General features: G+C 42.6%; 2 protein-coding genes and 2 long non-coding RNA genes across 9 annotated transcripts; all 4 read right to left on the bottom strand.

Annotated features, from left to right (window-relative positions):
- Positions 1-34,268: 34,268 nt before the first annotated feature.
- Positions 34,269-42,816, bottom strand: LOC111836472 (fibroblast growth factor 8-like). Its single transcript, XM_023797774.2, has 5 exons — positions 41,738-42,816; positions 41,613-41,649; positions 40,747-40,927; positions 38,345-38,451; positions 34,269-36,673 (listed from the first exon to the last, which is right to left on the bottom strand). Exons 1-5 carry the CDS (start codon positions 41,767-41,769, stop codon positions 36,398-36,400), a joined length of 633 nt encoding a protein of 210 aa, XP_023653542.1. The 5' UTR covers positions 41,770-42,816; the 3' UTR covers positions 34,269-36,397.
- Positions 42,817-49,295: 6,479 nt separating this feature from the next.
- Positions 49,296-51,009, bottom strand: LOC111837061 (uncharacterized). The gene is made up of 3 exons (XR_002836564.2): positions 50,360-51,009; positions 49,890-50,004; positions 49,296-49,734 (listed from the first exon to the last, which is right to left on the bottom strand). It is a non-coding gene; the product is annotated as an uncharacterized lncRNA (long non-coding RNA).
- A 4,922-nt stretch (positions 51,010-55,931) lies between these two features.
- On the bottom strand, positions 55,932-68,159 carry LOC140581317 (uncharacterized). The gene is made up of 3 exons (XR_011984385.1): positions 67,949-68,159; positions 56,945-57,082; positions 55,932-56,744 (listed from the first exon to the last, which is right to left on the bottom strand). It is a non-coding gene; the product is annotated as an uncharacterized lncRNA (long non-coding RNA).
- A 1,055-nt stretch (positions 68,160-69,214) lies between these two features.
- On the bottom strand, positions 69,215-92,671 carry LOC111837069 (solute carrier family 2, facilitated glucose transporter member 5-like). Of its 6 annotated transcripts, none has more exons than XM_023798864.2 (12): positions 92,412-92,669; positions 85,162-85,260; positions 82,235-82,395; positions 81,111-81,235; positions 78,650-78,795; positions 78,427-78,559; positions 77,686-77,873; positions 77,399-77,509; positions 76,216-76,317; positions 75,494-75,569; positions 71,985-72,112; positions 69,215-70,485 (listed from the first exon to the last, which is right to left on the bottom strand). In XM_023798864.2, the coding sequence occupies exons 1-12, from the start codon at positions 92,454-92,456 to the stop codon at positions 70,246-70,248; spliced, it is 1,554 nt and encodes a 517-aa protein (XP_023654632.1). In that variant the 5' UTR covers positions 92,457-92,669; the 3' UTR covers positions 69,215-70,245. The 6 variants fall into 6 exon arrangements, with proteins under 6 accessions (XP_023654632.1, XP_072559763.1, XP_072559764.1 ...); XM_072703662.1 differs by having other exon boundaries at positions 77,740-77,873; XM_072703663.1 differs by lacking the exon at positions 92,412-92,669 and adding an exon at positions 83,214-83,329.
- Between the last annotated feature and the right edge of the window lie 51,508 nt (positions 92,672-144,179).

Genomic DNA, 144,179 nt, shown 5'->3' with positions numbered 1-144,179 from the left:
GGTGCACTGATCGGACACGCGAGGCGACAAAGGCCACAATCTGGTCGGCCCGGAGGCGGCGGGAGCCTGAACTGCTCACGCCGCTCGCAGCTTGAAAAACACACGCTGGCCAGGACGGCCGTGCATCTCAATCGATCATTTGGGAATTGTCAAAACACATCCACGACCAAATTTTTTCTATCACAATCCAGGGTCACGTGACCTTTAATTCCAGTTTTTTCCTTCCTAAATAATGTTCTCAGATTTTCAGAGCGAAAATAACGGCCGGCTATGTTGCCCCCTGGTTAGCACCAGTGTAAATTATTGACATTCAAAGAGGAAACATTTATCCTCTGGCCACCCCTGGCACTCTTTCAATCATGTCCTATTTGTGCGGCCTGACTGACCTTACGCAATTTGTGTGTGCTTGGTGTAAGTCCCCATGAAAGCCACACAGCAGACTGGTCTACATCACAACGGGCTCACTGATCCCCCAAGTCTGCCCCGTTGCCCTGGAGATGTGTTGGATCACATCAATATGGACGCTGACCAGTGTGGGTGGGGAATCCCTTGGTGCATTCTGTCTCAAACAGAATAACAATTGTGCTGAAAGACGAAAAGAATTCTATATTTTTTTGTCTAAATCAAGCTATACACCCAGGGATTATTAGAATAACAGCTTCTTTCTTCTCTGTTTATTTAAATGTGGGATATCTAGTCTGCAAGTATGTTATCAAGCGACAAGGATTTCATTACAGCCTGGGTTCGACATGATGATTTTTCCAGACAATGTCTGAACTTTTGTGTAAGTTTTGAAAGTTGAGTCAGCTTCAAATCTGATCAGGATGAGAGCATATTCATAAAAACAAATATATTTAACAAATATATTAGCAGAATCAGAAATGCTTCAAAACCTGTAATATGTGGACATTTTTGTTTGAGGGTAAACTGAACACCATTCACCATACAAAAATGCTACAACTGTAGGGACTGTTTAGTGCCACCATATATGTAGTATACCTTCAATAGTAAATAGTAAAACATTTAAATACTTAATTCTCCAGAATAGGCTTAATCCTCTGATCAGAAGCTTAGGGTCCTCCGAGGCTCAGAATCTCTGCCGCAGGAATCTCTCAATCAGCTGCCCATAATCCGTGGCTGGAAGCCACCGCGCACCACGTTCCAGGCGCACCACGTTCCAGACCAGGGTGTGCGGCACGAAAGCCTCCGTTACATCTTCCAAGCATGAGGAACACGAGCGAAGAATGTCTGACGGTGTCCTACTGCTTCCGCGGTCCCGGGTTGCCAGCTTTTCGCTGCTGTGGGGGGAGGAGGCCCTGCGACGGCGTGCTATCAGCGGCAGCCTTTACTGGAAAGAGAGCATTATTACCAATAAACAATGCCGTGTGCCTGAGGAACTGCCCTATCTGTCTGGGAAGGGTTAGGGTTATGTAGCAGCCAGGTGAACGCATTATTGTTACGCGTGTGTCTTTTGCTCTTATACAATTCCGTTGTGGTTCACAATTTGGATTATGGTTATTCTAGTGATTTCACCTGTTTTGGGGTAGACTCCTCTCCCCCCACACACTTTGCACTGTGCCCCAAACTGCCACTATGCCCCCCAACTTCTGTCAGCAGCAGTGTGGAAGGCAGATTCAAACAACGTTAAGTTAAACTGCATTCAAATATCTTCATTAACTTGTGACACTTCCAAACTAAACATAGGCACGACGTATATATTGAATATGAATCAGTTGGTGTACTTTCAGCAGTTCTGACGCTGAGATATTTATGCCTCAGTGTGCATTACTATTAATTCGCCAGGTTAATCCCTAATTGCCCTACAACCTCCCAAACGCCATTGCCGCCCTATCCACCCCGCTCCTGTCTGAAGGACTACGGGCCGCACACAAAAGATAAATCAAGAGCCAGGAGAGATTATAAGTAAATACCTTTTCATCTCAAAATTGTTGAGAAAGCAGATTAGCGGCTAACAAAATAGTGAGAGCGAAGACTGGTCCCCGACGAGAAGGGCTGCTTTCTCAGAGGCTATCCCTGTCAGGAACATGCCTCTGTGATCACAGCCAGGCCAGCCCCCTGGGCCTGGGTCACTCCTCAGGCTGCGCGCCAAGGAGCAGATTATGTCAAATAGCCATTTCTTTGTCACTGTTTAATTCCCTCCATGACCGTGGCTGTGTGCGACCACTGGGCCTTTGGTACCTGGTCCCTAGCAACTACTTAGAGCTCTCTGCATTGTAGACGGCCGGGGAAATCCCCAGGCCAGGCTACAGGAGGGACGCTTGCTGCATGTAGGCTTTCTCAGCAACGCCGCAATGAAAGGAAGGCCCGGGCAAATCCCCTGGGGAGTTCCCTGGGAAAAAGATCAGGTGTATGAGGAAGGTAAGGACTCCACTGCTTTTCACAAGCCGGGATACACACAGAATGTATATGTTCCCAGGAGCGTCACTCGAGAGTCATGGAACGGGGAGCTAAGCCTTTACTGGGGGGTCCGATTTTAATAAAAACGAATGAGGACGCACTATTTAAACTAATTAGTGTACATTTATTTGGGGGGGGGGGGGGGTGCAACCTAAAACAGCTCCAGTGAAGCCCCCAGGGCCAAATTGAGGTGTAGGAAAAGTAGGCAGCGGCCTGGGGCCCGATTGGCACAAGATGGCCCAGACAAAGTCATGAAAAGATATATATTAATATATGTATAAAAAAGGATAATTACACAAAATAAAAGGTAAAGCTATATATGTTTAAAAAGTTTATGTATATATGTTTAGAAAGTTTTGCCCCTGAAAAGGTTGATCCTGTCCTGGGTGTTCCTGTATGTTCCATGTACGGTCAGCCCTGCGACATAGCTGGGGGTAGATGTGCAGGCCCCCTGCAAAGTGGGGGGAAAAAAAACCGCACAAAATATTTTGATCCCCTTGGCTAGTGGAGCGGACCCCAAAATATACTGAAACCTATGGGTAATGTCACGATGCAGAAGGGTCAGCTGCATATAGTCAATATATGCTAGAGTTAGAAAGTTCAGGTTCAGAGAGTAAAAATCCAGACAAAAGTTTATTTTAACCGACCAGTTAGGTACTCTGTGAATGTGACTCTTTATACGCAACTGGTTGAAACAAAATCTTGGTCTGGATTTGCATTTTCTGGACCTGAACTATCTACCTCTGATATTGTGGTAAATTTAGCACTAAGCTGGTCCAGCACGTAGCATCGATGCCACACTCCCGGGCTGGGGTATCGAGTCCCCCCCCCCCTGCATTACAGCAATTACAAGTGGCATTTTCTCACATAACATTAATTATTTTATTCATCCATAACGGCATATTGTCCTTATTGAACCTCTACATTACATTTCACATATTTAGGAAACGTATTTGTCCAAAGTGACGTTTAAGAGAGGCAAGTATCGCATTACAACCATACATGCTGTCAAGACGTCGAATATGCAGAAACGCAGGCTGGGCCCAGGTACAAGTGTAAGCAGCTCTGCAGCAGGAGCTATACTAACTTCTACCAAAGCAAGAACCTTATAAAACTATTCAAGGACCAGAAGTGAGACGTAAGAACATTTAGGGAACGTAAAGAGGCAACTAGCAGAGGAATCCCATGTACCCCGAATATCAGCAGTGAATCAAATGAAATAAAGAGAATTATGTGTAAAAAATAAGAAGCATTCTGAAATCATACGGCCACGGCGGTCATATGTTCTGTGGTTTTTCCGAGAGCCATGATGATTGTAGATAAACATGCAATCTTTCAAATTGCTACATCTGAAACTGCGGTTACCTGCTTGTCTCGACGTGTGATCTTAACCTGGAAGTACTGCGACTCTTTCAGCCTGAGTGCGAAGCGTGTGCTTTTGCTCCTGTAAAACTTCACTATTTGAAACGTCATACGGGAGTTACACGATGCACCAATTTGAGATTATAATGCTTCACAATGAATGATCGCTAAATCAGACTAACTTGAGCTGAATGTAAATTTGCGATATTAATTCCTAATAGGAGATCCGTGCTGTGAATCTATGCAGCGAGTAGCCAAAAAACTCAGGTGCCTCTCCCAAATAAATGCAAGAAATAAGGGAGCATGTCCTGCCATTTGCCTGCTCTTGCTGTATTGTTTTCCGGCTGATCTTGAGATATGCCGTCTGGAAGATAGATACGTGGGTGTGCCTTAACTTTCCTGGCTGAAAAAAAACAACAAGGGAGCTGGACGCTGGACACGGACCATGGAAAAAGACCACGGCGCCCCGGCTAACCAGCCGACGCAGGACTGACTTCAAGCCTGCCTGCAAATCCCAAGGCGTCGGGATCAGCCGCCCTTTTTTCTGATCCGCGGTAAACGGCGATCGGGGATGGAAATGAATGACCGGTGCGCCTGGTGCCGTTTCCACATGGCCGACGCATCTCGGAAACCGCGACCAAAATTATGCGTAACGATGCATTAACTTCTAATACCTTAGTGATGAAACTCAACCACAAGGATTCGGGCGTCTAAAACCATTATGAAAACTTCCAAAGATCCGCGTGTCTTAAAACCCCAAAAGTTTCCTCTATAATAAAATTAATTCGAACGACGCGCAAAACTGATATACATAATACGTAAAAGTCTTTGTTTATAATGCGTGAGATAGAAAATAATTTTGTCAAACAAAGCCTGACGTCTGGAGACGTATCATTAAAATATGAAAGTCCTTAATTTTGGGATTACATGCGTCTCCATGCGTTTTCCCTGGAATTTCAAGCCAAACCAAGTGTGCGAGCTCTAAAAACAAACGCCCAACCACCAATCCCACTAACCTTTGTGTGTTCACAAAAAATGAAAACCTCTGTTCTATCAGGCAACCAGCACTTAAAGGGATGATGAGTGATTTTATGATGCATGCATTAATCACGTATAAGCTTTCTGTAATGCCAGATTATGCTGTAATACAGACAGTATTTTAACTACAAGGTCCAACAGGAGCCCTGTATGACACATAACAATTGTCAAACTGTGTGTACGTTTTAGTAACAGTCCTCTAAAAATCTTATGTACGGCCATGTAAGTGTACTGTTGGCTAGAAGTGGAGATTTCAAGACCAACCAGTTGAGTTCTCTGTGACTGTGACTCTTTATACTCAACTGGTTGAATGAAAGAAAATCTTGGACTGGATTTGTACTCTCTGGAGCTGAAATATCCACCTCTGCTATTATCTGTTTGAAAAACAATCAAGCCAATAAGCAGCCAAATATGGTGCAGTCTGTTGTTTTTTAGTCATGAGAACTATGGAACCTTCTACAAACAGCACACGTTATCTGAATGGGTATATGAATGAGTCAGTGACTATGGCAGAGATGCTGAACTTGTACCATAGTATCCTCACATCTCCAGGATTTAGGATTTGACTCCTGCCTCCCCTCTGTGTCTGGGTGCAGTCCTCATCGTCTCCTTGCCTTTGTGTAAGTCTTTCTACTTTGGTTTCCTCTTGCAGTCTAGAAGCGTGTGGTTTGGCAAAGGCGTGTCTCTACATTGTCCATAGTATGTGTGTGAGTGCGTCTGCCGGCGACATACTGGCAAGCCGTCCGAGGTGATCCCTGCCTCTTGACCCGTGTTTTCTGGGATATTCTCCAGACTAGCGTAGTGACCCCTGTACTGTATAAGCTGGTTATTGAAAATGGATGGATGAATCTGTAAATTTTTAAACAGGCACATTTTCAATAGATCACATTCTGTCACAGGTCTTTTTGAGGCTAGAGTTAAGCATATAAACTGGCTGAGGGAATCATTTTCCTCTTTTTAAGAACCGTAAGGTGCACAAGAAACCTCAGTCTGGTTTTCATGCTGCAAAAGAAACAGACACCATCTTCATGTCTTTGCCATTTGGCAGGAAATGGGATCTGTACAACTACTACAAACAAGAACATGAGAATAGATATGAACAACAGCACATATACATATAATCACCATTTTATGAAGTCTGTGTCATTCTGAAAAGTCACATTATCGAGTTTAGAAGGTAACACTTTACTTGAGTGGACATAAATAATGTAGCACCAAGTTATTACTTATGTAATAACACAAACTAAGTCTTAGTTACATACTGCATAGTCTCATGTAAATTCATCATTAATGAATCATGACGTTTTATCTGAAGCAGTTACTATGTCTGTTACTACATCTGTTACTTATGTAAATCTTTGTGAACTAGTGAAAGAACAAGTGATGAATAACACAAGTGAAATACTGATCTCATGTTTACTTACCAATAATGAATCATGATTCATTGTTCATGATTTGTACTTCAGTAGTAACTTAGTTACTGCCAAGCATTTGTGCTCCCTCGAGTAAAGGGTTACCACATTTATTTAAGAAATAATTAAAAAATTGTGTTCAGAAAACATTTTTTAAAAGGAGCAAATATCTGAATAGATTCACAGAAATACAGTTACTTCTCAATAAATAAACAAATGAATAATAGGAATTCTAATAAGATTTTTTTTTTTTTGATGGCCGGAGTAATTCTGGTGTCGTCCTAAAATAAAAATATATTTGGCGTCAAAGTTAGTTCACAGTGTAATACGGTGTTAGTGTGATGTTGCTGATCATAAGAAATGCCTTTTATTACGAGGCTTATTTAAGGCTGTTAACTCCCTTGAAGTTCAAATTGCCTGCCATTCGCGTATGTTCAGTAATGAGTATCATGTCTGCTGCAGCTAACCAGTTACATAACAGCCTATGCACAGCTCAGCCGAACGTCCGAATACAAACAACAGGAAGTGACACGTGCACTGCTGTATCTTGCATAGGCGTCCCGTAAGACCTGCAGCATCCGGGTGCAGGGCATGCAGTCGACACAGGAGCACGAGGCTCATGCCCCCTCTGCCTTTTTCTGATCACAGAGGGATGTCTGACAGTCCTCAGAGTGCTTTATGAAGCCAAGGGCTGGATCGTGCAACTGGTTGCCGTTCAGTGTTGTCATTTTGAGGGGCCCGGGGTTGGCCAACGCAAGATTGGGATAAGTGAAGGTTGAATTTTGTTGTACTTGCCGTCAATGACAGTAAAGTCATTCTGCTTCATTATCAGGAAAGATGACTTAGTCTTTCTGTGAGCTGCAATCCAATACACTCTACCTACACTATTTAATTCCGTTCATCTATTATAAATGTTTTATAACTAAGGGACTGTGTCCTGTGTAATATGGATGTATTTTAGTGTTGCTATTTGTCTTTATTAGTATGTACTACTTTACTTATTTTGAAGGAGCTATTCCCCCTTGGGGATAAGTTTCTTTCTTTCTTTCTTTCTTTCTTTCTTTCTTTCTATTTAATATCTGACTACCAGCATATAACTTCTCGGGGGAACGGTTGGTTTTTGTTAACTGCGAAACGCAAAACATTTTTAGGAGTTTCTACTGCAAAAGAATAGATAACACAGACTTGCCCATGGATACAGAGAAGTAACACAGTAGTAAGTCTCCCTTAGAAAAGGCTTCCTGATAGTCGTCTGAGGCGTCACTTGGACTGCCTGACACTGGATTATGGGAATCGTGTTCCCAGGTGGGACGGGGGGGGGGGGTCGAGCCACCATGAAGGTGCATGCACACGTACGCGCAGCCAGTAGGGGCCTGCATGGTGCTTTCACTAACCTTGGATAACAGGCTTTATTGAGAAAATATTCGGTGTTTTTCTTTTTGTGACACCTCCAATCTAAAAACAGACGCATCTTTAAAAAAAAAAAAAGCACACTTGTCCCTAAATGTATGACATGCCTAAAACAAATGGAAAGGAGCACAGATGCGCTGACATATAATTTTGAGCCCGGCTGAAACTCGGCGCACATGTGGCCCAGGAGCTGACCCGGTCATTAACGGGCCTGACGAGCCAAGGGCGGCCAAACGAGCGTGACAGAGGCTCGCTGCCTCCTGTTTTCATCTCCAACAACTGAGAGCCCATTATCTCTCACACTGCCTCACATTTGCACCCGCTGCCGTATCGGGGCCGGGACGCGTCCACGGAAGCCGTGGACATTTCTCAGGGACATTGAAGCATTTGGTTTGAGAAAGAAAAACGAAAAATTCAAGTGCTGGAACACTTGAAGACAAAGTCTTAGGCAGTCAAAGTAAATGATGTTTAAATGATCTTCATGTTGGTGTAAAGCTATGATGTTATTACTGTCAGAGTGTCAGTTTAGCCATTTCCAAACCTCTACTAAAGTCACCACATCATTTACAGCCACTAGTATTTTTTTGACTCAAGTACTAGCACGGTATATCTTGTTCGGTTATTTAGCTAATAAAATTAATTAACTAATGAGCTGGTGGTGAGATTTAACGAATACATGGAATGGCTGAGGGGCCGTTGAGGAGAGGTTTGGGAGCTGAAGCGGTGTTCATCTAACCACCCAACAAGGTCTCAATAACTTTTTGGAGAACAGAAGAAATTCCCGTCAGTTTTTATTTGTGTTACTCTAAATTGGCACATGTTAAAATATTAAAATATGTTTTTTTGTTCTGAGCAAATGTATGCTTACTACCCAGATAAATAGCATTAAACATTTCCTTTGAGTGCTTAACACTATTGCACAGTGCTGTATACAGTATATGCAGACATATTTACATATTATTGGCAGTCTGTCAGTGACTGGGAGGAAGTAAACATGGTGGAATTAATGAAATCTGGCGTGTTTATAGCACATTCATCCTTTTTTATTCTTGTATGGCTTCCATGGATGAAATAAATGATGTATATACACATGATATGGATTGTATTCTTTTAATGTATTTCTTATAGAAAATATGGTCATTTTCATGGCTTGAGTAACTTGACACCATTATGACAGAAAAAGAAGTCGTTAATATCTAAATTTAATCAGAACAGAGAAATATTTTGACAGAAAGAGAGACTGCAGGGGGGGGGCAGCGAGGACTGAGGCTGAGAGGCTAAGATTTGTGTCCCACTTGCATGTTTCTGTCTTTCCTGTTTCTGCCTGGGAAAGCAGACAAATATTTTATATGTACGTGTAGTTTGATTCATACAAGTAAAGTGAGTCAAAATAATAACACAGATACACTGTAACCATCAAGTTGGGCATTTGTGTTCACCTACAGTTTAGCAAAGAATGTGAACCTGGTCGTCTGTTTCTTCTAGAAAGTTCCCGACAGCTTCTCCACTGACTGTCTCGGAGGGCTCAGTAAAAGACATACCTGCCATGCCTTGGAAGACTGAGGGACACTATTAGCCGTTAAGCGCTGGTAGTCGGGGGGGGTGCGTTTTTGTTTTTTTTTGTTTTTTTGAAATTCTAGACGGACGGCTGGAAGGGGTGACGCATCTCGCATGCATGCAGACGCATTTCATCCAGCGCTGCCTCCGTAACACAACACGGACCTCTGTGCGTCTTCCCGTGCAGACCTGTGCGCCAGGCAGGTCCGCGCCCATCACAAGGTGCACTTGATTACTAGACAGGAGTTTTTGAGGGTTACGCCTCCCTCCAGCTCCCTTTAATGTAGCTAAGTGTGTTTGGGGGGGGGGGGGGGTGGATCTATTTGTCTGGCACTGAAGCCATATGAAATGTCCAGTAACCAGCAAAAGAGTATATGACCTTCAGGTCTGGGCTGTCATATATAACGAAATTGATGCGTTTACTTAAAGGAGCCACGTCGGTGTGAAAGGTTAATCAGAACCAATCACAGGCGTAGCTTCCTGTCAATTCTAAGACCTGAAAAGCCACTTTGCTGTAGAGGCTGCCCAGCTTGCAGGCTATAATAACAGCTCCCAACACCAGCAGCATCTCCATTCAGACTCGCCTGAGAACCACATGCGACGTCCCAGTAATGATCCAGATGGTTTAAGGCTCCGCAGGTCAACACAAAGCATCTGCAAGACATTTGTTAACCGGTGGCAAAAGGCTTTTATTTACCTGCACGTGGGCGAAAGGCTCTCGATCGCAAAAGCACACGATAGGCATCGGTAGGGCCGGGTCTAGCTAAAGGCAGTTACTGAGGGCCCCTGAATTACCTGCGTTGTGGATGAAGTGGCATGACCATCGATTTTCTTGGTAGGGGGCCGCTGCCCAAGTAAAGGTTCGTCTAGGGCCCTGGGAAAGGTAGAGCCGCCCTTGGCTCTCTCTGAGCCGCCGAGATCAGAGCACTTGAGGTCAGCCACGTATTTTCATTTGCACCCTAGCAAGGAGAGATGATTTTCCAGTCAACATGAAGCGGCGGTAAATCACAATTAGAGCAGAAGCGTGAGGACGCCCACCTAACTGTAAACGTATCCGGCGGGAGAGCCGCGTTTGAAGCGTGTCCCCCTCAGCCCAGCCGCTGTCGCCGTATGCTTGAAAGATCACACCAAATCCCATCTGCTCGTTGGCCTAATCCTGTTTAAAACTTCATTTTATTTTCTTGCGCATGGTGCAGGAACAAGGTGATTCCCGGTGAAAGGTGTTTAAAGTCCATCTCCCCCCCAACCTCCCCCCCCCCCCCAACCCCTCGCAACCTTTATCTTCTCCAGTTTCCCTGTCATTGGGCTCCGGAAACCTCTGTATTTATTCTTTTTCCGTGCGGCGGGTTAAAGGTTTCATTTTGTAAGTTAATCTTGGGAATTACAGCAACTAGTCATGCTGTGTCAGGTTTAACTCGGCGGCTTACGGGGAAGGCATTTTCATACCTGCTTTGAACTGTCCAGGTAAATGGCACCTCTGTGATGTGTAAAACAAACGGCGTGACTGCTGCCCTTTCAGCGAATGAATGAAATTGTTTATTTTCCTTCTGATAAAGCCATCCAGAGAAAAGCCAATGGACACTCAGAGAAAAGAGCATTTTAACCACTGTGGGTAAAGTACTTAAATTGACCGATACATTATGGCATAAGATCACATTGTGTATCAGTTAATTGTGTATCATTTATTACTTGCATGTTAGAGAAAGACAATCTATTTCTAATTGTCTTGAAACTATACTGGCAGCAAGATTCTAAATGTTAAAATGTCTGCCAACACCGAATGCTTAATTTATTATAATTCTGTCTTTTAAAAAAAATATCACTTTTTTGGAACTTCAGCTACCTCAGTTTATAAACTGCTAATATTTCACTACATTTTCTTGTCATGTAGACATTTTTGAAAATCTGCTGTTCTACTATAAATTTACATTTTATACTTTGCATCGACTTAACTATTGAATCTAACTATGACCAATTGTGATCTATAATGATCTATAAAAGTTTTGTAAAATGAGTTTGGGTTTCATTTGATGAAAGTAAAGTGAATGCAAGAAAAATGGGAAAAGAAGTATTTGGCTCCATTTTGAATTGGATGTCGAGTTGACTTTAGCAGCCAAGCTGAGGACAAGTGTGTTTGGGTCTCTGACTCTCTGATGTGGTCGTGACCCGCCCACATAGTGGTTTGACGCCCCCAGCTCCATGTGTGACACAGAAACTGGCCCCAGTGCCCCCACACAGTGGCGCCGTCCTTCACGCACCTGAAAAAAAGTCATTCTTTATAGCAGCAACACAGGAAGTGGTTCAGGGAGAAAAGGGGATGAGGGGGCCATCGGACTATGCCTATTAGGAGGACATGATTCGATTAGTTAAAATGTAACATTTTTTAGGTAGAAACCATCTGATTGGTGTAAATGAAGCCGTGAGTCCGATGCAATAGAACCTGGTGAAAAAGACCAAGGATGTGGTTCCATGTGGTCCAGCCCAATTCGGCGCTGAACGTCATCATAAGGACCTCCCGGGTGTTCCCCGCGGCGTGCCGGACGGCCCTCCCCACGCCGCGGATGGACCAATGACAGCTGCCAGACACCCACCAGCTGACTGCGGTACGGCACATACAGGGAGGCCTCCCTGTCTAAAGAATGGGGGGGAGGGGTAGTCGATAAACTGTTAGGACAGCCACCCTCGGAATGTCCCACTCGGTTTGAATTCGGGAGGGGGGGGGGGAGTACGGCATCGAGATTACAAACATAATGGATCGAACCTGAAATAATGACAGGCAGTCAAAGAGGAAAAGGCAGGGGATGTGTGGGTGGCTGGGGGGGGCCCGCAAAACCAGGGAGGGAACAATCTGTCAGCTTAGCCCCGTAGCTACGGTTGGCCATCCATTGAGGGCCCATGCATTGGCAGCGACTGGCCCAGCAGCTGTCAGCTTGGTTAGCGGTGGTCCGTCAAACACATTCAACTCGGTGAGCCTGTACTGGTATTTTAATCACTGTTGGGTAAACTAATTTGCCCCGATGAAGGCGACGTGCCCTAATAGAATATGTGGGCTCCCTGACCTCTGACTCGCCGTGACACAACATTCAATAGGGGCAAGGGGAGGCCCCTTATTCCCGGCCATTATTGCTCTCTATTACTTCGATTACCCATCCTTCAATAAGTCTAATTGTGAGAATGGGGGGGGGGGGGGGGACAGAAAACAGTGCACTATAATTAAATATGTTTTTTACAGGCAGGTCCTTGGCCGCCTAAAAAATGACCCAACTGCCTGTGAAGCAGTGATATTATAGCTGTAAAGGTCAGAGCTTCTATCGCCTCCTGCAGGTCACCACTTCCGTAGCGACTGGCCCTAGCTGTGACCCACCAGACCCTTTAACCCCCCTCCACCCCAAAAATGCACTTTGCTTCTCGATAATTACGATGTTGGGCCTCTGTGCCAACGCTACCGTTTTGGTAACCTAATCAGCTGACGTCATTATTTGAGGCGCCGTGTAGCTTCTTACGCAAACTTTTAATTCCGCCGGTGCTGTGAGAGGAACTGCAAGAGCAACAACATTTTTGGGCCCGACTGAACACGAGCTGCTGCCCCTCGCCTGGTTCTGCTTCTTCCCAATGCTGGACGGCGACGCGGCGGCAGAAAGGAGGCTGGGTCGTTAAAGCAGATGGTCCGAAACTGCCCCGGCACTCCAGACGTGAGCCTCCGAGAAGTAGAGGTGTGCGGCACTTGTGTGAATAATAAAATCCCAACCGTCGGGGTTGTGACCTTTAACCGGGGACAACGGTACACGGGGCAGCTTCAGCTGTCTAAGTGAATGAAAAGCCAGCTGATGCCAGAGTCGAACGACATGAATTACGTTGCTTTCCGTGTGATCTGTCTTGAAGGCTTGCCTTTAATTATTTTCACTATCGTAATAATTTTACTCAAAAATACAAAAGCAAAAATTCAATTGACTTGAAAAGATTCAATAAACAAATAACTCACTGATATCTGAGGGGAGGAAATAATCTCTACAAACAAAATTAGAATTGACAAAGATGTTTTAGGTGTTGTCATATAAATTAAGAATGTATTCCCTGAGTCAATTACACCTCCACAGTATTTGACACTTAACTGAAGCCACACATTAAAAGCTGTCATTCAATTTTCTTGTAAATGCCAGAGTAGAATAAATCAAACCACAAACGTCACCTCTGCACAAATCCAAATCCGGAGGACAGCATTACCAAAAGCACTCGTCAAACAAAATGAAATGTATGAGTATGTCGGACAATTCTGTTTTTAAAACAAATGTGATTGAAGAGAAAATTTCCAAAACTCAATCAGTCCACGGGATATATTATTGAGAAAACGGATTTTTGGAAATTTAAGAAAAGTCCTTTGTTGGATTACATGAGTGTAGAAACCAGGGGGGACAAATAGCCCCTCCAATATTTAATTTGGCTTCATTCATCCCTACAAAAAAAGAAAAATATGTTTTAATTATAATGTTGTGTTCTCCTGGTATCAAACTGTCTCCGATACCGTTGCACATAAGGGCTGAGTGATATTATACTATGCGGTGTGGAAGCCTGAATTTAGGACTTGGCAGCCTCATATCAAACACAGCAAAAAGTGGACTGAGTTTTGGTAGTTGGTAGCTATCTATCAACAATACGCATCTATTGTTTGTATGCTAACAAAACATGAGAATGGGGCTGGTGTAAAGGTTATCACAATGAAGTTTACCTCAATTGTGCGTTGTGAGGTCTGCCTCCCCGGACACGGTGTGTGGGTGACACCCTGGCGGTCGCTTGTAACCCCCCCCCCCCCCATCCTTACCTCCTCCCAGCAGGACCCGTCCCACCTCATGCTGAGAAACCCAGAAAGCAGCTGAACCAAGAGAATGGAGGGTGGGGGGGGGGTTTTAGTCATCAGGTGTGGCAGTCTCGAAAGTACAATTGCAAATTTGGGAATGAGACAGAGGGATTTTCTTGTTAAGGAAATTAAGTCCATTCCGCAGAACCCTTTTCAAGTGAACCTAAGGACAACCTGCTTATTAAAAAGGGATCCTTTTTAAGATGCTTCAAACAGGGACCAATCTTCACTGAATGGAAACAATTATTCCCTTATTGTGTGGCTGGCGGGGAGAGAAAGACCAGGTTCTCAGACAGGCCTGGAAGGGAAGCTGAGCTGCACAAATACCTGTGCAAAGGCAGCTTAATTCTGACGAGGGTCTGAATCAGCTTAACGAACAGGATTCCGTCCTCCTCAGTTAGAATGCAGCAGCTCTCAGTCTCCACAAACCAGCTTTAAATCTGACATGCATGTTTAAAGGTTTGTGCATGTGTTTGGATAAAGGAAGACGAAAGTTAAATCTGGGCAAATACGCCTTTTACTTCTTAATATTCAAAAATAATTCAAAGATTAATACATAAAAACTTTCATTATTAATTCTGTTTAACTAATATTTTCCATCTATTTCCTGAAACCGCTTGCAGGGTCGCAGGGGGTCTGGAGCCCATCCCATAGGCTACAGCCACAAGGCAGGGAACAACCCACGATGGGGTGTCAACCTATCACATGCACACCTATGGGCAATTTGGTAACTTCAATTCACCTCATCCTGATTTTTGGACTATGGGGGGAATCCAGAGTACCTGGAGGAAACCCCACAGTGACACAGGCAGAACATGCAAACTCCTCACACAGAGCCATGGCAGAGACTCGAACCCGGGTCTGAGGATGGTAGCATTACAGAGCTGCTGTTCAAAGCTCATGTCGCCTGTGTGTTGGGCTGCAGCAGGTGCATGGACTCCTTTGGCCAGCACTTTACAGGAGCTCTTGCATACGTAAACATTTTCAAAAAATTTGGTGCTGGGGCCAAAGGTGACATTTTGTCAGGGGCCCAGAATTTCTAGCTATGCTACTGTCTGTGGGTCACGTTGAAGTTTTCTGTGGTACTTTAGTAATGGCTTCTCCTAGTTCACATCACAGTCTGTATCCCATATGGTGCATTGACTTCTGAAGTTAGCCTGTCTGACACTGTATTACCATAAATTTAGCCTGTCTAACACTGTATTTCTCTTAAAGTTAGCCTGTCTGACACTGTATTTCCCTTAAAGTTATCCTGTTTCATACTGTGTTCTCCTTAAAGTTAGCCTGTCTGACACTGTGTTCCCCTTAAGGTTAGTCTGTCTGACACGGTATTCCCATAATGTTAGCCTGTCTGACACTGTATTCCCCCTAAAGTTAGCCTGTCTGACACTGTATTCCCCCTAAAGTTATCCTGTCTGACGCTGTGTTTTCCTTAAAGTTAGCCTGTCTGACACTGTGTTCCCCTTAAGGTTAGTCTGTCTGACATGGTATTCCCATAACGTTAGCCTGTCTGACACTGTATTCCCCCTAAAGTTAGCCTGTCTGACACTGTATTCCCCCTAAAGTTAGCCTGTCTGACACTGTATTCCCCCTAAAGTTAGCCTGTCTGACACTGTGTTCTCCTTAAAGTTAGCCTGTCTGACACTGTGTTCCCCTTAAGGTTAGTCTGTCTGACATGGTATTCCCATAACGTTAGCCTGTCTGACACTGTATTCCCCCTAAAGTTATCCTGTCTGACACTGTATTCCCCCTAAAGTTATCCTGTCTGACACTGTATTCCCCCTAAAGTTAGCCTGTCTGACACTGTATTCCCCCTAAAGTTATCCTGTCTGACACTGTATTCCCCCTAAAGTTATCCTGTCTGACACTGTGTTCTCCTTAAAGTTATCCTGTCTGACACTGTATTCCCCCTAAAGTTAGCCTGTCTGACACTGTATTCCCCCTAAAGTTATCCTGTCTGACACTGTATTCTCCTTAAAGTTAGCCTGTCTGACACTGTGTTCCCCTTAAAGTTAGCCTGTCTGACACTGTATGCTCCTTGAAGTTGGCCTGTCGTGTCTCTGTTGGGGAGGAATTAGTCACAGTCTTTCCATTATTCACGTATTCCAGACGTTGCCCAGACAAAGGAGGCCTGCCGGCTAATGTCCCCTGTCACATAGGCCGTCCCTTTCCATTCCCCTGGATTCAGACCCATTCCACACCCTCAGGCCGTCACAGGCCAGTTCTAAGATCGCCAGTTGGCTCTTTACTTCACAGAAAACAACTGCGTGTGCATCGGGTAGTGAAATTATACATACATTTTTTCACAATCTGACACCATTGAATTAACATTTTAGGTAAAAAATTTTCTTGTATCTTTTTTAGTAATGTCATAATCTATAGAAAACAGTATGACTGAAATATAGGTGACAGTAATTTAATATAATACAATTCTGTGGGGTTTGTAGCCTTTATATAGAGATTTATATAGTTTGACTGTTTACGTCAAGCAGGGCTGCAAAAAGCCACTGGCTCTGCATTGTGCTGGACACCGTATACGTCCGATGAACCTTGTCATTTGCCTCTTTGTCTAATTTATGTAATCCTCATCAGCCACACCACAAAAGTATACAGGGCTCCTCTGACCGTGCTGCACAATGCGTAGTCTGTTTTCAGTTTAGTGTTTGTTTACATTGTAATGGATTTGTCGCTTGCTCCTCCTCACTGGCGTTTGATGCCCGAAAAGCTTCGAAGTCCAAAGGTTGACTTGTGATGCTCGCACCCAGTGATCATTGAGGACTTTGATGAATTTGCCTTACAGAGTGTGGGGAAATTCATTAATTAACCAAAACAGTGTTTGGCTGGGGGCAGCATGGTGGTGCAGTGGTTTGCACTGTCACCTCACTCCTATTCGGACCTGGATTCAAGTCTCAGTCAAGGTTCCATGTCTGTGGAATTTGCATGTTCTCCTCCTCATGTCATTTTGGGGTTTCCTGTAGGTACCCTGGTTCCCCCCCCCCCCCCCCCAGCCCAAAAATATGCTGCGGCTAATTGGAATTGGCATGTACGCTCTGCTTTGGGTTGGCACCCCATCCTGGACTGTTCCCTGCTTTGCATCCATAGGCTCCAGCCCCCCCCCCCCCCCCCCATGACCCTAAATGGGATAAACAGTATCAGAGAATGGATGGAGGGATGGAATATTTGCCAGAATTTTTCCGCTTACATAATGCAGGTGAATTTATTAATTAACCAAACCAGTTTGTTTCTATATGAGTACCTTTACTTACTTATATTCTCCTGTACAATTTTCATGTTAGAAATTGCTGCATCAGAAAATAACATTACTTGCCCCTTTTTCCAAATTTCAAGGTGATATAGGGTGAGTCATCGCGACATTAGGGCCGTCTCTGTGAGAAGTGCTTTCCAAGAGCCGTTCCTGATTCAAAAACTGGATGTTTGCATGTGGTCCCTGGCAAATTCCCCCTGCCCCTGTCCCTTCCCCGGGACGGTGCTCTCTCGTGCGGGGATGCTGATTTGCGTCGCTTGATCCTCTCCTTTGTCGCTGGGGTATATCGACTTTGTTAACCTGCTTTCATCTCTGCTCCTCGACATGCCTGCCCTGAATGGACCGCAGTGTAGTTATATCTGCCAGCGATGGACAATGGCCGGGCCGCTATTCGCGGGCCACATTTAGTGTCCTGCGTGCTCGGTCGCGGTTCGCAGACCTCCGGGCCTCCCGTTTGTGGTCACCGCGATTCGGGGGGTGGAGTGCCGCAGTTCACAGACCTCCGGGCCTCCCGTTTGTGGTCACCGCGATTCGGGGGGTGGAGTGCCGCAGTTCACAGACCTCCGGGCCTCCCGTTTGTGGTCACCGCGATTCGGGGGGTGGAGTGCCGCAGTTCACAGACCTCCGGGACTCACGTTTGTGGTCACCGCGATTCGGGGGGTGTGCCGCCTTTTGCCCATCGATGTGGAACCGCCTGGGGGACAGGATGAGGGGGGGGGGTCCACAGGAGCCCCTCATATCATCTGGCCTCGGGGTGAGGCAGCGTCCATCCCTGTGCCACACGACAGCCTCACAATGACATGTGACAAATGACCAATTTGGGACAATTACATGTGCAAACGTGCAATGTGACCCCATGATCCATTCTTATATTCCCTCGTCAGCCCCTGAGCTGGTGATATTTACTCATCTCATCTCAGTCAATAACTTTGCTAATTCAATTGATATTGATGCAGATTCTGTGAATTGCATGGGGTGTTGGGGGGGGGGGGGGGGGGGGTTGACACAGCTCTGCCTCTCAATGGCCTTTCTTCTCTCTGCATACTCCCCAGCTAAAACCGTCGTCTTCAGCAGGTCTGTAATCCGTCTCCTTGGTGCTGCTGACTGCTATGTCGTGACAATGTGAGATATGCTGCACCTTCATAGATGTACGAAACATTTGCTAACTTTGTAGCCGTTGCTTTGTATCTGTCATCATATCCTCCTGAGACCCAAGGAAAAAATTCGATTCTAGGTTATTTGTCTTTGGAGGAAATAAGACATCTTACAATTTAGATTTTTTCAAATTTATTTTTGTTTTTAATTTCACAGCATGTCATCTTTAGTGTACAACAGGAATAAATACGTTTCCTTACATCAGTGAAAAGACATGCAAAAACAAAATGTCCACTTAAATGAATGGGTGGGGTCTCAGGAGGATATAGAAATGTCAGATGTCACCACTGAGAAGTAGATACATTTCATTTAATGAAAAATTAAAGAAATCAAAATAAAGGCTATATGGTCCATGCAAACACACATTATAGTCGTTAACGCTTCACATTAACTGCTCCTTCATAATGCATTCATGGAATATTGATAAGCAGTTATAAGTACACCTTAACATCCTAACAAACTTTAACAGCTTTATTATACATTAATTCAAATTCAAATTTTATTTGTTCGTGCTAATCATACACAGCATGACTTGCAGTGAAATGTTACTTTACAACACTCTGTGGTGTAAAACGACAGTGCGATACAGATGTAGCGGGGTTAGACAGGGTTGGATAAGAAATTACACACAGGAATCTAACGGTTGGGGGGGGGGATACTGATGTCATGAAGTACAGACGTGCCATTATAGAAGTATGTGAAAATAATAAAGCAGTGCAGTGCAGTGCAGCAGATGCAGTGCTTATGGTCTTCTGCTAATGAAGCCTTTGCACATGAAATGTTATTGAATGAGTAGCTATTCGACATTCTTTAAACTTTAAACAATTTCTTCTTAGTTCCTCACATGCATTCTTTAGAGTTTATGTATCCCAACCTGAAAGTATGTCCACGTACTGACCATTACGGATGGTTTAAAGTTGATCTTCACCCAAAAAACGTACTGCGCAAATCCCCTGCACTTTTCTGGTCACTATCTGATCATTATGGATCGTCAGCTGTTTGTTCAAAAAGAAAATTCAAATATTATGGTATGAACGTTGTATCTGGTTCTGGTTTCTAAATGCAGTTTCTCATGATTCTTTTCAGGTGTTACGTTAAAATATACAGAAAACTTATTGTTCTCATAAAATTCAATAAGTAACTGTTATTACTTATTGAAGCCAAATAAGACTTAATTTATTTGGACTGTTAGTAGAGTAAGGAGAGGAGAGAAAGAAACATGGACAATTGGGCATAGTATTCTCCTTAAACATTCTGTTTTTGGGAATATTGACCATTTCTGACCTTATAGTGACAAGGATATTAGCCACTGCCTCAGCCTTTGAAAAATCTTTAAGAAACCATAATGACATGTCACCACCGTTACATTTCTTGCTTTCATCCACAAAGTTACAGTACAGGAAGTGGGGGCACAGTCCACGGGTGATATTTACCAGGGAGCAGCATCTTTGGGGTGGGGGTTTGGTCATGGCTGGGGTCCCTGGCTCCAGCATGCCCTGTCTGTGTCACACTCAGGGTACATAATGTGACACGCTGGCCCTCGCTGCACTTTTTGGGGGAAGGACTGTCTTTTTACGGGGACAGACGTGCAGTCAGGCGTCATTCTGACATGTCACGACTCGAATTCTGGACTCTGAAGGGGGCAGCACACTGTGCCAAAGCTTGAGGAGGAGATGTGGGTGAAAATCCGGGAGCGAGAGGAGGCACTGGGAGACACAGTGATGTGAATTAAAGTTTTGTGGTTGAGTGGGGCAGAGTGATTGGGGGAGGGCTGGGTGAGAGGGCGGCGATGGTGGAGTAAAAGGGGGGGGGGGGGCAAACCTCCTGACGCTGTTTTGCCGGGGTCAGAGGTGACGCTGTCCCCATTGGGGCCTACGCTGATTTCAGATGGGTTATCTTGCAATTGTTGTCTTTTGAATGTTTCAAAGGCATCGCCGTGCGACAACTTTGTAGTTGTGCATGACAAGTTCCAGACAATGAGAAAGTGCCCCCTTTTCTACCCCCATCTCTTTGTGGTTGCCGTAGACGCTGCCCCCCTTCCCCCAGGAACAGTCAGGGCGACCCTTCTCCTACCGCTGGGCTTTTGAGCGCCTGGCCCTTTGACGTTTCCTTAGGGTCCCGGCGTGGCAGATCCTGCCAGCATCAATCTGGGCCACAGCCTTCAGGTGGCCTTTGGAGCCTGCAGGGTTCCTCTGCTTCACTTACGACCGCGTCCGGACAAGAAGAAAATGAGGGAGCTGAACTGAGCACTCGAGCATCCATCCAGACATGCGCCAAAACATCCATCCATCATCCATTCATCTATTAATGCATCACTTAATGTATCAATTAATGTATCCAGTAATCCCTCCATCCATCCATCTATCCATCACTCTATAATCTCAGTACAGGTGCAGTACAGGATAGTACATACAGAACAGGGACCCTGTGTGTCTATCCCAGCAAACAGAGGACACCAGGCAGGGTGTATTTTACATCCTTTTAAAACGTTTCTGCAAGACCTAAAATGAAATACCAGTAACGGATTAATGCTGCGTTCGGTTAATGAACCGCCGCTTGTCCGCGGCCTGCTCATACGCGCGGATCCTGCAAGGTGGGCAGCAAGCTGAGCTCCAGCGGCGAGAGCAGGCAGGCTGGCCGAGGCGTGGGCGGCGCTGTGCGTGACATACGCTGGGGGACGGGCGGCTCGGGCGCAGCCAAGCCGAGATCCTGAGCAGCCGCCCCTCCGTGTGTCTGAGGAAACTCCCAGCGCTTCTGTGAGGAGGCGGGCGTCCGGTGGCCATTAGAAGGCAAGGCCAGCGGATAGGAGGCTTCCAGTGAACTTAACTCAGCAAGATGTGACAGAAAAGCAGAATAATAGTAATACTACTGCTATTACTACTACTATTATTAATAATAATAATACTCACAATGGCAGCAATGCTGCTAAAATGAAATGAAATGGCTAGGGGGCACTCTTGTTGCATAAAAATGTTTTTCAGATTGCCAATTTAAAATCAGATATAGAGTTCATGTACTGCAGTGCTAAAGCATCACTCTGGGATTGATTGGACAGACACCTTCAGAAACATCTGTCAAGCGACACAAGCAATTAAGTTGCAAATTTTAATTAAGTCCCGGAATGGGTCAGTGCTAGTTGTTTGGATTCTGGGTGTTTGGTTCAGACTGTGACCTTATTACCAAGAGCTCACTCATACAATAAAGCAGAATACATCACATTATAATACAGTGGGGTTTATGGAAAGCTGATCACATAACGTATAAAACCAGGGGTGGATAGCCCAGGCCCAGAAAGTAAAAATCCAGACTAAGATTTCAACCAGCTAGGCATAAAGAGTCACAGTCACAGAGTACTTAACTGCTTGGTTGCACCAAAATGTTGGTCTGGATTTTTACTTTATGAACCAGAAATATCCACTTTTGCTTAAAAACAATACAGATCAAAGCTTAGTCAAAGTAGTATGCTTCTTACTATTATAGCACAGTTTGTGTTTACGACTATAATACAAAATTTAAAAGACGTCTAATGTGTTGCTTAATTAAAATGATATTGTTCCGACTATGAATTAAATTAGCATATGGAATATTCTTCGCAGATCCACAGTCACAGCACCGCCAAACTAGATTCTCTGTAAATTATCTCTTATTCTGCAACTTGTGACCTTTTCCATAATTCCTTCTCATTCTCTTTTCCGCTCTGATTCACTGTGCCCTAAATTTAACGGAACCCCTTTGAACAAAGCATGGCTAAAGCGGGACAGAAGTGGCAGGTCCGCATTCCTGTGACAGAAGTCCTTGAGGTTTTTTTTTCAGCAGCGCGCAGCCAGAACTTAAAGCCCTCCTACGTTAAGAAATTGTTCTTTGCACCTGGTGTTACTGAGTCAGTCACACTGCATATTCTCTCCTCCCCAGAGGTGCAAAGCAGAGTTTCCAAAATGTGAAACTTACGAAAAATGGCCGGAACTTTGTTAAAAAAAAATATCGACTGATATCGAGTGGTCGCCCTCAAATAAAGGTGGTCCAGAACAAAAGGGCCCCTCAGACGGGGCAGACCCATGTGTAACGGACCCAGAATCAGGAGTCATTGTGGGTCAGTCCTGGTGTTCTGCATGGGCACTGTCTCTTTCAAAGGAGCTTAGAAATGAGAGCTGGCCAAAGGCAAACTTCCTTTGTGATGGACGGTATGTACGTGAGCTAAATGCTGACGACCACCCCCCCCCCCCCCCCACCAAAAAGCAATGGACTAATCCATTCAACTGCTGAAAAGACAGCATTAAAAACGTATTGCTGTCTGTAGCTGAATATTTGACAAAATCGCCTCTGAGTTGATTTCTGGCTAATTTGTTAGCATCTGTTTGTGTTAAAATGTAACAGGTCAGAATAAAGGAAAGAAACTGGAGGGTACAGGCACAAGGAAAGATGTCCTGAAGAGGGAAATGATGAAGAGCGATGGAATAAGGAAAGGGTAAATGGAGGGTAAGACCTCTACTAGAAAGGTCAACCAATCAGCCGGGCCTTTTCAACTGACCAATCAGCCAGGCCGTTTCAGCTGACCAATCAGTCAGACATTTTTGGCTTCATGTCCTTACCATGAGATGTCAGTCATGGAAAGGCTTCATTTTTAAGAGGCATCCTCCCTTTACTAATGGGCAGGTAAACCCCAACACCTTGATATCTTCTGTAGACACCTTGTCTCAGATCCGAAGGCTTGTAGCTGCCACCTCTCCCTCTCTCCCCCATCCCTCTCTCTCTCCTTCTCTGTCTCTCCATCCCTCCCTCTCTCTCCCTGTCTAACTGCCATTTAGATACCTCAAGTGTGAATCTGGAACAATTACATTAGCAAGGCAAGGGACTCCCTCCCTCTCTCCCTCCCTCTCTCTCCCTCTCTCCCTCCCTCTCTCTCTCTCTCTCTCTCTCTCTCTCTCTCTCATTCTCCTCCACTTGGCTTACTTAATTAAAACCTACATTTTGCTCCCTGTTAGACTCTGAACATAACTTCATTTTTAGGAAAGAAAATTGTCCTTAGACCTACAAAATGTTGTGATTCTGGCCAGTTAACGCTGCTCTAAACATTTTACATGTAAACACTGACAGACCCTTAAAGTTCAAGTTCACGGTGCTGCAGCATTTAGTCTGTTCTGTATGAAGACATATGCGAGACTGATTCATAGACCAGTTCGATTTTTCAGTTGTCTATTTACTTTTAAAAAGACAGAAGAATAGGTTGTTTGAAACCTAAGTTAGGACTAGCCTAAGTTAACTCCCTGAATTAGCATTATTACAAACAAGTCTCCAGTGGATATTCAAGGAGAGTGAGATATATCCTGCAAGCCTGGAACCAGGACTGTGTCAGCAGCCTGGGAATAAAGTCTGTGCAATTAGGCAGAACTGCAGCACAGCTGGTGAGGGGTGCGAGAGCAGTATCGTAACATAACAAACAGTATGGCATGCTGATTTCAGCACAAACTATTACTAAGAGCTGACACATGGAAAGAGGCGACAACAAAAAGGTCAATTTGTAATGGTTATTTAAACAGGCCAGGAAAAGCTGAGGTTCACTAACCCCCCCCCCCCCCCCCCCCCACCACCCCCCGACTGTAGCTTCCAGCCTGAAGAGTGTTTTGTTGAAAAAAAAGGGAAAGGATGGGTTTATACCATCAGTTAGTGACACCTCCATTGCTGGGAATTTTAATTAACTCCTCTTATCGCCAGCATGCTAAAGAGCACTTTCACCACACAGAGACAGCGGCCTGTCCCATGGGGGCCACCTCCGAAGCCAGCGGCCTGGAGAAAGGACATCGCTTGCTGGAATCCGTCGTTCTCGGTGGGAGCGCGATTACGCGCCGCGATAAATCAGCGGGAACGGCCTGAGGACGGGGGCAAGCGCGGCCTCCAGGGTGGACGGTTTTTCTTGGATTTTAAGTAGCGAGCTGCTACCAGCACTTGGCTTTTGTTATTGTTCCCCTGCTCAGTTAAAGTTTTTTCCACGCACCTTACAAATGTACCGGTTTATACAGCTGGATATTTTGCTGGAGAAACTGAGGTTAAGCCTTATACTCAAGGGGTATAAAAGTCCCTCCTGTGTGTGTGTGTGTATGTATGTGTGTGTGTATGTGTGTGTGTGTGTATGTGTGTGTATGTATGTGTGTATGTGTGTGTGTGTGTGTATGTATGTGTGCGTGTGCATGAAATGTTTTACATAGATTTCCATTTATGTGTGTGTTTCTGTGTGTGTGTATGTGTGTGTGTGTGAGTGTGTGTATGTGTGTGCATATTCACACACATTTCACAATATTTGTAAAGAATTACACTGAAAGGATCCAGACAGGTGTAATATTCCCAGGTATTAACATTCTGAAAAATTGCCAAAATGGCACAGGATGACGAGCCAACTGAACGTACAGGCGATTTACCCATAAACACCGGCACACTGTTCTTACACAAACCCGCTACTGCATATACAGTACCACATAGATGACCTTTAATTATCCACCGTGTGTAATGTGAGGTGCAGGACAGTGCTGTGAAAACCTGAGAAGCCTCTTACTCTGTTATTGTAAAAGAGATGCACCGTGCCGGGGAAAAAAAGCTGCTGTTTTAGCTAAACCTCTCATCTGTCTTATGTCAGATGTGGGTGGCCTATTTCATTATTCAAAAAGCAATGTAAAATTCACGTTTATATAGCTAAGCTTACCAGAACTACTGTAATACGGCAACCTACAGTGCTATGCAAATAAATATCAATAATGACATTTCACTTGGTCACACACATTTTTGTGCCATTTTTTGTGCTTTCCAGAAAAGAAACCTATGTCATACACAATGGTGAAGTAAACAGATTTAAACCATTAGCCCGGCTCTGGAGACATGGAGCTGCAGATGTCCACAATTGCAGACCAGCTTGTTATTAATCTAATAGTAAAACACTGCTAAAGATATTTCTATGTTTCTCTGCATGACACTGCACGTGCAGCATAGCTGGCAAGCTAAATCAGTCATGTATCATCCCTCATTAAAATGTACTACTGGAAATCTGTGTTCAGAATGTGACTGCAGACATACTCTATATGGAACAGCATTTCTGGGCTGAAATATCAACAGATACAATCCACAGCTAGAATTTAAAAAGTCACTGATTTATTCACAAGGATATATACAAATAATAGTTGTTGTATGTTAAATCACTATAACTACAGTCAAGCTAATTAAACCACTGGCAACTACTGCCCAACCGAACAACAAAGGTTCATTAAATTACAGATACAAAGGCAGGTTGGGATGGGATAATGCAGATTTAATAAGGTTTCCCAGAAATGCTGGATTAGGAAAAGAAGCATTTACATAAATGACAGAACATAACCTGTAAAAACCTTCAGGCTCATCATTGGATGTGATATCTCAGTTACAGATATTCCTCTTACATTTCCTGAAATTAAAAGTGCTTTCTCAAAAAGTCATGGAAACATTTAAACAAAAAAAAAAAACATGTGTCAAAATTCTACACTTATATTAGAAAACATCCTAAATTACGTCAAATGGTTATAAAAGACGGAGGCATGGGCACAAATTATGGTGGGTTGTAACCTCCCAGTAATCAAAACCAGCCAATAAAACCCTCTGGACCCTCTGAAATGGGTGGAGACCCCAACCCCCCCTCCCCCCCCAATACTCAACCCAAAGTTACGCCCTTGGACAGATGGTTGGATTCATTCGCCTATTTGTTATATTGTAATATGCAATTATATATTGTTTACTTATATATTTATTATATTTCATGGAATATCCGAACATGAAATGGCCATATTTGTTACTCAAGAGCTACAGCAGAAGCAGGTGAGGTGAAGAACTGAAGAACAGAGGAGCCGCGAAGACCAGTGTCCCAGGGGAGAGCAATGGACTTCCCTTTTGCAAAAAATTTTCTTTTCAGTTCCTCCTGAATAAGAATGAGATCACAACACAGAGTTGAGACTAACTTCTGACATTTCTCCAGTTTTTCACATGACAAATCACCTTTGAAAATCTCACAGAAGACTCTGTTCTGGAAAATAACTCCTACATCTATAGAAATATCATTGTATCTCCATATGTCTGGTGTTGGTCTGATTATTACAAATAATCTTTTTTTCAGTTTATTTGTCCAGTAGCTACTTTCGGCGAGATCACTCCGATAACAAAAACACCTACTTTCCCTACATAATTAACGCTATATTATATTTTTCTCAAGAATTACAAAAATACAGGCTTGAGCAATAAAATTTTACTGCCTTGTAGGTCTCAGCGGTCAAGTTTCTGGTTTCAAGTGAATAAAATATAGAAATCCATCCATCCATCTTACTACCACTTCTAGAGTATTAGTCTCAGCGGGACCTTGGCTTTTCCCAGGCATCACAACGCATTAGGCTGGGGTACTCCCTGCATGGGAGGCCGGCCCATAACAGATAATCTCATTAAGTTACACTTTCTTAAACTCAGGTGGTTCTATTTCGATATCAGACTGAAAAATAGGACAAATCCTCCATCAATCAATCAATTACTTCCTTTACCTAACCTGTATCTCCTGGGACAGTCCTCTGGTATATTGTCACTCCGCCATAAACATTTCTGGGAAAAGGAATTAAAACTTCACATCCAGGTGACGTCATGCAGGCCAGCCAGCCGGCCGGGGGCGTAGGATTTCATGGCTGATAACCCCCAATTTGCAGGTACCTGACAGGTCTGCAGGAGGCCCCTGTGTCGCCTGGCCAGCTGAAACTCTCTGCTGCGATGGAACGATGCCAGTTAGGCGGCGTCGCTGCAGAGCTTCGAGTCGGCGGTTAACAGATCCGAGCGGAAGACTCTTCAGGCGTGTGGAATCTACTCTCTGGGCCATCCTATGGTTCCTGGAAGATTATTTATCTAACTAACTAAATTAGTGGAAAAAGAAAGGAATATATGAAAAAATAGATCGACATCTTATAAGTTGTTAGTTATATGCTTCTCTTGTGTTCTTATGTGGCATTTGATGAGGGGCCTGCATCACAAAGCTGGATTTTTGGGTTAGCCAGATACTGTAAGTTGTCGGATTTAAGGTAGCAGCCACTAAATTTAAGTGCATGAAGATAAAGTTAATTCAAGGTGGGGTACCTTAAATCTGACAAGTTACCTGCCTAACTAACAAATCTCACTTTGTGATATAGGCCCGAAGCGGGTTGTTGTGATTTATTGAGCTCAACGTGTGTCTTTGCTTAGTTTTATCCTTTGGCGAGACTGGAAAACCAGCGTAAGAGTAGAAGCATGGGTTGTATCACACGTGTCCAGTTACGTAGCTAGCCGGCATTCTTTAAAAAATTCCTACGCACAAATAGAGAGGAGTTCCCATCTTAATGCCATTGGCAGGACCCCTCGTGCGTCTGAGCAATTCACCTTCTGGTAATAGTGGGAACAGTCCTCATGGAAAAAGCACAACGTCGGATGAACTGAACACTTTCCGTTCTTCGAAATGAAAGGCATTCTTTGTGTATCAATTTACCAAATCTTTTAAAAAAAAAAAAAAAACTGAAATTAGTGGGAAATTCTCTCAGTACTGTGATATCATAATCCATTTCACAATATGGAACAGTAATAATTCGCTGGACCCCGGTGATTCATGTTCATTTACATTATTCTTGTATATTTCTGTTACTTCTCAGAGTTATTTAATAAAAACCTTAATGTTTATAATTTAGAACGACCTGGCTTTTCCGTGGTCATTCACGCAATTTCGGAGGCACGTTTCGGACCTGAACGAGGATCGTTGTGGCATGTTATGGCAGTTATCAATTCTTTACATTGAGGTTTGTAGTTGTTTCACATGAATGACTTTCCAAGATGTAGCGCAGAAATGAACCTAAAGTGCAGTACATTCAAAAACCTTCTCAGGTGTTGGCAGAAGTGAGAGGATTATAAATTCAGCTATCGAGCAGCATTTCACGTGCTTCATCTTGGCCTCCTTGCCGTCACGCCCGCGTCCATCTGCACTTTGACTTTATTCCACTGTCAGCTTCCTGACACTGATACAGCCAATCACTGTCCAGGCTGTATCCCTGGCAACAAGCTGTGGTGTAACACAAAGACTGGAAAGTGCCCTTAGATGTGAATTTTGCATGGTTTCTCCATTCCTTTTTGGAAGCCCCTTCTCCCCAAGATGACACCTTGGGTCAAAACACATTGACAGTGACTTTTCCACTTCCAAGTGGAAAGCCCTTAAAACTGGTTCAACATCAAAAAACCATAACCTATTCTCGACAATCGTCCCTCCTCTACAGCAAAACAAAGCTGTTGCAGGAGCTCACCATTGCAAATCCATTAAAATATGTATGTTCCTAAAATCCACCTTCAACAGTAAAATACATCATTTGCTTCAGCTGTCATGTACTGTAAAGAGATGGCATTTAACCCTCTTATTGTTTACAGTTTGAGAATTCTATTTGTTATTGCTATGGTTTGGGAATGATTTGTTCCAAATCACAATAAGACAGTAAATGGAGTTACATTTCTAAGTATTATTGTATGATAATCGGGGTTATTTATGCTTATTAATGTATTTATGCATCTTTTCTTTAACAGCTGCTTTTTATGTTTACTGTGCTCTTCCGTGTTTTTGCTTCAGATGAGTACATTTTTACCATGTGATGATACGGCTTTTTGGATTCATGCTTGGAAAACATATGACAACAGATGTTCTACTGCTTAAGTTCTGCTGATTTATTGTCTTGACTTAACTTTTGCGTATGGTTAAAACCAGAGATTAGAGACATATTGTTCAGATAAATTATTACTTAGCCTTTCAGCTTTATGTATGTGTTCATAAACCCAACACTCATCCTGTGATTTAAGTATAATCTAAGATATTGAAACATACCTGTGGTGTTGATGGGTTTTTCTGTATTAAAATAATAAAGATGTTACAATTTTCTATGGTGCTCCTCACCTTTTGTCTTGGAAGTCCCCAGGTCCATTAATTATCTTCTCATGGCAACTTAACCAAGGATTATGCTAACACCAAACCGATCTAAGGGACATCTCCCAAATTCTGCCGGTGGTTTTGTGAACCTTGTGCAGGCCTGGATTCGCAAAATGAATGAGTTGCAGGATATTTTAAAGGAGCCGCAGACATTTCATCCGGTAGAGAGTTTCCTTGCTGTTTTCTGCAAGAGCTGCAGCCGCATGGCAAATGTTTAAAAAATGCGTTAACCTAAGCGCCGAACTGTCGGGCAGGAGAGGCCAACAAAGCTTTATTTAAATGTTAGTGTAACCTTGTGCTTTTGCAGTAAATGACAAAAAATATCTTAATTTATGAAGTTATTTATTATTTAATTGCTGTGACTGGGTATTATACTCGGTCATATATCTAAATATGCAATATGCTATTGCGCCACGTAGTTGGCAAACCAAATTCTCAAAGGGGGTGGCCATTTTAATTAATGCTGTTTTTATTTGAGGCCGCAATTCCTATAATGTGGGAAACTATTAAAATAGCAGGGAGGCTAAGAGCCAACTGGTTTTGCGGTTTCTCGCAGTTTCTGCTCTTTCAAGGCATAATGCCTCAGAGCCTATTACTTTCATAAGGGATTTTCATTACTAAAAGCCACCTGAGACCACAGAATTGGAAACCCATTCCTCATGTGACTTTTAACCGATTCGCAGTTCTTTATTAGGTATGTTGATAAAATAACTGGGAGTCATGGACCTGGAAGTCTACAGCAGGTTGCCCCGAGTTGAAAATGCATCAACCTTTGTAATACTAACATGCAATATAGTTGTTATATCATGAACTTATAGCCCTGTGATGGCCGGGAGTGGCAGTGTGCCTGCTTTACACTACGCCTTTTTCCCCAAAATAATTTCTGATTCACTAAATTGGCAGTGTGGACCATTTAAGCGAATGCCGTTTAGCGAAGAGTACGGAGGGTGTTGAAGCTTCATGTGGTGAGCCTAATTAGATTATGGGCTCTGGGTGCTGTGTGGGCAATGCAGCTGTGAATGCCGCTTTGCGTGATGACTTACCGCGTGCGCCGTCAGGGAACCAGCCCCCCCCCCCGGCACTCTTCCCGCAGGAATGTCACCCTTCTGAAGCGATCGAGCCCGCAAACTGCGCCGCTGTGCAGGTTGCTTTAGTCTGAGTCTGCATGCTCTTCATTATAAACCTTCGATTATCCCTTATGACCTTAATTCGCATATATTTGTATTTTTTTTTTTTTGCAAAGCTACAATCTCATCCACACTTTTAAGATAGCTATACGCTAGCTGCTTGTTCTTTTCTTTATATATATATATATTTATTTTTTTTTCTTTACATATTATATATTGTGTTTTTTGCTTTCCTTATAAATTATTAGCATGGAAGCCCTGGCCTTTCAATAGTGAGGTATTTGGTTTTTTGATTTATACATTTTATGTAAATTCCTCATACTTTCCCGTTCAAACATTAGCCCTGCAGGACAGTCCTTTTAATACTGAGGTTTTTGGTTTTTTTGGTTTATATTTTTGTCTGTTCCTCATGCTTTTTTATTGGTAGAGCTAGAGATGTGGCTTGGAGGTGTTTGCATTCTTTTGTTTATATATTTTGATTTATATATTTTCTGTTCCATCCTCATGATTTCCTTTTCGCTCGTTAGCACCTGAGACCTGCCCATTTTATCCTAAGGTGGTTGCAGTCGTCCCCTAGCTATACCATGTACCAACAGAATGCTTCTTGGTGGGATTCTGGCAGACTAAGGAGTCACACCATTCCTCTACAATGCATTTCTCCAAATCACATGGAGGTGATAGGGCAATAATCCCTCTTTTAGGCGTATTTAATGCTCTCCTCGGAATTAATTCCAACAACTGGTGGGGCAACAGAAGAGGAGTAACCCTGCCTTTGTGCTCGTCGAACCACCTGCTGGCAACACCTGCGCGTGTGGACCAGAGCACCGGTGCCCTGGAATGCATCGTCCTCCAGCAGGGCTGCACAGGCATGCCAAGGAATGCGTGTGGAAATCCTAGTGCGGAGCAGCACCCTGCAACCAGACCACATTCAGACCAGGATTCCTCATCATGCCGCCAGTTAGCTTTTGGTGGATATCGTCTGACAGCTCGCGGCCTTATTGTAATCAGAAGCTTAGCTATATAAATATTTTTCGCAGTGAAGTTGCCTTCCATTTCTATAAGCAAGAGGAATGTAAGATGCTCTAAAGAGAGCAGAGTTTCACAGCAGAGGTGCTCATCTGTTATATGTTATGATCTGGACTCATTATATACTTACTGTGAATTTACTTTTGGCTGCATGCATTTGAAGGACAAGCAATTTTTTTTACTATGTCTAAGTATCTTTATTTTCAGTATCAGCACATACAATCCTTGCTTAATGAGGTAACATCAATAATCCTATAGTGTCTTGCCCGTTATTTATTTTTCCCCCCTTCCTAAAAATGAGTCCTCAGCTGTCATTAAAGCCTGACCCCCTTCTTTATTTATTGAATCTTCAATTCCAGCAACCTTTTAATCTTCTAGCTGCTTAGGGGCCATTTAATTAGGGAGTTAAACTCTGTTATTGTAAGTAATTCGGCTCCTTGCTTGTTGCTATTGTTTGGCCCAAAGTGGAGATCTGACCGATTTCAATGCTATTCAGGGCCATACACCCCCAACCCCCAACCCCCCCCCCGGCACTCTGAATTTAGCAGCCAATCGCCGACACAGCACAGCTATCTCAGGCACTCTTCTTTTTTACCTCTAATTGAATGGAAACACTGCTTTCATTGTCAGCAAATATTTTTGGCCCTAACTTACAATCCTCGTCGTTGACACACAGTGCAGACATTACTATAATGAACTATAAAATTAGCCATTTTAATATCATATTGAGGGTAATACTGAGAACATAAACGAACCAAAGACGTTTTCATATACCATGTTTCTGAATTTGGTTTCAATAAAGGGCTTAAAAGGGATTTGGCAGAATCATTGCAAGTAGATTTTATAGTAAAGTAAAAATGCATTATAACGTGCAGATAGATCTATTTACAATGGCTTTGCAAGCTAAATTAATTCAGACTGAATAGAAGCAGAGGAAGTCACCTCATTCGATCTGTTATAGGCACTGAAGGGCTTTCCTTCTAAGCTGGCAAACACATTTAGCTAATAACTGTTCAGATCATTAGGATAATCAGCCTTATAAATGCATGGGCAAACAAAAGTTCACAGCTTCAGCTGCGGGGCGGACGCGTGTTGGGTGAGACCCCCTCTGCGCCCAAACTTTTCAGTGTCCCAGCCTTTCTGCTGCTCTGCTCTTTAGTAGTATCTGTTGCAGACATTTTACAGTATTTCCTTTTTTAGCTGGGGACCACTGAAGAAAAGTGTGTTTATTTGGAAAAATATCTACATGCATAACGTCAGCAGTTCAAAATGCAGGTAATAAAAAATAAGAATGATTCCATTAATTCCCTACACATCAACACTATTTGCTACATTGCAGCTAAAACTGCTGTGGAAGGGTGCCATAATAATGAAAACAGGACACACAACATACAGCTATTTAATCAGATTCTGAGAAAATGGTCAATATCTTTTTGTATTCAAATTCACATACATATTTTTTTATCTTCCGTTACAAAAAAAGATAGTTTATGCTTTTATTGATATACATATTATTATTATTAGTAATAATAATATTATTGTTGTTCTTGTTGTTGCTGGTGGTGTTACATAAGAATAAAAGAACAGTAACAAAAATCATTTCCAAAAACAATGATTAATAAAATAATATATTATCTCTCTATGAGCCCAATACAGACATTGATTCTTCTGACTGGATTATGGCAGTAATGTGTGTGTGCGTGCGTGTGCACATGCGTGTGTGTGTTTTATGCGTAGATTGCTATTTTTTGGCTGACAGTAGAAACCCTCTTTTTGGAAGAATCTCCTTCTGTCCACCCTTCGCTCCTGAAGGCCTCCTGTGTGGTTGTCCTCCTGATTTTCAGTGATTTCTCCGCAGTTAATCTTTTGTGCTACACTTTAATCTACAGTCTTTCTAGAACAAATGCAGAAACTAGCCTTGTTTCTGTAGCTCAGTAAAAAGGATAAACCTATAGTGGTATAATACCTACACATTTGCTTGTCATCACGCAAGGCATATGGTTCCCATAGTTAACGTGAGCCATATCTTGTTCCCACTCCTTAAACATAAAAGATTCAAATTATGTTGAGAGTGATTTTACACTGTTTTAATCAGTAATGCCTTCAACTAATTAATATCATTCTAAATTAGCATATAAATATACAGATAATAATACAAATAATTAAAAAAAGAGATAAAATTTAGGATTGGGAAGATATGTGTTTACAGAAACTCCAACTGTACACCCATATTTGGTATATATGAAAATAAAATGTTTGTGTTTATTAAATAATATAAGCACTAATCAAAACAATGTCTTCTTTGTCAGGTACTGGTGCCACCTCAAAGCACAATGATGGTTAGGAATGAGTTAAAACTGGAATGTTTAATGAATCAGATGATACGGAAGACAGATGCCAAATTTGGGGCCATTCTGTGGCAGGCTGACAGGCAGAGCTGCTTTCATAAAACCCCGCTGGGTGACCAGCTTTTCCCTAAAACTGACCCTGGGTTGATAACCAACATGACATGGTGTGAGTCACATGGTCAGGAAAAAAAACCCACAGACAGACAGACAGACAGAGACACACACACACACACACACAGACGTTTGCATTCATGTCTTTGTGGGGACTGTCCATTCATTTCTATGGGCATAACCCTAATCCCAGCAATGACAACCTTAACCAAAGTAACCAAACAAAATACAAGAGTTTTGACATTTTTAGTTTTTTGACTGCAGTCACAGATTTTTATGAAATTGAGTCCTAAGGAACGGTCCCCACAATGTCAAAATATCAAGTTTTTGTCAACAGGTTTTTATTCCCCACAATGTAATATAAACACACACACACACACACACACATACACCATGAATATTATTACAGCATTAAGTATGGAAATAAAACAAATATGTGGCTATATTTAATTACTGAAATCATCATTTGTCCCATTACTGACCTAGGGCCTGTACTGCACAGAACGCTTGCCCAGATTTTGCACAGAAACTGCTCTCCAGCCCTTTTACTAATATTTCCTTTGGTTCTGATTCCAATCAGAAAGACACCACTCTTGGAAATCTGCCAGTTATACCTTCCATTATTTGTAAATATGAAAATGTACAATTATTTTCTCTCTTAGTGTATTGTATTTCAATTTTTTTTTCCACAGAAAAAATTTCATAGGGAATAAAGCAGAGAATACTATTTATTTAATAAACTAAACATTGCTGATAGTTTATTGAAACCTTAAAATGCCTAAACTATTTATCATGTAGATATGTTCTCTCTGCATTATAAAAAATAATTTAAATGTATCACATTAAGTTATTATTATTATTATTAACAATGTTACTACAACAAGTAAGATTAAGACTAAAGCAAGTAATCAATTAGTCATATTTTTATGCTTCACTATCCATATTTCTGCCTATTATGTTTGCATGTATTTAATTAAGAACTCATACAAAGCCAATCCTTAGTTGACAACTAAGTGTACTGGCCAAAATAATAACAATAATTTTGCAACAATATTCAAATTTAGAAATAAAAACATTCAATTTATTGACTTAGCATATTTACCCAGTCCATCAATAAGTATTTGCGTGTTTTCCACATTAAACTTGTAGTTTAGTTTATTAGGGCAAACCGGTGTCGGTTGGACAGCATGACATGGCAATGAAAAGTTTCCTCTTAAAAGTCATGTGACTCAAAGCAGCTTCCAAGACAAACACAATGGCTGAACAGCAGAGGTAACATAATTCTCGTCCTTGTAAAGTGATGTTACAGAATGAATAGCACACTCTCTTGTATGCCTGTAACCATTGTGTAAAACACTAATTATCGGACTGATAAAATCATAACCCTTCACCACATGGCATCTTTAAATGGATTATTGAGACCCAGAGAATTCCTTTACATTTCACAATGTAAATCCCGGTAAATTCACAGCAAACTGAGGATATCATATTATCTTAAGCTAGCCTGTATATACCATGGCAACGCACATGATTTACTGCAATATAAATCTCAAATGAATCTGACTCTGACTGGCGTTTTTAGGTTTAATCCTGACTACTAAACGCCCGTTTAACAAGGATAATAGATAATCAAATTTTAATATTGCAATGTAAATGTAATGCTCATTTTAAATAAATATTTCAATCATTAAAATTACTTTACACATCTGCCATAAAAATATATATGTATATATGCATAAAAAAAAACAAACGAAAATACAACAAAAACACAGGGCTTCCTAAATGCCAGACAATGCATTTTCACCTCAACTTTACAGTTATTACAACAGTAGGAAACCAACCCATGATTACCAAGAAGTAGCTGCCATGTTTACATGTGACCTAAGCCGTGTTTGCATCGCTGAAGGTGTGTGAACCCTGTCTGTTTGGATGTGAGTCAACTGTATGCGGTTAAGTCAGTCCATTTATCATTGCAGTCTCTGAGGCCCTTCAAGTCTCCTTGAGCAGCAGATGAGGCGCAGGATACGCGCGAAACCATAGAAACACAGCGAAACCGAGACTGAGAGAGAAAAGCCCATGCAACAGAGAGCATCAGGACTCCTGCTTGTCGAGTTGCGTGTATCACGTTCAGTTAAAAAAAAAAGTCTTTACAGTCTCAAGTACAAAAATAGATCCTCACTTTTAACGTTATTTGTGGCTGAAAAATTATAAACATCTAAAGGGTAGGGATATTAATTTCCAGTACAAAATGTTACAAGAGTTCTAGGAAAAAAAACAGCCATCATTTTTGTTAGCCTTGCTTTTCTTTCCACTGTGGTTCCTCAGGTGTTCCTCAAGGCTGCCTTGAGTGGTGAGTGCGTTTAGTCCTCTTGTTGAAAGGATAGTTGATGAAGTGAAAGGGCCGGTGCTCAGCCGAATGGTGTCCTTTGGGGGGGCGTTTCATGAAGTGGACTTCCCGCTGGTGCTGTCGGGTCTTGGAGCCCTTCCTGGGCCGGCCTTTACGTGTGAAGGCCATGTACCAGCCATCGTATTTGGCGTTCTGCAGGGCGGTGTAGTTGTTCTCCAGGACGATTTCTGTGAAGATGCAGTCTTTCCCGTGCCCGTTTTTCTGTAGGGGAGAGGGTTTTCCGATTTTAAAAACATACCAACAGGGCCTAAGGGGAAACATCACATTTTCTGATAAATCTAACAAATTTGAGACATTAACCTCTGAGGTGAGGCGACGACAAGGGTTACAAAATTATGATGTACAAAGACATGAGAAGCTAAACTGACTCATTTCAGGCTTATTATTAAAAAACACTTGAATGTTAATGCTTTTGCTATACAAACTACTACTGGAATTGTATTTAACCTGACATTTTTACGCATATTAAGAGTGTCAGCGTTTGTAAAAAATCATTATATAGTTAGCATATGGCTACAGAATATGCTTTAGTCTTCTGCCAAGCATTATTGGATTGACTGTAATTTAATTTATTGATCATTATGTATTTATTCTGACTGCCTACGACGGAACATGTAATGCAACCTAACAATGACAACTGTAATTTGCGGCCTAATTTTAAATTCCCGTCAGTGCTATCGCCATATAATATCTAACAGCTGATTCTTCGTGTCGCCCTCTGCCAAATCTGGGACACGTCACAGCCTTAACAAGCCAAACTAAGAGCGCAAACATATCTCCAACCACTTAACAAACTGGGCTGTTAAAAATAAACCAAATCCACACTGAGCGAAACACACATCTTGAGCGTAAGGAGAAAAAAAATCCCCACACACGCAGTGTTGGGCATCAGAGATGTCACATGAAGTAAGATCAAGCTCCCAGACAGATGGTGCACATGGCGGGAAGCTGACTAGGTGTTGGCAATATTTGCATCCCAGTTTATTACCGAGCACAGCAAGCAAGAAAGAATCACAAAGCTACCCTTGGAACAAGGATGCCCAGTGAAAAAAACACAGCGAGGAAGGATCTAATTCCTTACACTCCATCAACCTCACAAAAGCTATAAAATGTGATAGGCTTCAATATGTGATGCGTATGAAAGAAGAGCAGATGATGACTGCACATTAAAAAATCTGTCAGTTTCCCAAAATGAAAGATCCAGTATTTTAAACTTTTAATTGATTATTTTTGATCATTTTTGTGATTTTGAAATTTATTTAGATCTGCATAGCTAAGCCCAGGATTACCGCAAAAGCTAGCATAAGCATGTCTGCTAATAAAATTACAAATAACATACAGTACAGGTAGCAGGCTTTACATTGTCATTGAAAGACGTGGTATTGTAAGTAACTGCCTATTATGCCTGCGTAAATATGACGTTAGCAAATGTTAAATAAGGTCTATTCATGTTTTGTCCATTATTGTTCTAGTATTGTCTTTATAATGGACTGCTAACCATGGAGGATGACTTAATGGAGGGTGGTGTATCTCATCATTTCGTATCACACACTGACTGTATGTGTGTGTTTTTAATACATGTTTTCAATATTTTGCTAATATCATTCAACCATAATATTACAGAAACACATCTCCAAAGTTAAACATATTATATTGACGAAAAAAGTCTGGATCACTGAATTACCACTGAGGTTCCGTACGTTGCCCAGTCTAATCATGTATTTCACATTACTCATTTCCCTTTCATGCATGTTAAGATACATAAACATATACAATGATAACAGCTACACTTTTGGCCCTGAATAGGCTTGAATCATAAAGTAAATGTAGATCTGGGGGCAAAGGGTGACAGTTTCACTTTCTCCGACTCACCTTTCCAACCAGTTTCCCCCGTTTGTTCATGCAGATGTAGTAGCCCGTCGCTGCTCCTTTAATTCTCACTCGACTTCCAAAAGTATCCGTCTCCACTATGAGTTTGGCTGGGGAGCAAAAATAAAAAATAAGAAATTCAAGCGGACATACTTAAAACGTTGAAACTCCTGAACTGGGGGAAAGCACATTTTTATAATTCAGCTGATGCAGCTGTCAAATCGGGGTTTCCTGGTGCCTTTTTGCTTTTCTGTCTGTCTCCATCTCCCTTTCATGCTCACGCGTTCACAGAGACACGGGGCACATACATAAACCCAGCAGGGAGCATTTTGAGGATTTATGCAAGCTTAAATTCTTGCGCAATGATAAAAACACATGTACCTCAATTCTTTGAAATGAAAGGAATCATCCTCGAAGGCCTATAAACTTCTCTATAATTCCGTGCTCTCCTCACACGTACGAATTACGTATATCTTTATTGTAGACTGCATATGTAGACGTCATACAGGAATTGACCTATAAAAAAATCTATTGTCTATGATGTACCATTTCCAAAGGAAATATACCAATCCAAAAATGTATGGTCTGTGGAAACAAGTGTCATCTTTAGAGCCAGAACATTTGCACTGCCCAAACCATGCTGACAATATGAAATGAATTGTATCATTTCATCAGATAAACGAAACGCAATGATTTCCTGCGCGTTCCCATAAAAAGAGAGCAAAATAAACGCATCTCAAGGAATGTGAGCGACTCGTCTAGTCAGTGCAGAGCTGCCAGGCAGACCGAGGGATTGGACGGGGAAGCGATCAGGCATCGGTGGAGAAACCTGCGGCCAGCGCGGAGCAGCAGACAGACCTTGGCCCGTGACTTTGGCCTGCTGTGACCATGACACCCACGGATGTCACGGACGCTAAAGAGCGACCGCAGGCTGGAAGGAGTCCCCTGCGGAGCGGAGCGCATGTGTTCGCGCCCTCGTGTGTGCGCGGGCGTGTCCTTACGTGTGTGTTCTTCCGCGTGTGGGTGTTGCGTGCCGAACTGCAGAGCAGCATTTTCCTAAAAGCCAGAGCTATGAATATAGACCATGGTGCTGAAATGGCGAGCGGGCCTATTGAGAGACTCTATGAGGGTAATTTATTAACTCTGTACGGGATGGATTTACATTTTATTAACCTATAAGGAAAAAGGTGCCGTGTCAACACTAACAATTACTTTTGATTTAAAATAATATGCTAAAATATACAAAGCCAACTGGAAATCTCTGTAAGAAAAAACACACAGTCTCTACAGTCATAATCAAATCTAGTTCAGGCGACTTGATAGAACTTCTCATTTGACAATAATTTATGACAGTTTGATGTTACTGAAATTGCCTCTTTTTATATTTGATTTTTTTTTATGCAAGACTTTGATGTACGATGACAAAAGTCCGGCTCCACATAAACAAATTTACTCATCCTTCGCCTGAGTTGGAGGCCGAAGCGCAACAGCATCTGACAAGGCGATCAGGTGCATATAATAGATTCATGAGGACGCCGGGGGAATTTTCCGCTACTAGAAAATATATTCACGTTATATGCGCATAATAAAACCGATGCGTTTTCTTTGTACTTTTCGGTAATGTAAAACGGCATACAAATCGCGGTTTTAAAAAATTACAGACAATCTTTAGGATTTTATACCGGCCCGGCATATTATGAAGAAAATATAGCGCAGTGGAGGATTTCTGCCCTACAAGTTTTCATTTTCTGTTTCCAAAGGGGATTTTTCTATGCATGCTCATATCCTACAACTGGCCACAGTTTTGGAGTAATAATATTCAGGAAATGAGGTTAAAGTAAGATGAGTTCTGATGAATATTCCAGACGTATTGGTTTCTCGAGAGAATCAACATTCAGACCAACTTAAAATAAATTTCACGTTTTTACACTCCTCTCTCTTTTCAATAATACCCGTTAATGGACGTTTTGTCCCAATAAACTGCGGTTTATATTATTTTCTAGCATAAAGAACAAATGTAATGTCATTTACAATAATTTAGAGCAGGTCTATGTGCCTGCTCCATTTTCCAAATGCACCCCTGTATCAAGCCGACGCACTTCACTAGAAATTTTATCCAATAAAGCATTCGCGGTTATTTTAAGTCTTCGTTTATCACACCAAAAATATCAGTGCCAATAATAACTCGGTTATTTCGGGGAAATAAAAAATGCATTCTTACACAGAGTGAAAAGACGCAAAAACGTGATCAAATTTGTTGTTTTACTTAAGCTGGGTTTTGTAATTGATTATTTTGTTATAGAATGTAAGTGTAGAATTTTTATTGAACTTATCCAGGAACTTTTGCGGACTTATTACTATAGGTGTGCAGACCATTTAAAAAGTCAGAATATTTCTGTTCTTACCGTGCACATCTCCGTCCTCTGCCATGGCGTTGATGTTCTTGTCTCCGAGGACCTGGACGTGCTTGCCGCTGGTCCTGCTGTAGAGCTGGTAGGCGCGAATCAGCCTCCGACTCGCCCGGTCCGTCACTCTGCTCTGTTCGCTCACATGCTGTGTGAAATTTGGTGGGGACTGAACGCTTACCTGTAACAAATGTCAATACACAGAAAAAGAAAATGCCGTTATGTTACAAAATTCAGGAAAAAAAAACGGGTAAGGTATTATCTCTGCATATCCCCACTTTATATTTTATGTTATTAAAAGTAGGTTCTACATTCCTGAGCTGTCAAAGGACACAAAATACTCTTGACAGTTATGAAGTTTGCTTTGAAGTCGATTCACGATCGTCAAGACATTTATAAGAGTCCCGTAGTGTTCACTATTCAGCCCTGGTCATGTCCTACAAACAAGTGACGGGTTCTGTATGGATATACCGCAGCCGTCTCTGTCCATGACACCCGCCTGACATGTTGCTATACCACAAATGCAGCGATCTTTCACCCTCGCTCCTTCAGATGACTTCCTCAGCGATTCCTTTTCGTTTCTTCAGCCATCCCAATATCCATCTGTTTTCGCAATTGTCTTTTTCGCTAGAGGTCTACGTGTTTTCAAGATGTTTCGTTGAATAATTGCCAGCGACATACATAATGTGGTGTGTTGCATTTCGGCAAAAAGAAAAAGCAATGCGAATTATGTTATCTTACTGTAATCTCTACCTTAATTTTACAAGAATGCAGAAGTTTTCACATATTGTCTAGGCTCTCCTTAGCTAGTTGTTGTGGACTTTTTATATTTAGGCAACGAAACCGTGAAGCTTGCAAAAACGTACCTGAATGTTGACGCAAAGGGTAAAGAAGTAAACGGACCTGAAAAATAAAAGTTATTTTATTATCGCACACAACATGCATACATTGAAAATGAGCAAATGTTAAAATTGTCAGGAGATGCACTTACAGACAGCCTAATCCCGGTGGTATAAGTCTCATTGTGAAGTGGTGGAATCACGAGAAGTCTCCTTTTTGGTAAGATATTCGTCATCAATTCCGCTGTAGAATGAAACTCTTCGGCACATATACGTCTTCTTAGATGAGAACTTAAGGCCACTTTATTTATTTTAAGTCCCGTTTACTTCTCATCAAAGCCCAAATAAAACCCAGATATTGGCAAAAATAGACATTTAACTTAAAAAACAGACGAATGCGACGCAGCAGAAGTTTTTAAAAGTCCGCATTATTTCAAAAGTAACCACGGGTCACTTGATATTTTACAGCTCCTTATAAAAATCAGTTTTGTCACGCGATGATAGAAAACTGTGACCGTCATTCTTCATAATAAGTGTCATTTGGTGTTTTCTGAATGCTTACTTAGCAAACGGATACACTGAAAACGCAGCCAATTAAGTAACAACCGGCGCATTTTGATTTCAGACAAAAAACTCCGGTATATGTAAATTTCAATGGGAAAAAATACAAGCAGTGAAAATCTAATAACCTCCGATGTCCATAAGCTGTCGTAGACACATACATGTGACGCAACATGTATGTCCGTGCATTATATGTGTTTGAAACCCAACGCATGTAATTATCCCTGACGACGTTTCATCCGAGTAGCTGCAGACGGGATCCTGCGCTGGATGTCTTCAAGTCAATCAAAGATTCTTGGAGTGATGCATCCCTGCTTGTGATAGTGCCATTAGCGATGTTACCTCAAAGAGCAGTGGTATACGACTGACTGTATTCCCTGTTGCTCTTCCCTCCTCTAGTCCCATTGCCAGTCTCCAATGTCAACCCCTTGTTCACACTTGCACCCCTGTTTAAAATGGCAGGAACATCCTGAAGGACCGAGTCTCTCCCGAACAAAGGCGACCCCCTCCCACGACATTTAAAATATACCTTCATCTGAGGAAGATATATCTGATAGTCAGCAGCACACAACGGCGCACAAGTTAAACTGCAGCGCAGTAGATGTAGCAAGTCACCCAAGTGTCAGAAAAAAAGCTTTGTGTAATTGCGCACTGCAGATAATGTAACGCTGAGCTACTTTCACAGTTTACATGCAGGCACTGGGCCTGATTCTATCCAATCGTCACGGAGTTTGGCCATAATTTGGACTAATGGAAACGATCACTTGCGCAAATCAGTGCTTGCACAACGATCTTATCGTCTATTATCTCATTTGAGTAACAAAGTATATACGATATTGTCTTCTAAAAAAATTAGAATAAATTAATTATGGTGTTTATTCATATTATGCCGTTGAAGGAACTGTAATACAGATCAAACAATGCAGTAATGTGGTTATATAGTATTTCACTTAACGATGAACTAAAAACTTCCAGGGTTTATTAATCAGAAGTAGCGACATGTGTATTGAGTTGACTTTGACAATGAAAAGTGTTCGACATTAAAGGGATTACAGGCGATTAGCTCCCCCCTACCGTCCAAACACACACACACACACACACGCACACACACACACACATCCAGTCAGAAGAATCAAGGTCTGTATTGGTCTCAATAGAGAGATAATATATTATTTTATCAATTATTGCTTTTGTAAATTATGTTTGTTACTGTTCTTATATTGTTATGTAACACCACCAGCACCAAAAACAACAACAACAACAACAATAATAATAATAATGATAATAATAATAATAATAATAATAATAATAATAATAATAATAATAAACTTTTATATACAACTCTGTGTCATTATAATTAAGTCTGGTGTAAAATATATTTTCAAATTGCTGCAAATTTTCCAATTCTGATTTATTTTATTTATTATATTTATTCATATTTTATTTCATTTGGATAAACTTTTGGTTTTGGAAATTGCACTTTCAACATTAGACTCTTCCCCGTTTAAAGTGAATATATGAGATCACTCCTGCATCTTTATTCATTTAAAAAATTTTGAAATTACTGGGGCATTTTCTCGGTTATAGGCCCACACATTAACCTGGAATCATTTTAACGGTCTTTATATTTGGATTCTATCATCGGCTGTCCAGACAAACGAAATAGGCTGCACAAGAAAAATTTCAGAGCAGGTCCAGTTACCAAACATACCGTAAAAGGTTTTTCCAGGAACCGTAAATGAAACGTGTAAAAACACTTATATCTTCTAAATCATCGACATCATCATGAATTATAACAAAACGAAAAAGTCAATTTAGATTCAAGCTATGTGGTATTTATCAATGTCATTAAGTACCTAATATCACGCAACATAATACCCATTGACGAACTATTGGTAATCTTGACTAGAGTTCAGCACGCCGTTGGGTTCTGAAAAAAACCCATCGCTGCCAGCGCCCTCTATAGGACATTAAAACATATTGCTTGTACAGCGTCTTCTACAAGGCTAAAGACCAAATTCAGTACAGCTGCCAGGTCCCCAGCTTATTGTAATTGTTATAACAAAGACTTCATTAATAAGAGCAAAGACATTCATTGTGACTACCTTACTCATATTGTTTTGCGGATGTTAATATTAATTTAATGCTGTGTTTTATGTTGAACAGAACCATACCAATACCTATTAAAATCGAGCTATTACTCTGTTGGTGAGTGGATTGGCATGGGACCAAAATGACCACCCCCCCCCCAACTCTGTGTGGGTTTGTTCCCCAACTAAAGGGTTCACTACCGTGGGAATAAGTCTGAGGTTGGGAAAAAATAACAATACTCTGGGACCTATGGCAGTACCGACTGGAAAACAGCTTCAGTCCTGCCACAGACATTACCACATTCTGTGTACCAGGGTACAGACTACAGTCTGCAGCAGTAGCTTCCAAAACTTTTAAAATGTGGTATTCTTGTCATGAGAAGATTTAGTATTTTTGTCTGCCTAGGGGATGAATCCCCATTTGCGTTTTTAATATGTGAATGTAAATAGTAAAACAAACTACCTATTTAGTTTGCCTGTGTTGTGAGAATACGATCTTGACACCTTGATAGCCAAAAAATTGCCTTAGTCGTGGTAATTCAACATGTAACAGTTGAATGTCTTCAGGGGCCCCGCTAAAGATTTTGGGGCCCATGAGAACAGATCGTATTGGGCCCCCAACCCAGAACAATCCAATTATGCTCCAGATTCTTGGAATCATTCTAACGTTGGTCCTTCATGGCACCTCTGCATGTCATTGATTGTAAGATCATTAGTTATTCATTTTCATACCCAAACACTATATAAACACCACAAATGTTGCATCTGTTGCGTGCTGACACATGCTTCCAGGGATATATAGGTAGACACATGGATATACATTATAACAACCTTTTATGGTGGTGCATGGGTACCATGGAAACAAGGCATCGCCGGGAAACAGGCACTGAATGGCTCAGCGGTATTATACAGTTGTCATGAAGGATGCTGGGGTGTCAGAGGTTAAAGAGGGGACACAGCAGGTCCCGTGCCAAGCAGCAGGATGTCAACCACATGACCATCACCCCAGGTTCCTGGACATAAACTAAAGAAAGACTTAAGGCTGAGGTAAACTGGGACAGGAATGCCTACACAGTGCTTGTTGACCCATTTCAGCAACCTTATTAACGACACCAAAGGCCATCGAACTCTAATTACTAGTTTGCTTACTGTATGCCGGTGTACCCAGGGATCGTTTCAGTCTGCTGGCATATCCATTCATGCAGCTGGGTTTGTGCTTAATAAATTCAGGTTAAGTGCTTTACTCCAGGGCATGCCTCTACCAGGATTCTGTACCTGGATGGTCTCCTGCATCTGGAACGTTCTATAAAAACAGTCAAATAAATTATGGTCATATGAAACGCATCACACTAAATTGTTAAATTCTGTGGATTGTACTTGTTGCTTTACACTCCAGATTTACTGTGAAATCTATAATAAGACTGGATATTCCTACAGTAAAATACAAAAAAAAAAACTATACTTTATATAGATTGAGATGTTATGGTGTCATTCTGATTTAGGGTCTTTCTTATACAGCACACATGCCAATGCCAAACATGCGTAAAGAAAGACAGACAGACTGTTATTTTTTTTTGTAAAATATAAATATGGATATTCAGAACAATTATATAATACGACAATGCGATGTCTGCTGCTGTAGTTAAAAGCATCGATATTTTGAAAGCTGAATGCATATTTTAGCCTGTGCTGTCATTTTATAATTAGTAAAAATGTTATATTATTTTGCTGTATTGTTAATAAAAATAAAATATTTTTATGATGAAAATCTCAAGTAAGAATAATAATGTGCTGTATATTTAATAATTATTATTTTGGTTTTTCCAGTCGTAATAAAATAAAACTTGTATGATTATATAACCGTATATATAAAAGCAGTTATAGTCCAGGGAAAAGTAATCCTCCAGAACTCAGATTCCCATGATGCCTACAGGGTTTGAGTGACAAGTGACTAATCAGTACACAATCTGCAATAAAAAATATATGAAAAATTAAAATAAAGAAATTGAATAAATGTCCCCGATGCGTGACGTCAGGTTTCGTGTTACTGCTACCATCCTTCCCATCTTTTGACGAGCAGTTATATAATTTTTGTTAACGCATCACGATCACGTTTGACTTCATTAGTGTAGAGAGCATTTTAAATTAGCTGCACTTGAGTGAGGCAGAGCAGGTAAGGGACCCCCTATAGGTACGACTGTTCACAAATATCTCCGTATTACGGTTTATTGTTTTCTCACCATTGTTCGTTCAGCTTTAAAGAAGCACGAATTATTGTATTCATTAAAAGCTTTCAAAGTGACCATTAACGATCCATATGGAAAAATGTTGCTCCTATGCATCTATTAATGAAAATGTCCAGCATCACTTTCCCATACCATAAGCCGGTGGCTGTTTCATAGGTCCGCTGGGTTGGCCGTGGTGTAATTTTAGCTTTGTTCAATGAACACGTGTAAGTAATATGTATTCCATGAGAACACAATATGGTTTTAGCATCTAGGCTACTCTTTAGACATCTGCCATTGTTCAACCTGGTCCTCTCCTGATTACTTATTCACGGCTTTCCTGTTTTCATGAACCCTTTCCCAAATAGTTTGCGTACAATCAAAATATCACGTATAACACACCTACATATACTTGACTGGCTAGTATGAATTACAACTACTACATTAAGGAGTGTACCACGGTACATGTAATATCAGGGAACACTGCAATAGCAGTAATCTGAAAACTTTACCCATAAATGCTCAGATTTGTAGCATGAGATGTTGACACAACAAGCATAACTGGTGATACATGTAAGGCTTTCTGTTGTGAATAACAGAATGGCAGCATCCTTTACATTCACCCCAGCACCTCAGGGGGCTACCAGACATGAACTGTGGAACACATACGAGCAAGGAGGAGCCATATTGGGGGAGGGGGGCAAAAAATCATGAACACTTATCTGTTTGCTTTTGAGAAACTGCTGTTCAAGTCCTTTCGTTTATTAACGACGTTTTACTGGCTTGCGTGAAATTATTTGTGGCTAATTTTCCGTGATTGTTCATCACTGCATTCTTAACCATGCTGCAGAAGTTAACCCCCCCCCCCCCCCAGCAATTTAGTAAAAGCTGTCACAGGAAGTCTAAGAATACAACCCATCCCCCTCCCCTGCTTTCAGGTGCGATTTAAGTGCCAGCTAACAGTACTGACTGCCATCGGCATTTATGGAGTCAAATATTGCCCCTTGTAAATCAGTCATTTTAGTGACTGCTGGGCTTTAGAAGGTGCAAACGTCCCAGGCCGCATTAGTACCAGGGACCGTATCCAGCACCTCAGCCACCTGGAACAGCTCAGTGCCCGGCTCTGCTCCACGTCACCCTCATGTGTTCTGGGTTTGTACCCCGCCGGAGCTGCACGGCCAGCCAGTCCCAACGGAGCACCCGGGCCCTGTGCTTCCCGCTCTCACGCCGCTCTGCTCCTTCACTTCTCACGCCGAGAGAAATAAAACACAAAAAAAAAGTCTGTGGACCGGCGGCGGAGCTCCGGGCTGGACGGCCTCCAGGCGCTGCCCTGCCCTCGCCGTGCCCGGCACTGCTCGCTTTCGCCGTAGCCCCCGGCTGCTTTTTGCATCTTGCTTTGGCGACTCAGTGCGTGATATCGGCGTGGCTGAGACGGGGCCGCGTCGGCGGTAGGGGCTGTAAAAAGCCCAGCGTGGTCGCTGCCAGGTATTCATACAAGAACAGTGACTGCATGTCTGAGACGCTGTGGAGCAGACTGTCTCTGCAGAAGGACTTTTTCTAGCGGGGAGGAGGGGGCGCTGCTGTGTGACTGGCAGGGGGGAAGTTGGGGCCCGGGGCCCAGGTATCCCAGAATGCCGGGGTAGATCGATGAACGTGAGATGCGGGCACTACTTGCGTTTTTTTGTTATCCAAAACGTTTTGGTGCTCGGTAAACCTGCAGATACATTGTGTGTAGCTGAATAGAGCTGTGTGAGGAGGTCCCAATGGGCGGGAGGTGGAAAGGAGGCCACACGCACTATTTCAAGCTGGCTGAAGTGTGAATGATACCGCGAGGGGTGGCTGATGTGCCGATAACATGCCAAAGGTACATCTGGGCTAGCTGGCTGCTGACTATGGACACAAGCCACCTGGGTACAGTCACATTTCACAGCCACGATTTCCACGTTACCTCATCTATTATATTGGGATATACTGGAACGCTTTCTTGTCTATAGACGTTGATACCACGATAATAAAATATATAACAAACTTAAAATATTATGCGATAAAAGCTGTTTTTTTTACCATCCATCTTTTCGTTCATTTACTGTAGCTACTTGTCTTATTCAGGGTTGCGGCAGTGCGGAGACTATCCCGAAGGCTACGGCCGCAAGGTGGGGGTCAACCCAGGATGGGGGGGGTCAGCCGATCAGAGGGCACAAGGTGGGGAACAGCCCAGGATGGGGGGGTGGGGGTCAGCCTATCACAGGGCACACTCACACACCATGCACTCACAAACGCACGCCTATGGGCAATTTGGCAACTCCAATTAGCCTCAGCATGTTTTTGGACTGTGGGGGGGGGGGGGGAGTGGCATACCTGGAGGAAACCCCACGACTAGACAGGGAGAACATGCAAACTCCACCCCCAAGGGACTGGCTGTTATACCCTTTTATGGTAAATGGATTTGGATTCTTTGGAAGGAAATATCTGTACTGGATAAGTGGCTGGAAGTTGGATGGAAGGGCAATTCTTTAACGATGAAACTGAAATTTAAAAATGGCTAAATCGATGCACACATTAGCAAATCAATAGAATTAGTGAACTGAATGGGATCCAATCTAGGGTGTCCCCTGCCTTGTGGCCTGGGACGCCGGCTGCATCCCTCTACCCGATAGGCCATCACGGAAGACCAATGGAGGGATTAACAAACCGAGAAGTTTACGTACAACATGTCTGAGCTTAAACGCAGATGGAATAATCGCAGCACTTCTTATTATTGTTTTATTGACAGTGTAGCAGCTGAGTGGGATTCAAATCAAATGAAACCACAGGAACTAAGACCATTGTGCATCAATAAGCCGTAAGTGAAACATAAATGGCGTCCTGAGGTCTTTAATTATACAAACACTAGGGAAGCATTTCCAACACAAAGTACCACAGTGAGTTATTCTGTATCTGTACCTATAAAGGAGCATTTACTGGCCTCGGTCTACTGTACCCCCTCCCACCTGGCTTTGGTGTGTCCTCCTACTTTATTGCGCTCGTCTCGTGAATGTGGCATGATTTACAGTCTTGTAAACACATCGGATGCGGCCCTGGAAATGCTTTAACAAAGTCCATAAAAGCAGACACTGTTCCCGGTGCTGGGGCGCATCGCGTCCTGCGCTCTCCGGTGCTCTGCGGCGCTCCGTCCTCTGCGCCGCGATGCGTTTGACAGGCTCTCTCCATCCCTTCCTCTTTCATCTTGGCCTCGGGAGGCCCCGTTAAGTGGCCCCCGGTCGCACCGCACAGCTGCCCGACCCGGGGAGGGAGAGGACCATGAAAAGGGAGGGAAGAAAGAAGCAGAGCTTCAGTGGTCCTGGGGGAAATTCGGGTCTGGTGCCGCACCATGTGGCATCGCTGCCCCTCTCAGATCGCGTTTCACTCCGAAACCCCCCCCCGGATACCTGTGTGCGTGATGCTCTGTCAGTTAGTCCTGGGGAGACACCAGCACAGGTCTGCTTAGATCTATGGGACAAGTTGGCTGGTCCCTTTGATGGACTGACATCCCATCCAGGGTGCCTGTGAAATGCCCCCCCCCCGTCTAAGATAAATGAATGTATGGAATTTCATAAAAACTTCAACATAGGAAGAGAGAAATCATGAAGATGGTGTTCTGTGTGATTATGAATATTCTTCTGTACCACTAAACAATCTGAAAATGAAAATATAAATAACAGTCTTGACAAATCTTGGCAAAATTCAAAATTATTTTTTTTAAGTTAAGCAAGTCATGTGACGCTTGACAAAGCAACAAAAAAAATTTTCTTTGCTAAGCTGGAAAGTAAACTATTTATAGAATATTTGCATTGAGAAAGTGCAGAAATATGGGTAAAAGCTGCAATGCCAGATAAAAGGGGTTAAAAATTTTACAAACCTTCAAGATTTTCTTAGTCACTGAAAGACTACAGATCTCTGGAAGTTTTCCTTAAGAGGATACTTTCTGGGAGACCTATAAGGACCAATGACACAGTTACGACTGTAGCGAAAGCACACCGCGTTAATAAAAGGCCGTGATTTTCCTTTTCCTTGCTGTTACAGCCTTTAAAGTGTCAAAACAAAGTTGCAGGATATCATGGTTTGCACATTTCGTGCTCGGGGGTCTTTGCGCATTTGAAAATGGCAGTTTTTGACCAGGTCCGCGGCAGTATAACATAATAATTGGAATAGCATGTGTTACTGTACATTTATGGCATTTTCACCTGGTGCTCAAAAAAGGGAAAAAAAAAGAAAAGATCTCCCCGCAGTTTCTCACAGGCAATAACTTTCAAGAAAGGAGAGAAAGGCACAACTGAAATTGATTGTAAGGCCACGACAATGGCGGCATTTGGACTTTTCTTTCTCGGTACAAAAGCCGTTTCAGGAGTCCCGAGGGAAAAAGACGTTCTGTTGACACAACGAAGTTATCGAACGCAATTAAAGAATTCCAGCAGGCCCGCCTTGGTTTGAAACACCCATTACAAAAACTGTAAAAAATGACCCATGGATCACCTGGCCCCCGCACCACCGTGCCCCCCCCACCGACACAGACTTCTGCCCCAGGCACACCGCTTGAGATCAAGCTCAAAGAGCCAACATGCAGAGAGATATAAACCCAGGGAGAGAGTGAAGGGGGGACATAGAGTGGAAAAGCAGATAAGCGGCACGTCGGCCTGGAATTCGGTGGACAGGGACAGTTGAAAAACAGCACAAAAGGAGCTGTTGTGTTTATGCAGTCCCCTTCAAAGGGGAGCGTAATTATTTTTCCATACCGAGTGCGGTGCTGTAGACTGTAGGTTTCAAGTTCTGCTGAAAGCTCCTGCTATCTGCTTAACCCTATAGTTCCCCGATGCTACTTCTCGGGGGTACCCTGGCTGGAAAGGGCTGCGTGGACCTGGCTGTTGTGGCAGCGTTCACAAAGATGGAGGGAAAAAAATTCCAATTTCAAAAAGCTAAACGCATACCATTTAACATTTCAAGAAATTTCGCCTCCATCACGTCTAACAATTGCTAACATGCCTGAATCCCCCCTCAACGTTTTAATGGCAGGAGCTTCGATTTACCAGCAGTTTCCAAAAAAAAGGCCATTAAAATGTGGCCTGGCCTTCAGAGATACCCCTGGGATCCCCAGCCCTGGCATCGAGACCACCCCCACGTCCAGCTGACGGGAGCAATTTGAATATTTGTAATGTGTTTAACACGCCGTGCCTGAGGTCGTCGTGTGTCCGCTTCCCCGTGGCAATCCCCAGGAGCAGATCGTTGGGGCCGGGGGGCAGACATCAGCAGCCCTGTGTGTTTGCACAGCGGTAACGCACCGCATTCCTTCTCCTGGCTTCCTGTTAGTCGCATGTGTATCAGACTATGGAAAATCAGCCAGAGGGAATTCTGAAACCGTGCAACGGCGTTTACCGTGACAACAGAGCATGGCCACAGAGAGACCACATCCTGTCTACCGGCATTTTTACACACACGCATCCTTACAGGTGTGCGAATGCACGATTTCATGGGAGGATCACTTTTGGTCTCCGCTTGTGTTATATCTTGGGGGAGGTGTGTGTCTTAGCAGGTCAGGAGGCCGTGATGTTGATTCAGATGTCACTGGTTCAAATCCCAAGGTCGGGAGAGTGATTTCACCAATGGGCCCTTGAGCAAGACCCTTAACCCTAATTGCTCCAAGGACTGGATGACGCTGCTTTCAATTGTGCATCACTTTGGATAAAAGTGTCTATTTAAAAAAATAATTGTAATCTTGGTTGCTCTCTGGTCCTTGTGTTTTTGCATCCTGAAAGTCAATTTTATGTGGATTTTCACTGAGTCTTCACATTGATTCTAAATATGAATAAAATTAGGAATGCCAGTATCTAAATCCCAAATCCCATTCATCTCTTGGATCATCTTTTGGATGAGAGTCTAGATCAGCCTCTCCTCATCGATGAAGTTCTATCCTATGCCATCTCTCCCCCCATGCACGCCTGTCTGACGATCAATCCTGCAGGACCGTTCTATAACCATGGTATTACTAATCTTCTGCTTCTGGTCAGTGTACACAAAGTCCCCCTTCATTGACCGCTTTAGAGAAGCTTCCAGAAGAGTCTACTAATCCTCATCACCTACTACAGGTCAGTGCTGGGGCCTTTCCCACCAGACTTTATCTTGTAGGGCTCCACTGATCTCCCCAGTTGCCACCAGACCTCCTGATGACAGAGGACTCACGTTCATGATCTTCTCGAGCCCTAGGTGAAATCTTCACTTGGTCCTGCGGTACTCCTGCCTTGGAGATACTTCACCCTTCATCTACAGGCCTTCAAACCATGGCTGCTCCTCTTTCGGTAGCCTGACGCTTCCTCAAAGCCACCCTGCCTGGCTCAGATCAGTGCGGCCGCCTGACTATCGGCCCCTCGGTTGTGGAATGACCTTTAACGTCCGTCTCCTTTATCTGCTGTTACCAGTTCACTCCCTTCATCATCTGGTACCAGCAGCATCCGTCTGTGTCTGAATACATCTGTTTTTTCATAGGACTGTTGTGTATGTGTCGTTCATCTCTGGAAAAAAATGTCAGAAAAGAAATGCATTTGAGAAATTATATGTTTGATAAATGTTTTGTTATAGGAGTCGGTACATTTTTCATGAAATTATATACAATACATATACAAAGTACCAGTCAAAAGTTTGAACATGTCAAGTTGCCTATAAAGGAGAGTGATAGTGTTGCATTACATGACCTGGCTACTTGACCTAAACACAGTAGAGATGGTTTTGGGGAAGTTTGACCAGAGAGTGAAGGAAAAGCAGCCAATGAGAGCTCAGCATATATGTGGGAGCTCATTCAGGACAGCTGGACAAGCATCCCAGGAGGTCACCTCATGAAGCTGGTGTAGAGGAGACAGTAGGGTCAGCCAGTTCCTGGAGCAATTGGGGTTAAGGGCCTTGCTGAAGGGCCCGATGGTGGGATCACTCTGCTGACCATGGGATTTGAACCAGCAACCTTCTGAGTACCAACCCACAGAACTGCCCCCCCAGCAAATTATAATTTATTTGGTTCATTCTTGTTTTGATCAGTACATGATCCATATCTATTGTTTTATAGTTTTGATATCTTTATAATTTTTCTAAAATGTAGAAATTAGTACATATAAGCCTTTCTATAGGTAGATGTATCCAAAGCAAATAATGTTGATTTGTAAAAATGGCAGCAGTTCGTATGTTTTCCCTCCTCAGAGCACGCTCAGTAGGTACTCACCACAGCCTCCTCAGAGCATGCTCAGTAGGTACTCACCACAGCCTCCTCAGAGCATGCTCAGTAGGTACTCTCCACAGCCTCCTCAGAGCATGCTCAGCAGGTACTCACCACAGCCTCCTCAGAGCATGCTCAGTAGGTACTCACCACAGCCTCCTCAGAGCATGCTAAGCAGGTACTCACCACAGCCTCCTCAGAGCATGCTCAGTAGGTAGTCACCACAGCCTCCTCAGAGCATGCTCAGTAGGTACTCACCACAGCTGGCCATCAGCACCCCACAAGCCTTGCCGCTTTGGATGATTTGCCCCTTATCAATGTCATTCAGGTCTTCACCCCCGTCTGCTTCTTCTGCATTCAACACATCAATTACGAGTACCGTCTTTTTAATATCCTTTTTTGCAAAAGGCTTCAAGATCCTTGAAGACGCATTAATACCTGAAGAGCAGAGTTACGTAGCCACAACACATCAGTGTCGACAGCGCCTGTAAAATCGTGTGCTGCGGCGATTCATTGACCTCGAAGCCAGTGAAAGGAGAGCCCTGCCAGACAGGCTGTCTTATTTAGCACCCAACAGTGACAGTATCTGCTGCTCTAGCTGATAGCGCAGCTGGTAACTGTGGTCCTGAAGTATGGGAGACGGCTCTGGTTTTCGTTCAACTCAAACATTAAATGAGTTTGTTAAATCAATTACGTCACGAAATGAAAGTTCACGTTTATTGGGGTTTTTTAAATGGCGGCAGAGGGGCTCCACTCTGTAAGTCAGGTGACCTCCTCTGGCTGACCGTTCAAATAGGTACATAGCAAATCTCCACCCTTATCTAGATGCTTCCACTCCAGCCAATTAAGCTGGAAATGAGGGGCTACCTCTACTGACCCAGAAGAGATTAGGGTCTCACTCCATAAATGTCCTCAGGGAGTCTCTCATGGGTGAGAAACCATCTAAACAGTGAACAATCACTAGTTTGTTCCTCTTAGTAATAATTACAGGGTCATTTACCCCTTCCTTCCTACACCCTCTTACAGAAGACATATGACCCAAGACATTGTCTTAAATACATTTTGATCTTCGGCATAGACCTTAAATAAATGATTTAGTATCTTAGAATATACTTTATTCATAGCTGTCTCTAACTGTAATGTAATATATATTCTTAATATCTTGTTAGCATTCACAATAAACCAGTGCAATGTTTTAAAATATCACCTGGCTATGGAAAGTATTTTGGCACACTTAAAGTGCAAAGGATAAGTGCAAAGGATGAGTGCACTGGTGCTTTGTGGCTTTATGATACGCTCATAGAAATGCTGAATATTTTGCTTATGTTCACCCTAAACAAACACTGAGTGCTCTTCGGGCCAGGACTGCCTGGAATGCTTTTAAGAATTTTCAGCTGGACACATGAGAACGCGAGGCTGGGAGATTGACGTACTCCATGGACATCTCCGCGCTCTTCAGCTGTCAATCAGTCATGTTATCTCCCTGACCCCAGCACCCCCCACACCTTCTAGTTTGGGTCTGTCACATGCTAATCACTCCAGAGTGCCGACAGTTTTAATTCCCTGATAAATACACAGGAATATTACAGTGCTGCTTTTCCCAGTAGTGATTCAGTGCGAATCAGCTCCTTCGATATCTCTGCACTGACTTTATCTCGCCTCCCGATAGCAGCACAAGCTAACGATAAGCTATCGCTACGCTTAGCTTAGCCTAATTCGATTCCCCAGTAATGCTGATGCTAATGCCTCCGTTCCCGAAATACTCATTGCAACAGGAGTAAATACATTTTTTATTTTAACCACCATGTTTGGTGTGAGTAACGCAAACGACTGCGTCCATTCTTAAACCCTCATACTACGGGACAAAAAAATAACGACTTCAGCAGAATTATTGCTTTTTCTGTGCCCAGATAATACGCTGAAAGATCGTAACCGTCTCTGTCATTTTTGTGTTGTCAGCTGACCTCCCATGTCGCTCTGATAAGAGGGGGAGCCCCCCCCCCCCCCCCATCCTCCCCCGCTGTAGAGAGACATGCTTTGCAGAACGGCTGATACAACCAATACGGGACCTGCTGGATTCTCGACAAGAGCTGTCGGTGAAATAGCAGGGGACACTTATCAAGGCCCCCTCCCTGTGTCGTCTCACAAAACACAAGATGCCACGTTTGGGCTGAGACCCCCCTCCCCACCCCCACCGTGCCAGATGTTTATGCAACATTAAAGAGCAGACAAGCCCCTTCTTTCACTGCCCTTTACTTTACACCGGACTCGAGCCCGGCCTCCCCCCTTTTAATGGCCGCGGTGAGGAGAGACAGCTTAACGTGTTTGTCACTATAGCACTGGAGACCAAACCCCAGTCTTCCGAGCAGATCTGCTTCCCTGCACTGCCATGTCGAATGCTGCACTTCTGAAGAAGGCGGATCTGAGGCACCTCTGCCCAACTTGAACCGCTACAGCCCATGAATGATGTCACTCAAGTACAAAGAAGTAGGATGCTGGGAGTGCGCAAGCTACGCTGCTGCTGCGCGGCGGGAGTAGCGCCCTGAAGTCGTACGAGGCGGATTTGGCGCAGAAAAAATTTTTACGTGGTGGACAGGAGACAGGAGCCCAACGAACACAATTTGGACTTACAGTCCTCTTCCTTCGTATGTCTGAAAGTGCGTAAGTTTGGAAGTTCGTAAGTAGAGGAGCGTCTGTATTGCAATATAATATCGATAAAGCAATCGGTTTGGAAAGGAAGAGAAAGAAAAAGAAAAGAAAATCAAATAAAACCGAATATAGCCACAAAATAGAAAACAGGAAAAACAATGGAAAAGTATAAAAAATGTAAATAGCATGCATTATACGAATTCATACAAATCCATCCATCAATATAATAATACAACAGCAGTATTAGCAAAAAAGGATTTCACAAAGCATCAATTAATTTATTCATCTTCAGTACCGCTTGTCCTATATTCAGGGTTGCGGGGGTCCGTAGCCTAACCCGGAATCAACGGCACAAGGCAGGGAATTAACCCAGGATGTGGTGGCAACCCATCACAGCGCACTGTATAAAACAGTAAAAATTAAAACATTTATAATTATTATGCTTAAACTTTTTGAAGGGAAACATAACATAAACAACTGATGGAAAAAAAATCTTCCACAAAAAAAAACACAACAAAACTGTCAGGAATGGAGACATGGTATTAAAAATATTTGCAAAATATCTATGGTGTTCACTTCTGAGTCCCTGCAGTACCCTACCTCGCTGGTGGAAGCTGCTTCCATCACCTTCGCCCCCCTTCAGTGAGGAGGGCGGGCTGCTCCATCAACTTTACGGGTCGAGCAGGAATCGGTGGGCAGCTGTTCTGACACACAATCCATTTGTTGTTCTCAGTGAATCTGCAAACACACAACATGATACAAATTCAGAGAGAGCGAGAGAGAGAGAGAGAGAGTCAGAGAAAGATACATGGCATAGAGCATAAATACTGATGTGGTACAGTGTTGTATGCCTACAGAGGGAAACCAGTCTTAGAAAATATACCAAACTCTCTCAGCTGAGTTAAAATCTATTTTTGAAGAGGCGGCAATTTTGGGTTCTGAGCGCAAAATAACAGTAATTCTGAGAGGCAAAAGGACAAGCTGACAATTCTGTGGGATTTCTTAATGGGTCTGAGCAGCTCTTTTTGGGTTCCAGCTTCGGGACGGCTGTTATTTCGGCTCGATTCTAGCTGATGCTGCTGGTGTCATAAAATGGGTTTTGCGGCTTTAAAGTGACGCTGTTGCACGGAGCGCATCCTGACAAATTGTTGTGAGATTTCTTTGATTCTCATAAAATGAAAGCCTGTTTAGATACAGTACTCCCAGCGGGCAAATTATACTTTTATAAAGAAAAAACAGGACTCATGAGCCTAAAAGATCCATCCACGTTCTGTACCCGCTTGTTTTATGCAGGGTTGCAGAAGGCAGGGAATATCCCGGGATGGGGCGCCAGCCCACAGCAGGGCATGCACACCATTCACACCTACAAGCAATTTACAGTAGCAACTCAAACTCACTTTAGTATGTTTTTGGACTGTGTGCGGAATCCGGAGAAACATGCAAACTCCACAGACGTACATGTAATTCATTGTTTCGCCCCTAATCTAAAACATATTAAATTATTGTTATTACTATAAATACATTTACATATATGTATTTTTTTTATTTAAAAAAAATAATAATATAATAACGGCAATCTAAGATCTGTGAATTAATATTGACACCCCCAAAGAAGACCAAAGATCAAGGCAGATTTAAACCAGCTTAGCGGCCGGCAAAAGAACAAAACTAAACTCCGCAAAGCTACGCGTAGGTTGATTTTGGCACTAGAAGTCATTCTGAATGATTAACTTCAATTTTAAATTTACACGAGGTCTATCAGGTGTTTTAATCCCTCAGCCAGCACGTCTCATGACCATCACAAACGGAGAGGCATCGTGCAGCAGATCTGCTACACCCAGTGGACATCCGAGGAACTACAGCAAAGTTAGCGCAAATTATAATTTGTTACTGGTTGTTCTTAATTTTCCCAAAAGACGTGAAATCTCCTTGTCACAGGATCAAGAGTCAAACATTTCACTTAAAAATGAATCCAATTAAAAGGAATTGCAACAATCCAATCGAGATTGAAGTACTAATATATTTTTAATTGCAAACTGTCAGTTGATATAAGAAATGCAAAAACAGTTTGGGCTAACGAAGGTATACATTATCTGCCAAAGTATAAAGAAAGAGATTAAAGGAATGTATAGTAAATAGGAAACATGGTTTTATCAGAAACTGAAGACTCAGGTGGAACATGACAGATTGACAGTGATCCAAGGAAAGCAGAATAAAGAGAGAGAATCGGGGAGCCGCGGACAGTCAGGGATGGCAGACGCCTGCATGAGGCCGTTTATGGGAGATGCAGCCAGGACAGTAAATGCAGCAATGGAACAAAAATGACTGCGAACAAGAACTTTTTAGACAGGATCTGAATGCTCTTAGTGGAAAATGCTCTTAGTGGAAAGATGACTGGTGTTCTGATTCCGCTAACATTAGTAGAGTTTACATTATTCTGCATATCTGAATTTTCAGTTTATCCAAAGGAATTAAAATGATCTATCTATCTATCTATATATCTATCTATATATCTATCTATATATCTATCTAAATCTAAAAGGACAAGAAATTATAGAAGATTAGAAAGACAACTGAATTTTAAAGACAGCAAATTCAAAAGATTTTAAATCAATTAGATGAATATAAAAACATATAAATAAACTGAAGGTATGGTAACTTGTAAATTCTCTCTTACACTTAATATTTTATTTATATTATTTGTATAGACATACTCATATTTTGAAATTATTCATGTTGTATAGTATTATAAAGTTGCACTAGTTGTTTGTTTTTGGTTGTATGACATTACTGCATCATAAGAATCCAATTCATTATATATTAGTAATTTAAATATTTTTTTAATCAACATTAATGATAAAGGCTTCTAGAGTGCCCGTCTGTTTGTCTAGAGCCCCCTCTAGTGTTCACGTAGTAGATTTATTTAATATTACATTAATAATTGCTTAAAAACAGATAGAATTATGTATGGCTTCAGCAATTTGAGTGGGCTGTTTTGTAATTAAATCCAAACAGTCAGCTTAAATGATTCACGTGGCAAATCACCGACATCAGCCGAACGCGGAATAACGGCGTCGTTAAAAGGCCCCACACGTGTGACAGAGCTGGTCATCCTCAGCGTCACCTCGAATTCTCAGTGTCCCCTGCGTCCGGACGGAAGGTGGCTAATGTCCCCAAGAAAAGCATCCCTGGGTGCCCCTCCTCAAACTGGCGGGGAGGTGGCTGCCACACCAGCGGTGCAGGGTCTCACGTGCATCCATTTGTTGTGCAGCTCTGTGCTCCCATCCGAGTCTTTGAAATCGATTGAAAAGCTACGGAGAAACTCCATCCCCGCATGGCTTACCGGACAAGACTAATGAGGAGCTCGTTATGACGGGGACTGTTACCGCTAGCTGGGGGGATGGGGGGCACTTTAAAACAGAAAAAAAAGAGGAGAAGTTGGCATGACATGATAGCTATGATAATTTATAATTGCGGTGATCATTAACCCCCCAGTCTGGGGGTCAGGGGGGGCATGACACAGCTGCATTATTAAACACGCTGAGACATCAGAGACACGGCCAACCAACGCTGCTCTTAATTGTGTTAATTATGTTTAATTATTTTTAGTGTTTGTGCTTTCAGTCCAGGCCTTTAAGCATTACGCTGCGATGCGTGCCTGCTTTGTACACGAGAAATAAAAAGTGCTTATTGGGAAATAAGCTAGAAAGTAATACTCAGAAATAAACTAAGTGTTCATTTCTGGGCTGGGTTCTGATACTGACGCATGCTATGGTGAAATCGCTTTGTCTGCTTGAACTTGGCTCAGTCAGAGCATCAGAAATGTATTCTGTCCCCCAAATTCCGTGTCTAACTGTAACGAGACATTCATTGTCTTTCAGATGCTCAGGTTACGGAAAGAGAGGATCAGCACACAGGACCGAAAATGAAGAGCTGACAGGCCACGTAGCTTTAGCTCGGGTTAGCTACCTGCCGCAGCCTTGGATAAGCTACGAAGTGCCGTGTCTGCGGCGAGGCGTGCAAGGCCCCCACTGGTGGCTCATCTTTACGGCCCCCATCGGTAGATTCTGAGGGCCACGCGGTAGGGGGGGTGGGCCGGGCTCAGAGCCTTCTGCAGAGCTATAACCCGAAAGCTGTATTTTCTCCATGGTGAAATATGTCCCAGCTTTGCTTTTTTTTTTTTTTTCCGCCAATGTTTCCCCCCTAATCTATAAATACCCTCCCCTCAGCGGCGCTCTGCCAGTGCAGCTAAACCCGGCGTCTCCAGGAGAGTGCTGATTTATGGCCGGGCCGCTTTGCACTGACCTTGCACTTGGTCTCAAGCAGTATAAATAATGGCAGGTCACCAACGCTCAGGGTCGGGGGGGGGGGCTCGGGGAGAGGCGGCCGCCGGCGGAGCGACGGACTCCCCGCCCCCCCAACCTGCCCGCCCGCCCGCCTCCGTCAATGGCACTATATTGTGTCTGCGCGCGTCGGGCCGCCGTTCAGGTCCCTACGAAGGATAAACACCAGGGAATCCGAGCCGCTTGCTGGAGCTGCCTTTAATTTCATGCCTAATTTCTTCTCGCCCTCAAAAGTGGATCCTGCTCCTCTCCCTTGAACCTCCCCGCCTGCTGTCAGGACCACCAATATCAGAGATGGACCCCCGCCTCGGCCGTCCCCCTCCCCCAGCGACCTATGTGACAGGGGAAAATGAAATCTGGGTGTGTCAAATGCACTGTCCGCCTGATCTGTATTAACGCCCTGAGTGGGATTTATCAAATGGTTGCTACTGGCAATAGTACTATTTTATAACGATAATATCACGTCTATGGGAGAAACTATTGCCATCAGCCTCATTACTCAGTATTTTTGGTTGCACCTCCTGCTTGTCCCCAACCTGCCCCCCCCCCCAACCCCCCCGCCCCCCTGCATCGACTGGGACCGTTGGTGGCACTTGCACTCTGCTTCCCAGATAATTACCTTGTCTGCCAATCGATTGCTGGAGATCCATGTACTGTAATTCCTATATCATTTGATGCTTCGCAATAAAGTCGGCCCATTTTTTAGCCTTCAATCCAGCTGACAGCTTAATGACGCGGTTCATGACCTTGCAGCTGTTATCAGTCCAGCTATGTGGATGTGCTATTTTTTTTCTTCGGGGGGTCAATTCTACCCCCACCTCCTTTTGCAAGGTTTGTCACGAAACAGGGGACAAAAATAAATCCTCTAATCTGTGTCGTGCAGAAATCACTTTAATTTCTCACTAACTGGCTGCTAATTTGTCAAGGAAGTGACTTTCACTGCCATATCCATATTTGTAATTTATTTTTGTGTGGTTTAATCAATACAATATGCAGAGGAGGCACATGTCTATTTGTCTTCCCTGCCCACGTTAGGGAACAGCTGCAGTGGTAAGAGACTCAATTAAGGAGCTTCTTACTCAGGTTTTCCTTCTGCTATTGATTCAGACACTGACCTTTTTTGTGTTGGCCAAACAAAGTCTAGTTTTTGTCATCTGGCGCCTTTTATAGTTATAATGGAGAAAGATGTATAGGGAAGGTTTCCTCTACCCTTATAAAAGCTGGATTTTAAAACGTTGTCATAGTGACAAAAGGCCCCCCCTGGCTGGGTGGGCTCATCCATACAATACAGTCGCTTAATATCCTCCAATGGATCGGGCAGCGGCCAAGCCACACTCGGGGCCTTGCTCGTCCAGAACACGACCCACAGGACTGACGTTGCCTCCTGAAGTATGTAGTGAACCATCTGTAGTGTTTTGTCTTTCACACCCTTGGGGTTCCTGGGAATCTGGTGGGGGGGGGGGGCTGGGGTTAGTTTACAACTGGTGTGGGTCGAGGAGTTAGTAGACAAAGCCCTGGGGGAATCGACTTCATTCTGACGAGGTGAAAAAATGTGACCCTACCAGAGAAAGCCCATGCGTGTCTCTACTTCCTGCTTTTGGGTGATAGAGCTACTAAAACAGTTGTGTGTTGAGTGTGTTGACCTTTCATGCTACAGTCATAAAAGCACAAGTGTGCAACAGACACGACAGGTGTATTTATCAAGGGCCAATCACTGATTGTCCACAACAGCTAATCTACGGGGTTGTTTACGTACAAAAACGATCTTTCGGATTTGTGAAGGGCGCGGTGCACGAATGGTGCCGGCTTGGATCTCGATCGTTCCTCACTTCATTACATCGAGGACACTTCAATCAGGCACATCTTCGGCCGCCTGCCGCGACACCTCTTCAGGACCCCCGATCTCTGCCTCTCTTGCCTGTCAGAAGGCCGTCCTTCTGTGGTACCCGTCTCTGCGTCCCATCATCCATCTGTGCGCCCGCCTCCGTCACTGTTGTCGCAATCTGCTTGTCCTCCATCAATCCTTAAATCGCCCGGTAGCGGGGCGCGCAGAAGTCGCTCCAGACGTCGGACTCGCTGCACGATCACAGAGTCTTGCACGGGGCGAAGACGCAAAGTGCCTTTGGCTGCTTAGACACAATTAGCGCGGCTCCGTGTCTGCTTCCCAGCTCCTTACGCCCTCTCTCTCTTCCTTCCCTCCCTCCCTCTCTCCCCCTCTCCCCATCTCCGTCTCCCGCCTTAATTGGAAGCTAGAGAGACCAGTCGAAATCGCATTAACAGAGGTCCAGCCAGAAAAAGCCATCCATCATTTTTTATTACAGTGTAATGGGGCTGCTTGGGAACCGAGATTCGATTTGTCACCAGCCTCGTTCGCTGATAACGGGCATTTGTCATCACTTTCTCTCTGTGTTAATGTTATCATCTCGGCCTGACAGCTGGCTCCGTGGAGGGAGTACCCGCGACAGAGCACATCCGTCAACATAATATTTCCACGACCAAGGGGACTGGTACAGCAATAAGTGCACATTAAAGCACTTATGAGGGGAAAATCTGTTGTCATTAATTAAAATGTTAGCGTGTGTACAGCGGCTCTGTTTTCCGGCTCAGGCCTTGTGTCTATTGGTATGTTCGCTTGGAGGGAGTGTAATGTACTTTGTTTTATTTTATTTTTTGTTTTGTTTTTTTTTGGAGCCGGACGAAGTGCCCCCCATCCCCCAAGCACAGAGAAAAAAAAATATTATGCCCCATGCGTCATGTGCAGCGAAACCCGATTAACGACAACGGCAGCGAAATGAAAGGTGGTAAAACCTCCTATAAGATTTTTCAAGCGTATTAATGCAGCGTCGACTCTGAGAGAGCATCCGTAAGGCCGCGTGACCGCTATGCATAATTTAGTTATAGCAATTAGCATTTGCTAGAGAAATATTATTTAGGAATTAGAGTCGTTTACAGCGAGAAGGTATGAAGTGGCTTTGAAGATGAACTTATGGTGGTGCTGTTATCTAATTTAGATGAAACCTCAGATGATGCTATTAAGGGAGAATCACTCCACATGTCGAAAGTACAAGGGGCGTGGTCTGCTGGGAGGTGGTCATGTGACCAAGGGCGCGCGTGTATGTGTTTGCATGTGCGTGTGTTTGTGTCTGACGGAGGTGAGGAAGGTAGCAAAAAAGGCATGTGTGAGAGTAATTTCATAACCTGGATGAAAAATGTGCGATGACCTCTCCCGCGGCGATTAAACGGAGCTGTTTCTGGGCGCTAACGGCACAGAGCAACATCGTCAACTGAAACCAGGAAGGCCGTACTAAAGGAAAAAAAATAAATAAATAAACTCCTGGCAGATGCTGCGTTAATTGTGTAAAATAACAGGAGTCACATCCGTACACCGGTGTGACAGCGGTTCTGGGAGAAGGAGCAGCAGAGTGCTGATTAGGCAGGAGAGACCGGCCGTCCCTGAACTGCTAAAAGACGCGATCTAACTCCCTGATGAGCGCCAGTTCCTGGTGAAAAATCTACTCCCATCAGCACAGTGTCCCAATTAGCACAGACCCGACAGATTAATGCTCAGGACCACACCATCCTGGGGATGGCAGATGTGTACAGGTACAGGTAATGTGAATCTTGGGCACTGAGAGCTATCTTACCAGCCAGAATATGCCATCCACATTAATATCAATTTCTGATTTTACCCGTAGCTACAGAGGGAACAGACACATTTCCCTGGCATTCCTGCTCACTGCCATTCAGTTTTCTGTATCGATTCATCAAGCAGCCAATTTCTCACGGATATTACAGCTAACACACTGAAAACTTTATACTCATGACAGGGAAAAATGAATGGAAGGTTTTGGAAAATTTTAACGAGAAACGAGGCTTATTGTCCTTTTGTGCACGTCTTATGTAAAGCACGGAGTTGCCACGACCTTCAGTTCCATTCCACACAATGACAAACAGAAAGGCAGATATAATTTGCCCTGTAATTCCTCTTCCTGAGTCAAGAGAGGCAGGCCGTCGACGACAGGCCTTGCCAGGCAGGCACAGATGGAGCAGGCCGCCTAGGGGGCAAAGAACATCGGAGTAAGATTACCATCCACTGTGTCGGAAAATTTCAGAGCCATGTGCCATTACATCCAGTGCTGTATCATCACTGACCCCTGCTTCCTGAACCCAAGGCTGGACCCCCCCCACCCACCCCCCCACACATACCACCCCCCTCGATAAGCTCTGAGACTCCCAGACTATGACAGGAGGAGGCACGTTGCATCTGCGGTTACGATCTGTTACGATCTGCGGAGGGAACATAATTAATAATGCATTAAGGCAGCCTATGACTGAGAGGAGGATCAACGAAATGTAACGGCGGGAAGGAGATCAAAGCTCGGGGGGGGGGCTGACAGCAGAAATATACAGCCTGTGCCTTCCGAGAATGAAAGCCAGATTTCAAAAGAGAGTCGCGTGTTTCTGTTCCTTCGAAACGCCCCGCTTTTGGGTAACACTTCATACCGTATGTCAGCGAGGGTGAGATCGACCCGCGTCACGAGCAGAATACTGGCCGGGCAAAACAAGAAAGTCCTCGGTTGATGAAGTGTCCGTCTTCAAAAAAATGCTCGTATTCACGGCTGTGTCCATGATGTCATAAGACATGTCAGCTTACAACACAAGGGACCGGCAGGGAACCTTCAGGGAACCGCAAATCAAACCCACAGATGTTCCCTGAACCTCCTTTAACCGGTACCACTTTGCTTTTGGCTTGGATGTGAATCTGCCGAAATGATTGGTTAAGGCAAGTGTCTCTCAAACTGCATGGAAACAGACCCTCTGAGAAACACCTCCATCCAGGCCTAGAGTGGAATTTTCCTTCATTACAGGACGGGCGCATTGCCCCGGAACGTCGTTCCCATTGGCTATTAGCTTAAAACAAAGGCTAAGAACTGTGGAAGAAGACCCACACTAACCTGACGCAACCTGACACCAATGGCAAATGACACCGCAGTGGACATGAAATGCAGCTGCAGTGACTCGCTGTTGTACCGTTTAGCAGGGTACTCAGTTCTTAGATGCCCCACCAATTTAGCCAGCTGTAAATTTTAAAAATAAGTCCTTTGGTGTAATAATACTCGTATGTGACCCTTAGCACTTGCTCAAACCCTTTTATACATTGACGGGGCTGTACCTTTAAAGCAGGAGTGGGGACTGATTGGCTGAAGAGTCCTCACACCTGGGTTCGAGCAGCTGACCTCAAGGTTATCCCAAAGACCCGCAGACACACCGGCCCTTAAGATTGATACGATTGGCCACCTTCTGCTTTCAAAGGGAGGCAATTTAAATAGTTCTGGCAAAATCAGCAGTTGCTCCAGTGTGTCCAGTGCCACTTCTGCATGTGTCTGGTCCTTTGTTTGTTTTTTCCAAATATCATTACCTGCCAGAAAATGTCACAGCGCACACCAGAATTTGGCGATGTAACCGAATAGAATGTCAGACACATTCTTGTAGTGTTTTGGAAACCATCTAGAAACTTCCATAGTCAGCAGACTGGCATTGTTTGGCGTTGCCAGCGTCTCCCCATGTTCGTTTAGCCCAGCGAGGGCGGCCTGCGACGGGCTTTTGGGCGGCTGAGCCAAGGAAAACAGATCCATTAATTAAGCATTGAACTTGCCTCTTTGGTGAGTTAATGAGGCTGTTCCCCACTGGCATGAAGGTTACTTGGCATATCACCACAACACCTGTACCCGCATGGTGGTCCTCGCACAGGGCTGCCGGTACAGCAATCAGCCTCCTCGCGCTGCTTGCGCTAACCGAATCGGTAAATCCAGCTTCTGGTGTGTCTGGTACAGGTATTAAATTCATCATTTCCTAACACCCTTGCTTTCTGTATGTTCCAGAAAAGATGGCATCATACAGACATACATCGTGGTAGAGCAATTACTCTTTTAGCATTGATTCATTATGACCATTGAATTTGGTAATTCCTTTAATCATTGTTTCCATATGAAGATAATTACAAATGCCAAAGATATGGTTAAGTAACCAAGAAAAATCCATGGTTTTTGGCTATTTCAGTTTTTTGATTGCAGTTGCTGATTTTTATGAAATTGAGTTTCCTATAAACTTCACCCACAGACACACACTCACACACACAAGTTGGTCTTCCTATCTAAATGGGAAGTTCATTTCTATGGGAAAAACCCTAATCCCAATCACGACACCCATAACCCCTACCCATCCCTAACCTTAACCATAAGTAACCAACCCAAATACAGTGGTACCTCAGTTCTCAAACTCATTAGAACACGAATTTCTTAAAAGTCAAACCAACCAGTTCGGAAAAAAATTACCTAGTACTCGATCGGAATCTCAGAAGTCAAACCCTGAACGCCGACCTAAGATAACTTGTACGCGCAGGTAAATGAGTCACGCGGCACATCTCTCAGTGGAAACAAAGGGTAACGCTTCAGTCTCTGCTGTGATAGCATCGTGCATGTTCACACAAGCTGAATACATATATTTAGACAGTAAAAATACATTTAGACAATGATAGACAGCAGGGGCGTTTCTAGGATTTTCATTTAAGGGGGGCTCAGCCCCCATAGATGTTTAACACATATTTGGCTTGTTCAGAATCAGTACTCAAATGAGTCTTCCTGATTCCTCATAAATAAGACAGCAGGTTCTACATTCAACCCCTTAAAACTTTATATCTACTAGGCTAATTATTCTAATTCATTAATATAGACAAACATTGTTTTAATGTAATTAAACAAAACATCTTTTTTATATCATTCTTTTTTTGTTTCTATTCATTAAAAAAGTAACTTTTTCTAAATCAAAGTGACAAAAAACGCTACTCTAAGGCTAATAAATGTTTTTCACGATCTGGGACATTATTTAATACAATATTTATTACAAAAAAAACAGGATTTTTCTATCTCTGTAAATCACACTGCTATGCAGTTAAAACGAGTGCATTGAATGCTGTCTGTCACTGTTTTTAATCATTTATGTGCATAACTCTATGGCAGTTAATGCCATGCACTGTATAATGTTTTATAAAGAAAGTTAGGTTTTCCAATTAAAACAGCATCATTGTTTTATAAAGTAGACTATAGGTTAATAGGGTAAGTATTAAGGGCTTCCTTTTCGCTAGAGGAAACAGCTGGTGTGATGACGTAACACAGCGAAAATTTTGACATTTTTTGTAAACTGTATTTATGAAAAAGGACTGCACTGATGCAGATATAACAATTTATCGAAAAACACACACCTTGGCTTAATCCTCGCTCTGTGATGCCGCAGTCTGTGATGCTTCAGTTGAAGACCGCGCTGAAAGACGTTGCGGAGCCGAAGTCTGCCGCCGTTTTCATATGAAATTTAAAGGGGACGTGGCCGATCACCAATTTGTGTAAAGTTTATGGAGAATTTTTAGGGGGGCTGAGTACAAATGTTAGGGGGGCTAAAGCCCCCTTAAAAATGGCCTAGCGACGCCCATGATAGACAGTAACAGCAATTAGGCTATATAATAAAATACATTTTACAATAAAGATTTCTTTATAATAATTTTAATATTAATAATAAACCATTAATACATTTAATTACAATAATATTGTCGTGCCAAGCGGGGACAGAACCGAGACAAAGGCGCAGAGGTCAGGGTATCGGGGAATACAGGGTTTAATTACAGGTAAGGCAGGCAAAACGCAGACGGACAATACAATGACCGGACTGGGGGAGCAAACTGAAACGCAGAGGAAATAGAGGACTAATGATAACCATAAACAGCTGATCACACAGGGATCCCACACGGGGTTAACGAGGGGGCGTGGCACACGGAAGGAGCGGACGATCGGGGCAGGACACGTTTTTTTTTTAACTTTACACATTGCTTGGATACATTTATTTTCTTACTTTACAAATTACTTTTTTGATAAATGTGCTTAGATGTGTTTAGTACAGTATATGCTCTTCTTGTTTTATCCGATTCATTTTGTGTTTAAATGCTAAAAAAAAAAAAATATTTAGGTGTAATTTTTTGGGGCCGGGAACCCCAAAAATTTTAAATATTTTCATTATGTCCCCAAAAGTAGGGAAATTTCAGGTTTTACTACACTTTGGGGACAATTTGGTCTTCAAACACACACACACACACACACACACACACACACTAGTGGCCAAAATTGTGGAAACACTTCCAATTTTTATTCTAGTTCCTCCAATTACTTATTTAATCATGCATCATATGATATTTCTAACAGTCTTTGATTGTTTAGAAACACTACCACCAATATTTGTGTAGTAATTTTTAAAGCGTAATGCCAAAAATGCTATGTGTTTCCACAATTTTGGCTACTAGTGTATGTATACACACAGATGTGCTTTTTTACTGAAGAAATGGGGTCTTTCTGTTCTGATGTCTGATTTCTAATAGTCACATTCTCATGTATCTGTAGTGCCACGGTGAGATAATCCATGTTGAAGTGCTCGCTGGGAATTGTGAAAATGCTAGTGAAATGTTCACAAGGCCATTCGTAACTCAATTTAAAGATTTTTATTTAATGCCTCACAAAACCCAAATAAGTGCTGGTGGCAGTAAATCTGCTGACCAACATCTGAGGTGATCGAATTTGGGCGGGACTCCCCTTTTAATTGGCAATTACAGTAAGCATAACTACATTCACCAGGACTGTCACCCAGGCGGGGGGGGACTGGGGAAGCGACGGCCGGATAGATGGGAAAATAAATGCATCTGAAAGATGATTTTGCAGAAGTAATTGTGATGAAGGGCTAAATGCGATAGGAGTGCTCTCCCCTGTGAAAGAAAATGAAAGGCAAGGATTCCCTGAAGGGCTGTCGCTTGTGAATGGGACACCCCTCACGTATCAGATCCACTGACACACACACTCTCTCTCTCTCTCTCTCTCTCTCTCTCACACACACACACCCACATGTCGGGTAAACATATCTTTATGGGGTACATACATGCACACACACGCACGCATGCAAAGAAACTACTTATCACATTCAGATTAATCTTAAATAAGTTTAAGACATTTTTTTATAAACAGCCCTTAGTGCATTTAAATCCAAATGGATGAACATACAAAATTTAACGCTAAATTATTTTCAGAATTATAGGATTTCCCTCTAAAAAGATTATAATTATAGTTAAGGCGTGTAGTAGGAGCCTTGAATATTCACACTGGTATTGGACAGAAGACTCTCTTACAGAGACATGGCAGTATATTATCTTACAGCACATATTATTTGAAACAGTGAGTCCGGAAATACCCTTGGTTCATAATGCATGGGTTGTACTACAGTTATTCTACAGAATAAACCGTCATGGAGGTCAGACTAGCCTGGTTCAGGGATGTTTGAAAACAGTGTTCCAGCTTCCGCAAAGGCAACATCCATCACTGAAATGGAAAAGTCAAGTCTGAAAAGGCAGGTGACCAGATGATTGCAGATGGACACGAAACCATTCAGATCCGTCCTGTCCATATACATCCTTTCATGATAGTCGGTCCCCACCACAATCTTCCATCCTCTTCTTTTTGTGCCCCCCTAGTCACCAAGAACGCTGCTTCGACTCCCCACCGTGCCGTAGCCGTTCAAAGCCACCATCTTCAGCTGGCCCGTGTCGCCGACAGGTTGGCTGTCCAAGACGCCGTTCCTGGCGGCAAACATCTGGCTGATCTCCACAAAGGTCTTGTTCCTGGTCTCCGGGATGATGAGGAACACGTAGACGGCCACCAGTGCACAGATCCCAGAGAAGAGCAGATAGCAGAAGGCCCCCACAGTCATCTGTCCATGAGGAACCCCGACTTCCCGTTAGTCAAGCCACACTTTTTTTAGCCTTGGCACTTTTGACTAAGCTACACTTCAACGGGGAACATTTAAAACACACCCATAATTAGGAAGTACTCCATATATACGCTATTAAGGAGAAAATATTTCTAAAGCAAGTAATAACAGAAGTCATAGAAGAAATTAGGAGTTTGCTGAATCATCTCTAAATTCAAGTATTTTTTTAATCGATTGTCGGTAGATCAAATGTTTTATTCAGCTAAATTATCTAATAAAGGAAGATAAAATCTTATTGGTCTTAAGGTGCATCAGGTCAGCCTACCCAAGGTGAGCTAAGGTCAGCCATGTGTGCTTGGACCATGAAAGGTTTTATGTCCTCTCTAATCTTCCAGCTTTTTTTTGTATTTTATAATGTAATGTGGTTAATAAGTTTGACAGTTTCAGGTCCACTTGCAGTTAAGGTTTTTAATAATGCACATCCTTTTTAAGGCAGTTGAGGTTGCTCTATAAAAAATAAATGTGTTTGAACTGAACTCAATAAATTTTAAATGACAATAAAGAAAATGAAATTAAGTATATTTCAATAAAATACAAACTGCATTCTTTCTATTTGGTAGTAAGGTATTCTCTGATGATCACTGCATGGTTTCCTGAGTTTACCTGTGTGGCTTGCAAAACAAGGATAATTATAAGCGTATTTAAGCTGAGATCATAAAAATAAGACCGTCTTCGGTAACGAGACCCCATTTGTTCTGGAAATGAACCAACTTACCACAACAGACCAAGTTATCTAGTGTTGATCCAAAACTGCTGGTACCACAAAAAACCGTCGATTACCATATTACTACGTAGACACGCCCAGGTTACGATGATCCGTGTTACAAAACCTTGACTTTATGATGGTTACTTTCAGTACATTATTCAATAAAATACATAAGATATTTAACAGTTCATTATAAAAGCAGGTTTTGTGTTAGCAAACTTACAGTTGGGCAAAATATATTACTAATATAAGTGTTCTAAGCATGTTTAAAGGCAGGCTAGGCTATGATGTTTGTTAGGTTAGGTGAACTGTACTAAATTGCATTATCGGAACATGACCCCATCGTAACCCGGGGAGAGGCTGCAATAAGGGTCATAGACGAGCAACAAACATCAAAATTGGTGACACTAGAATACATTTTATACTTTTCTTTGATAGTTTAAACCTGCATCTTTTATTAATGGTACAGAAATCTAAATCTCATGCTCATATGATCATTTCCAGTGACATCCTCCCAACGCATAGCTTTAGTGACCTTCTAAGGAACAGATTGCACTTGACTGAGTACAAGGAACCTCCTTACTCTATGATTAGGCAGCCCGGGAAGAAAAAAACTGCAGTGTAATCCTGACCCAAGGCTACAGCGCACAGATGGACAAAGAACTGAACACGTTCTAAAGAGAAGTCCCCGAGCGCTGAGGCTAACAGCCAGAGAACAGAGGAATGCCCTCACCTGCAGGAAGGGGAAGACAAAGCCGACCGTGAAGTTGGATACCCAGTTGAGAGAGCCGCCCACCATATAGGCGGCGGGTCGGTGGGACTGCCTGAAGAGCTCGGCCGTCATCAGGAACGTCACGCCGGCTGCACGGGGACGAGACGCACACCTTCTCACACCTCCCCCTCTGTAGGACGTGCACTTTGCAGGTACGGGTACACGTCCGAAGATACAATGCACTTCCTGCCGAGGTCAGCTTACAGTTTTAGGTCTAGACGAGCTGCGGGCGGAGGCCTTTAAATTTATTAGGACGGCTGTCCGATGATCTCCAGGCCTCAATAGCGACAGTGTAGCTTTTACAGCTTAAACATATGCACGTTGTATACCTTCTATACCTTCCACATTTTCAGTATATGTATTTCTGTATTTTCTATATCTATCTTTGGAGCGACCAGGTGTACATTTCACTACATGTTGTACCTGTATAACGATGTACGTGACAAATAAAGGAATTTTGGAACTTAATCTTGAATCTTTAATAAAAATTTATGCTTCTTTTATTTCCCATCATATCTATACATCTGAGGTCGCAGGTTCGAGTCCCACCTCTGGCACTACCATCATTAGGTCCCTGAGCAAGACCCTTAACCCCAACTGTCCCTGAATTTAGAAAAATGTAAGTCGCTCTGGATAAGAGTGTCCACTAAATGCTGTAAATGTAAAATGTATAAAAACATGTACTTCCATTTAGATGGGGAACACCGTGGAGACTGAAGAGCCTAGACTTCTTTTCTCAGGAAGATATCCAAAACCCACTGTCTTCTACATCAGTGTTTCCCAATCCGGTCCGTGGGGACACACAGACAGTCCATGTTTTACTGGGAGCTGGGAGGAAGCAAAAACATGGACCATCTGTGGGTTCCCAAGGACCGGATTGGGAGACACTGCTCTGCCTCATGCTGTCTTACTGTTACTCACGTTGGCCCACTGGCTCAGAGCAAGTTTACTGCCACAACACTCCAGGGTCACCAGTTGCAGTCCATCCCTGGCACTTGATTTCTCTCTGACTACATGTTTCATTCCCAGAGAAAACAGACATGATGTTCAGCTGGATGGGAGACTTGTGTTTGTGTGTCTTTCCTGGTAACTGTCCCAGACAGGCGCGGAGAAGGTGTACCGGAAGTGCGAGGTTTCAGTCTGGCAGCTTTTTAGCATTTATATATATCTGTGTGTGTGTGTGTGTGTGTGTGTGTGTGTGTGTGTGTGAGAGCGGGTTTACCTATCCTTATGAGGACATAATGTCCCCATAACGTGATAAATATCAGTTTTTTTTCCCCTTATGGGGACCGGTTTGACTGCTATGAAAAAACTAAAAATGCAAAAACTCTTGTATTTTGTTAGGTTACTTATGGTTATGGTTAGGGCAGGGTAGGGGTTAAGGTTGTCATAGTTAGCGTTAGCATTTTTCCCATTGAAATGAATGAGCGGTCCCCATAAGGATATGTATACCCTACATGTGTGTGTGTGTGTGTGTATCACTCATATGAGTTGGTAAGTTGGTAACACTTTACTTGAGAGGGCACAAGTAACCTAGTAACTACTCAAGTACAAATCATGAACAGTTATAGTAACTGCATGAAATTCACAAACCCTTACGACTGATTAATGATGAAACATGGGATCAGTAGGTAACTAGCACTTAGTGTCTGGCTAATTAATACATTAACTAAGAGTGTACTACTGGACTATTTGTGCCCCCTCCAGTAAAGTGTTACCGACAAGTTCACACAATCCCATATGAATCATTTTAGTGCTCAATTGGCTGTCAGATGTCCCCATCCCCCACCCCCCCAAAGAAGAAATGCTTAAGAAATGCTGTCATATGGAGTTGGCATTCTATCCCTAGTCAGGCTGTACTCCCTCCTCTCTCCGGATCACCTCGCTCCTACTCCGCGCCAGCAGTTGTCGAAAGCGGCTGGATATGCCACTTTCCCATCCATTTGAGCCCGGTGTGTTGACCCTAGCTTTGCGCCGCAGTTCGGACATGTGAGCACAGTCGTTTTAGTTTTATACGACTCATACGTTATCAGCGACATGTTGCATATTGCATAAGAATAATGCAAAAAGGCATTAAGAAACCTCCTTAAAACGTACAATATTAGGTTATGGTACAGTAGTGAGGGGGATAGACCAAATGGCGTTATAAATCTTTAGTGGTTTAATATGTTAAAACAGCAGGAGGGCTCTGCAGCTTCCTAATCCCTTTTGGTTACACGTGAGAAATACGCACTGGCGAGGTCCTCCGCCCGGTGAAGTGAATTCATAAGGATGCGGGGCGCAGATTTCATTATTTGCACGTCGTAATTGCAGACGGAGGCTTAACGCAGTCAGACTGATAAGGGGTCCGAGCTGTAATTCATCGTTCACGCAGGATTTTCTCCTAAAAAGCCACATTCATCATTGTTTATGAACAATGAGCCATAAAAATCGTAATTAAAGACATAATTACAACGTCAGAAAAATCTGAGCCGGGAATGAATTATAGATCCGTCGGAGGGCTGAATAGTGCAACAATTGTGTACTCCGCTGCACTGTTCATTCATCATTCTCTCAGGGAGATATCCTCCGCTGTGTTTCTCATGACTTTTTGCCACATAGTGCAGGAATTAGCAGTTAAATACTTCTTGTGTTATTAAATACTTGATAAATAATGCTTCTTATGTAAATACTTGAATCGTTTTCCTATTCATGTGATTATTACCATCTTGGGCGTGGATTATAGTACTGCTCCACAATAAAACCCTGTAAGACCCTGTATCATGTGTAGTTATCTCAGTTCCCTACTGGGGGCGCTAGTTTACTCTGGTATTCGTATGAGAGTATTAGTTTTCTAAGGATTGACTATTAACTCCTGCAAATGTGACCAAACTCAAGCGTAATGCATTATATAAATGAGTAACATTTATTATTCGTAGATGCTGTTTGTAACTGAAAAGCTAGTATATGCAGTAATTACCTACACTGACAGTGCACAGAGTAGTGGAACGCGCGTTTTTCTCCCTAACCTGTGTTCAAACTTAATGTATCTATAAAACAGAGGAGAGGAGTCAACAATTTCACAAGTCCACCTGCAGAGGTCACCCTTTCCCTGTTTCACAGTGTAGGACAGAGACGGGGTACTCCGAAGGGCCGGACATAATTAATGGTAATTGATTATCATCACCACCCACTTTGATAATCAAGGGGAAAAGGTTGTACAGTAAGAGCCCTGCTTATGAGCAAAAACCAGCTGACCTGAAAAAAGGACACATTTACCTGCAGGGGACAGAATACACACACAAAGCAGTTTAGTTATTTTGGAATTTTAGCTCCATAAAATTCATTATTTTAATTAATTTTAGGAATGACACGGAGGTTGTACAATCCTACGAATTGCTTCGGTTAATAAATATTTCATGGACACTATGGGAAGAAGCCGCTGAGAGATTTACTGTAATACATGGTTACAACTATAAAAGCAGATTTACCTGGACCTATGCAGAAGCCTGCGATGATGCCAACCACGCAGACCACACTGACGTACCGCATGAAGGACACGTGAACCTATAATCAGAAAACGCGATCATGGTGCCCGGCTTAAATCGACAAGACTTACATTTTACTCGTGAGTTATGAGGGACCACAGTAATTGATAATACACAGACACGTTCATTAATCCTCACAATTGAATTAACCACGAGTGCGCCGTGGATGAAAACATGTACACATCTAATTAGCATTTTATGCCGAAGGTTAAAAAAGCAACCCAGTAAAAAAAAAGTAAACTGTCATGCCTTGCACAAGAAAAGATCAGTTATTTCCTAAAATCAAAAACAGAATTTGTGCCCCCCCCCCCCCCCCCCCCAACAAAATGTCACCTTGGGACCCTTCTCCAATTTTACATGTAATTATATGTATTCAAGGGCCCCTATAAAGTGCAGGGACCCCTGCATTGGTCAGAGTATGAACAGGGGTGCTTTAAGGGGAGCAAATGTTGGGTGATTTCAAGGCTCCCAGAGATTTGTAACATAATTGGATTGGTGTGGATTGGGGCCCCAAAATTTCCAGCAGCACCCCTTAATATGAATATGCATTATCATGTATCTGTATAGGTCTGGGGTGACAACAATGCAAAGTATCGTTGTGCCTAAGCTTTCTGCTCGAGCGAGGCATGAAGGAGAACGGACAGGGGGAGAACGGACACACACACCTGCAAAATGAGCGAGAGCGTGATCCCGGCACAGCACACGCCCATGAAGCCAAAACCGCCAATCATCAGCGGCCGCCGGCCCACCCTCTCGATGGTGAAGCACTGGAGGGGGAAGCGGAGAGGGTCACTTTAGGCAGCCCTCGGGTCCCTGCCAGGTCCTCAAAGCGCTCGGAAGGAGAGCCACGACGAGACAGGCCGGCTTCGCTTTCCAAAATGGCATTAAAATTATAAAAATGAAATGTGATGACTTAAAAAAAGAGGGGAGATGACAGCAGAATGTATCGCTGTAATTTTATAACCTCCAGACAATCACTGTAATTTCATAACCTCATAATCTCCAGACTTCCTTTGGGTGCAATTTACCTCCCCACTGAGGGCCAATTGACATTGACAGCAATGAGCTCTTATGACTAACAGTGGGCTGGCGCCTCCATCCGCTTTTGCTGCAACACTAAATCCTGGCCAAGAAACACGAGTCGCCGCATGTGTGGCTGGGGAAGCGAAGGCCGGTCCTCCATTATGTGTGAGGGCTGTGCTCGGGGAGCCGAGAGGTTGAAACAAGAAACATAATTCTCCCAGATAGTCTGCGGTATCTGGTATATTAGAAATAGCACTGGGGTAACTTGTAGATCAGACCGAGCCGGGCCCGGAAAATTGTACCGGCGAAGACGAAAAGCAAAGTAAACCTAAGCTGACATGGAAAAGGGGCGAGCCGAGGATTGTTGTAAAGAATAAAAATTAGCTACCTTAGCGCCCTTTAGCATTCGCTCGCTCCAGACACTGACCTGACCCTCCTTAGTAGGAGGGAGCTGACCTAAATACAGCATGCGGCTAACTGATAAATTTCGGTCTTGGCTATCCAATAGCTATCCTCAAAGCAGCATGAATTAATGGCCCAGATTGGGGCCACCTTCTTGGGGTGTTGTCTTTGCAGGAGCGTTAATACAGGCGGACATTAAAGGGGCTATGGGGATTATTTTCACAAAAGGGGGCCACCTTCATTTCTTGCCTCAAGTACAGAAGCTGGCTGTAACAGGGCAGGGACGTGTTTCATGTGTCAGTGACGGCCGTGAGGATTCTTGTGTGATTGTTTTCCATGATGATCAAAACTCCTCCAAAAACGCAATGACTACTGTGCTATACATAAATGATACACGGAACGTTTAATGTTGTAGCTACTTACCCCTATAAGGCCTGCGATGACCTCAATAGCTCCAGTTGCGACAGTGGTGTACTGGATTTGCGGGATGGGGATTCCAGCGTTCTCGAAAATGGCGTTGGTGTAGAACCAGATCTAAATCAAAGTGTGGTTTTATTCGGAACTGAACATGCGACTAACTCTGGGCCACAGAACAGCTAGGATGGGTACACTCAAGCAAGGCGATAACACCTAAAAATATTTCGTTATTACGAAGGACACACAAATAGAGCAAGACTGGATGGTTGCCTGTTTTCAGACACAACCCTCACCGCGTCGATGCCGGACAGCTGCATGCCAATGTTGATGACCACGACGGACACAACCTGCCAGCGCACAGTGACGTCCTGCAACAGCTGCTTCACGGACACCGTGTCCACCAAAGAAAGGGATCGCTGCTCCTCCTGCATCTCCTCGATCTCCGACTGGATGTTACACCTGCCGCGGTACCACTTCAGTGCTGTAGGAGGCGACACAGCCAGTCGGCTTTAATGATTATCATTATAGATTTCCGGGGCCTCCGCTGAGCATCATGGGACATGTAGTCTGAGGGTCTTAAGTGTGCTACTGGTGTCCATAGTACGGTCGTCTTTACTGTGTGAGTATTAGCCCTTTGCAGGTTTATGTTCATGGAGGGAGACCTATTGTAAGCAGTCAGGATAAGCATATAATTACCACCAAATACAATGGAAGAAATTTTAGCTGTAATGAAGAAAATCTTTCACAGAGTATCTCTGTTACAATTTCAGGATCAGCAGCAGGTATAATAGGCAGGGGAAATACTGGACTACTCTTAGCACTGAACCTGAATTGCTTCCGTAACTTTCAAGCAGTAAAGTACTACCACAGAAAGTTACAGTTATAAACTACAAACTTTAAATTAGCCAATGTTGGATCTACTCTGCTGACCGATACTTTTTTCTTTTTCTTTTTTTTTTAGTGCACACCAGAAAAATATATTTATTCGAATCTGTTCTGGTGAATTTCTCCCCCTTTGCACCAATGTGTTTCACCTGCGATAGTGGCATGGATGTCACGTTTCTCCATCAGCAAGTACCGCGGGCTCTCTGGGAACCAGGGCAGCAGCGTCAGCTGAATGAAGGTGGGAACGACCACCAGAGACATGAACAGGGGCCAGTCTTCCTCCTGGGGGCATACGCAGCCATCTGTAGCCTGCAATCCTGTTAGCAGAACCCACCCCCCACACCAAAACCCACGGGGTCACTTTCTCCATACCTTCCCTAGCATTTCATGGAGTCCCAGGATCTGGGAAATGAAGACCCCAACACAGATGAAAATGCTGGGCATGAGTCCAATGAAGCCACGCAGGTTCTTTGGGGCAATCTCACCCAGAAACATGGGCACCACACTCAGAGAAATTCCTGCGATGGATGGGGAAAAAAGCAGCTGATCCCTCAGTCCTTCCTGCTGTGACTCCAGTCAAGAGACATGGAGCCAGATACAGAATTTGCACAGAACTAATAATCCACAGAGCAATGTCATCTGGATCCTGAGATTCTGGTAGAGCATCCCTTGGTGAATAGGCCTATGGGGAGCGTCACGATTGCGGGGCAGGCGAGCCGGAAAGCAGGCGAGCGGAGCCGTGAAGACGGACAAACAGGGTTTATTCGTAACGGAGGGTATACAGGCATGAACATCCACTGACACTACAATACGAGACGTACTCAGATGTGGACTAAATACACAAGACTAGCCAGAAATAACAGGACACAGGTGATCACAACCAGGAATTGACATGAGGTAATGAGGGGGCGTGGCACACACAAGGATCGTATGGAGCTGGGCGTGACAGGGAGAGGCCAGACAAACTATAATCTAAGAACGACCCCTAGTGAGGTGTACCAAGAAGTAGTGGCCGTTGATGACCACTTGGTGGCCCAGATGAATTAGACTGAATTAGGCATTAAGCACCCAAAGATGCTCTGTGCCTCAGGAGGGGGAGGGGAAACTTTGTCGGTATCGTTTTGCGGCCGGGGGGTGCTAGCTGATTGTTGAGTGGTGGGAAAAAAAAAACTTAAGAAATTTCTTAACCTGGAGGACAAACCCTCTCTCTCACTTCTTATGGTGGGTGCCATCCTCTATCTAGGGTGCATGTTGTTTCTGCTCATGTGTGTAATTTTCTTGGATCAGGTACCCGTGTCAGAATGGGCATCTAGGGGGGAGGGCTGGAAGATTTATCGATGCTAATTTTGAAGATGAGCCTCTGACCTCTTCTGACCAGGACCTCTGACACTCACTTGAATGACTTGTTGCCAAGCGTGAAGCATCAGAGATGATAATCAGCACCTCATAATCCAAGGCCATGATACTCTCTAGGAAAAGAGTGTATCGCTCCTTTCAGATGAGGGGGAGGGTCCGCCATCAGTGAAGGCACTGAAGTACCTTGAGGTCTAGATAGTAATAGGGAACAGGAGATTGACGGGCGGATCGGTTCGGGAACTGCAGTTTCCAGGGCATGGAAGACGGCCATTTTGTTGAAGTGGGAGTTAAGTTATAAGGTGAGACTCGCCGTTTAGCAGTCAGTCTATGTCCCTGTTCTCACCTTTGGTCATGATCTGTGGGTAATGACCGAAAGAACAAGGTCGCAAGTACTAGCAGCTGAAATGAGGTTTCTCCTCAGGGTTGCTGGACTCAGTGTCTGTGACAGGGTGAGAAGTTCAGAGATCTGGGGTGGGGGTTGAAATAGAGCCACTGCTCCTGCAGATGGGGAGGTGGTTTGGACATCTTATAAGGATTCCACCTGGATGGCTCCCAGTGGAGCTACTCCGGCACACAGAGGTGGAAATGTCAGGTCCAGAAAGTAAAAATCCAGAACAAGGTTTTGCTTCATCCAACCACTTGAATACTCTGTGACTGTGAATCTTTATACTCATCTGGTTGGTAGAAACAAAATTTTGACTTTTTGGACCTGAACTTTCCACCTCGACAGGTATATCCCACAAGGGAGGAGCACCAAGAAAAAAACTCAGGACAGGATTATACAGGGTGTCCATAAAGTCTCTTTACAATTTCAAACATTTATTACAAAGGCAAATGAAAAGAGAGATATGTGGAAAATATTACAAAATGAGACGCATATATTTAAGGGTTTTTTGCCTCATTAAATACACCTCTATATGGGCACCATTAATTGCACGAAGCACATCAGGACGGTACTCGATTCCTTGCCATGTTCGCTGTAGCATACCCTCAGCAATGGTGACAATGGCATCAGTGATCCCCTGCTTTAGATTAGTGATGTCCTGTACCTTTGTTTGCAATGTGATTAAAAACTTTGATAACCACTGAGTACATAGAACAAATCTGGTGAGGATATCTCATCAATTGCCTTTGTAATACATTTTTTTGAAATTGTAATGGAGACTTTATGGACACCCTGTATTCTGGGGAGGGAAAATGGTGATGATGATGAAAGTAGTTTAATTTGGTATATTGGCTCAAATACTACAATGTTAAAAGAAAGTTACACTTGAGTATAGTGCAAAATATGTGCTTTTTTGTTTTTCTGATTGTGTACTTCAGAAACATATGTCTGGAAAAATATCACACATGTAACACCCGCTGCTTGGTTGCCAACAGCATGAAGGTGAAGCATGAAGCAATTTTCTAGACACTTCCGTGAGTTATCAGTGATCACTGGTCTATTAAGTCCCATCTAGGGGTCATGTGACTGAACCTGAGTGTATTCCGGTAATGAAGCGGCCAACGATGATCATTTCTGGTGAGCTACATATCTTGCTACAGCCCATCAGCGTTCCACCAAGAAAGACCAGCACTGTCGAGTTCACCAGAGTCCCTTTCCTGCAAAACACACAGAGTCTGCAGTCATAAACAGGCCACACTCTATTAATCTGAGGTGCTTTATTGTCAGGATGAGCCCGGCTTTAATGTAAAAATGTAGGGGATTGACTTTCCATGACTAAATCAATATGTAAGACTACCAAAACTCGATGGAGCATCCTGTCAGCTAATAAATCCCAAGGGGAAGTAAACTTTACTATCACATTTGATTTGTTTCGCATCATACTCACCTCATATGCAATAACATTAAGCTGTGGAATAATTTAATAATTATTACCAAATAATTTGTACATTACAAATATTATATCACTTATATTCATTTCAACACACTCGTGCACACACACAGTATTTCATATTATATACACACACATACATACATACATACACACACAATAAATAAATGTATATAATTTCCCATTTAGGATGTAGGAGATACACAGGCATGTGCAATTATTATTTTTTTAAACTTTATCTATTATTATACATTATATAATACATAATACTACAGGAGTCCCCAGGTAACAAACAAGATCTGTTACCTAAGTCTGTCTTTAAGTCGAATTTGTATGTTAGCTGGAAGAAGTACACCAGATTATATAATGAACGCATTTCATTTATACATATGGTACTGTACTGTACCTCAAGCTGACGAATCGCTGATGCTGCACAATGTTTTCACAAGCCTCCCAAAAAAGTGCATGCGTTCATTTTTACGAACCATTCTATTTAACCCCAACTTTTAGCATAATAAGCTTTATGGTAGCCTGTTGGTAAGTATGAGTTGTCCGTAAGTTGGATGTTCTTAACCAGGAGAGTGCCTTTACTTTCATTCTTTCAACTTTTTTAAAAATAGAACACCAGAAGTCCTAATGTCATCGAGTCCTATCAGAACCTATGCTATTTGGAAAACCATTAAAAAAAAACAAAAAAAAACAGGGATTTTACCTCAAATGTGAACCTGAGATGCTGATACAGGGATCTACAACAGCATTGCTTTACCTTCCATATTTGGAGACCAACATGCCAACCAGCAGAGATCCCAGGAGACCCCCGATGGCAAACACAGACACGGTGATGGAGTACATGAGCGTGAGGGTCTCCTCGCTCACTCCTGTGCCGCCTCGGCTCACGATGGTGCGATTGTAGAAGTCCTTGATGTACTAGTTTGGGAAAATGTTAATAACAACATACTGTAGTGCCAGCAAGAATTAGAATACTGACACTTTCTCATGTAAAAGTGAAATGAAACCTCACTAGACATTATAAATCTTTACAATTTAAAAACAATTTAAAAACTTCTTGCATGTATCTAGGTGCTAAAATTATGAGTATGAAGCCCCCTTGAAATGAACTTCAGCCCCCTCCCTGCTGGCAAAAAGCCCCCAAAATAGCTGAAATCTACTAAGGGACCCCTTTAGTCGGCAAAATCTACTGAGAGAAATCTACTGAGTTGCCTGACCCCGCAAAAATTAAATTTTTGGCTATGAGTTTTTGCTCCACCCGGTCCTGAATGCAGTACGCTAGTTACAGGTGTGGTCAGTAAAAGGGGGGAAGTTAGGACGATTCTAAGGGCCACTGAGTGAAAGGTCGCCCTAAAAAAATTGGCACATGATTGGTCTGGGGCCCAATGTGATAAGCTTTCCTGGGGCCCAAAATCCCTAGTGGTGCCCCTAGGTGTGATCATTCTTCATAGCCACTCCCAGCTCCAGATTATCCTAATGCCTATTCGTCCACACACACACAGCAATCGATATATTTAACCTTCTTCTGATCAATGTCCATTGGCTTGGTTTTTCATACTTAGTCTGGGTGGTCTGTCTCTGGGTCTGGTTTAATCAGTTTTTGAATCTGTTTCTAGTCTCCTAATTATCTGTTTCTTTTAATATTAATTTGTTACATTTTTTTCTCGTTCTGATCTTTGATTCATTCTTTGATTTCTAGTTTTACTTTATGTGTTCCTGTTTGCCGATTCTCTGACCTTGCAGAGTTCTGTGACCTTGACTTGTCCCCTGACCCATTTGCATGTAGTATCTTGGGGGCGACTCAGCCCACTTGGCCACATACCCTGTCAGCGCTGAGTACTCAGAGGCTTGCCTGCTAAAGAGGACAGAACTGACAGGCAAAAAACCAGGCAACGCGGGTGTTTGCAGTTTTTGGGTATGCCCTTTGGACTGACAGTGCACCGTGCTCCTTAATGAAGTTCTTTGCTTTCACTTAGTCCTGCTGTTGTGACAAATTTGAAATAGAGGCAAATGATTTTCTACATTTATTCATGGAACAATCCAGCACTAATATAAGTCATAAAAAACACAGCTGTCTCAGGACAAAATCTCACCATCAGATCAAGTATATTATTACAAAGTCACATTGAAGACACATTGTCTTTTTCTAAGCTAAACATAGTGTTTCAGTTCCTAAAATAACATGCCAATTCCAAAAAGCTACCCTTTAAAAGCTTCATAAATCACTTCTAATTTTTTTTATACTTTTTACTCATTTAAATTGATTCATTGTTCTGTTTGCATGAAAATAGCAAAAGATACGGTCCAGAGGAAAACCACAGGTCATGTGACTTCTTCCAGTCTTCCCATGTGACTTTTACTCCTTGTGCATGTGACTTTTACCATGTGACTTTTACCCCTTCAGCATTTCCAGGTGAAGAACAAATTAGATCTGACTGCCTCGGAATTTTCATACATTTCTATTTCCTATTTGTTCAAGGAGGGGATCGACGTGTTGCCAGTAATAAGTTATCAATCCGAGTTCTCGAGGTTGAACTGAATGGACTGAACAATGTCTACTCTGTCTTCCAGGGCTTCTTCTAACACTTCAAACCGTGTGACTTACTGGCAAGAAGTTAAATATCACCAGGACATTCCTTGGATTTTTTTCTTCAGCAACAACAAGCCTGATTGTTATTCAGGACACCGTGGTTGGCTCTCCTGCTCATTTCCTCCATGGACGACCAGTTCAATCAAAGAGCAGACATTTACTCTGACCCTGTAGAGTTCCACACTGTTCATTTAGTTGTGATTGTCTTGTGTGCCTATTTGTTGACTGTTGGACTGTAAGAGAGCGTGCCACGTCTCAGTATATCGGAGAGTGATTTCCAAGCATAAGGGCACTCGTTCTTTCCACTATTTCAAACATCCTTCTGTGGAAGGTCTCTTTACTATCCAGAAATGCTAAATAACACCTAGCTGGAAACAGTTCAGCTTAAGATAAACTAGAAGATGCAGTGAAGTCCCACACACACCTGGCAGGATGTCTGTCACATGGTTTCTCCCCAGTGGTTTGGAGAAACACTGGCTGAACGTCATTAAAAATACATAGAATAAAATTCCATATCCCTACATAATTAAATAAGCGGCATCACGTGATGTGACTTTTACAGTATGAGCTATGACCTCACTAGAAAACGATGTTGTGTAGAGATTGTACTAAAATAACCTTACCATATCCCAATGATGCACGGTGCCTATCAGCCCAGTGTAAGCAAACGTAATATGTCAAGTAAGATTAACTGCTGCTGCTGTCATGGCATCATAAATCAAATCTCGTGAAACATATATTCACTCAACATAAACAGTTCACACTTGAGATCAACTTGCTTTACTTCCTTAATGTGAATGAGAGGATGTGATTTTCTCTTGTTCTAGAAATTAAGGAATCAGATCTATTTAGCTCTATTTTAATGTGTTGACAAAAAAATAAAGAATTGATTGCATTAAAAATGAACATTTTAAATGTGCCTGTGTGTTTATAAATACAAGATATATAAGTAAAAAAAACATGCAAATGAAAAACAAATATATACAAATAAACACTCCATCTGAAAGTGATGGTTCAGACTCAAATAACCTCAGCAAAATATCTTACTGCCTTTTTTACGTTGCTGCTAAATTGGACTTTGGGAGAGTACTTACATTGGCTGGTGAGTTCACGACGGCCAGATTGTAGCCGAAGAGCATGGAGCTGCCGAAGGAGGAGAGCAAAGCCACAGCCAGCAAAGACGAGGTGAGACGCTGTAAGCACAGCAGCACCGTCAGGGGTCTGACAATCATAAGCGACTCAGAGCCTATAGCTTTCTCCTGTGATTTTATATGGAATTTACAAACATACATCTGCTTCAACGTAAGCATTAAGCATTAATAATTCTCAGTAATATTTTCAACTGGGTGGCGGGGGTCGGAACCAGATGACTGGAGCTGTTATCGATTAGCTACACCTGTCCCTCGTTATCCTCAATATGAGGAAACTGGTGCATTCTCTATTATTTAGGCTGGTATATGCTTACCTGTCATCAGAATTTAACATTCAGTTTAACTTTCAATTTCCCAGCTGTCTGTATCTATGCAGGAGTGTGATATGAACATCAAATGAATCTGTATGCTGTACTGTGACATCTGGACATTTATGTACATGTACTGTATATATTATTAAAGTTACACTGCATGTCTCAGTGATAATGTATGATGTCGAATATGTTTAGCTGGTAAAATTGTATTAACACCTAAAAGGAATTCACTGCTCTAAATGTATATATGAAATTTTTACTGTAATGCAGACTCTGATTCACAAATTCACAAAATATGGACCGGCACCTTAACTTATTTTATTATTTCTGCGTGTATTTCACATCATATTTCTTTAACTGTACAAATGGCTCAGTTAAACAACTTAATTGGTTCGTTAACTTTATTAGCTATTGATCAGTCAAACAAGGTGCACTGATGGTAACACAGAGGTACACTTGATGGTTGCTGCAAATCCTGGGGTGACTTGACAGGAGGTTTTGAAATAGCTCCACTGACAGACATCATGAATAAAAGTCACAATTGCACACCAACTGCACCAACCTAAATAACAAAGCTAGTTTTGTTTGGAGGCCTAAGATTTTTTTTACACAGCACTATATTATATGTAAAATATAAATACAGTAAGCAGGATGAGAGGTTATACGAAGCATTAGAAGGCTTTCCAAACATTTTAAGGACAGGGCACATTATGATAAATACCTCCTGTCATGGTCGGCTACATCTCTAAGCTGCCATTCATCTTTGCTGCAAAAGGTCAAAGGTCCAAATCTTTTGTGCCGCAAGATACATCACAGCCCTGTGCCATTACTCACAAAACTTGTGATATGATCTACATGCATTGAATTAAGACTTACTAATCCAGACACTTCATCCAATGCTATAAATTAAGGCAAAATGTGTATATGGTCTAATGGTAGCCTACCGCATAGGATCTGGCTAATATCGTGAGAAGTGAATGCTCTCATAAAAACAAATGGAAATACAGAGGAGGACCTGACTGATGGTTCTGAACCATAAAACCGAGAGCTTGATTAATGACGTAAAAGCTATAATGCTTCGTCTCCGTGCTAAACAGGAAACAAGACTAGTATAATAGCACAACATTAGCACACGCGACGCGGGTTTGCATTCACTGTCTTATCAAAGCAAGAGGTGACTGACTTACAATAGAAAAGATCACACTGTTTGGAAGCTTAACTTAATTAATATAGCATCCATTGGAAACACATGTGATTGGACATGGTTAAATTTGCAGACGACACCAAGGTGGGTGGTGTAGCAGATACTAAACTAGCAGCACAGAGGCTACATCGGGATCTTGATTTAATTAGTGACTGGGCTGATACCTGGCAGATGAAATGTAACGTAGATAAATGTAAAGTAATCCATGTAGGGAGCAGAAATATAAAGTACAGATATTTTAAGGGTTCCACTGAAATAAAGGTAGCGGATTATGAGAAAGACCTCGGTGTGTATGTTGATGCTTCCATGTCCCACTCTCGCCAGTGTGGGGAAGCAGTTAAAAAGGCCAATTGAATGTTGGGTTACATCTCTAGGTGCGTGGAGTTGAAGTCAAGGGAGGTGATGTTACATTTATACAATTCCTTGGTAAGACCCCACCTAGAGTATTGTGTGCAGGTTTGGTCACCATATCTTCAAAAGGGCATTTCTGCCTTGGAAAAGGTGCAACGTAGGGCTATAAGAATGATTCTTGGTCTTAGAGGAATGTCTTAGGAGGAGAGGTTAGCTGAGCTGAATATGTTCAGCCTCAAGCAAAGGAGATTAAGGGGGGACATGATCCAGGTATATAAAATTATAACAGGTCTCGTTCAGCCAAATGGCTACTTCAATATTAGTTTAAATACTCAAACTCAAGGCCATAGGTGGAAATTAGCGGGAGAACATTTTAAACTGAATTTGAGGAAGCACTTCTTTACACAGCGTGTAGTTAGAGTATGGAATAGTCTTCCTGCTAGTGTAGCACAAGCTAAAACCCTGGGTTCCTTTAAATCAGACCTAGATAAGATTTTAACAACTCTGAGCTATTAGTTAAGTTCTCCCCAAACGAGCTTGATGGGCTGAATGGCCTCCTCACGTTTGTAAATTTCTTATGTTCTTATGTCTGGATTAGCCTATGAAAACCCACAGGGATGGTTCTGAGTGTGATGTTCAGAAGCCTGCAATATTCTGTCAATAGAGACGGAGAAAACTAACAGCTTGTTCTTGAAATTAGTTACTACTTTTGTGACATATATTTACATCCTGCAGCTATTGCCTAAAGTGTTTTAGGTACAATTCTACATATGATTATTTTTCAAGTTTGACAGAAAGATATTAACCTCCATTATCCATCCATCCATACACACATCCCTCCATCCATCAGCTCCAATCACTTATGGACTACAAAGATATTTTAATCTTTAATTAAGCAGACCAAACAAACACTTTCAGTGTGAGCCATGGGATAGCTGTCGAATTTTCTCTCTTGAAGAAACGCAGTATGGAATTTTGACGTTGTTAGCTATTAAATGACCTTCATCAGAAACTCAAAATGTGTCCGTTTTTGTATGAGCAATAGCCGAGCGTCTGTATCATTTGTCATTTACTCCTTTAGTTGCAGCCTGTAACACATGATGCATAAAATGAGATGTAGCCTTTCCATCAACGGCTGTGACAGCATGCTGTCCATAGGGGGAAAGGACATTTATCACTGGTCATAATGGGAATTACAGTAATATCCATGAACAGGGACTGTCCAATCAGAGATGCTGGGCAGTACAGGGAATAGGGTAAGGTACAGGCTTTGGATAAGCTAATCACGAGCGGTCACACACACCCTATACATGCTGCAGTTTAGATTCACCAACAGGGGGGCCACTAGAGATTTTTGGCCCCATGAAAGCATCTCATACTGGGCCCCTAACCTAGACTAAATCAAATAACGTTCCAAATTTTTTAGGAATCATCCTCACTCTCCCCCTTTAAGGGACCCCTATTCACCAATAGAGGAACAAGGCATCCTAAGATGAGGGAAGGAAAATCGCTTGAAAATGGTGAGAAATTGCAGACTCTGGGCTGCATTTGATCTGGTACTGGTGACACCGGCTGCTAAAGACACAAAATCTGCCCAACAACAACTGGCACAGCGCCGAAGGATTAGCATATGAAATACTATAGCTTAAAGCAGAGAAAAGCGGGGGGGGGGGTCAGATTGTCCTGACAAAGATAGGACTACAGTGATACAATTTAGCACAGCAACAATGACACTTGCTTCTTTTCAACCCGAGCTGTGTTTCCAAAAAGCATAGTTGCTAACTATGTTAGGGTTATATATACAGTAACTAGAGCAGGGTTATTCAAATCACGGTCTTCGAGGTCCGAGCAATGCTGGTTTTCCAGCCTTCCAGTCAGGTGTGAAGCCTCTGACCAATCAGAATCAGTAATTATTAAACTAACTACCTGGGAGAACTGAAAACAAGGCCTGGATTTGGAATCGAGGTCCAGATTTGAAGAGCCCTGCTATAGAGAGTTGACTGGCAACCCGCTCAGAGCCAAATCAGGCAAGTTAGGCTTTGATGGTGACTCACGATTTTGGACTGTGGAAGGAAACCCACATCGACATACAAGGAACATGCAAGCAGAAACCAACCCCAGAAATCCAGACGTGAGAGGTCACCATTCAGCTCACAGAGACCCCAATCTTACAACACTCTCCCAGCATCAGCCGATTATTCAATTATGCAGGAATATGGAATTTCATTCTATGGATTTTTAATGACGTTCAGCCAGTGTTTTTCCAAACCACTGTGGAGAAACCATGCGACAGACATCCTGCCAGGTGTGTGTGGGACTTCACTGCATCTTCTAGTTTATCTTAAGCTGAAATGTTGCCAACTAGGTGTTAATTAGCATTGCTGGATAGTAAAGAGACCTTCTCCAGAAAGATGTTTCAAACAGTGGAAATAAAGAGTACCCTTATGCTTGGAAATCAGTCTCAGAAACCAATCAGTGACCTGGTGACCTGGTACCAGATCTGCATCTTTAATAACTGGAACAAAGATTAATCTGTTTGCATAGAAAGTCAAAACGTTTTATTGCCGCTTAAATACTCTCCTGAACAAGTTCCTTAATGTTCATAATCCTTTGAGCAATACTGCCTGCAACAGGCTATGTCACTAATGCCCCAGCCTGGCCGCATTTCCAGTTCATTTCCAGATAATTCCAGCTAATGTAGCATACCTCACTTCACCGTGCAGAGGATCAGATGCGTCTAGATTAGATTTATATGCCTAAAGATTAAAGGCAAAGCTTAGAAGCTGGAGGGTGCAGTGCAGTAAGAAGATGTGCAAATTCATAACTGAATAGCAGTGGTTAGGGGGACCCCTTTAAGGTTGTCATGGTTAAAATTGCTTCATAAAACTGCCAGGTATAAGTGCGTCTGGCATCAATCGTAGTGTTATAGTCTGGTCTGATTCACTCTTTACAGAGAATTCATAGATCATCATAAAGAATATGAATGTTATAAATATGACTGCTTAACTTTTTTGTTGAAATTTGAGATGCAATCTTTAAAACGGGTATAACAATCAGAACAAAGTTTGTTTCGTCAGCATTATCACAGATAACTTTAATTTTACCCATTTGTAGGTCTGCACATCTTGCTCGGCTAAAAATCCATACGAGAAAAAGATCACAGTGGCTTCCTGGACTTGAAAGGGGATCTTAAATGTTGTAAGAATATGATTTTAGCTAACATGCAGCAGGCAAACGGTTTGCATTCAGACGAAATATGTAATGTCACAGACTCGAGAGGTTCCAGCACAAGGGCGTGGTATCGTGCAGGCGGGTAACAGGAAGTGGAAAACCCACTGGCGGCTCGAAGAACAAACGGGGATTTATTAAACAGAAAAAACACTAGAAACACTTATAAAACAAAAACAGGCCACGAGGGGTCAAAAGTAAAAGGGGAAAAACAAAGACTAACTACAAATGGGGCAACATACAACATCAAAGATCAAACAATGAACCACACTGGGGAACTGAACTGAGGCAGGGACTTAACACTAAGGGGTAACGAGACTAACACAGGACAGGTGAGACTAATTAACAAAGACCAGGGAAACAGGCCACAGGTGAAACTAATAAACTAAAGCATGAAACAAAGTAGGAAACAGAATCTAACAATGGGGACAACAGACCAGCAAAAACACAATCAAGGGCAAAAAACCAAAACCGAATACAAATCAAAACACAGGGACTAGAAAACTGATTCAATTGAAACACAAGGGAACAAAATCTACAAACACAGGAGGTGGGATTTGAACATGCGGCAAAGGGATTTGCAGGTAGCTGCATGCTCGACACGTTGAGCCATGTGGCTGACAGGCAGCTGAGGAAAACACAAAGACTGAGAGGAGGGACGGGATGGTCAGCGACACCTGCTGGCCAAACGGGGAAGGGACAGGAAAGACTGGGACAAATAGGAGCTGACCCTGACAATTTAATGGTTAAATATGCCCACTCCTCCATCTTCTGGAGTCTATCCCAGGAGGCATTGGGCACATACAGTAGTAATATATGTGTAATACAAAAATAGTGAGTTATGAGCAGACGTCATCGTCCCTTGGAATGGGAAGCCTGTCCAACATGAACTATTCCACAGAAACGCTTATGAAAGGTGGTGTTAGAAAATATGACTTCCAAATAAATTGAGTTATATTGAGTTTTCAGTGTCATGACCTGCTTGTTCGATCCTCGTGTGTGCCACGCCCACCTCGTTACCTCATGTTGATTCCCGATCGTCATCACCTGTTGCCTATTGTTTTCTGCCTATCCTGTGTATTTAGTCCGCTTCTTAATCAGTATTCCCCAGTCCGGTCATTGACGTTGTGTTGCTGTTCTGCTTGTGCTGCCCAGTCCGTCCAGAATAAACCTCGTTTGCTTGACTCCCCGGCTCGGCTCGCTTGCTTCCCCGCTCGCCCGCAAGCCGTTACGACATTCAGGCAGTGTAATATATTAATTGCTTTACTACAATTATTATTATCATTGTCATTGCACAAGATCACACATTTAGACAAAGAGTTACATTATCTTGCTTTAAGGAGTGAAAACACTGTCAAATTTTTAATCTAAACTCATTTACTATTATCAGCTTCGATGTGCTGTAAGTAAACTCTGAGAAAAGAGTACCAATTTGTACCTTTGCTTGTCACTGGGGCTGTACCCTCAAGGGTCTGCCAGTTGTGTCCTGTAGCTGTAGGTATATATACCCTTTTAGGTACAGAAATGGACTATGAGGAATATTTTTGTACATTAATGTTGTTTGTACCTTGGGAAGTCCATTTGTGTACCTTAAAAGGTACAGAATTTTATGGTACAGTCCCATTGACAAGCAAATGTACAATCTGGTACCCTTTTTTCTGAGAGTGTAAAGTGTAAAGTACTCTCGTTATTCGACACCTTGAGTGTTTCCATTAATACCGCACTAGAGAGATGTACAGTAAATAAGCGCACAATAACATCTGAAACGTGTATATTGCTACTTTAATTGGTTTTACAGCGCTTATTACTTACAAAAAATCTACATTATGAACTCCTCTGGATCGCCTAAAACAATCAGAATGGAACAACTGCTCATCATACAACATTAATTGTACTGCACGATAACACCAACACACCATCATCAATATAAACATCAGTCGAACAAATAAACCAATAAATCAACTCGTATAGCGACAGCAATCATTGCTTGCGCACTCTTCATGGATCACAAATGACACATTCTTTATGAATATAAATTAATCAAAATAAAATGAACTTATAAGCTGGAAAAGAACTATATCGTGTTTACGACTTACCCCTGAGCATTTCCCATAAGGTTGGAGTAGTAGTTCATCGGCCATTTACTACCAACTGCCTTTCCTAAACAATACAGAAGTTGAAAAAATGAAAGTTGTGCATTTTTAAAGTCTTTTTATACTGTTGCGGCACATACGAGTGGCAGGCGTGGTTCTGCGTGACTGACACGCATTACAGCCTCCCGTGCATTTCCTGAGCGCCTGGTAGTAATATTCATCAGCTCCGGTTATAACAACGTGTGACACGAGCTTAATCACATGAGGGCAGGCAATGTGATTTGGAAGGAAAAGCCAGAAATCAGGCAGCTTCAGTGAATTTGCGAAGTCTTGTTCTCGTTGTTTATGGTGTACGAAAATGGCAATATTTGGGCGGCTATGAGAGGATGTTACAATGCTTATTAGTAAACAATACCAGAAGAACAAAAAAAGCAAAACACTGAAGATGAAAAATGCACATGGTGTATTTGGAGTACTACATCTGGGGGTGTTCCACAAAGTAGAATTTCTTAGTTAGCTGGGTTAACTTAAACTAGAAGTCAGTATTGTCCAATAAGAGTTCAGGCAAAGAGCATTCATATTGGACAATCCTGACTTCGTTTAAGTTAACCCAGCTAACTGAGAAATTCTACTTTGTGGAACACCCCCCAATTCTAGAGAAAACAAAACAGAAAGGTAAAATCTGTCATTACAACTAGATACATTGCAATTAAAAACTACATTTGTTACAATCCGGGGCCCACATTCAAAACAAGACCACAGCGTGGTTTCTAATGGAGACCACTCTGTTTCATTATATGGATATATAACATGAATGACTGGCGAGCTTTACAGTAGTGTATACCTTTTTGTTAGGGAACTGGTCCAACTATATTTATAAAAGTAAAAGTAATTTATGTTTTATGAATTTAGAAAAGAATAGATAGATAGATAGATAGATAGATAGATAGATAGATAGATAGATAGATAGATAAACAAAAAAATAAATAGACAAATAAATACTGAACTTGAGGTGGTTAAATGCTCAAATAAAATCTAAATCATCATAAGATAATAAAAGAATGATAATTTAATATCAAAATAATTCCAATGTAATGAGAACCTGGATTAGGTACCATTAGACCAGCCTGTCTACCCAAAGAATGGTGCCAGAGCAGAAGTACTGGACCAATTAGAGGAAAGAACATTTCAACTTGTCAGTCTGCAGCAACGTTAACCATGCAAACCGTGTACAGGGGGCCTTATGGCCAGAGTGGATGCAATGTAACAGCATGTGCTGGTAGAGGAAGGTCACTGCTGGGGGGCTCCCATCCGCAGTGCTTCTGAGGACAGCAGAGTGCGGAAGGCTGAGACAAAGACTTGCTTTTCACTGGGAGGTTGGATGTGACATGAAGCAGGTGTTGTGAACACTGTCAGAAAATAGGGTACAGCTCTAGTACGGTTTTGTTCCCCATGGTACAATCAACATTAACATACCCCTAATAGTACAAAAATGTTCCTCAGAGTCCATTTCTGTACCTTAAAAGGTACATTTACCTACAGCTAAGGGTACAATTGGCAAAACCTTAAGGGCACAGCCCCAGTGACAAGTAATTGTACCCTGAAGCCCAGATGACAATTGAAGAGCAAATTTCTCACTCAGTCCTCATGATATGCTTTTGGAAATTTCAAGAAAGTTCTTCATTGGATTAAATGAGGACTGAGTATGTTTTGGTTCGCAAAACACTGTAATATATGATAAGGAAGCCTGACTTTAGGTCATTGGCGGTCTCATCTGAAACACAGCAAAAAACAGACCGAATGAGTTTTGGAAAATTGCTCTTCAATTGTTTCAATTGCTGTAGAAGGTTCTACCAATCATGTACTGACTCACGTAGTGTAAATACTTGTTCAGCCATAAATGTCCTTTAAAGAAATTCATCTTAAGAACCTGCTGGGTAGGGATGGTTCAGTTAGTCCTGTCCCTGCTGCCTTTAATTTCTCAGTTAAAATTTGAATAGTGTCACATGTATTTCATAATATAGCATGAATGCTGTATTTCATCATTCCCATACGGAATACATAATTATGAAATACATATTAGCTACAGATATATTTTTCATAGATACTGTTAACATTGGACTCGGTTTGCATATCAACAAAGATGAGCGTGACCGCTGGGTGGGATCACATGATCACGGGCCTCGTCAGCGTGTTGGGCCTGCAGTGCTCATATGGCTTCCTGCTGCGGGGCCTTTGCGTGATATATAATCACCCCAGATCAGTAAGTCATGGGACTCTTACATTCTGAGGTTGTAAAGGGATTAAGGAGAATTAACAAATAATATGCTTAAAAGCACAGGTGTGCCATTTAGAAACTTTTTGTTTGACTGAACATTTTTGTGAGTTTGTTAGGTGCCCCTGATAGAATATATTACAGCACATTAGCGAATTACATATTAGTCATGTTCTTACAATACCCTAGTTTTTTTATTCTTATAGACCATTACTCATTAATAGTCATTTTTACGGTTCCATGCTTGTTTTCTATAATGCTGTTTTAATTCTGAACTTGTGCGCATCTTGTTAATCAATGGCATGCCAATATGGACAGAAAAGAAAAAATATAATCATAAACAGCACCATAGATATAAGGACTGATACTTTCTATGATTGAATGAATGGTACGTTTACATAGTGCTTTACAGAACCAATTGGGAGCCACTTTAACCACCACCACTGTGTAGCCCCCACCACTGTGTAGCCCCCACCTGGATGATACGACGGCAGCCATTCTGCACCACTACACAGTAGCTAAGGGCAAGCAGAGAATTCACCAGTTAGATATAAGGGATGATTAGGAGGCCAGATTTGATGGGGCAACAGTGGGCAATTTTAGCCAGGACATCAGGGTATGTAACAATGCATTATGTAATAATGCTGCATTATGTAATAACTCGACAAAATTTAACAAATTTTCAACACATAATGCGATGTTATTACATAATGCATTGTTACATACCATGCATAATGTAATAACTCGATAAAATGCTACAAATTTATAGACTACATTATTATTTTACGTCGCAACATTACCGTGTTATTATTATCATCATCATTCAATTTGTCACATTCTGTCGAGTTATTACATAAAGCTTTGTTACAGGGTACCCCCCCCCCCCCCCCCCCCACCCCGCTCTTTCAAAAGATGCCCAAGGATCTTTTATTTATGTCATCAGAGAGTCAGACCACAGACCACAGGGACGGGCTGATGAGTTGGCCACACCAGCACCTCTTCCAGCAGCAAACACACTTTCCTTGTTGGTTTACCATCCAAATACAGGTACTTAGTTGGCCATCAAGTGATGCCTTACCACTGCACTGTGGTGTTTGCAGAACTCATATTTTACAGCAGAGTTTATACTCATACATTAAAAAATCACAGTCTGGAACTCAGCACAAAGGAAACCTTAACTTAATCAATATAGCCAAGACATCTGATTGGTTAACTCTCTGAACCAATCATTTTTCCTTCTGCCCTAAGAACATTTTTGTGAAAGTAAAACGTCCCATGAGGCTAGGATCATCTCAAACCTGTGCGGGATAAATGGTTATAAAATGAAAAAAGCAGATGAATAGAGATGTATGTAATTAAATAACACTTTTGGCAATTTTATGGCAATGGTCCTGAAATATCATAGTAAATGATTATTGGTGTGTCTAAGTACTACTGCAAAGACAGTTACATTAATGTTCATGCTGAAATGAATGTTAATATGAAGTGTTAGGATTACCGCATTGGAAGGCCTGCCATTCAACAACAACAGGGCAATCTCATCTGTTTTACAGTCGTTATGCTCCTGTCTCCTGGTAGCTGTGGCTCTCTATGACCTCTGAAGCTTCCTCCGTTCCAAGAATTTCATCGTGCCTGTGCTCCAGCTCAACAAGCGGCAAGCATGATGCTCAGTGGAGACAATCGATGGTCTGTGCTCCAGACCATTGGGCTCAGAAAGCGAAAACAACACGAGGACGACACTTCCCTCATATCCTATTAATATTTGTTGTCATTTGCTGTCCCCAGATCGAGTGCAAAAGGAAAAACATACATTTACCCACATATTAAGCATGTTGCTGATAATAATTTATTGACTTTTTATCAATTTCATAAAGAAGTGCAATATGTTTCATAGCTACACAATTGGCTTACGACAAACTCCAAATAAAATGGAAAATGAAACAGTCATATGTTAGCTATTTGTGACTTCAAAACTATAATCAAGGAACACAGTTGGGTAAAACTTTCTTTACTCAAGAAAACTTAGTAACTGAGTTACTACTCAAGTACAAATCATGAACAAATATATTAACTGCATGAAAGACACGTGCCATTATGGTTGAGTAATGAACATGGGCTTAGTACTTAACTAATACTTAGTTTATAGTTAATTAATATGTTAAGTAAGAGTGTACTACTATATTATTTGTACCCCCTCAAGTAAAGTGTTACTCACAATTTAACATTAAAACATATGTAAATTAGCAGTAAAACAATAAAAAATAAACAAGAATTTCTTCTTTTCTCTAAAAATTTACTGATAACTACAGCTAGATGAACACCGTTCCCAAACCTCTCCTCAGGGGCACCTCTGCCATTCCAGATATTTGTTAAATTTCACCACCAGCTCAATTAATTACCATAAGTTAAATAACTCAATGGGGCATTGATTAGCCTAACATGGTGTGGTCATGTCAACAAAATACATAAGTGTATTGATGGTTACTGCAAGTACCAGGGTGACTTTAAAAGAGACTTTGTAATGGTTGACACAATTTGACAGACATAATGTCATAGTTTAACACAAAGGTGAAGATCATTTAAATATAATTTTCCTTGACTGCTTAAGGTATTTGCACAGTACTGTATAGCTGATACTGAAACATTCTTCTCTTTCTCTCACCACCTATCTCATTTGCTCTGAGGGCAGAAGGAAAAATAATTGGTTCAGAGAGTTAACCAATCAGATTGTAGAGGAGGTGGGTCCAAGCAACTAGAGGAGGTGAGACCAAGACATCTGATTGGTTGGTCCCGCCTCCTTTAATTGCTTGGACCCACCTCCTTTGAACCATCATTTTTTCATTCTGGCCTGAGAACATTTTTGTGTATGTAAAACTCCCAAGAGTGTCTCAGTTCCTGAAAAAGTCTGGCTGATTATAGAAACAGTTCTTCAGATTTACTAATGAGGTCCAACTCATGAAATTCTCTTGAGAAAAATGACCATTGTCACTGATGGTCTGGAGACCCAGCCTCTGTTCACTTTCTTCTTTCCCCTGCCTTACCTTGCCTGTACTTCATTCAGTGAAATCTGTAGGAATGCATGTCCAATCTCTGATGCTGCCTTCAGCTTCAGGTCCCTGGAGGGGGAATCAAAACAATTGGAGCTTGTGAGAAGCCTAGGGCAGTGTTTTTCAACCTGGTCTTCGGGGACTTGCAGACAGTCCACGTTTTTGCTCCCTCCCAGCTCCTGGTAGGGAACCCCCAATTACAGAACCCTGGTTGGCAAAGTCTAGGTTTCCTAAGAATGTCCCTCTCTAATCACTCAATTAAAAAAATCGTCAACACAAACCCTTAAACTTTAATTCTAAAAAGATACATTACAACTGAATCTCAAGGGTACAATGGAAAAATTTCTGGCTGAGCTGAAGCACTCATGACTACCCTGCAAAGGGGTACAGAGGGAGGAATTTACAGTTAATTCAACAGAAAAGAATGACTTTGGGATGCGTATTTTTAGTGGTGAAGCGGTAATGCACGGGGCCTGGAAGCTTGCAGAACTCTCTGCCCTGGCATTGAGGGAAGGCGTGTAAATCAAACGTTTGACACAGCACTGTATGCGGCACAGTAGGTAGAGTATGGAACAGTATTGTAGATGGAGTATGGGAGTATGGAACAGTACGTGGAGTATGTAACAGTAGGTGAAGTATGGAGTAGCAGATGGAGTATGGAATAGTTAAGTATGGCTTCAGCGGTTAGTCAGCTAGAGGTACACAATAACTGGCGTTTCAGCCATTGAAGCCCTAACTGAATCAGTACGTACAGTACATTCCTCGTGTTTTCTTAGGGTAATTTCTGGGACCAAGGCATCTTCTGAGAACCCACCACCCATGCTTTCATCAGTCCCACAGAGCAGACCCGTAGCCATGAATAAATTTCGGGGGGTGTCCAGCAACCCTTACTGATGGGGGGGGTGGGGGGGGGCAGTCCCACGTTATATTTCACAGATGGGGTGGGGGGGAGTGCTAATTTCGAAACCATTATTTTACTATGTGGCTACATGCCTGGCACAGACCCACACAGAATGACGTCTTGGTTTGGGTCCAAATTAACATTTTTTTAGGGGTAACAGGCTGGCTGTAGGGTTAGGATAAGGATTTAGGAATCTCTCTGTGATGAATCTCTCTCATCCTCCTGGGGTTTCCTGCAGGTCCTGCTAGATCCGCCTCACATTCCAAGCATATGTTCTTGTGGCGAATTGGTTTCTGCAAAGTCCCCTCAGGCTGTCACTCGCCTGGTCACGTCCGTAAAAGGACATCAAAGGACTGACTCTCGTAAACCCATGACCATCATCAGACAAGTAGAGATTAACTGCATGAGGATCTATGCAATTTCTCACTAGACATTAATCAGAATCACCACTAATCACAGAATGTTGTCAGATGGCCTTTTTTAACAAATCGTGTTACATTCTGTCCATGTAATTTACAACATAAAAAAACTAGATAAGACAATAATCTCTGGTGCTATCAGTCTCTGAAGTGAGGACACTGCAGAGTCAGTCAAAAGACTCAGTCAAAGACCTGGAAGTTCATTAACACTCACCAATTTCATCTAAATAATTCCTGGATCTCATGAAAAACCTCTCAAGACACAGTTTGGATATCTACCCCCCCCCCCCCCCCCCCGCCCACAAAGGGCCACTGAATTTAATGAGTATTACCCCTAAAAAACAGGAACAGCCACAAATTTTTTGTCACCCAACACATTTAGCATTTAAACCACTAAACCGAGAAAAACATAATGCTAGGTAACCGCTGTTGTAAAAGGTAATAATTGAAAAAAAGTTTAGGGTCCTCTACTCAATCATAAACTCACAATGCAGCACATTTAATGCTGCTTCTTTAAGGCTTGTTAAAATGTCCTTAGGAAGAGTAATCCTTTAGCACTGAAATGGTGCATCTGCTTTCCTGTTTCTTCGGTGTATTAAACACAGTCTCCACAAGAGATAAAAAAAGGACGAATTTTATTTGAGATGAACCTGTCAGGCAAACACAGTCGTGTCCTCAAACTAGGATGAAGTCAGTTATTTCTGCAGCCATGGCGGAGCAGATTACGCCCGTCTCTGAATTACCCAGAGCCCTCACACAGCAATCAGAGTGTAATCTCGGCTCCAGGGGGTGACACTGAATGATCTCTGCACAATGAGCCCCCGGTGGGAGACCTCCCAGGGCCCCCTGGTGGCTCCTCCTGGCTCCTACAACGATGCAGGAGGTTATACATATAAGGTATGTGGGAAGTAACCCATGTCACAGACCCTTTACTTCAGATAAAAGCAGCAATTAGATGAGCAGGTCTCTAAGCAAATCCAAAAAGGTGTATTTCAGTCCTGTTCTAAGGATTACAAAGTGTACATCATCCATCCATCCATCCATCTTATCCTAGTCATGGTTCTGGGGGTCCAAGAGTCTATCCCAGGCAAAACAGGGCACAAGACATGGTACAAGATGCCAGTCCATCACAGATGTCAGGGTGCCAGCCAATCACAGGGCACAGGACAGGGGACAGGATGCCAGCCAATCACAGGGCACAATGCAGGGGACAGGATGCCAGCCAATCACACGGCACAATGCAGGGGACAGGATGCCAATCCATCACAGGACACATTAATATACATTATTATAAAAGCATAACAAATGGTCTGAAGGCATTTAAGCATTTCATCTCTAAATATCCTTGTTTAAATTCACATGATTACAGTATAAAAGGCAAAGACTTGTTCATTTTATATATTCATCTCTATTTGTCTGACTCCAGAACTGCACACCATACCTAGTGTCCAAGTTAAAAGAGAAATCAGTTTAAGATCTGGGATTTAAAAGCAGTGAATTGACTGGGCAACTCGGCAGTCTCACTATAAGTCAAATGCCTGTATGAAATATTACTTCTCTCTGACTGAAATATTGCCTCCCATAATTTGCAGGTCCCTGATCTGGGTAAATTATACCAGTATATGTACAGCAAATTGCCTGTCAAGTGCTGATCCCCTGGATCAACTATATAAATAGTGTAGACTGTTGTGTAGTCGCCAATCATCAATTACAATTGCTTAATTGAAAGTAATGGTAGCTTTTAATAATGACTGTTTCCTCAAAAGTGCTTTCTCATATGAATATATTAAACTCTTACCTTTCTAGAAGAATAATGATAGTGACAAGTGCATCTATACAGCTATTGAGCAAGGAAAGTAATTCTCTGTCATAATTGCTCTTGCCATTTTTGAATTAAGCGTAATCTTATCTGATGAATTGGAACTATTATGACTAGAAAACAACTGAATATAAAAATAATACAGAATGGATTAGGAAGAGGTTTTTTGTACAGTGCATCACTCCTCATTAGGTTTATTAATACTAATTAGTGTCCCATCCATTTGGACAGTGTGCAGCAGGAATCTTTATCATCTTATGGGTAAGTATGATGAACAGTAGTACACTGTCCTGCACGCACACACACACACACACACACACGTTTGTAGTCATATCTTTGTGGGGACCGTCCATTCATTCTACAGGCATAACCCTAATCCCAACAATGATAACATTAACCCCTACCAAGCCCTAACCTTAAGCATAAGTAACCAAATAAAATACAAGACTTTTGGCATGTTTAGTTTTTAAATTGCATTCACAGATTCCCCTTTCCTTTTGTTGGGACTGAAAATATGTCCCCAAAAGGTAAAAATAACAGGTTTTTATCACAATGTAACAAACATGGCCACATTGACACAGACACACACACCAAAACATGTATGTGCATTGTCAGGCAGGTTTTGTTAAATATAAAATATATAAATGGATAGCAGTGACACAAACACATGATGGAAACCATCCAGCTGCTGCTACATACACTGCATTCACATGTATACAGTATATGCACTGGCCCCAGTTTGTGGTTATATAGATTTAGTCCCTGCACTGAGACCTAACAGACCAAGCTGGAACTTTGAGGACCCCTTGTGGCCTTTTATCAATACGAAACGGAGCAGAAAATCATAGCAGCAGACTTGGTGAGGCCACACACTGCCAGTGAACCTTGCCCAGAATGAGTAACATAGATGTTACTGAATAATAACCTTGATTAGCGACCTACTCACATTTAGATACGGTATAATCAGGAACCTTGTCAATTGCCACAATGCATGATGACATGAACTGAGTTATTTCATCACTCTGATCACTGGACATTTTAATAGCTCTCCCACCCCCCCCCCAACCCCCCCTTTAAACACGGCCATGCCCAGTACGAGTATTAATATGTTAATGTGGCCAATAAAATTAATGAACGTTTGCAGCAGCTTGACTTTGCTGCCGTGTTAAAAAAGAAAGGCAAACATGACTCTCGCTCCTTGCACACCTGCTCTGGCCACCGTCAGCAACACCATCCAGAATTACAAATGGCTGCCTTTGCACAGCGCACAGTGGCTCAGGCAAAAAGGAGCAGAAGAAAGTTTAGGGCGAAACGTTTACTGACGCTGAGGCCAGCAAGTCCGATGGGGCCGAGTTACACCACAGCGGCTGCAGACTCCCATGCATCACTCTGTTTATCCCCAGCTCTGCTAATTGAACGTTTGATCACAGGACAATCCACACTAACATCCCCCCCCCACCCGCCCCCAGCGTCTACGTGCTCGAACGCCATTGGCCCGCTGGCCCGTTGCCCAGCCCACTGGCTCCGGAGCCCTTACATTAATGTGACAGCACTCAGAAGATGGATTACCCTCTGCCATATTGCCCATCTCCTCCAATCAAAAACTATCCATGTAAATTGATTGTTCTAATTTGCTCTCATTATTATGATGATATCAGGACAAAATAACACACACAGGCCACTGTCAGAGCGATGCAAATCAACCATTAGTTATGAGAGGGCGGCAAATGCATTTTGCGGGATCTGCAGCGAGTTGAAACATGGGATGCAAGCACGCCCTAATCAGATTTGCCGTTGCCCTCCATCATGGTGATATAGCATCTAATTATCTTCACTTCAACAAATCATGCAATAATAAAAAGTTGGGACATCGATTTATAATTTCTTCAGTGTCAAACGTTTATTTTCAAACTGATATCCATCTTGGTAACAGGAAGATGAACGATTCACATTGTAATATCACAACAAGAAATCAATTATAATTTCTAGCCACGTATAAACAAGTTTTAATAATAAAATAGAGTAATGGTTAGATGTATTATTTTAAACTATATATCAAAGTTGGGCGTTATTTTTTATAAATCACCTTGTTTCAATCAAAATATAGGCTTTGAGAAAAAAATATATAATAAGCAATGTTTTAATAATATCTTTATTTAAGTTAGAAAATGTAATTATAGATAAAATTACATACAGCTCTCTGTGTCGTCAAAACATAAGCAAATAAATAAATTCACCCAAATATATAAACTCAAAATGTAGCCTGTTTATTTACATATTAGCTTTTTAGCTACACATAACATACTATAAAGCAGCCTTTGACAGCCAGTCTGTGTGTGGAGGTTACCACACAACTACTGTCATTAAACAAGCCAGTAGGTTATAGAGTCTCTGGGGACACGGCCCACTCCAGGCAGACCGTTCTGCACATCATAAAACCTCCGTCTTGCGAGTGCAGTAAATTCCGCGGCCCAGCACGAGCGTTAGCGCTAATTCGCTTACTCGGCGCTATCGGAGGCTCAGGAGTGCGTCCGTGATTGCAAATTAAGGCTACAACGCATGCAAATGATCTAGGAGGGCAATGGTAATGTCTCCCTGACCACTGGCTAGAGACCCGTCAGTCTAGCGTAGGCGTCTGATATCAGGGAGCTAGCTATTTCATCACTGAGGATCGTGGCCCTGACACGCTCGTTTTTGCATCATGGGCCCAATTAAGGTGAGATGTTTTAGCCACATCAGCACAGAACAAATGAGGAAAACTTTGCGCGTGTGAAGATGCAGGCCTCCTTCACCCACGGCAGGTCTCAGGTTCTTTAACCTTCCGCAGGTTTTTCTAACTCGTGTGAAACATGAGCCCGATTCATGACACATCGCACAGCTGGAAAATGACAGCCTGGCGCGGGAAGGTTGGACACGGTTACATCCTGAACACCCTTCGTTTGGACGAATACGATAATCTTATTTGATGGCCCCTAGGGGCCCGGTACCTGGATATGGTCCATCCATACATATCAGCCCAGCAGGCCTCCTTGCGACCTTGGGCCCTACAGGAACGTTTGCTGCAGTCTGGCCCCCCCACTCTCCAAGCCGTCCTGCTGCTCTCATTTCATCAGCTGCGTCCCGCTTCCTCCTGACCTTGACTGTGTATCTCCATCACCAGAAAACAGCCCGTTTCATGGTAAACCATAAGCCTTCATCCAATCAGAAGCCAGTAAGGGTGAGGTATGTACTGCTGGACATTGAAACAAGTTAGGCAAACGCAAAGGCGGCCTGCATTTTCACTTCCATGGACTCCCAGCTATTGTGTCCCATTTGAAAATGTTTAATCATTTAAAAAAGCAATTTCAAGTTAAGAACTCAAGTCAACAAGCGATTTGAGTTTATCCATCTTAACATTACTGATGATGACCACAGCCACCAAACTCAGCTACCAGGGAGGGTCACTCTTTGCATTCGAAATCCCAGGAAGGCATTCATTGCCTGGATTGAGACCAAATCTGCGTTTCAGTGTGTAAATGGCAAATTAACACCCCCGCTCCGAATTGAGGCCGAAGTTAACTCCGGGATGTGCTGAGGCAGCTGTCTCCTGCCCCAGCTGGCGACTCGCACCGCGCTTCCACTTCCTTAGATTTATGTGTATACTCGGCAACGCTATTACAAGTCAGACTTTATTGGGAAACGGTTACATTATGTGGACTGTCTAACAAATTGCTTATGCCCCTATAATTGGATTACAACAGCCGCATGCTCCCATCGGTGAGATTAGGCAGGCAAGGCTCTCACTGATCCCACAACCCAAGCAGTAATTTTATTTGTCTTGCCTCGGTCTCTCTCCCCTAACAACATGGCTCTCAGTCTCCTCGCCAGATGTCTGTCGGGGAAGCAGGCTTGGTCTCCTGGCCTCTCACGCTGCCATGTCGGCGGCGCCAATTGTACAGTCTGTGCATTAAGTACCTCGCCGATTGATTCGCCCGGCCCCCGCGCCCCTCCGCCGGGGCTCCCCGGAGTGGCCTGTCCGACATGGATGGCTCGCCCCTTTCGCCGAGGCTCTCACGACGCTTGGCTTGGGCCCGCGGTCCCCTGCCACCACGGGGCTGTACACAGGGATGGGGAGGGAGTGCTGCCAAGGCCTCCGTGTTCAGCCAGACCCTAAACTGCTGTCACTGGGCAGATATTTAAGGGCTAACTGACAAAAGTGTTTTTTGGGGTGGGGGGGCGGGGTTGATGCCAGGTGCACTGTCACACGCTATGGTCATGTGCCCACTGGCGTCAGAGCCCATTGGTCAGCTTTCTCCACTTTGTAAAAGATACAAAACCCTTCTGTATTATTCTTGTTTTTGAAAACTTCTGACAAAAAAAAAATCAAATAGTCTCAGACTGAAACAGATGCATTTGACACCCAGGATTCACTTCAGCATGAACACGCTGACTGTAACCAGCTGTAACCAGCTTTTACTGGTATGGCAGCTTCACCTGGAAGCCAAACAGCAAAGCTGGATCAGGAATATAACACGTACCTCTAAAAGTTGTTTTCAGCCTGGCGGTTTTAACTTAAAAAATAAGGATATATAGCCAATAAGGAAACCAACACAGTTTATTACCAGATGTAGCCTGTATTTAAATAAGCAGTGCCAGATTCATTCATGTGAAAACACTCTTATTCTTTTTCCTATCAACTGGATTTTGACGCAACATATATAGGATATATGTCATCAGTAGCACAGTGGAATTTCGCATCAGAGTAATATATACTCTGCATAAAGTGTACTCATATCTGATAAATGAGCTCTCTCCTCCTTACACAAAGAGCCCATTGAATCACACAGGAAGCACTCTGATAATGGTTTCATTTTTTTCCCTGTACAATTGCACTGGCTAGGATCTAACAAAGTAATGTTTAATCAATAAGGCCTTAAGTTGTCAGGTGAAACTTATAACACACTAAAAGGGATTGATTGGACAAATTTCCACTCTTTATGAGAAAGTCTATATTAGCGGCAGCGGTGAATTGGTATGGAGAAACCGGCGTGTGTATCCCAGTAATGACTGCGGGGATGGAGACAACAGCAGATTTAGGACTGGGGGGGGGGGGGTGGAGGTCTGTCAAACAGGACAGTAGGAGCACCAGAGCAGGAGTAGGCTGACCTGCATATATAATTTGACATTGACCAACTTTCAAATGAAAGTCTCTCCACATTTACGTGATAAAAAAGCACATTTATATGTAAATTAGATTAACTGAAATATTGCACGGCCATCATAAAGGCAGTATAGTTAAGTGGCATACAATTAGGCTCTGCTTGTATTCGTGGAGTTAATATTACTAAATAAAAGATCAGCTTTGTACACACTTAGGGCTCCTTAAAGACACAGTTAGGTATATGAATATGAACATTACTATTATGGATGCACTGAGTCAGCTAATTAACCACTAATATACATGTTTTACAGTACATGTTTTTCGCTGCATGTCCATTGTGTTTAAATTTACAGCAAGACAGCAGAGTTTCTTTCCTAAACAGTTAAAATTAGGAATCACTTGCACATAAATTTCACATCCATCAAGTTAAAGTGCATTTCTGGTGCACAAACCTGGGGGTGAGTTGGATGGTTGAGCGGATTTGCGTTGCATTATACTGATTATCTGATACTTTGGTGTCCAGGTGAAGTCAGGCAGGAGCCGGCAACTTCCTAACCTGAAATTTTAATAACCGAATATCAACAAGCTAATCGGCATGTCGGCAAAATCTCTATCACCCCCTACAGCAGTCACGAGGTCACTGAGGGTTTATAGTTGGTCGTGGGATGTGAGATCCAGTCTTACCTCAGTTAACATCCCCAGCACAACACACCAGAAGAGGCCACCATAACAAAGTAAATCTTCTTCTTCCCCTGGCTGCCCCTGTTAGGGATGGCCGCAGTGGATCATCTGTTTCCATTTCTTCCTGTCCTCTGCATCTTCCTCTGTCACACCTACCCCCTGCATGTCCTCTCTCACCACATCCATAAACCTCCTCTTAGACCTTCCTCTTTTCCTCTTGCCTGGCAACTCCAAACCCCGCATCTCTTCTCTGCCCGTGTCCAAACCAGCGCAATCTCGCCTCCCTGGCTTTTGCCTCCAAGCCTTCCAGCCTGAGCCGTCCCTCTAATATACTCATTCTTAATCCTGTCCGTCCTCCTAAGTCCCAATGCAAATCTTAACGTCTTTAACCTCCAGCTCTGCCTCCTTTCTTTTCATCATCCCAGCCATTGGGTTTGCACAAAACCAGCCACTGGAGATGCACAGACCAGTGTATTTCTTTGTGCCGGTCCCAAGCCCTGGTAAACTGGGGGGAGTTATGTCAGGATGGACATCTTGTGTAAAACCTTTGCCAAACACAACAATACAGATTTCCATTAACAATGATGAATATGTACATTCATTATTTAATGCAAAATAAAACATTAACCTGAAAAAATACTCTAAAATAATAGTACTTTGATTAAAATTAGATAAAGTTTTAAAAAGTGTTTCATTTTTGGCTTTGCTACAGTTGCACCTCCTTAATTTCAGGCATTCCTATGTGAGTATTCAGACTTACAGGACGGTAGTCTGAAGTTTCAAGTGTTTCTAACTGTATCTGCACAGTAACCACTGGCTACTTTACCATGAATAAACAAGAAAAAAAGTTTTACAAAAAGTAAAAGAGGCTCACTTGCAATGGAAATGGATGATGGGTAGTGATTAGCTCATGGGAGTTTTACTTACACAATAATGTTTTGAAGGCAGAACAAAAAATCATTGGTTCAGAGACATGACCAATCAGATTGTAGAGGAGGTGGGGGGTAGAGGAGGTGGGACCAAGCAACTAGAGGAGGCGGGACCAACCAATCTGATGTCTTGGTCCCATCTCTTCTAGTTGCTTGGACCCGCCTCCACTACAATCTGATTGGTTATATCTCTGAACCAATCATTTTTCGTTCTGCCCTCAGAACACTATTGTGTAAGTAAAACTCCCATGAGCTAAGGATTATATCCCCGCCCCCAGCTCCATCCACTTTCCATATTGGCTTCTTCAAACCCAGGTCAGGTCAAGCCTAGAGCCTACCTCAGGAGGCGCAGAGCACAAGGCCGGGAACATACAGGAAACTGTATGCTCTTGCGCTGCTGTGTTGCAGTGACATTCCGTTTGGCTACGTGTTGCTGACCCATTCAGTGCTAAACTACTGAAGTGGATACAGCATATTGTAAAATGTGGAGGCAATTCAGCCGGGGCCTTTGAGTAGCTCACAGTGGGAGACCGGAGACTCCACCAGCTATATGGATTCTTAACCTTACATTATGGGCCCTTGTTTTCATACAGGGAGACCTTCTGTTTTACCCATTTTTACACAGGGATACTTCACTGCAGTTATTCATGTTTAACATGGATCGCGAAACACATCTGAACAAAGTGGGGGGCTGTAAGGGGGAGGGGGGGCATAAACTTATGTCCGCTTGTCTTTTTGCTCTTGATAAAGTCATTTATGTAAGCTTTTGTTTTAAAAAAAAAGCACAGAAATAATTCAGCCTTTTATTAATAAAGGTTGATCAGTTTGCATGAAATTATTTGTTGGTCATTTTATCATGATTGTTCATCACTGCGTTCTTAATGACGCTCCAAAAGTTATCCGGGCACAGGCCCAGTGCCCCCCCAGGTCTGTGGTCCATGATGTCATATACCCCGGTCAAAGGTACAACACCACTCCTCTCCTGGGTCTTGATATGGTTTACAGGTCTGTATTCAGCATTAGCCAATTTGGTTTTAGAAGGTATTGAGCAAATGTTAAAGATCTGTAGGAATCAGGGGCAGAGCCAGAAAATTTCCAGTGGGGTTGTAAGGGTGGGACAAGAGGTCATTTTGGGGGTGGCACATAAATCTAATTATGGATATAAGGCATCTAAAAAATAAGGCAATATTTAAGGTGCCTGAACGCTGTAACTCTACATTGTTTTCAAACATTAAAAGCTTCCCATGGGTCCTGCAGCTGTAGGGAAAAGTTCCGCCTCTAAAAGAAACATAATTCTGGAGAAGAAAAAAATGCCACAAAATGCACATACGACGGCGGTGGCCAATGAGGTGGCCAGGTTTCAGTCTAGTGTGGCTATGGCCACCCTTTGCCCCCCCCCCAGATCTGTGTATGCTAGGAATAATCGACACACTTAAATACTATAATACTTAAATGAGTTATTTTTGGCCTATAGCCATTCCCCTGTTTTGTTTGTGTAGCATTTTTTTTTTGCTAACCAGACTGTTTTTCATTACAAAAGTCAACCTGTTATTCTTCCAGACTGAAGGTCAGCAAACATTGTGTTGCGCACCCCTAAAGTGTGCCCTTCTCCTCCGCAGCTCTAAAGAAAGCATCCAGGCCCTTCTCCGACTATTGTCTTGTAACCGACGCGACCTCATAGCCGTGCCGTGACGCCATAATTCACCGTAATGCCCGGAAGGGAGATGACCTTACGAGGGGGGCCCCCCGCAGATTGCTTTGTCAAAGAGTTACTTTTAAAGAAGTACAGGAGTACGTGCATGAAATCAGAAAGCGAGCTGCTGGGCGGCCCGGCAGCTGTTAGCTGCCCCCCCCCTGCTGTCCCCGCACCCTTTCAGTCACGCCGCGTCTCTCTCAGATGTCCCCGTGAATCAGTACCTTCCACAGCCCTAAAGAGGAGAACTTTTGAAGAATCCAGCCCCCTGCTCCGTAGGTGATGTGACCCCCCTCCGTCTTCACTAGAAGACTTAAGACAATGTTGTTTTTTTGTCGCCGGGGCCAGATGGCACTCGTGTCGGATGGTTAAGACAAGGAGGCTCGTCTCAGTGTGGCTTCATTATCCCTCTAGGGCCTCTCAGACAATCAGAGGTGGGTGTAGCGGAGGAAAAGGGCAACATTAGTAAATACTGCAAGGCTTTTCCCTGCAGAACCAGGCAGAAGTAGCTTTATTCATCACTGTCTCATTTGATGGCAAACTTCACAGACAAATGCACACCCTGGGTTCATCTTATTCTTTCTTTAAAGGGCATGTGTATCAATGAGTTTCATTATCTCAGAAAGGCCCGCTACGTCCATTCCAGATCACAGACTCCCTGGGTGATCCTCCACAGTTAAAAACAAACTGTGAGAGGCACTAATTAATATGCATATGGACGTGATACACAGTTCAGATAAACCCATCTGAGCCTTTTGTGCTGGTGTGATTTTTACATAATCATTTTATACTTTTTAATTAGTCAGATGTTCTTTTACATAAACATAAATTGTTGTGCAGATCTTTATGGCTAATTATATATGATCATATTGTAGCAAATATAAAACGCGTTAATTATTGACGACGAAATGTGAGCTTTTGTGTTTGCAATGCTATGGCTGTAATTTACGGAAAGTTTAAGAGTCGAGAAAAGCAGTTTTTTCTGAAGGAGCAGCAGGTGTGACGGATTCATCCCTCTACAGTTCGTCGAATCCACTCTGCATAGAAATGGAAATTACACTTTGTCCAAAAAAGAATGGAAATCTTATCTGAGGATGTACAAGGAATCAGAAATCAGACTTTTGATCACTTTTGCAGTTATTACGGTAGTACAATAACTTTAAATTCCCTGTGTCATATGGGCCAAAAAATATACTGGCAGCTGAAAAATTAAATATTAAAAAATATTTACAGACCCGGTACTACGAATCTAATAGGTTTACCTCCTTTGGAAAATGTATATGCTAATTTGGACACATTTTTGACTATGTATATAAAACAAAGAATGAAACAAGTATTCGGAAGAAATTTTCAACATTCAGATGCAAGGCTGTGCCCTGGATTTATGCAAATATGTTGATCGGTCAGAGGACTTTGTAAGGATCCTACAAGAAGCTGTTTTACCATGGGAAGGTATAAACATCTGCACAGAAACACAGTGAGAACTGACTTATATTAAATTAGATTGTATTAATCTAAACCTGAATTTTCATTAATCTCCTACATTTACTCTACTGTGGCCCAATATACCACACAGTACATTCTTTAACTGGGTAATGTCTGCATTTTTAATAAAGACCAGTATATTACTGTGTGACCAAATAAATTAACACAAAACAATGCATAAGCTTCCTTCATAAATAGTTAAAAGACTAGTGATTGGATTATACCTCTGACAGGAGAAACAGCTCTGATAGTGTTTCATCAATGGAATTAGTTTTGCATTGTCACTTCAGTACAGATCATACAGCATAGTTAAACAAGGTTTTAAATTAGCCCATGTTATGAAAGAAAGGAAGTCATTATTTTTAATTTGGGCAGTCCTGTTTGTGTCATGTCATTTTGTTTTACGGGATACTCTTTGCTAAAATCTCTTAGTCCTGCTCTGTTTTCCTGAGCCTGTCTTTCTTTGCACGTTAGATAATTGCATCGTAAAAAGTGCGATGGCAGAACAAGTCTCCTTAAACTTTACTGTGTTATAAAACACCACATTGTATATATTAGTGTAAATCATCTATATTAAAAACAAAGCTAATACCGAAACAAATATTGCCCTGGTTACAAACACGTCCTACTTTCACAGATTAGGATACTTCGCTTTAACGTGATTTGGCGAAGGAGTCGAGATTTTTGCATTCGGCTACAAATGTCATTAACGGTGATTTTAGCTGAATGTACTGCTGCAGAATAGACTGCTAAGCATTCTGGGGCCCATTCACTTGGGGTAATATTAACACTGTCATCCAGAAGATTAAAAAAAGAGTCAATGCAGAGTAATATTCCAAGTGATAATAATACCACTTCGGGAAGAATGGCAATAGCCAAATACTTCGACCGGAGCGTTATCAGCTTCTGTGGATTAGGGCAATTTTCTATGCAAATTGGACTTGTTATTCTTCCGGACTCGTTAATCTCAGCAAAGGCCTTTGACAAACCCCCCCTTGATTGATAGTGTCCTGACAGCCCCAGTGTGTGAGTGTTTGCCAAGACTGACATAATCATTAGAGGTGGGCGTTGCTTGCTGCTCACTAGATTTATTCCTCGAAATCGCCCGGCTCAACAGCTGAGCTGTCCCGGCGCACAAAGAGGCTGGCTTCTCCTCACCCGCGCAAGCATTCATCATCCTGAAGTTAATTGGTACAGGCTTTAAGCAAATTTCCACCGCCATCTTAAGTCATCATGATAGCGAGTGCTGCTCCCCAGCCCCCCCCTGCACCCCCCGCCCCTCCCTTTCTCCCCACCCCCATCGTATGGTGCCTATTGATTAAACAGACAACCCAGATGATTCAGATTGAATTTACTAGGCTCATCGGGAGTCCTCTGCCATCAATATGCAAGATTGATGGCGGTTTAAACTGTAGACTGAAAAAAAGGGCATTCTTCCTGGACATTTTGTGTTCACTCTTCAAAGTCCGCACTAAAGTTTGTTTTTTAGGATTTTCTGTCATGCCCTTACACACCGGACACTACAGCAAAGCACAATTATGTGATCTGTACTAGGAAGAATTTTTGCACCATTACGTTTTTTTTTTTTGTTTTTTTTTTACATGAAAATTGATAAATCATTCCAAATAGTGAGTTCCATTGGAAAAAAAAAATGTCATTCCTACTCCGGCTGCTGCAAGGTGTGAGAGATGGAGGTGCCGTGGATCTAAATATCATCCGTCCTCCACAGATCTGCAAATAAAGCGCGCTATATTTATGAGTGAAATTAAAACCAGATAAAGATGTCACATATTAATTCCCTTTCGCGACAGTGCACTCGATTCTCCGCAGTGGAAGAAGAGAGCATTATTCTTACCCCTCCCCTACCCGAATGTCTTTGCAGTCAGTAATGAATTCAAAGCAGTGACCCATAAAGTGGAATTTAAAAAAGCAATCTTGCGTTGTGGCTCCACATTATCACTTTCCCCCGCCTCCTTGAGGATACGCCAAGGTCTCAATCAACGGCGAATGGGTGTCTTGACAGGCAGCCCGCGGTAGGGTTAATTAAACACTCCGGTTTAACACCCCTCCTGTCATTAACCAAAACAAAAATACATCATTCAAGCCGCACTTCATCTGCGGGAAAGACCACGCACATGTCAGGATGCTAGAGGTTCTAGGTCTCCTGTGACTGAGCGTGGTCTAAATCTTATCTGGTTTATCAATTATTCCCAGGAATACAAGCAGAGATTACTCATGGCCCAGGGCATAACTCAAATTTATTACTCTCTTCACACTTACAGTGCAGGGAGGGTGGAAGAAAAAAAAAAATCCTTTGAGAAATTCAATTGCTGCTTACGGTTAAGATAAAGCAATAAACTCCAATACTGGAATTAAGCAGTCATTCCTTGACTGACTGATGCCATATGTCTGAAAATTTAATAAATATCTGTTTAAGTAAAAATCAATTTAATCAGCCTAACAAGCTTGGATTGCTTATTTAAGGCCGAAAATGATATATAAAACATTGTGAAGTATTTTTAATCTTAGCCATGTTTTTTCCATTATTTATAGTTCAGCAGCCATTCTAATGGTTCCCCAACTTGACAAGTGCAATTTCTTTAGTATGGTCCAAAGCCAGCCTCGCAGACACCACAAGTCATCTTGAGGCAGTCTTCTGTCCTTGTCACTTGTCACTTATACCCATCGCCTGTGCCAGCCGCTCTGTCACCTCCCTGCACCGGCCTTCTTTCCCTCACTCACAGTCCTTAATCAAATGAAAAGGACCACGCCAACCTGACCTCTTTCCACTGGGATAGAGTGTCCAAGGCCTGGAACGGAGTGTCCACAAACTGGCCTTCTTTTCTGATGAGCCAGAGCTTAGTCTCCCATTGAGGTGGTACATAGCCTGGACCAGTCCTGAGGCTGTACCTTAAGAACATTAAGCAGATCTCAGATAGCCTCCATCAGTGTTTGGGAGACTTACTCACTTGTGTTTCACCTTTATAAAATGAATGTATGCCCTTATATCACGTTATAGTAGCCTACTATTTAGTATGTTGGAGTCTTAAAACTAATAAAGAAATATACACTGACTGGCCACCAGATATGGAAAGTTTAGGTCCAGAGAGTACAAATCCAGACCAACATTTCATTTCAACCAAGCGGTTGAGTACAAAGTTGAGTCACATTCACAGAGTACTCAACTGGTTGGTTGGAACAAAATCGTGGTCTGGATTTGTACTTTTTGGACATGAAGTTTCCACCTCAGCTGACCACTTTATTAGATGCACCTGTTCAACTGTGTATTGAAGCAAATATCTAATCAACTAATCATACAGTTTGTGAGTAGCACAATGTATAATATCATGCAGATACAGGTCAGCAGCTTCAGTTAATGTTCACATCAAGCACTAGAATGGGGAAGAAAGGAGACATAAGTGACTTTGAAAGTGGCATGATTGTTGGTGCCAGACGGGCTGGTATGAGGATTTCTGAAATTGCTGATCTATTGCGATTTTCATGCATGACCATCTCTCAGATTTACAGAGAATGGGCCAAAAAAGAAGAAAAGCAAGCAGCAAGCGGTGGTATTCTAGGCAAAAATGCCTCGTCGATGGCAGAGGTCAGAGAAGAATGGCCAGACTGTTTCAAGCAGATAGAAAGGCAACAGTAACTCAAATAACCACTCGTTACAACCTCGGTATGCAAAATAGCAACTCTGAATATACAACACGTTGAAACTTGGGCTACAGCAGCAGAAGACCACACCGGGTGCCACTCCTGCCAGCTAAGAACATGAAACTAAGCCTACAGTGGGCACAGACTCACCAAAATTGGACAATAGAAAGTTAGAAAAATGTTGCCTGGTCAGATGAGTCTTGATTTCTGCTCAATCAGCCAATATTGAAGCAGTGGTTCTCAACTCCAGTCCTGGGGACTCACTGTTATTGGCTGACTGGGAGGTCATTCCAAAATCCCGCACCCATACCGGCTCTCTACGGATCAGGTTCCTCACCCCTGGTCTAAATGCCAGCAGGATAAAACACCATTTCACAAAGCTCATACAATCTCTAAATTTCTAAATTCTGTAAGCTGCCTCATGTTTGTGTTTGTGCCCGCCCAGTAACGGACTGGCATCCCATTGTGGGTATTCCCTAGCCTTATTGCTTATGTCGCCTACCATTGGCTACTGGTCCCTTGGGAACCTCACTGGAATAAGCGGTTAGAAGACAGATGGATATATCCAGTCATATAAAAATGAATTGATGTGTATGGATCCAGACGTGCGTGAGACATAATGAATTTTTGTACATTAAGACATCACAGTATGTGCTCTATCCACACTCATTAAAAAGTTAAGGGTATAAGTGATGAAGCGATTTCAGCATATTGACCGTTAATCAGAAGTTTAATATACCGCAATGCAAAAGCTAAACCCAGCTCTGTATGTGGCATTTAAAGGTCATGAACATGTTTAATTTCAAGAAGCTACTAGAATCGTTTAATTTCATGTAAATGGATGGAAAATAAGAGCATCCGCAGCTTTTAAGGGCAACGTTTCATGGACACTGTGCCCTGTAGTCCGCACTGAATATTTGCAAGTGGAACAAACTTTAAATCTAGCTACCAGCATGTTGCAGCTACAAACGATTTTTTGATTGCAAAAAACATGTGTTGTATCAGTACATTTTCAGTGAAAAACGCAAAATGCATCACAAAAACAGCAAAAGAAAAAAAGCAGTAGTAGCGAGAGAACCCTACGATCTGAGCCACGTCAGGCGGCAAGACGGCTCACAGTGAGTCACATTTTTAGTGACTGACACAAATTAAGCATGGTTGCCAGAGTGCATCATTTACCACTAATGCTAACCGCGACAGAGGACTGTGTGCGCAGGGTAGGGACTTGGAGCAAAGCATCATGGGAGGCTAATCACAGGTGCTGCGCGTGTGTGCAGTTTGGCAGCCATCCAAAACCTGTGGAACAGAATCGTGAAAAAATCTCAACAAATATGTTTTAGTGACTAAATATCAATAAAGAAGCGTTTCTCTGAGGTAAATAACCTTGAATTATTAGACTAAGTGAAAAACGTTTGTCAATTAAAATGTGTAGGCTATATTAAAATGATGTAAGATAATACATAATTTGTAATACATTAAGTAAAAAATAAATAAAAACTATGCATTTACTGAATAAATCTGCTAATTTTATTATTGTTACTTAGGTATTGCATTAGGCCTATGTAATAATTGCATAAATTTAGCATACTGCATTTTCATATTGATATTTGAGGTATTTAATATTGCTCAGGTATTTGCTCTTGTAAAATCTCTACCTCTTCTAGATCTCTTATAAATAAATCGGTCAGTAATAACGGTTAATTTCATTTGCTCCGAATGTTCCTGCGTGCAAAGTTTAAAAATAAAAAATAAAAATCTGCCGTGGACTTCGAAGACAGGGACTGAAAGGCACAGCCGGCACAGACACATTATCTGCGAGCACTAGGTCCCCTAGACTGTGCAGTAGAGACTGAGGCCACTAGATAGCAGTACATAATAGAGGAAACTCAGTGGCACATGGCACTGTAGCCTTAGCACACTGCAGCCCAGCCCTGGCACTGCATAAGTGGAATGGCAGGAACAGGGAGGTTCAATCAACACACAAATAATTAGATGAGTCGGAAATAAGCATTACAGGCAAAATAGTCTGTGCCAGGCTTTTTCTGCATGGGGCATTATGGGAGGTGGAGAGGTGCGGGCACTGCCTTCTGCTGGGAAGTGACAGACATGCAGGTTGGCTAATCGCCCCAGGCTACTCGGCTGAACTTGTCTCCAGCTGATCTGACTAACCATCTTGCCTGGAATACAAAAACAGGTCACGCCTTGAAGAATGCGTGCGGTGACATTGTTCTCCATTTGCCAGTTAATTAGATGGATACGTTACCGGGAGATAATAATGCTCCTTGCACGGTATCACGCTCTAATCTCAAGCACGGTGAATGCAGGGCTGCACATAAAGTCCATAAGCGTACAAATCCTGCACAAGTTCATGCAGTAACCATTTATAAACAAATGTGAGTGACTCGAGTTATAGTCTATAGGGACACCATTTGAGATATTTCATATTGCCAGATCATTTATATTTTATTGTCTAATTTAGCTAATTAATGACACAACTCATATCAGATTTTTATAATTGTTCAGCGTCATTGTTCCTATTTTCATTGAAATAACCAGCATACCTTACATTCTCATGAATCAATGTAAAACACATTTAGTATCTACAAAGTAGAAACTGCGATTAGCAATTATTCCACAGATGTATTCTTTGTAATGTTTGTTTAATTACACCTGACATGCAGGATCTGGGCCTGTCAGAGACATGAAATGCAATGCAAAATGTAAAATTCCACTCAAACATGGTAAAACTATGAAAGTTTTGGTCATCTGTTATCTGAATTAAATATTTATATTTCGGTGTACATTTTAAGTGGTTGGGTGTAATTATGTATGACAAAGTTGGCTCTTAACTAATATGTAATTTGTAAACTTTGGAATAACATGCACTGTGAAATGTTGTGCAGAAAAGACCCACCCAGCTTCCAGTTTTAGTCACAAATATTCACCTTGGCAAGATGTAAGAATGAGACCATCAGTTATTTATGGTTGTCTATAGATGATAATTTTATATATAGATACTGCATTAAGACAGTCCATTTATCCACTTATCCTGAGCAGGGTCGTGATGGGAAAGGCTATTATTAAGATAATTTTCGATTATTGATTATTAAGTCTTACCTCCCACGCTGCTTTTCAGGAAGACCATGACCTTTCAACCTTTGTGTCGCAGGTACAAAGAAAGAGTTTAGTTTGTTTAATTTTGGATGGAGTGTATTTATAACACCAAGCACAGGGTCTTAAATATGGCAGACTGGTGTCAATCTGCAGGTTCTCTTGCAAACATACAAGCCTAATGTACCCTTCCCAAAATCCCATTAGTTGACAGGCTGTTGAAACAGCTTGAATGTGTGAGGCTCACGCTTCAGGGATCAACCCAAACTGGAAGCCTGGCACCGTTTCAAGATGACAGAAGCCGCTGCCTCCTCCTGTAAGAGCGGGAATGAAAAAGGGCAGGCAAGGCAGGCAAGCCCCACGACATCTTACAGTGAGCCGCGTGTCGGCGCCATCCACATCCACTCATTCTCATTTCCAGCCTTTTTTGTGTTCATTTTTAAGATTAAGAACCTCTTCCAAAACTGAAAATAAAAGTGCATTCAAATCCCCCCCCCCCCCCCCCCCCCCCGACACACACGAATCTAGGCTCCTTGTCACTTCCGCCGCCATTGTGTGCTTTTGACTTTATAAATTCCACGTCGTGATATTTAATAACAAATGATTTATCGAGTCGCGCCTTTTATTGTTATTGAAACCGGTATGTCTTGAAGGTATTGTTCCCTCTTGTAAGGCCGAAAGACAGAAAGCCAATCTGCCCCAGTCCATCTTCCATGAAATGGCAGAGCGGGATTTCAGAGCTCTGGGGAAAAGCTGGAGCACTAGAGGTCATTCCTGTCCAGATAAACACGCAGAAAAACACGACTCCCCTTCGCATTATCATTTACGGCCATATTGGACACGATGGTCGCCCCTTTATTTTATGTACTTATTTATTTATATGTATCTTTTTATTTCTCTTGTTTATTTTTTTATTTTTATTTTTTTCGCTGGCCACTGCAGTGTGAAAATGGAGCAGGGTGCTTGAAACTCAGATCCAATTTTTGTTCTCATCTCAGAGAGCAGGAACCTTTACCAAAAGCCTGGGGCTGTCATTTCGCTCCTCAATCTGACATTTTTACTAGGGAGTCCACGGGACAGAACGACATAAGCTCCGCTCTGTCGAGTAAGGAAAAGAAAAGGAAGGGGAGAAAAAAAACGCTTCGCCATATATTTACGACTCATCGTATGTTTAATAGAGTGCCGGATACAGTGGGAGTAACAAACCGTCCATTTCTATAAAAAAAAGACCAAAGTAGATCAGGCCTGTCTGTCTATGTATTCAAGTTTATAAAGAAAATGCAACGTAAAAAGTGTACAGTTGCACTTTATCACTCAAAGACTGATCTGTGCTGCTGCTATTTGTCTCTGCATTACTTAGCCAGCAGTGGATGATGGTATATTACGATCAAATTAGTCGCATAACCCATTCAAACCAAGCAGAAAGAGCATCCTCATAAGGCTGATGATAAAACGAGGGGCATTCGCAGGCTAACCGCGCCAGGCGACGAATTAAAAAATCCTCTACTTTTTTTTTTTTTGACTGAGTTAAATAGTTAAATGTTTTCTGCTCTCTGCATACCCTCATTAATCAGATAAAAAGTGCAATTTCTTCTACTTTTCCTAATTTTCCAATGAAAATTGGATCGCTAATTCACTTAATTTGAAATTACCAGCCTAAATGATAGGATCGTGATTGTCCATTACTTTTCCGAGAGAAATGAAGTACCAATTTTAGTTTTGCTTAACCCAGCAGAAAGGATAAAGTCGTCATTTTCACACACACAGCCATGTGCTTAGCGGCACAAATTAAAGGTAGCTTGGCCATTTGAAACTTCTCGCCGTTTTAAGACATCGTTCATGAAACCCATTTGCAACTTTTCAGTGCACAATAGCCTACGGTGTGTAATGTTTTGACTTAACGTCTCTATTTAGTTTATTTACTGAAATTAATTATATTGAATAGCTGTACCACCTCAGACCCTGTTTTCCATCAGCGGTCGCACTTTGGGTTACAACCCATTTAGATGTTAAAAAGATTCATAAATAAGACAGGCAGCCTGGGTGTCTTTTTGTGAAACTCTTTTTTTCCCCTCGCTTTTCCCTCTTATCGGCATCAGGGAGAGGTTTGCTTCTCCCTGCGCATCCTCTGTCCCGCGTTAATGAGAAGCTTTTCTCGGTTACAATCCCCAAACAAAGCAGAAAAAGGCAATCAGTGCGCCTGTCCATTCAGCACCCGGGACAGTACAATAATGGCAATGGAATTCACCGCAGGGACACTCTGAGCCATCAAGCCCACTGCCACCGCCGTGACGTATCGCCACAATCGTCCAGATTTAACATGCCACCTAATTTATATTGTGCGCGGAATGGGACTGAAATGTTAATAAAGATTCTCTGCATCACATCATCTAAACTGCAGCCTCAGGCCTCCAGTCATCTGTCATGGAGATGGATATGCTGAGAAAGGGAGGGTGGGGGGGGGGGCAGGGGGTGGGCCAAGGGTGTGTTGTGGGTGGATAGGCGCCTGCCTCAAATGTGTTCAAATGAGCCATTGTAATTATAAGTTGATACCGAATGGATGTGTCTGTGTTCTGATATAGCGCTTGCTCTAAGACTTGGCTTTACATGTGACTGTGTTTTTCATGTGAAGATCTTGATCATATATTTGAAATTTAAGTGGAGACACAAAGGAAACAATATTACCCATTTTGAAGGATCTTCTGTTTAATATCAGATGAAAATGTCCATAAAACAAAAGACTGTGGTCATTGTAAGGAAATCCATTTCATTATTTTGCGGTTTTATGCAAACAAGGGAAGAAAAAAGTCATCTAAATCCATGGAATACAGTCCTTTGGGTTACTACTACAAAGATGGGCCGGTAATCTGCCACTGTCTGTTATTCCTCTTTTAAAACACTGACTGTTGTGCAGTCCATAGTGTTTCTTGGGACATAATTTCAGGCTGCAGGAGTTTAATATTTAATCACATTTGTCAGCTAAGAAATGAGCTGATTGTTCCCTCCGACGGTTCTCTGTCAAATGGCGTTTGAAACAGCTGACCATCATAACTAACAGGTTCCGATTTCGAGTCCGTGCAGCAGTGTTATGATGAATCAGTACTTGTATCTATAAAATCGTTATATGTCACAACTGACAAAAACATACTTTTGACACCAAATTCAGCTGCACTACAATATCCATCCATCCATCCATCCATCGTCTTATCCCGCTCAGGATCTTACATTAGGGTTTAATACATACAGTAAAAAAAAGGAATTACGTACTATATCATTGAAACAAAGACGGAAAACAACAGTTTTTAAAAAAGAATGTCTCTGACCCAACACTACTTTTTAAGAGCCATAATTTTAAAAGATATACTGTAAGTAACAAAGATCCTGTATGCAAAGGTATAGTCATAAATATTGCTGCATCAATCTTTGCCTTTTCATAAAACTGTAACTTTAACAGCCTTGTTTGTAATATTTCCTCATAGCGGAGCCAAAGCAATGAATCTCCAAAGATGCTCCTTCCACACGAGTCCTGGATACCATACTCTGGCAAAGCGTAAAGCAAACACTGTGCATCTGAGTATCATACATTTTTGTGCTGTTTTGGGGAAAAGTGCTGATTATAAATTGATTAGTAGTTTTTATACTTATAAATGTTCACTTGCCTGATGTGTTCAATATGCTTAAGGCTGCCAAACAAGCATAATTAAGGTATGTAGATATATAGAAGGCCAGTTTACGACTGGGGTTAAATGCCTAGGAATGTTTAACCATGTAGTCAATATTTCCATACAGTATTACATGGTCAATGTGCCCCAAAACACATTTCTTTATTTACGTATCTTTATTTTCTGATAATAATTCCATTAAACAATGATAAAGGCTGCAAAGAGTACTTAAGGATGTTTTGTTTTCTTTTTTAAGGATCATACTTAAATGGAAAAGAGTTGTCCGGTCCCACCGCAAGTTTAAAGTTAATCTGTGGTCCTCTGTGGGGGCCTGTTCAGTGTTGCTGCCTCTCCCTTCATTGACGTCCTTCTGTTAGACAGTCGATGGCGCCGTAAGCAGACAAGCGAGAAATTAAAGAGCAGGTTATACAGATAATTGTCTGAGGCTCCCACACCCAGGTACAATAAGTGGACACCAGCGTGGTATTTCACGGCGAGAGCTGCCGGACCTCTCGGAAAATGCCGGACCGTCGCTGTAAATGCTCACTTTGTGTGGCCGCCATTAACGGACCATTCGCTTCTGCGGCCAGAGTCAATTCCTGTAGCGTTATTGCTTAGGTGACATTCCATTAACAGTCATTGCTTTCGCATCTGCGGAAACTTCGGGACAAGAGGGGAATTTGAAGGACAATTGATTTTTTTATATGAATCATGCTGTGAATGTACAAAATTGGCCCGTCTGGCCAGAAATTACTAATGGCAAATATAGTGTCCTCCAGCTTGCTATATTTCCTCTGTTTTCAAACGGCGGTTTAATGAACGAAAAGAAGTGGAGTCTTGCAACATTATTGCAGATAAATGTATCGTTGTGGCCAGCAGTGTGAAATGCACATTAGGGGGGTGGCAAGGGCCTTAATTGTCAATCTTGGCAGAGCCGTAATGGGCCAAACAGAGGTTATTCTCTCCACTGGAAAAGTAAACAAGTCAAGCCATTGCAGAGCTGAAGGTTGGCACTTATCCACTAATATCTATTTTTTACCGTAAAACATGTAAGAAATGTTCTTTGTTATTGTTGTTTCACACTTTTTGTTGTTATTTTAATATGTCTATGGTATATTCACTAAAAAGTAAATGAATTTTAGTTGATGTCTATAATGGCCTGTACAGTATATCAGACAGATTCCGACATTACTAAGTCAGATCAAACCAGCTAATTAAAAGAAGTAATTAAGAATTTTGAATCAGTTTATCAATTTATCAGCGTATCACATGAAAAGACAAACCGATGACAAACTAACTAACCTAGTTGCATTAATTAAGTCCATAACAAATTTGAATTTTGATGATTAAAAGAGGGAGAATCCATATTCTGATTCGACTCGTATAAGGCATTGTTCATAAAAACCCCTGAATCACTATCTGCCCTCATTTATTACAAAGCCCATTATGCATGTATGTATGTGCCAGCATGCAGTCTGAGACGTAAGCACCCCGGTTTCAGCATCGTTATCTTAGCCGTCTATCAGGCCTTTAATCCCCCACGAAAACGACCATGTTCCGAAAACGTAATTCCTTATTTGCTACTCCTCCGACGCTGATGGCCATCGTCCTTTGCGGCCTCCCTTTTCAGAGGAGGCCTGTCCAGGTAGACTCCCAGATGTGGGCCCACCTCGTGCCGAAGGAGGCTCCAGCCACAGCTGCTCCCTCCTCCTCCTCTTCCTCCTCTTCCTCCTCCAGCTCCTCCTCCCTTTACTGTAGCGCCCATCGCTCTTCCACGCTCATTTGTATGCAAGGGATCTCTCTGCCAGCAGAGGGACGGAGTGAGAGAAAGACAGTATTTTATTTACGCTTGCCAGCATTATGGGGCTGAGAGCGAGAGATTCACATTATCGTAATGTGAAAGCTAGCACTGTGAGATGATGCCCTGGAGCCAGCTCACTGATTGGCTTGAAATCTGTATTTATATATGGAAAGCAAAGTTCACTCCTAGTTCAGGGATGAGTCTCCCTCCCGAGATCGTTTTCGACAGCAGAGACGTGATTTTCGGCCCAATCAATCCTGTCTCGTCTCCGGCTACTTACCCGGTGCGATTAGACAGACAGCTCTCATTTTTAGCAAGTACGAGACATCAATTTGGTTAAAAACCAAACTGTCACTGACAAACGACTGCGCTGCTGCAGCAAATCTTTTATTGGTGGGATGCCAAGTTGCGGGAACTATAATTTTTTAACATATAAAGTGGAATAAAATGAGGGTAATAAAATGTAGCAGAGCATCTTTGGCATTATTATTCACCATATAAATCTTTATAAAGTTACATTAGTACATACATTATACCCATACACAACAACGGAAAAAAAAAACTCCATCTCAGAACGGTTTATTATTTTGCTGGTATGTGTTATGTGTCTTGATTAATTGCCTTAAAGGAACAGTGTTCCTAACCTATGTTAATTAGACTTCAGTCAAAAGCTAACAGTGCAGTTATCCCTTTAATTTATGGCTACAAATACGTTATATAGTGTTCAGGCAATAATGCTATTCTCCTTCCTTGTGTACGCGTGTTGGGGCGCAAGGGTGGGGAAGTGAGCGTGTGACGCGCATATAAACCGCCCGACAAGCCCCCTCGCAGATCAGCTAACCTTGGCGTCTGAGCAAATGTCGATGTCGGGGCGTGCTGATTGCATTGTGGCTAAACAGAGCATGGCGTCTTTTACAGCACATCCTACACTGCGCCCGTGATCGCCGTGCCGGGGAAAAACGGCGCGCCGCCACCCCTAAGACACATTCCACGCGTTTCCATCTCAGGGAGGGAAAACAGATTGAATTACATGGTAAACAAGCTCTTACCCTGTAGATGGCGAAGGAGAGAGCGACATAATGAGCGCGGCTCGGAGAGAAGCAGGGGGAAGCAAAATTATCATCTGAAACGGGTCGTTATGCCGATAACAAGGCCATTTGACCGTCCTTACCTTCTTTTTCAAATCTCGGATGTTTCGATAATTTCGCAGGTACTTTGGCGACTATGTCAACCTCACGTCTGTTGTTTTAGTTTCCATTCTCTACAGCAGAGGTGCCGAAATGCGAGAGCTCATAATCTTATTGTCATTTTTATTTACTACGTCAAAAGGAAATGCAAACTCATCATTGCGGAAGGATCCGCACACCAAGTGATATATGGTTGCTGACAAATTCAAAACGGTCATGAGCTCGCCAAGCACAGACTCAACTGTTAAAACAGGACTGCTCCACCTGGAGTCCATGAATCTTACAACGCACCAAATCAACCAGCAATTAGGGCTCATTTAGGAAAGGCGTCCCTATGCTTTTTTTAAAGCCCAACCCTGAATATGCAGTTTTCCTCTTTTGATATAAAGTTTTGGTGCATGACACAGGAATGCAATTAAAGTCAGTCAAGGAGTTAATGTGCCGGCCACATTACAAACTGGATAATCTAGCTCATCAGCAAGCTTGACTAGGCCGGGAGCTGCTTCCAAATTTCAGTCTAGCACTTCATAAAAACTATCCTTCCTAGCACTACTAACAACATTTGGCAGGAGAAGAGTGCTAAGCAGGGATAGTCATCTGTTTATAACATTGATTACGTTGCAATGTTATATGGAATACTTTCTGGAACTGCATTAATCGTTCTTGTAGGCCTCCTTAGAAACGCTTCAGCCAGTTTGTAGAAACATGATTTATAACACGAGGGTTTTTTTTTATTTTGATAATCAAAGCAGCAGAAAAACACTTGAGGCTTTTCCCTCACAAATCCTTTAGTGCTTACCTAGCATGGCGCAATTTAGCACTTAGCTAGCATTTAGCTATTTAACACTTAGCTAGCATTTTGCTATTTATCTAAAATACGTGTGAAGCAGAGGCCGCAGAATTGATATTTTTAGTGGCAGCTTTTTGCATCAGTGTTTGGGCTTTTGTGGTCAGCGTGGGTCACATAGGTTAGCCCTTAGCCAGCAAACAAGTAGGTGCTCTGGTTGCTTCCAAAAACAGTTTACCAAGCAGCCAAGAATAGCATTGGTAATAAAGACAATACATTCTTTCAACACACCCCTCAGCTGGGGTATGGGAGGGGGGGGGGGGACTGTTCTGCAGGCCGAATGCCCCCCGGAAGACTGGAGGAGGAGGATGCTGAGCACAGCACACCTTGTGGCATAACAGCAGATGAGCTTTTAATTTCCCCATAACGCTGCTCTATCTCTGATGTGCATCTTAACGACGTTTAACTCCAGAGGACCCCAAATGAAGGATTGCTGAACATCGGTCTTAACCACATTTATAAAAAAAAAAAAAACAACAACACGAGTCTGTCGACCGCTAATAAAAACTTCCCACTGCAGTTATAAGTAAATATGATTTCAAAGCATGTGCAAAATATTACGGCAATGAACATGTCTTTGGGAAACTTGTATTTACAGAAAGAGGAGCAGCCAATCTGGAGGACGGGGTGCTGTATTGTCACTAGACTTTCGTCATAGATGTATAAAGCAGGAATGCAATGAAATTATTACCTCCCGAAGTTTTCCTCCACTTTAATGACGAACTCCCTGCGGTCATAATTCAAACTGCGCTACAGTAATAACAGTGTATGCCTAAGTATACCAGACAAATTTGCACTGCATACAGAATAATGAATTTTAACTTTAATGCTGATTTTCTCTTTGAAATAGCCCGTGAGCTGACATACCATAACTTAATGCTTTATACATTACAGAGGTTTAATATTTATACTCATGTATATTATATATGACTTGTTAGTGCGTCACAGCATAAATACTTTGACTTCTCAGGAAGCTGTGTGACAATTTTAGCCCTTGGGCTCCTATTTATAAAAGCCTCCAATTTGCAATTCATACACATTGGGGGGAATGCTTAATTTTATGGCTGTTATTCAACTCAGTTCATTAATTAAGGAAAAAAAAAGTGCTTTCTAATCTCTGCATGCCTACCATCTTCTTTTTGATGAGCTTTCTTCAGGAGCAATTGAGCCTGTTAATTAGATAGAATTAGAGTATAATTATTACAGAGCCCAAAGCTAAACAGAAATGCATTTTTCCATCGCAAGTGTCGCACCCGGGTCTCCTTGCGACTCCTCGTGGCTCTTGCCCTCGAACCGTCTTTGATGTCCTTATTGCCGTTTCAGCACAAGACGGATTAAATGGCCACCTTTTTAATTCACCCGTCTTGCTCACCATGAGAGGTCTTCTGACATCCGCTCACTCCTGTGCAATTCGGCACAGACCGCCGTTAAATCTGAGTATTTCATTACAATTAAGTGTGTTTTTTTTTTTTCCATTCTCCTGCACGCCGTTCATACTATTTCAAAGACGAAAAGCATCTGTCTTGTTTATGCCCTTCTCTCAGCCGGTGGTATATCCTTTGCTATATCATGTTTTTATGGGCCTGACATTAGCCACCATTAATCAAAGCCGGCCCAGGTCCAGGGGACGTGAAATTAATCTTTGTTCTTTGCCGCACGCATGCAAATGCACGCAGGCCCCTCACGCGTGTGCACGAATGCAGACACACACGCGTGTGAGCACGCAATCAGGGCCACCCAGTTTCAAATTTTTCCAGCTGGTGTTTCCATGATGAAACGAAATACTGTCTCAGGAAGAAGATTGTAGATCTGGTTATATGTAGGGGCGTAAGAATTGGGGGGGCGGGGGGGGGGGCGGGGGAACCCTGTAATCCCAATATTTAATTTGGATTCATTCATCCCCTTAATAAATAGACCATAGTATTTAAATTATTAAGTTGCATCCCTCTCGATGTCAAGCTCTGTCTTGCGTAGATCACATTTTAGAAGCTATACAGTAGATTAGATGAATACATACATTCAGAGATTTCTGTCATAGCTCCATAGCCTCATTCAGATCTTCCTGTATATAAAAAAAAACTAGCAGGCCTTACCACAGAACCTGACAAACAGATCCTGAACAGACTCTTCCAATCAGACTACTTATAATCTTATTCTAATCATAATGCTATTTTTGTGCTTTCGATCCATTTCTGAGAAGGTTCCCTCTCATTTCTGTGTAAATCCCTGCAGCACGGTAGCTAAATACTGTTTTCCGACACCAAACAAAAGGAAGGAGATCGATACTTCAGTACCTCTGAACGTTTGATTTCCAGGAGTTTGAGTTATTCTATTTGTATCTACCTCCGATTAGCCTTTCACTTTTGGGTGAATGTGTACGTATGACACAGTTTACAGCGAAGACGACAAGGAGAATGAAAGTGTGAGCTTGCCGACAGCACAGGGAACGTCACACGCAGCTGCACATTAAATCTGATCGCCGATTCCAGCAGCACACTCTGGCAGTTGGGTCACATGGTGCTAAATTAGTATATCCAACCCCCACCCTCCATGTGCGTAAAATTCACGTTTTGTACCTCACGCAGGTGAACCTTTCTTCGTCCCCGGTCCCGTCTGAACCCAATTATGGGATCAGGAAAGAATGTCCTCGCCTGCGACAGAACTGGGTCTTTGATTAAGGAGTGCTGAAGCGATGTGGGTCCACGTCGCCATATTTCACGCTGGAGATGGATGGAGATCAAATCCCCTCTCAGTGTGTCAGGAGGGATCCGGGCTTAACTAGGCCTGAATAATTCAGAGCGGCCATTACTGCGAGGGCTTTGTGCAGCTTCATACGGCGTCGAACGGCAGCAATAATACACAGCTTCCGCCGGGGATGGAAATGAAGACGTCAGCGGCGGTTCTTAATGCCACCGTGCGCCGCCGCAGCCCATCCCGTGGCTGGGCGACATTGTATCGCCGCTAAATCTTGTGTAATGAATGGAAAACGCCATTACCGGTGGCGTCATAAAAGCGGCCCGCCGTCGGGTTGGAGGCTACGCGCTACGCGTTGTTTCTTGGTCGCGGCGTAAAGACACCCATCAGGTTCTCTCATAAATATGTTAAGGAGGGAGAGATAAGGACATAAATCACACTTTTATGAATATGAGGGAGCCTGAGGTGCTGTATCCTTGAACGGTACTGTAATGCATTACTTAATTTGCGGCTGATGTCTTTCTGCATGCCACAGTGTATTATCGGAACGGGCACACTATCATTTCGGCTATACACTTCCAAATGCTCATGAAAGTATTAAACAACCTATTGTGTCATTACAATGTGTCCCAGTGCCATTATACCAGACAACTTTTCCACAGCTGACAGTTGTACTCTTTCCTCGTACTGACAGCTGGGTACTTTGAATAACTATTCAGGCTGGACCGCTATCGCCCAAGGGTCTCCATAGCGCCCCCTTCTGGGAGATGACCACTCAAACCAAAGTACCACATGGAGTAATGTAGAAGTACTCAAAGCAGTGTCTTACACCGCACTTGCATACAGTGCTGTTTACGTATCCATTCTGCATTTACCGAACGCTGCTTTAATAACCGTTGTGGTTTGGTGGATTTAATAGACGTTCTGGCTACACTCCAGGAGGGCAGGCTAGGTTTTCAAAGCATGCAGCCAAAGTAACTTTAAGTATTTTTCCACATGCCTGTCTGGCTCCTTAACACTGAGATATGGAACCTTAACTAATTTAGCCTACTTGGAGCTGAATTGATTTGAAAAGAAAAAAGGCTCAGATTTAACACGTTTTTGGTCCAATGTCACAGAAAGAGGCACAAGCAGTAATATTGTTTCTTTATAGAATAGAAATGGGATCTATAAGGCACACATTATTTATGAGCAGAACTATCACTTTGTTGAGGTGTAATCCAAACAGCTAGTTTGAGTTTATTGACTTTTAAATAAATCAACAGCGTGTAGTATTTGGAGAAAGCACTTTTGTAACGTATTACCAGTGTATGCAAGACTATTAAAAAAGGTTCAAATAGCCGTACAGAGATGTTAATAATTAATTAACAAATTAACCAATTATTGCAACAAATTTTCATAGACAAAATGCCTTTAGCAAGAAAGCAATGGTACCATATGAAGGTATGTGTATTCCATACTAATTTGACTCTCAAACAGACTCATTGTGCAAACTTTAGAGTATGGGAAAAGGGCCCTTGTTAAACAATGTAATTATGCAGTTTTTCAAGCCAGGCCCTGATTTAATGTGGAAATAAAGGGCTCTCACGACATGCAAATGTTTGGGACATTTCTTGTGGCGAAAGAGCCAAAGACACCTTGTAAGATTCTCAGGCTCTGTGTTTGAAAATGACTTCTGGCACAACAAAACATTAGCATATATCCTAACACTGAACCTACATATTAGATAAATACGTAAAAATGGCATAAAACTAATTCTATAGACAAGTCATTTTATAGAACAATGTACTTCTGTACTCTCAGCAATTCAAACTCAATCACTTACCTTTGAGTTGACTAGGCGTAAGTGTATCTAGGCTAAGCTTCCAATGAATTGTACAAATATAAATAATATAACAGCAGGACATGCAACATCTCCAAACAACTCAAGAGCCTAATAAGACAATTCCATGAGGAGAAGTGCAACAATGATTGTCTGGACCAATAACATTTCTTGCATGAGAGGGGATTATTGAGAATCACTGGAATTCCAAATTCACCACCGATACCGCGTCCTAATCTCAGTTAAATGTTATTTCTTAGAAGGCACTCTCTTTTTTCACACATGTCAGGACATCGATCCTAACATGTAGTCTTACCGCTTTGTTATCATTGGGCCTAGTGCTGGTGACCTTTGACCCTCACAAATCCATTGGCCTTAGGGGGAGCATGACCGCGGACACGAGTGCCAGGATCTCTGTGATGTGAAATTTGTTTGTGTGCGTGCATGATACCCTTTGGCTGCTCAAAAAGATCAGACTATAATAATGATAGAAATGAACAATACAGTATATACAGTATATGTAAATACCAAAATGTCCTCACACCTCTTTGGGGGGGCTGGAATCTCACTGCTGGCCTGTGGAAATGTGTACTTTGCATGTTCTCATGAGTGTTTCATACATCTTCTCTGCTTTCCTCCAGTCCAGAGACATCCAGTTACATGATGTAGCTTCTCTGAATTTCCCCTAATGTGAAATTTTCTGAGCATGTGTGTGCTCTGCAACAGATTGGCATGCTTTCAAGCGTGTTCCTTTGCCTAATTGTTTTTTTTTTAAATCTGAAAAATGTATTTTTAAGAGGAACAATTGCCAAATCAAATGTAGCTCCTTGTAGTTAGAGTATTCCATCCATCCATTTTCTGTAACTGCTTGCCCTATTCTCGGAATCTACAGGTACAATGCAGGGAATAACCTAGGATGGGGCAGTGACCCATTGCAGGGCAACACTCACACACCTACAGGCAATTTGGTAACACCAGTACACCTTAGCATGTTTTTTGGACTGCGATAGAAAACCAGAGCACCTAGAAGAAACCCCACGACATGCAAACTCCATACAAAGAGCTGTGGCAGACACTCAAACCCTGGTCCCAGAGGTGTGAGGCAACAGTGCTAAGCACTGGGCTACCACACCGCCCGGAGTATTTAATCATTCAGTTATATATTTATGAAGGCTGAAAATGTTCTCAGCTTCGGTTGTCAGTGCTGCGAGTTTCTGGACTGTTAGATGGCTGAGCCCCTCCTGGCTTTGTCCTCTCTAAGGGACTTATAAATATCGACACCTGGGAGAGCTCTCCATGTCCCCAAGGCGTGTAATTCCCATGGTTATCACTTGCAGCATCGGGGACACGATAAGGCGACTCTTCGTCTCGTGTGTCTCTGACCTTTCCCTTCATGTGTCTTCCAGCGTCGAAGCGACACTTAGTGAAGCTGACGCTGAAGCAGCAGAAGAATGCGCGGCGGGCTATTTTTAACCAGCGGGCCGCCTCGCGCATGAGCCCGGCCCTCCGGAAGGTCTCTAAACAAACACGACGTCAGCTGCATCGGCGCGGCTCGGATGAGTCAAGAGTTTAACTGTTGCAGCCTATTGCGTAAAATCACAAGGGATTTCGAATGACGCTCTACAGAAGTGCCACGGGAGAGGAGAGTAGCCAATGGTGAGCGGTCAGTCACACCAATAGCTGAACACACTTAAAAAAAGCTCAGGTGACCAATTGGGACAGGAGGGTTTTTCTGCTGTGTCACACATGGGATTGTGGGAGTTTTAGATCATCTGAACTGGAATCCGGCAGGCTGATAAGCTGTCTCCTAACCAAAAAGGTTGCTTCTAATTACATTTTATTAGATGCCAACATCATGGGGCAACATGATGCCCAAAACAATTATTGATTTTGGAAGGCAGGCTTGGCATGGGGATTGTTTGGCAGTGGGATGGCGAACTGAAAGCGCGAACACATCATGTCAAATTACCCGTATAGTGGCACCGAACGTACGGTTGCCTCTTTTGGTCGTGTCGCTGTTCATGGCCTTTATTTGAGGATCAAAAGTGGCACGTATATAACAACACTTATGATGCAGTCATATCTCACGATGTCAGCTTTTGCAGATTAAGGATATTTGACATCGTGAGTATGTGCTAGATCTGTATTAGCGCTGGACATGAATCTGCCCAGTAAAATAAGAGGTTCAAACCCCTTCTGAAATTTATTTGTTACCGATCAGGCAGTGAAATTACAAGAACGAATCCCTCTCTAAATGGTTCAGCCCCCCTTGTCTGTGAAATCTACAGTGGGGGACACCCCCCCCCCCCCCCCATAGTCAGAAAAGTGAAAAGTCTTTGGAGGGTGACCCCTCCGTTTGCCAAAATCTACCGAGAGGGACCTATCCGTAGGGTTGGCGGACCCTGCACAAAATTTATTTATGGCTATGGGTCTGTTTATCATATTTAGAGAGTCCAGAAAGTCACTCACAACAATGTGGAACGTAGCAGCTGACCATGGAACCATATATGTTACGTATTTATAAAATTACCATAAATCTGAGTGTAGCTCTGTGATTTTCACCAATTAATGGGCCATACTGAAATTTATATTTCTGTATATTAGAAAAAGTAATTACGGATAGGTGCTAGCTAAATAAAATATGCATATATTACATTGAAACTTAACTGTGGACTGAGCCTATGTTTCACACCATTTTCTGATCTTTACTTTCCAATATTTAATAAAAATATTGGTTTGGAAAAAATTGGAAGGTATCGTATTGCAGAGAATGCGATGACTCAAACATCCGTATTTTGCGAACACTTCCAAAAGTGATTTGGAATTTCTTAATATTTCTTTAAGAATAAAGACATTTCAGACATAACCTTTCTGGTCAAAGGTGTCAGCGGAACTGCGTAGGAGGTTAATAGGTGCAGGATGATGAGGTCAGTTTTCAATTACCCCCGTTAATCACATTACCACACTCCCTGAGATGCTGACAAATCCCGGCAAGGAAGCCGGAATGCTCGGATTGCAAAACAAAGAGCGGCAGCAGAGGCAGCGGCGGGGGGACGCGACGGTGGGCTGCTCTGGATGCTGAAGGTCAGGGTTTCTGTTTCTTCACATCTGCTGGGGTAGGCGGGTGTCACGTCCACCCCCCCCCCCTCCCTCAGGAAGCCATGACAGGGATCAGTGTGACACCAGGCAGGTGTCTGTGCAATCCTTTATGGTTGAGCCCCGTGCTTGGAGTTCCCTTCATCCAGGCGGTTGATGCAACATGGGAAAGAGCCTTACAGAGCTGGGAGAAAAGGCACATGCATCTTTGTCGAGGATGCATGAAATGCAAAGTGATGTTATTGACCAACCTTTTTAGAGGGGTAGTGTGTTCAGTGTTACAAAGTAATAAACAGTGATGACATCATTTGTATTTTGTATTTATACAGAATACTATGCATGTTTTTTTTTCCAGAAATACAAATTTTATTTCATATTGTTGGGGCTGAGATGAAGAGCTACTGACAAAGCTAGCCATAACTTGCAGATAATAGATTTGACTTTAATTGAAGCAATTACATTTTTCAGCCACTTTGCACTTTGATAGGATAGACTTTAAACGTATCAGGCTATGTGTGCATGCATGTCTACAAAGACTGGTAATGGTGAGGTAAACAGTAATATATCCGTTTACCCACCTTCGTGGTCATTATCACAGTCATGCTGTTTAATAACAGGAACCTTTATTGAATGTGAAGATGCTTCAGAACTGATGTAACAATAACTAATAACAAGTAAAATTTATATATTTTTTACTTAATCTACTCCATCTTTAATAAGCACGGGACGATATCCTAGCAAAATCTCCTTAAATTTCCATAGTGCCAAATTGTATGTTGTTTCTTTGTGCTACAGAAAGTTTTACAGATTTTTGACATACACTTACCTACTGTATATCCCAACACTCACAAAATCCATTTTTAATTAACTGGCTCTGGTCAGCTCTTCAGTTGTAATATAACATACACTCATCTAGGCAACATTGTAAGGAGAGAGGAAATGCTTAAGGTAGATTTTTTTTTAAATAATGGATAAAGGTACACAATGAGGTGTGGACTGGGCATTTATTTGAACAGAATATTGTATCTTGGACTCATATTGTAAATATTGCAGAATGGCTGGACTTCACCTACCCAAAACAGGGCTGTATAGGCAGTTGCCAGCCTGATCATTGGTTTTGCATTCTGTAACTAAACTCTTTATTTTAATACTGTAAGGCAGAATATGATTTCAAATTATTGTAATTTTACATTACATGCATGGTCTCCCCATGGCTTGTTCCCTGTCCTTTCTGGTATAGGGTCCATGATTGATGTAAACATCCATTGGATAAACAGTGTTGGAAAATGTATATAGATGGAGCTGTTAGCAGTAAGGCATCCCTTGCCATGTAATTGGTGAAAATAATGTTTTAATTCTGTGTTGAAACTCTGAGTAACCTGAAACGGAACCCTTAACCTGGATGTTCACAGATAGTACATCATTAATTGCCTTAATGTAACCTGTCAGCCATCAGACGCCTGAAAATCATTTGGACAAACGTTTGGAAACTGCCGACAATAAATCTGCATTATCTCTATGGAAAAAATAAGCTGCGGGATATGCGAAAGGTTGAGTCACGCCTGTTAGAAGTGTGTTTGTATTTCAGCCGTATCTGGCTTGTTCCTGCAGCTCAGGGTTACCGTGTCACTCCTCGGGCGCCGATCGAGTTACAATAGAGAGAGCAAAAGGTTGGACCCTGGTGCCACTCATATCACTGTGAATCGGCGACTTTCAAGGAGAGCCAAGGTCATTCGAGAAGGTGCGTAGGAGCCCTTTTGTTTAGCACCATCTTCGGTATGTTGCCTGGAAGCGTGTCCGATCCCCTAAAGGTGCCTATAAAACGTTTTCATTTGCGGGTGTATGATGTGCACAGAGCAGCGAGTTCTTTCCGGCGCTGTATGCAGTCTATCCACCGAAAACACGGCCATGTTAACGAGGAATCCATAACATTCGTAAAAATACACCTAATGCAAACGGGACGGGCAATGGCGGGCGGCCGTCATACTTTCCTTACTGTCAGAAGGCTGAAGTTAGGCAGTCTGTTAAGTTCGATTAAGGTTAAAGTTGCCAATGATATTTGCAGTAATTGTTCAAATGTGCAGAAGACTTTACAAAGACTGCAGTTTTTAAAAACTACTCAAATTAGTGTGTTACAGGCAGTGCCAAAGTTAAGAACGTCCGAATTATAGACAACTCAAACTTACAGACTGCCATAAACGTGAAGTCTATGATACTTAAAATCTGGGTTAAATGCAATGGTTCATAATAATGGATGCACAGTCTGCTTCGTGATGCTCACGGAAACATTGAGCAGCTTCAGAAGTTTTTCGGTTCGAGGTACAATACAGTGCCGTGTGAAGTTACTTTAATTATTACTGTAATATTATTATGATTATTGTTATTATTATTATTATCATCACTATCATCATTTTCCGGCATATCTAAAAAAAAATCACCTTAAAGACAGACTTAGGGAACAGATCTGGTTCATAACCTGGGGACCGCTTACATTTTTATTTTTATCTTAGGACAGTCTGTCACGCCGTCTTTCTTATGTATCCTTATGGACACCTATCAGATATAGTACCTTTTTGTTTATTGGGTAAATAAAACAAAGGAGAAAATTATTATGAAGAAAAAATAAAGTACACTATGTTGGCAACAAGGGAAACACTCTTACCTGGGAAACTCTGAGTAGCTTTTAATACTTTAATTTCATTCTAAACTTTATACTTTTGTCTGATATCAGATCTAATATGGTTTTGCTTATATATGGACAGTTTTCTTTTACTCTTACCAGCCAGGAATGAGTTTCCAGCTTCCTCTTAAACACGCTGGACATCTCGTCATTTCTGAGGACAGCTCAGCTCATACACGACATTAATACATCATTTCAAATTAATTCAGCAGTTCTGTTCGAGAACGGAATGACTTTCAATGATTGCAAAGAAAATCAATCTACATGTAGAAGTAGTCATTAGTTTCCCATTTTACATCGTTGTAATTGAGAAAATGCATCATTATACACATTTAGTTAAGTAGTCAGGGGTTTATTTGCTTCAGAATTTATTTTTTGCATATGCCTATTTAAGTGACAGATATGTTTTATTAGACTTAGATGGGGATCAAGTGTTGAGTTCCTGAGCTTTGAGTTTTAAAATAAAGTCACTCCCTTTGCATACACAGACAAACAAACACCCGCACTTTCAGTTCACTACAGAATATATATTGATTGGTGATTTAATTTTCCCTTCAAATTATCATCCGGGGTCTCCATTTCAGCTTGATATGAGCCTTCAGCTTTGCAGAGACTAAATTATGCACCACCCCCCCACCCCCCCCCCCAACTCTCCTACCTCTCACTCATTACAGCCCAGGTGCTGATACCAGCAGAAAATCCTGCTCGCATCACCATCTTTCCCCCTCTCCCGTTCTCCCCGTGCCGCCGAGCTGAGAGAGGCGAGTCTCCCCGCAGCCGCTGTTCCGGCAGTCACGTCGCGGAGGAGTATCGGAATCTATAAAACAATGTACCGTGGGCAGGGCTGAAATCAGCTTCATTTAATGCGCTATCACAACGCTTAGGTGAGAGTGACGACAAGATCTATTTAACAATTAATTACCTGTGTCTCGCAATGATCCGGCTAGCTAGCGGCCTGCGTTTAGATACTGAGCTATTGACATTCTCTTTGAATCTGAGCAGAGGGGAGGCAGGATGGCCCCATATCCATTTATGTCATCAATATCCTCCTATATATATGTCAGATGTGCCATTTCACTCATAGCTATTTCCCACACTGCTGATTACATTATTGTGTTGTTGGGGGGGTTGCGGGGGGGGATGGGGGTCTTGGCGCTCTCTTAACTCTCCTTGCAGTAATGTGTCAATAGCCTGCCTCCATGAAACAAGTCAATTTTCTGCCGGCTTGGCAGCAGAATAAATCTCGGAGCTATCCAGAGAGCCAGAGATATTTATAAGGCGCGAGTGTGCGGCTGTGTCCGGGACTGAGCGGGAGTGATTTTTCGTGTCAGTTCTCTCGGAGAGAGATGGGGGAGCAGGTCGCCCTTAAACTAGGCTTGCAGTGATGACCCACTGCATTTGTTTTACTCGCTTTGGCTTAAACGGCAGAAGGAGACTTATATCCGGATGGATGGTGCTTTCATGCTCAGGGGCTTCTCAAGTGGATATTGTGCTGGCCTGTGATGAATACGAAGCGGTGCCGGGTACGAGGTGGGGGGCGGGGCGGGAATGGAGCCGCTGGTGCTCTGCATATATTCCAGCTACAGTTTAAAAGAAGCCATAAATGCATTTTTGTGAGCTTCGGCTCAGCCATTACAATTACAATTACAAATATGGCATTACTTAGGCGTGCAATTGCAAATACAGAATAAACACATTAAACAGCAATATGTTAACAGCTTCCACAATATACAACCCTGTATATTTTTGTATGCATTACGGACATGTTTCCAAATATATGTCTTTTTTAATTATTACTATGAATAAAGTCCTAGAGGAATGATACTTTATAGAATAAAGTACTATGAATAAAGTCCTAGAGGAATGATTTGTTTGCTGATGGCTTATTGAATTCATTGTTCAGATATGATAGGATATTTAAATTTCCAAAATGACGACAGACAGTTGTCCACTCTACCAGTAATCATCAAAGAACAACAGTGAAAATGGCCAAAGAATGCAAATGTTCCAGAATTTTCTGAAGTTATACATTTATAAATAGCAAAACGCAGTACATCTGATACATGTAAATTATCATGCAGATCAGAATTTGATCATTACAGTAAATGGGAGTATCATTGTGTCTGCAGGACCACATAGTTTCACAGCCCGCTGAGAATTAACCCTGTTCTCAGCCAGTGCGTGTAGGTGGTTAGCCCGTGTACTTAACACACACAGATCCTGTGGGTGTATTTTCTCTCTGATTAAAATTGTCAACATTTGCCCAGGCACAACAGGATCCCCTCTAACGCGACACGTTAAAGGCAATTACCTATAATGGCATGATATATTGAAAAATGGAGGTGCACTGCATGCAAGATATGAAAGGCTGAAGCTTTTAATAAGGCCGTAAAATTAACACATGCCCCTTTGAGCGTGTAATACATACGGGTAGCCTTAATACTTTGTTTGCACTCGGACCGGGACAATTAACTGTCAGGGTCCATAATTATCTGCAAAACAAAGCAGAGCATCTGTCCACTAGTTCATCACGATAGGAGATTCAGTGCAGACAAGATGGAGAGGCAGGGAGCAATATGGAAGAGGACTGATCATGGATGTGTATGAAAAGAGAAATTACAATCAGTACATCTTCTCATCGAACTGGGAAACGCGCTGATTTAATTACCCCCATCAATAATGTGTTTGGGCTCATTTAATCGTTTAAATTATGGAGATAATTTCCGCATTATCTATATCATTTACACGGACCTGTGTGAAGAGAAAATGCTTCCTTGCAACTGTAACAGTAGGATCCAAACAAGTGTTGTTAGAGAAGACATGTTTTTTAAAAGGCAATCACATGACCCAGAGGACTGCGCGCTCCTGGCATTCCAAGGTTCACCACAGAGGGGCAGCAGAGCGGAATGCTTAGGGATCTTCTTAGCACAAAGCATGAAGATCAAAGGCAGACCCAATAGAGGCGGTCCAGAAATTAAAACTCCAGACCAAGATTTAGTTTCAACCAACCAGCTGAGTACTCTGTGAATGTGACTCTTTATGCTCAACTGGTTGGTTGAAACAAAATCTTGGTCTGGATTTTTATTTTCTGGACCTGAACTAGTCACCTCTGGAACCCAACCCGTTCTCGCAGGGGGGGTGCAGTGGGGTGGGGGGGGGGGTCTGCAGTGGGGTGGGGGGGGGGGGTGCAGTGGGGTGGGGGGGGGGGTATGGGGCATGTATCTGAAGCAGGGAGAGAGGATGTCGCATAAGCATTCACAAAGCATCATGAAACACAGGGGACTTAATAAAAGCAAGACATTGAGCATTCACGTCAATGCCGAAAATGGCAGCTATCATTCCTATGCTGCGGAAAACAGGGAATCAAAAAAGCGTGGGTGAATTTTAAGCCCTGATATCGAGCTGTGCCAGTAAACTGTGACATTTTCATTCAATTAAACCAGGGTTATAGGTTGCAACCTTTCTCTCATTGTGAAGCCTTGATTCTCTGCTAGTTCCAAATTGATTCCGGAACTGAAAGAGCAGAACACCCATTTAAGTCTTTTAGCTATACTGGGGACTGATAGAGTTCTGGATTGTTTTGTTTTAATGTATATGTCGATGATCGCAAAAGTGAATTGGAGAAATACTTCAAGTGAAATGCAGACTGAACCGCTACTTATAGATGTGTGTGTGTGTGTGTGTGTGTGAGCGGGTTTATCTATCCTTATGGGGACATAATGTCCCCATAACGTGATAAATATCCGTTTTTTTTCCCTTATGGAGACCGGTTTCCTGGTCCCCATAAGGGAAAACTCTATTTTATAAAAAAAAAATTTTTTGTTTGGTTACTTATGGTTATGGTTAGGGCAGGGTGGGGGTTAAGGTTGTCATAGTTAGCGTTAGCATTTTTCCCAATTAAATGAATGAGCGGTCCCCATAAGGATATGTTTACCCTACATGTGTGTGTGTGTGTGTGTGTGTGTGTGTGTGTGTGTGAAAATAGCCTAACCTTTATGTGAATTCATTAGAAACGTCCAATTTCAAAAGCATTTTGTTTGAATTCAACGATACAAAAAAAATCACTGACAAGATTTAAATATTAATCCTAAATATTTAAATGATTGCGTTATATAAATGTTCATCAGACATCGAGGTTAAGGATAAATTTTAGGCGAGTAAATTTTTTACGACGTTTAATTTTGGATTATTACACTGATTATCGTTGTTGGTATTGGTGGTGTCACCGTTGCGGATATTGTTGTTCTTGCTGCGTTCTCATAATCCCCATAAATCTGAGCTTGCACACAGCTGAGCCTGAGCACAGGAGAGTAAGAGGCCAAGCCGGCACTGGCTGTCGTTACACAAACCCTTTGTTCAGTCCATGACACATCTTGATTTGATTTTTATTCATAAGCACTTTGCCATAATACAGACATCAAACTAAGAATACACAAGGGGTCATTATTGTCTTTGCACAGTGTTAACCCTACATTGATGAAACTAATTCACATTTCCTGAGCACAGCCCACTCGGGGGGGCCGAGGGGACAGCAATGTTTCCCACTTGACCCCAGACCCTCAGCGGGGGTCCTCCCAGGCGGCTGAATGAAGAGGGGCCGACATCTTGACAACTCATTTTCATAACAATGGCAGCATATGTTTGCAGTATATAGAAGTCTATGCACATGGCAGCCACCATATTCCTCCGAGCGGGGATGCCAGGTGCTTCACATCAAACCAATGGGCAGTCGACAAATCATTTACTGGCGACAAATGACACCCGGCCGCCCGCCGAGCCTGGGGCCCGGGGCCCGCAGCCCTCTGCCGAGGTCCCCATGCCCTGGGACGAGGAGCAGTGTGAAAAGGCACAGTCAAAATCCATACTGTATATATATATATATATATACACACACACACAGAGCTGCTGGTTCAGATCCCAGGAGGGTCTTGCACTTGTACCCTTGAGGATGTCCCTTCGACCTGAAGAGCTGTAGTAGGATAGGTGGAGGGATCTGCTACCTCCCTTGGCATAAAGGCATCGGCCGAGGCACGCAGCAGTCATACTAACAGCACTAACATGGTCTAATGTCTGCTTTGCTCGCTCCACCACGGCAGAGAGCCGGCCGCGCTCCTCTAACCTGAAGGCCTCCCGCGGCCGCGGCAGAAGGGGCCGGCCGTCGCTATGAAAAGGGAGCACTGCCTAATTACTATTCAATAAACTCCCGTTAAATTAACAGCTCAATAGGCAGTAACATCTGCTCAGCGCGTCAGGCCACTGAGTCGTCCGTCTTCCTGAATCTTAGTGCGCCTGACATCCCTGTCACACGGATCCCCACAAGAGGACAGGCCTCCTAATTGAAAGCCGGTGATGGCTTCTCGGGCGACAGATGAAGTTCATTCTGGGAGTGGTAAATTATTTAACTTTTCTCCCGTGTTAATATCGAGGCGCTTAACTTAAGGTGTTAAATGTGAGATTGCGGCCATACGTCACAAAAATCGCATTTATCCCTGCAATTCCGACTCGGCTCCTCCATGCCTGGCCGGTACTTCGGCAGCTTTCACAACGTTTATCTTTCTAATGCTCCATCCACTATCGCCGCTATTCACAAAATCCATGGCATCTTTTACCTCAGCGTTATTTTCGCCAGATGATGTCACTGGATCCGTACAACGAGAACGTTCAGAGTGTGGCGGGAAAAGCACAGTGGTAGCTGTCCCCTGTCTGGAATGTTAATCTGCAATAACGTTCATAGTCTCATTCTTATGTCTCTATGCACCATTATTTTGCCCACCAGTTTATCTCTCTACCTAATCCATGGATTAGGACAGGTGTTTCCCCTGGAGTTGTCTAAAATTCCTTAGACATAGAAATATAGAGAAAAAATACAGAGAGCACTCAGGACTGCAAACAATTCCTAGTCAGCAAAGTGTAAATTCGGTAATTCCTATCTATCTATCTATCTATCTATACATCTATACATCTATACACATACATAGTGATACATGTAATTAACTGAAGAAAAACTATGAGAGTAATTTTGATACATGGAGGGGCGAGGTTTCTTCATCTCTCAACATCGTGCCGCATATGTGAAATGTACCCGTGAAGCTGCCTGGCCCTCGTCCATTTCTCACCAATATCTCATATCTTACAGGAGGCTCTGGGGCTGCATCGATTTGGAGCCACGCTCTTCGGTCAAAGTCGCTGGCTCCGCAGAGCGGCTCCAGCTCAGCTCTCCGCGCCCACAGAGAAGAGGAGAGTGTCTAGGCTTGCAGATAGCTCCTGACACAAAGGGGTCAAGCCATTAATCTCAGGCAGATAGAGTCAGCTGCTGATTTCACTACAGCACTGAAGCCAGTCAGCTGATGAGAGCACTCCAGGCAGAGAGAGAGAGAGAGAGAGAGAGAGGTGGGGGTAACATCTTGTGAAGACTTAAAGAGGCAGGCGTTTCACTGTTGCCCACAGAGAACTCCATTCTGAGCCAGTGGCATTTGAGTAAGCAAAGCGGGGTGGGGGGGGGGGGGATCATTAATGAATTCTGCTGAAGGCGTTGGGCTAATTGTAGTGTTTGAAGGATGCACCCAGCCCCTGAGACACTGCATATCAGTCACTCTGTACTCACCTATTCACCTGTGATTGATAGGAGTACAACTGGTGCAACCCTGCAGTAACGTCGAAACAGAGACCACCAAATGGCACACACACACACACACGCACGTACACTCACACATACATGTGCACGAACACAAACAGAAATGTGAGCTGAAACACACAGACACACAGTCATACCTCCGCAGGTGCATGCATGATGAACGCGGTAAAACAAAGATCCGGCTCATTTTCTCTGCTTGGCTTTGCGCTGTGACTTTTCACCCACACGTGAGGCTGGATATTTCTCCCGAGCTCTCCAGGGTAAGTACAGACCATCTCGATAGACCTCCATCCGGGACCTGAGCCAGCAGTGTGCAACCTATGAGACCATCGACATTACCCTCTGCTCCTAACCCCTCAGGGCTTGAGTACGTAGGCATGGGAAAAAAAAGACAAAGACGCAAAGTCAAGATGCTCGTCACCTGGCAGAATGGATCGAGCTGTCAGTAGAGTGAAATCTGACTGACAGCTGAACAAGCACCAGCTTTAAGCTCTGTAACCTCGAACTCAACATGCAGGACCTTTGCCATGGAACCTTACCCAAACTCCTCTGTCCATCTCATCGAAAAAATACTGGAAACCCACCGTGATTACTCTTTGTTTTACTGGTTTCACGTTGATCCTCAGGTTGCTTCCTCAGTCTGTCCCCAGGACCCCCTGCACCGCTATATAAACACAAGCATGTACAGAGCGGCTAACGTGATACTCACAGGGCGGTTACAAAACCTGAAGCACGACCAGATGCGAAACCCAAGCCGGTGTTACCACCTGCCAAGACAAAAAAAATCGATTCCCGCCTCTGTCGCGCTATTTCAGCCAGCGCCTTGATTAGACGTCTTTAGCTGCTGTTGTTTAGTGCGCTCTTAAATTCTCATCAAATAATTGTTTCTAAGTCTGCTTATTGAATAATTTACTTTCTCTAGTAGGAGAATCAATCAGCGTGATGCTGCACTATGCTTAAATGCTGAGAAAGACAACAATTATACTGAGCAGGAAGCGTTTAGGTGAAATTGTTCAAATCCAGGTGAAATGTACTAAAACAGAAGCTCCCATAATGTTCTCACAATTTGCTATGACTGTCTTGGATAAAGCACCAGCAGGATTATACTATCACCAGATTCACAAGAGTTCACACTCCATCGGTTTATAAGTGAGAAAAATCCAGTATTGTCAAGTAACGACTAACGTCTTGCAAGGCCCACGACTGACAACTGCCTTTTAAATGCCTTTCTTTTGATTTTGTTGTGTTATTAAGTAGATGATCAAAAGTCCAGAATAATCAATAATCAATATTGAATAGAAAGATCCCTTGAATCAGATATGAGTCTGCCATTGAACTAGAACAAAATAGAATATCAGTGAATATTTTAAGTACACATGAACATTTAAAGTCTTTCTTTAGCAACTGTGGCACGCAACGCCAAATTCAGCTCAATTCTCTGATCTGATGTAACATGGACAATTGTAGCAAGCATAGAGATAGACCGCCAGTACAGAAAGAATAAACAATTTGATTGGTTAATGCAGTCGCCATTTATTAATTCTAATTGGCTAAGTGAGGAGAGGGGTGCTTGTGTTGTATAACCTAAACAATGCGTACTGAAATACTAGCAGCAGAGGAAGGTACGTTTTTGCGTATCCCTTACTTTTACTAATTTGCAAATGAGTTGCAGCAGTTAGATTGTCGTAGTTTGATTCTAGCAATAATAATCATATGAAGAAAAGGCGAGGTGATGTCAAAGCATTATTCAGAAAAATGGTCTGGATTGATTACGTACTTTGGTGAAAAGTACAAAAAGGCAGAAAGGGATTTGCGCCGCGTCCTTCAGTGACTGGGCTATATACAGGCTTAGAAACAAACAAACAGGGAAATATATGAATTAATTCTTTCTTCCAAGCAATCGCCGTGTTAGGGCTGTTTGCAAGGAGCGTCGCTTGTTTTCCTTCGCAATATTTCTTCGGAGGCGAGGATGCATTTTTCACTGCTGCCTGGGGAAGTCTATAAGCTGTGACAGTAGAAAGGCGCCGTCGGATTTTGACTGGTGATAAGTGTACGATGTGACTGGGAGCTACTTGTTATCTCTGTCTCCTCTTAGACACCCAGACAGCGCGAGACACATTCTGGGTGGCGGAGAAGCGTGTAGAAAAAATGGTTGCATGCTACTGATATTATTATTATTATTATTACT

The sequence above is a fragment of the Paramormyrops kingsleyae genome, chromosome 20 (assembly GCF_048594095.1).
Source record: "Paramormyrops kingsleyae isolate MSU_618 chromosome 20, PKINGS_0.4, whole genome shotgun sequence".
In the NCBI taxonomy this organism is placed as follows: domain Eukaryota; kingdom Metazoa; phylum Chordata; class Actinopteri; order Osteoglossiformes; family Mormyridae; genus Paramormyrops; species Paramormyrops kingsleyae.
Note: the sequence above shows the minus strand (reverse complement) of the source record. Positions and strands in the feature narration are given on the sequence as shown.

Bases quoted from the DNA above. Each gene is read 5' to 3' on its own strand.
- LOC111836472 (XM_023797774.2), bottom strand. From the start codon at position 41,769: ATGAGACTTATACCACCGGGATTAGGCTGTCT. The intron at 40,928-41,612 runs GTACGTTTTTGC...CATTTGTTACAG, and splicing joins CCCTTTGCGTCAACATTCAG to GTAAGCGTTCAGTCCCCACC. The intron at 36,674-38,344 runs GTGAGTCGGAGA...TCTCCCCTACAG, and splicing joins GGGGGAAACTGGTTGGAAAG to AAAAACGGGCACGGGAAAGA.
- LOC111837069 (XM_023798864.2), bottom strand. From the start codon at position 92,456: ATGGCCGATGAACTACTACTCCAACCTTATGGGAAATGCTCAGGG. The intron at 77,874-78,426 runs GTGAAACACATT...CGCCTCCTACAG, and splicing joins CATCCATGCCACTATCGCAG to CACTGAAGTGGTACCGCGGC. The intron at 75,570-76,215 runs GTGTGTGTGTCC...TTCTGATTATAG, and splicing joins CGCTCTCGCTCATTTTGCAG to GTTCACGTGTCCTTCATGCG.